At 41.7% G+C, this 144,179-nt stretch overlaps 1 protein-coding gene across 1 annotated transcript; it reads right to left on the bottom strand.

Annotated features, from left to right (window-relative positions):
• Positions 1-61,372: 61,372 nt before the first annotated feature.
• BARX2 (BARX homeobox 2) lies at positions 61,373-120,148 on the bottom strand. Its single transcript, XM_060787647.2, has 4 exons — positions 119,743-120,148; positions 72,411-72,714; positions 66,466-66,550; positions 61,373-65,436 (listed from the first exon to the last, which is right to left on the bottom strand). The coding sequence occupies exons 1-4, from the start codon at positions 119,927-119,929 to the stop codon at positions 65,194-65,196; spliced, it is 819 nt and encodes a 272-aa protein (XP_060643630.2). The 5' UTR covers positions 119,930-120,148; the 3' UTR covers positions 61,373-65,193.
• Positions 120,149-144,179: the final 24,031 nt, after the last annotated feature.

Here is a 144,179-nt window from a genome sequence, read left to right as displayed (position 1 = left end):
TGCTGGGATTTATAGTTCACCTACAATCAAAGAGCATTCTGAACTCCACCAATGGAATTCAACCAAATTTGGCACACAGAACTCCCATGACCAACAGAAAATAGTGGAAGAGTTTAGTGGGCATTGACTCTGGAAGGGTTTAGTGGCCATTGACCTTGAGTTTTGGAGTTGTAGTTCGCCTATATCCAAAGAGCACTGTGGACTCAAATAATGATAGATCCAGACCAAACTTGACACGAATACTCAATATGCCCAAATGTGAACACTGGTGAAGTTTGGGGAAAATAGACCTTCGCATTTGGGAGTTGCAGTTACTGGGATTTATAGTTCACCTATAATCAAAGAGCATTCTGAACTTCACTAATGATAAAATTGGGCTAAACTTCCCACATAGAACCCCCATGACCAACAGAATATATTGTGTTTTCTGTTAGTCTTTGATGACCCTTCTGACACCCCCTCAAAACACCCCCCCCCCCCCGGATCCCGACCCCCAGGTAGAGAAACACTGCCATAGAAATTGTTCTCATCAGGATTAGTTGGTGTTCTACACAGCTCTTCAGAAAGGTAAAATGAGACATAAAGTTCGATGCAAAACCTTTTCTTTTTCTTTTAAATGAATAATAATTAAAAAGGGCCTGGAGGTGATTTCGCAACATTAATATGTAATGTACTCAATTATGTAGGCTTATTTTATTTCAGTAAAGTGCAGGTGGTGAGCTACACCTCATCACAGGTGCTTTTCCAATTAGCTGTGTGTTTTCGAGGTGAATACATGGCCAGGAGCCAACCTTCTCTGCCACTAGCAACAGACTAATCCAAACTAATCCTGAGGACTCATCATGCTTCTTGTTAAAGCACCTCAAGTCTCTTATTTTATGATGTGTGGATGGATCTACTCCTGCTTTGGGGAGATGGAGGGCAGAACATGCACCGAATGGGGTGGGTGGGTTGTTACATCAGGGGAAAAAATCAATCCATATTCTTATGCAGGCAAGTTTTATTTTATTGAGTCTCTCCTTTGTCATTAAGTAACTCAACAGATGCAATAGATACTAAATGTTTTCTTTTAATAATCGGTTGGTAACCATACAATGGTTATGCAAGCGAGGCAGACAACTGGCTTTCTGTGTTTCCAGTTGGAGACAAGTGATCATTAAGAGATATTTATTTTCTTTTGTTATTTAAAATGAGGCAAGTCTAGTGCTTATGAAATGTGTCAGGAAGAAGAGGGTGGGTAGAGCCCATCATCTCGTAGGCGGCAATTATGCAAGTCCTGCCGATAGCTATCAATGTAAGACACGTCGCAGTGTTAGCATCCGCTCTCTTGTAGTTACTCCATGAGAGAATGAGATGTGAAGAATGGCACCATGGCCAAGATTCTCCACCAGGACTGAGTAGCATAAATCTTCATGTGCAGAGTAATGCAATGAATTTATTACACATCCCTGACAATGAATGACAATGGGGCACAATGTCATGTGCCGCTGGATAGTGAGACAGATGCACAGTTGGATGTGCACTCCAATGGAAAACCAGTTATGCAGGACAATGCCTAATTTCATTCTTGTCACCTTGGACTAAATGGGGATGTTGTGCATCACTTTTGTGGGAGAATGTATGCATGTACAGTCTATGTCCCTGAACTATATGGCCACACTGTCAAGAGGTATGTGGCTCTCAAAAGATGTTTTGGTAGCTCTTGACATCTCCAGAATCTCAAGACCAACCTTTTTTTCTGGTCAAAAAAAACTAAAAGGCAAAATCCTTTAAGCCTTTGGGTATAATAGTTATCTTTCAAAATAGATTGCAATCCATATCCTTATCAGCATGTAGAAAACACATTTTTGGGGGCCAGAAGTTGACTTGTGACAACTTTAGTTTTTATCTTGTATTACTTGGTAAAAAAGAAAAAGGAAGAGGGGCCAACCAAGGGCAAGATGGATAGATGGTATTCTTGAAGTGACTAGCTTGACTTTGAAGGAGCTGAGGGTGGTGACGGCCAACAGGGAGCTCTGGCATGGGCTGGTCCATGGGGTCACAAAGAGTCGGAAGCAACATGGGGCGGCTCAACCCATTACGCAAAGTAAGCATTTGCAGTATAGTTGATTTTGCCCAGGGGCACTCTTGAGGCGCTCTTGGGGGAAAATAGACCTTGACATATGTGAGTTGTAGTTACTGGGATGTATAGTTCACCTACAATCAAAGAGCATTCTAAACTCCACCAATGATGGAATTGAACCAAATATGGCACAGAGAACTCCCATGATGAACAGAAAATATATATCAGTGATTGGTTGGGGGGGGGGGGGGTGCCAAAATACTGTTTGCTTACCATTGAAAATTATCTAGGGCCGCCTCTGGAAGCAACTGAACGAATAAACAATCATTTGGTAGTCTATGTAGCTCCTGAAAGATCCTAGTGTAGAACTTTCCAAACATTTCACATTGGACACGCATCATTTTGCGACACAGTAATTCAGTTGTATTAGCAAAGCAGAGGTTAAAACCAACCCCTTAGAAGAGATAGGAACACATACATGAATTGTAATAACAAAATGTTTGGGGACATATTTCAATAAAACCTTTCATTCATATCTTTTTTAATATATTATTATTTAACATAGATGCAAGGGTTTCTTGCAACACACTACAGGTGACACACTAATGTGTTGCCACACACATTTTGGTAGGCTCTGTTCTAGTGCATAAAAGTAGGAGCTGAACTTACCCATATGAAGCATATTTTTTATTTTAAAAAGTGGTCAAATGACACAGCTACTTGGTATGACTTGGTACCACAAGTCTGTGTTGGAGCAGCCCAACTATCAAATAGTGGAGAGAATTTTTGTGGAGTGTCATAATGCCTTCCGAATCAAACCCAATTGCTCAGCTGGTTATACAACTGGATCTATGAAATGCAAATATTTCCCACTTTGAATTTCTAAACTTTTTGCAGAGTTGTCATACTATTGTACAAAACTGTATTTTAAAAAAATTAAATGTTAATTTTTTTAATTTATTACATCTGGCCCGGCCATAAGGTTTTAAACTCTCTGTTTATATGTAAGTTATATTAATTGTACTGTTTTATTTGCTTGGTGTTTTCATAGAATCATAGAATCATAGAGTTGGAAGAGACCTCATGGGCCATCCAGTCCAACCCCCTGCCAAGAAGCAGGAATATTGCATTCAAATCACCCCTGACAGATGGCCATCTAGCCTCTGTTTATAAGCTTCCAAAGAAGGAGCCTCCACCACACTCTGGGGCAGAGAGTTCCACTGCTGAATGGCTCTCACAGTCAGGAAGTTTTGTTTTTACTGATGTGTTATTGGGCTTGGCCTCATGTAAGCTGCCCCGAGTCCCTTTAGGGAGATAGTGGCAGAGTATAAATAAATTATTATTATTATTATTATTATTATTATTATTATTATTATATTTTCACTAGTATATTGATTTACTATACAGAGAAAAGAGGAGAAGGACACATACTGTCCTGACCTATCTCAGAATTTAAAAAAAGATAGAAATAAAATGTTGAAGATAACACCATGAATTATATTTTTAAAATATTGTGGGGCAACAATATTCCTTTGGAGTATTTTTTAAAAGCTTGAAAACTACAGCAACAGATACCTACCATCCCCACCCATTTCTCCCATCCAAAGGAGTCCAATCTGCTATACAGATAAGTTTCAGAGGACTGTATATCTATACTGAAAAACCTATGGCTTTAATCTCACTCTTTCAGTGCATCTGAGGAAGTGGACTAATATTCACAAAAATTCATGCTAAAATATATATCAGTTAGGCTTAAAGTGCTACTACATTATGGTTAATCCATCCTTTTAGACACTTGCATAGTCCCTAGTGCTCTTTCACAAATGGCTGGGGTAACATTTCACTTTTCACCTGGAAGAAAATTCAGTTAGGGTTTTTTTTTAATATTTTACTATTATTTGGGGTGGTATGAAGCAATTAAAAGCCACAACAACCACAAACATGACTCAGAGAACTGACTGTTGGGCGTTAGACTTGTCTTTGCATTGTTTTGCTGAAACGCACCAGGATAAATACCATCAAAACTATCCATCGTTCTAGGAGTCCCAACTTGCTGAAGTTTCCAGATGGAATAAAACATTGACAGCCTTCCTTGATTTACTGACAGCTCAAGCCAGAGAGAATATAACACCAGTGTTCTTAATGTTAAAAGGGTGAAACTCTACCGTTATGTTCTATATCCTTTTTATGTCACCCCTGTTTATAGTTGCTAAGTCTGCTCAACAATAAAGAACAGACAGTCCTTGTCTTCCTATTACGGCAGTCATTTCCTCGTGTAAGACCTCTTTGATAACACCCTGCAAAAACAGCAAAATGGCTTCTCTAATCCAGAGCAATGTGTCACTCATTATGAGAAATGACATGTTTTATAAGTAACATGATTTTTTATTTTGTATCAAAAGCGTTGCATAAATTAGTATAAAACTGATAAAAATAGAAGAAGCACAGGCAGCTAAATATCTTTTGACCAAAAACGGGCAACAGCAATGGTATTGTCTGTAGCCTCCAACAATTCCTCCTCTGTACATGAGGTAGGGCACAATGGACAAGCATACAGATGCAGAGTTGTCTGTTCTGCTCCACAGTCACACAAGGTATGGGATTCTTTTAGGCAGTGCCATTTTGCCAGGTTGTCTTTTGATCTGCCCACTCCACTTCTGAGTCTATTCAGGGACTTCCAGGTTGCCCATTCTTGGTTTGCCGCTGGAGGAAGACCCTCATGGGGGGCACACCAGTTGGGATTTCCTGATTTACCTGCCCAGAGGGATATCCTTGCTGTTGCTGGAGGGACATCAAGAGGAGTGGTAGTTCTCATAAAGAGGAACATGATTATCTATAACCAATTACCTTCTTCTTTTAAAAGAAAATAACCAAATGGTATTTTTAAATTAAAGTACCAAAAATGGACTTGGGGTTGCAAGTAATGTTGTCTCGTTTCTCCTTTTCTCAGTCCTCATTTTTTTAGAATTATATTTAAATGCAGTTTTAGCAGTATTTGGAATTGAAGGTTTCAATTTCGTGCTATTCTCTGCAATTATTTTCCCCAATTCATAAGACTTTTTAAAGCAATAGAAAGCAAAGAAGTGTGTGTGTGTATGTGTGTGTGTGTTTGTGTGTCTAAGCCCTTTTTAAAGGGGGTGAAAATAATAAAAAAGTTTTTAAAAAATCAATGAGTAAAAATCCAATTCTATATCTATATATAAAAAAGTCAAAGTATGTTTAGGCCTGGTCAATCCATGGTTCTAAATAGTTCTAAAGTACTTACAAAACTAAAAATTTAATTATTATTTCATTATTGGTTATTTTTATGGTAGAACCAATTAGGAACTGCCATTTATAATGAAATTTTGAGAGTTTTGTTAGAGTTCTGAAATTTTCACCACCAGAACTTTAGTTTTGTAAATACTTTAGAACCATTTAGAACCATGGATTGACCAGGTAATGTAGCAAATGTAGCAAATCATGCTGTAATGTATGCTTTCTTGTATTATGTATGTATACATGTTTGTACCACAAAGGCTATGGCTGGGTGAAGTGGCCCAAATGATGTCGCTGGGAAAGAAAGGTGGTATGTGTGAAGGAAGCCATTTCCAGATTGCTGTCATGGAGACATTATGAGGTAGAGCTTGAGAAGGGATAAAGTAGGTGATGCCCACCTACTTTCTCGCTTCTCCAGCTCTACCTCACAATAACACCCAGGCAAAATATGCCAGGTATAATATCCCAGTGTGTGTGCACACACGTATTTAAAAATTGTTTCTGTTGGTGTCAATCTATTTGACAAAGTTCATAAGAGGAGGATGATATTCTGGATAGCCTTTTCTTTCACCACGCCATCAGAAGACAGGGATGGTGATTCTTCTGCTAATGAAGTTGTAAATCCACTCCACTTTCAAGTCTTTTTTAAACCTTGGAAGGATCCATCCAAGGTGCTGAATCTGTTCTAGATGTCGTCTTCTGACCTCTGAACACTTTCTTTAAAATTCAGACTGAAACTCACAATAGGTTCATGGCCATGGAAGCCACAAGCTGTTTTTGTGAGTAGACAGAAATGTGCAAACATACCTTCCCTTTTTAAATATGAGGGCTATATTATGAATTTGTAATCCCTGAGTGTTCAGTAGTGTAGTAAATACATAGCGAAATCACTAAATGGGGATCCAAATAGAATGAATGAAAAATCCTTTATTTGTTTAATTGTTTGTATTCATTTTTTAAAAAAAAAAAATATCTAATCTGTCTGCAATTTAATGGACCTGTTTTCATTTTTGGTAAGTTTGTATGACTCCAAGTGCTAGTCAGATAACTGGAAATGTAATGTCTTTAAATAAAACACAAAAGGTAGCAGAAGCAGAAGGTTCACTGGGTACAACATTATTAAATGAATAAATGAGTTCAAGAAGACACAAGGAAGCATTAAGTGGATTTCCATATCAGATTTTAAACTGCTACTAATCACAGGGACTTCTTTTAGATTGCTGTGACTCACTCTGACAAATGAAGTATCCATAAATTTGCCTAATCCTTGGATGAAATTAGATGTATTTAGTGTTAGAATGGAAATCAACGAATCATAAATTAGTGCCAGTGGGTTTACATAAGCATGAATAAATCTGAATCCAACTCACATTTTTAAAACGTTGCAATGCATCAGTCTTTGTAACATATGTGGTAATAATGGATATAGTAAAAAAGGAGTATGTATGTGTGTGTGTGTGTGTAGTATGCAGGTTGAACATAGCAAATGCTACAGTAGAGCGACTGAGCTGCATTTAATATGAGCTCCATTATCACAATTAAAAGCAATTACGTTTCTGCAGAATGAGGAGATGTTCAGAGATATATCACTTGTTTACAACATACTGAAAGTTTGCCTTGAGATGATCCTGAGAGGCCAAGATAAGAAAAATTAAGACATCTGATGTGTCGCTGTTAATGCTGTCTCTTTCCGCTGGGCTCCATGTCTCCAAGGTGTTTAGGTGTTTATCCGTTTTCAGATTCTTAAACTGATCTCTTAAATACATTAATATATTCACCGCTTCAGCAGTCACTGAAATATTGCAATCTATGATTAATTACTGTTTGCAGGGTGTTTTAAGCTACTTGTCTGAGAGACACTAGTCAAAATGCAAAGCATTTCAATGTTATTGGAAAGGAATGCACCAAAGCTCTATTTTGCATCTCGTTATTACACAGAAATGTTCTTTCACAACTATGCTATTATAATGTGTTTTTTTTCTTAAACATTTCCCATGGTAATTACAGTAATGATCAGAATGCTCTTTCTTATGAATGATGGGCTGTGAATGAAGATCGGAGAAAAATGGTTTGCAATTGCAGGAATTTACAGCCTATGGAGCAGAAGTGAGAAACCGCAGGACTTATGATTCCAAAAACAATATTCAAAATGGCTAATAGAAAAGAACTGTGGGGTTATGGTCGAAAATATTTGGATGACCAAAAGTTCTCCAGTTTCTCAGGGCTCTTTTTTGCCTCCCTATCAAGGATTTTGTTTTTTGTCGTGTCAGGAGCAACTTGAGAAACTGCAAGTTGCTTCTGGTGTGAGAGAATTAGCCGTCTGCAAGGACGTTGCCCAGGGGATGCCTGGATGATTTGATGTTTTATCATCCTTGTGGGAGGCTTCTCTCATGTCCCCACAAGAAGAGTAGGAGCTGATAGAGTGAGCTCATCCACACTCTCCCCAAATTTGACTCTGTGACCTGTTGGTCTTCAGTCCTTCTGGAACAGGGGTTTAGCCCACTGCACCACCGGGGGCTCCCCTATCAAGGTGTGGAGGTTGGATATGGATACAGACTATTTTCTATCCAGTTAATATAGGCTAATGCTAGTTTTGTGGCAGAAGAAAAACCACACGTAGTTCACACTTTAAACAGTCTACACTGTCTCACCAGAGAAGGAAAATATGCCATGCAGGTCATCAGTAAAGAACAAGAAGTTTACTTTTTGTAATTAAGAGCAACATATGTACAGTCATGTGAACAGTTGCATCAACTCACACAATGTCCTTTTAGAAAAATTCAAAATGGTATTTAGTAGGGCTGGGCGATTTCGTTCGTTAATTTCGTAATTTGTTATTAATTCGTTATTTTTTTTTTATAACGAAGCGATATTGAACCATTCAGGAGCAACTAAAAAACGAAACGAATTTTTTCAATTCGTTTCGTAATTGTTTCGTAATTGTTTCGAAATTGATTCGTAATTGATTCGAAATCGTTTCGTTATTATTTCCACATGTCTGGTGCAAGTTTTAGGGTTGCTGTTTGTTTTCTCAGTGAAAAAAAAATAAATTATCACACCAACAGTCAACAACAGAGGGAGAGGAAAGCTTCCTGTCCCATTTAGAGGTTTTTTTAGCGTATTGCGCGATCGCGCCCGCCATTAACGAATCGATTCGTAATTGTTTCGAAATCGATTCGTAATTGATTCGTAATTTATGAAATTTCGTAAATAACGAAAAAAAATTTCGGAAAATTTCGGAATTCTTTTAAAAATCGAAACCCCCTAAAAACGAATCGAGTTTAGAAACAATTTTTTCCGTGGTTGCCCAGCTCTAGTATTTAGGTGTCCATGTAAGAAATCTCCTTCCAGCAGCTCATGAAGTAAGAACTCAAACTGTCTCTCTGTGCAAGCTCCTGCACAGCTCAAGCCTAAAAATGTAACTGTTGCCAAAACTCCCAGGCTCAGTTAGTCTCCTGAGCTTAGCTCAGCCAATCAGCTTTGTGCTTTGCATTTTCAGTGAACACACTCACCAACTGATTTTTTTGCATGCCCTAACAGTTTTGACACCCTGAAAGCCCTAAATGACATGGATGTATCCCCTTCTATGAACTTGCATAGAATTTGGGGTCTAGAGCAGAGCCCTTGCTATGTGTCCTACTATCAAATTGCCCAAGTGATTAAGAAGCTGCACCTTGAATGTGGAATGTCTTTCCAAGGGAAGTCAGCCTGGCCCCGTTCTTGGAGAGATTCTATTTGTCAATCTTTTTTTTTTCAAAAAATAATAATATGAATGACTCCGAAGACAGCTGTATTCTACACAGCTAGCAAAGAAAGTGTTGAGACCTGGGAACATACTTCCAACGCTGAGTGATTGCTTGCACAGTTGCTCCAAAGACACATACATCTGTGTCTGGGTGTACATCTAGGAGAAAAACCTGTTTTTATTTCAAAGCAAAGGCTTAGGGAAAGAGTGGAAACAATTTGTATGCAGTGTATCTCACTCGTTACACAACAAGCAAAGAGTTTTTCTTTTTTAAAAAAAATAAGGCACTAAAAGGATGTTTTGAAAAAGGTGAAATACGGTCAGTTGATACATTAATGTCTCCAACAGCTTCTCAGTTACATTTGCAAACATTCCCTCTTAACAGCATTTCTGTTACAGTCAATCTGTAATGTAGCAAATCATGCTGTAATGTAGCATGCTGAATTTAACTATGTATCTAATAATAATAATATTAATAATAATAATAATAATAACTTAATTTTTATACCGTGCCTCCATCTCCTCGAAGGGACTCGGGGCAGCTTACAGAGAGACAAGCCCAAGGATTACAAATAAAACATACACAGTAAAAACAATCAATAACAACAAATAATAAAAACATTAAAATCAATTAACATAATAATAATAATAATAATAATAACAACAACAACAACAACACTTTATTTGTACCCCACCACCATCTCCCCAAGGGACTCGGTGCGGCTTACATGAGGCCGAGCCCGAACACAATAATACAAGCAATAATCACAACAATACAAGCAATTAAAATAAAAACATAGACAATAGACATATAACATTATCAATAAGACAGAATACAATTAAAACTGTGGGAAGGCCAGATGTAAAATTAAAATTGGAAATAGTGCTGAAACATGGACGAGAAGGTGATAGTGGCGTTCGTGGAAAGACATATGAGCAGACCTAAAAATGTAAAGTGCTTTAGAAGGACAAAGTACTATGGGATCATTATTCCGGGAAGGCACACTGGAACAACCATGTCTTCAAGCTCTCCTGAAGACTGCCAGGGTTGGGATCTGCCTGATGTCCTTAGGGAGTGAGTTCCAGAGTCGAGGGGCCACCACCGAAAAGGCCCTCTCTCGTCCCCACCAATCGTGCCTGCCATGCAGGTGGGATCGCGAGCAGGGCCTCTCCAGATGAACAAAGAGATCGTGTGGGTTCGTATACAGAGATGCGGTCAAAAACAGGGTAAAAACAATACTCTAGCTGGACAGTTTGAAACTGGGTTCAGGCTCAGAGTAAGTGCAATGATTCATTAGGAGAGACGAGGAAAAGTGCAATAGTCTGAGGGCTGGGTTGCCAGGGTAATGCCCCTGGCCATTAAAGTGTCATAAGTACAGAAAAGGGGCCAACTAAAATGCCAGAGCTTAGATAAGGTCAGGATAATCTTGTGACTGTAGCTGTTTGTGGTTGAGCGCCACACCATTTTATTTGGTAGGATTTTACTTAAGTTCTAGATCAGTGGTTCCCAACTTTTATTTGACCAGGCACCACTTGACCAGGGACCACTCTCCAGCATTAGTCCCGAAAGGGTTATGAATCAGTTTTTGGTCAACTTTAGATTCGTTTTGGTTATTTCAGGTGCTGATTCATAAAACTGCATTGGAAAGACTACATCAACTCTAGTTCCTGATACAGAACATATGCCATCCAGTAGTCACCATCTGCTCGCCCGCAAAAAATAATTAATAATCTAGAGGTGATGTGGTAATAGTAATCTTTCGTGGGTAGTCAGCCTCTCCCCTCTTGACATCCCTGTTGCCTCGGCACTATAAGAGGGTTTTGTGAGACCAGTCACTCTCGCTGCTTCATGGTTTCGAGGCAACGGTGTAGTCATGGTGAGACTACAGACCATATTTTCGTTCTTGCAGACCACTGATGGTCCACAGACCACAGGTTGAGAACCACTGTTCTACATACATCATCCAGACCTACTCTGGTTTTCCAGTTGATGCCGATTCTCAGCATTCATTTTTTAAAAGTCCCTTGTCCTTGTAGAAGTTGAGATATGAAGGGAAATGTTCAGATAGATTGTATTGTGAGAACGGAAGTGGTATGTTTAGCCAATGAGTGCAGTTGCTTAGATTAATATAGATTAAAATTATAAAGTTATCCTTTGGAAAGTCATTTATTAACCTTTTGCAGTGGGAAGAGCGCAGTCTGCAAACAAATGAGGTACATTTGTATAGAATTGCCTGCAAGTAGTGCATAGAAAGCAAGAATGAATAAAGGGAGAATAACAAGAGAGAGAGAGAGAGAGAGAGAGAGCTTCCAGAAAAATGCAAGGAGGGAAGAAATATTTGGGAGCTGTTTAGAGGAAAAGGTGGATGAAAAGGAAGGAAGGAAGGAAGGAAGGAAGGAAGGAAGGAAGGAAGGAAGGAAGGAAAAGGATACTTATTGAAGAAGGGTGAGAGATAACTAGGAATGTTCCCGGTGTGAATCTTAGAGTACTGGAAAGCATTATCAAATAAGACACTTTCAGGGTCCCAGCCATGGATAGCATAGGGAAGGGTTAACACCACTCTGGTGTTTCTTTTGCTGTCTGGGCCCCTGATCAGAAGAATTCACCTCACTTTCTGTCCCTGTGATAATTGGATTTGGAAAATTTTTGACTTGCTGTGGAAACAAGGATTGGTGATAAAGCTTCAGTGGAGACACCTTTCCACCATAATAAGTCCTTCAGGGATGAATTTCCCTTCCAAGTGGTAGATTTCTCTCACTTCGTGTTGTCTCACCCCCTGTTCTTAATTATGAGTCATTTGTAAGTCAGATGTTTGTAACTTAGGGACTGCTTGTGTCATGAATGACTTTTCAATGACTTTGAAGCATAGGTTCTTTTTATTGCAATTTCCAATGTGAGAGGGTATATCAGATTACAGAAATTACATTTTCACTCAACATCCACACACATGTACACGCATTCATCCACCACATTCATCCAAAATATTACCATATCCTTTTTCTCCCTCCTTGGAGAAGCACTTGTTAGGACAGACCCCGCTTTCCTGCAGCCTGCCAACATATAGTTCCAAAACTTCCATAACTTCCATAACTTCAAAACACCAAAATGCATCCTTTCCCTAAGAACAATGCCAGGGACCAGATCTCTGTTTTCCATACAGCAGAACCTGACTCCCTGCACAAAATCCAAGACTCCAAAAGAGCACTTCTTCCTCTTCCCTTGAGAAAGAAGCCCCAAAGTGACCAGACTGTTCCCGTGCAAATCTGCCACTATCCATAGGTACAATATCTCTCTACTTCCCATGGAGCAGAGCGTAGCGGATGAACCAGACTCCTCAGGTCAGTCACACTTTGAGCATTATTAGACTGAGTCTTTTATATGAATATTCTGTTGATGTAGTCCCAAAGTTGTAAATTAATGATAGACGTCTTCCATCCTGGATCCATCTCAGTTTCCTGGCCAGATGTTGATCTTCTTGATGGTTGTTAACAAACACAAGGCTTGTGTTGACTTCCTTCTTAACATAAGGAATGTTGCAAACATTTCTGTTATCACTGTCCCAGTTCTTATCAGGGTATCTCATTAGCAAGTCCAGCAAGCAGGTAGTTAGTGACTGCAGGCCTTAATATTATACTGGTGTCTCCAAAATTATTAACTCCATTCATACATCCACCTTCCATTCTTCCATTCATTCCCCCACATCATATTAAATTCATATTTGTCAAATCTGCACATTGAATGTCTTGTGACACTTGTATTTGTTTTATTTAACAGTAAGACATCTCAATATCAGCCATAGAAGAAAAGTAAAATATAAATTGAATTTACCAAAAAATGTAAATGCTAGAAGAAGAGTGATCTCATGGTAACATCAAATTTCCAGTATCTGAAGTATCCAGGGCATGGCTTGTAGGGGAGCCTACTGGGAAAAGGGGGCTGGTAAAGGGGAAAATAATGAAGAGAAGACGCAAATACTATTCAAAAAGAGTATTCATTTCCTTTTAACTTCTCAAAAAGTGTTCAACTTATCAAAACCCACTGGAATGTTCACCTTTCTCTCACCCGCTCCCCACAATATGAGCAGCTAAACAAGGAACCACAGAGGGAGGGGACAAGATGGAGCTAATGTTTAAATTACCTCTGGCAATTGGCCTCTTTCTGTGTGTCTCCCTCTCTCTACGGAGAAACAAAGATGTCAACAGGTGGAGATGAAAATATTTATTCCCGCCCACCCCACCCTCTTGCCCTGCTGCTACATTAGACCACAAAGTCATTTTTCCTTCCCATCACATCACATTTGTTCTTCGGAGGCCTGACAGTCATTTCAGAAAACCCACACAAAGCATAATTGTTCTCCTCACTCCCTGAGGCAAAGGGGACTAAGTGGAGCAGCTCAGCGGAAAAGTGAATGAGATAGATGGTGCAGGAGATGGCAGAAGAGAGGAGAAATGTGTTGATGTTATTACACGTATGTGTCCGATCTGTATGTGCTGTCAAAACAAACCCTACTGCGGTTAGACCACTGTGGATTGACAGGCAGAACAGCCTTTTGATAGCAAGGCAGAGGAAAAAATTAATTGAGCCAGCTCTGAAAAGCTTCTTTGTGTTCTTGTGTGCATCTCACACTCGTTGTGGCTCTGTGTTTTGAAAAGGTGATCGTAAATTACTCACCAGTCCTGGCAACAATGCCATGTACTCATATTGTCATACTAAAGAGGGTGGAGTCGCACACCACAATCCATTGGGCTGGAAGCACTTGCAAAATGAAAGGTGTCTTTATCATGTTCAGAATGAGCTGTTCCACCAACTAAAGATGTTTTCACAAAGCAAAGACATACAAATAAAAATAGATTCAATAGAATAGTTGGGAATATAGAACTGAAGTGGAAGTAATCCACATATATGTTTCTTCTCCAGCATTTTCATGAGTTGTGAAGCTAATGTATTATCCTGCAAACGAGAATTATACCTACATTTAGTAGACTGCATTGTAATGTGTGGTCTATGGTTTGTTCTTCACACTTGCATTTCATGGACTCTACTTTGTGGCCCCCTTTCTTAAAGTTGGCTCTGCATCTTGTGGTTCCAGAGTGCAGTCTGTTCAGCACCTTCCCAGTTGCCCAGTCTTCTGTGTTCCCAGGAAGGAATCTCTCATTCAGAAATAGCCATGGTTCCAGGTTTTAGCCTGCCACTTTTGGACTCTTGCTTGCTGAGGTGTTCCTGCAAGTATCTCTGTAGATCTTAGAAAACTGATATAAGGCATTGGTGTGCTGGCTGATATCCGAACAGGGGATGGGCCAGAGATGTCACTGCCTTGATCCTTTCATTGCTGGCTGCTATCCCTATGAACTAGTGTGTACCTTGAGATCATCTGGGGAGGCACTGCTCTCTTTCCCCCTGCCATCTCAAGCATGGGGATGAGGGAGAGAGCCTTCTCGGTGGTGGCCCCTCGGCTCTGGAACTCCCTCCCTAAGGAGATCAGACAGGCTCCCACTTTTTCCTCCTTCCGGAGCCAACTAAAAATCTGGATGTTCTGGTGTGCTTTCGATTAAGCAGCTCACCAGTAATCTTTCCTGTCAATATTGAGTTCAGCACTTTATTCCGGATATCATATAATCTACCCCAACATGTTTTATGACAGTATTTCTCACCCAGTCTACTGGTCTGATGCACTTTTCTTGCGCTCCTGTAAAATGTATCAGACTTATTGAATTTGTACCCCAGCTATGTTTTTTTCAGCCATATTGCTCTTATGCTGTATATAATTGTGTTGCATTGTTTTTATCTAATGTTTTTAATTCGTGTTTTATTTGTGTGTTTTAGAAAGTAGAAGGCGGATCTGGCCAAGGTGGTCCATGCCTTAGTCACCTCTAGACTGGATTACTGTAATGCACTCTACATGGGGCTGCCCTTGAAAACTGCTTGGAAATTCCAGATGGTCCAACGGGTGGCGGCCAGGTTGTTAACTGGGGCCCCTTACAGGGAGCGGTCAACCCTCCTGTTCAAGGAGCTCCACTGGTTGCCATTCATTTTCTGGACCCAATTCAAGGTGCAGGTTCTTACCTACAAAGCCCTGAACAGTTTGGGACCCGCCTACCTGTGTGACCGCATCCCTGTATACAAACCCACATGATCTCTCCATTAATCTGGAGAGGCCCTGCTCGTGATCCCACCTGCATCGCAGGCACAATTGGTGGGGACGAGAGAGAGGGCCTTTTCAGTGGTGGCCCCCCGACTCTGGAACTCACTTCCTAAGGGCATCAGATAGGCCCCAACTCTGGCAGTCTTTAAAAGGAGCTTGAAGACGTGGCTGTTCCAGTGTGCCTTCCCAGAATAATGATCCCATAGCACTTTGTCCTACCAAAGCATTTTACATTTTTAGGTCTGCTTGTATGTTTTCCACAAACGCCCCATCACTTTTTCATCCATGTTCCAACATTACTTTCAATTTTAATTTTACATTTGGCCTTCCCATAGTTTTTAATCATGTGGTCTTATTGTTAATGTTGCATTATTGTATTGTCCATGTTTTATTTTTTAATTGCTTGTATTGTTTACTGTTCGTATTGTATTTGGGCTCGGCCTCATGTAAGCCGCACCGAGTCACTTGGGGAGATGCTAGCAGGGTACAAATAAAGTGTTGTTGTTGTTGCTGTTGTTGTTGTTGTTGTTGTTTGGGTTTGTCCCTTGTAAGCTGCCCCGAATCCCCTAGGGGAGATGGTTGGCGGGGTATAAAAATAAAGTTATTATTATATTATTACATCCTGGCAGATGTCAGGTGGTGCAATACTGGCTAAGCAGAGGTGTGGGGTGTAGACATTCTGTGATAATGCAGCATGTCTCATTAAGAGCCACATCCACTGTTTTAACGTGGTGAGATGTGTTCCACACTGGAAATGCATATTCAGCAGCAGAGAAGCAAAGCACAAGAGCAGATGTCTTCACTGTGTCTGGTTACGACCCCCAGATTGTGCCAGTCAGCTTTCGTATGATATTATTTCTAGCACCCACTTTTTGCTTGATAGTCAAGCAGTGCTTCTTATAAGTCAGAGCACAGTCCAGGCTAACTCTCAAGTATTTTGGTGTGTTGCAATGCTCTAGTGAGATTCCTTCTCTGAATTCTCTGGTGTGAGGCATTGTTTCAGAGATATACCTTCTCCCAGAAATTGTCTCCCTCCATCAGATGCATTACATTCTCCCTTCATAGCCTTTGCCTGCTCTCCATAAACTTTACCCATCATAATCAAATGCAATTCACTAGTAGACAATAAACACTAGAATGAGCATTAACTGCCTTTATTAGTTATTGTTAACTGCAAATTGGCTTCACATTGAACTATGTTAGTTGCTCTATGTGCTTAAAGTATAGCATAATAGAGGCCCCGTTTTATGGGAAGTTTAATCCTCCTTAAATCATACATAATTTGTATTTAATTACCAGAGTAGACGTGCTTGGTTCCGTGGTATATCTAAATGCCAGATGTCAGAGCTGGATTGTTTTAATTTGACAAGATATTCAACTCTCCTCTCAAGCATGTTCCTGGACTGGATTGAGGAAACACATAAGTAAAGCTGGATCCAGGCTTGAGTAAGGCACTGGAATGACATAAAAAACATAGGAAGAATCTTGCTTGATCACACCGAAGAGCACCTTTATCTTGTCTGTTCCAGTAGTAGTCAACCAGAAACCCTAACTAGGAACCCATGGGAAGCCTTCAAGAAAGATGTGCCATGACACTTCTTTATTGTTGTCCCTCAAAACTAGAACTGTATCATCCCTGATGCTGGAAGTAATACGCAGCCACCATGACTGGTGACCACTAATAGCTTGATGCCTGGCCTGAGCATGAGCATGTATTACATGGGGGACAATGCCTGGCTCGAGAGCAGTACGTGTGAAAAAGATCTTGGAGTACTCGTGGACAACAAGTTAAAATGAGCCAACAGTGTGATGTGGTGGCAAAAAAAGCCAATGGGATTTTGGCCTGCATCAATAGGAGCATAGTGTCTGGATCTAGGGAGGTAATGCTGCCCCTCTATTCTGCTTTGGTTAGGCCACACCTGGAATATTGTGTACAATTCTGGGCACCACAATTTAAGAGAGATATTGACAAGCTGGAATGTGTCCAGAGGAGGACGACTAAAATGATCAAGGGTCTGGAGAACAAGCCCTATGAGGAGTGGCTTAAGTAGCTGGGCATGTTTAGCCTGAAGAAGAGAAGGCTGAGAGGAGATATGATAGCCATGTATAAATATGTGAGAGGAAGCCAGAGGGAGGAGGGAGCAAGCTTGTTTTCTGCTTCCCTGGAGACTAGGACACGAAACAATGGCTTCAAACTGCACGAAAGGAGATTCCATCTGAACATGAGGAAGAACTTCCTGACTGTGAGAGCCATTCAGCAGTGGAACTCTCTGCCCCAGAGTGTGGTGGAGGCTCCTTCTTTGGAAGCTTTTAAACAGAGGCTGGATGCCCATCTGTCAGGAGTGATTTGAATGCAATATTCCTGCTTCTTGGCAGAATGGGGTTGGACTGGATGGCCCATGAGGTCTCTTCCAACTCTTTGATTCTATGATTCTATGTAAATGTGGAAAGGCCAAACTATACTTGAAACAAAATGAAGAGAGAGTTGCCGAACTGAGACCCCTTCTACACTGCTATATAAAATCCAGATTAACTGCTTTGAACTGGATTGTCTGGCAGTGTTGACTGCATTGGATAATACAGAACATTGGATGAGTGAAGATTGGATAAGCGAGACTCTACTGTAATTGTAGTAGGCTTAGTGATCAGCTCTAGCAAGCAGCTGTTGTTCTGTTGCAGAACAACATGGCTGCAGCCACCAATCCTGGTCCCACGGCAGCAAATCTCACCACAGATCTTGGTTGCAATAGAACATTTAGTTCCCCATAGTCTTTGGTGACTTATTTGTGTTGCATATCCCTCGATTTATTAGCTGTAATTTGCTACCCAGTTTGTGTGCTGTTGCTAATCCCTGAATATTAGTTTACACTAATTAAAATCTGGATACTTGATGCCTGGTGTGCGTTCTCACATAGTTTATGAGCACCATTTAATGATCTGGATATCCTGATTTATCGTTTAATCCTGATGGGTCCAGAGTAATTCAAGCTAGAAGCAGAGAGCGAAATGTTTGGACTGAAGTCATGAAATCAGTGTGTAGAAGTAGTATCGCAGGTATTTTCCATGTTGCTGTCCCCAAAGCTCACAGTCCCATAGTCATCCCTTCCAACTCTTTTCCTGCTAATAGCACTTTCCCTGTTGTGTGCACTAGATCCTATGTTAAATCTTCTGTCCCCATTTCTTATTACTTCTTTTTTCGACTTTATGTACCTCTCCTTATGCCTCTGTCCTCTACAGACATACCTGTTTGGTATACTTCTGTCACTTCGATGAAAGCATTTTAAACCTTCTCTTTGTCTCCCACAACAACTTTCTGGTCTTTTTTCCATGATGTTGCTTCATCCTTAGCCTTCCTGCTTGCCGTCTGCCTCAAGAAAGGTTTGACTCCCAGCCAAGCAAACTTTTCAGTTCTATAACATATACTATATGAATTGGTAACATTCTAAATGTATACGTTAAGGTGTCTTTGAATATTTTTAACATTTCTTGACTTTGCATTCACCCTAAATTAATGACTAGGAGATGCCTGTATTCACACTGTCCGAGCAGTCAACAGTTTCATACCAGCACGCAGTTGAGTCCTCCAAGTCACCTGGGAAGGTCAAGAACTTGAACATTGTTTCCATCCTAAATATATTGATGTCACCTTAGATCGAACACTAGCATATAGGAAACACTGCGTGAACACCAAGCACAAAGTAGCTGCACTCAATAACATCCTGTGAAAACTTACTGGCAGCGCAAGGGGTGCAGACTCAAAATTAATAAGAACATCAGCCCTGACCTTGTCTTACTCAACTGCTGAGTATGGGCATAAGTCTGTCCATGTAAAGCAGGTGAACATAGCATTGAATGAAAAATGCAGAATAATCACAGGATGTCTTAAACCTACACCGGTTGATAAACTGTACAAGCTAGCTGGCCTTCCCACACACCCCTCCATGTGCTAAATGTGAGATAAATAAGTTTGAACACTGTGAAAGCCGTCCATTACATGGCTACCAGCCTCCTCCCAGTAAACTCAAATCAAGAAAAAGCTTCATGAGAACTACCACTCCTCTTGGCGTCCCTCCAGCAACAGCAAGGGTATCCCTCTGGGCAGCAAGACCAGGAAATCCCAACTGGATGGCCCCCTGCGAGGGTCTTCCTCCAGGGGCAAACCAAGAATGGGCAACATGGAAGTCCCTGAATAGTCTCAGAAGCAGAGTGGGCACATCAAAAGACAACCTGGCAAAATGGCACTGCCTAAAGGAATCCCATACCTTATGTGACTGTCCAGCAGAACAGACAACACTGCATCTGTATGCTTGTCCACTGTGCCCTGCCTCATGTACAGAGGAGGAATTGTTGGAGGCTACAGACAATGCCATTGCTGTTGCCCTTTTTGGTCAAAAGATATTTAGCCGTCTGCACACCTTCTATTTTTATCAGTTTTATACTCATGTATGCAACGCTTTTGCTACAAAATAAATAACCTTGTTTCCACAATAAGCCAATTTCTTCAAAATCCAATTCTCACAGGGACACTGGTACCTCACCATATTACAAAATCCCAAGATTCCATAGCATTGAGCCATGGCAATTAAAGTGGCATGAAGCTGCATTAATTCTACAGTGTAGATGCACCCTAAGACCTTTCCTTGTCGTCTGTAATGTATGGCACAATTAGTGTGCTCCTGGAACAGTTGATATCTGTTTTAGCAGGCATCAGTTATGACCTCAAGGTAGCCTTCAAGGGTGATATCTTCACACAAACTAATACTTAATCAAATCCTCTTTTAAAGAAGAGGACAATAAGTCAGAGATGAGCAGCTGTTTATGATTTCCTGGTGTACTCCGAACAGAGAATGCATTGAAGAAGCCTTAAGATGAAATGCTGTGCTTGACTTTGTTTTATTTAAACACATTTAATTGTTTGGTTAAAGTAATCCCATTACTTTTTACTCTGATGGACTTTAGGAAGTTGAAAATGTTCACATGCATCGAGACATATTTGCCTTGCTGCCTCGCAGTTCTGTGTGAATATGGGGCATTCCGCCAAAATCAACCTGATAAAATCTTTCAGGAACTTTACAATGTCACATACTTATGCAAATACCTGGGATGTTTATAGCAACTGGCTCTACAACAAACCCTCAAGGTTTCAATTAAATACAGCAAGCCAGGCAGATCGAGAAAGTGTGTGTGTGTGTGTGTGTATAAAGGGGGATAATTACAGGAGAATATTATCCAGACACATTGCAATTAGCAAGGAATCCATTGCTAATGAAGACGTCCATCCTTTAGTCAGTGCTCACAATATGCATTGTGATAAAATGTTGGAATCCTTTCGGTGACTTCTTCTGGTGCAGACCTCAGTGATGTTGGCATAGGTCAAGCCAAGGGAGTGGGGGGGGGGGGCAGTACATGTTATTTCCATGAAAGAAGAAAAGAGCTCCCTCAGCTCTGTCCCCTCCAATGTTTCACATGTGTGATCAATCATGTCAAGTACACATCAAGATGGGGAAAGTTATTAATAAGTTAGAAAAGGTTGCAGTAGTTTGCTTTTGCCTGAGGCCCCTTCTGTTGTTGTTCATTCAGTCATTTCCAACTCTTCGTGACCTCATGGACCAGCCCACACCAGAACTCCCTGTTGGTCGTCACCACCCCCAGCTCTTCAAGGTCAATCCAGTCACTTCAAGGATGCCATCCATCCATCTTGCCCTTGGTCGGCCCCTCTTCTTTTTTCCTTCCATTTTCCCAGCATCATTGTCTTCTCTAAGCTTTCCTGTCTTCTCATGATGTGGCCAAAGTACTTCATCTTGGCCTCTACTATCCTTCCCTCCAATGAGTAGTCGGGCTTTATTTCCTGAAGTATAGACTGGTTGGATCTTCTCACAGTCCACGGCACTCTCAGAACTTTCCTCCAACGCTTGGAGTGCCTCTGGTGTTGCTGCAAGAAGGTCCTCCATTGTGCATGTGGAAGGGCTCAGGTTGCATTGCAGTAGGTGGTCTGTGGTTCGCTCTTCTCCACACTTACATGTCATGGATTCCACTTTGTGGCCCCATTTCTTAAGTTTGGCTCTGCATCTCGTGGTGCCAAAGCGCAGTCTGTTCAGCATCTTCCAAGTTGCCCAGTTTTCTGTGTGGTCTCTCATTTGGTACCAGCCATTGACTGAGGTACTGTATCTGGTTGTGATCCCCGGGTTGTGCTTGTCAGATTTTGTATGATATTATTTCTAGCGCCCAATTTTTGCTTTATATTCATGCAGTGCACGGTCCAGGGTAACTCCCAGAAGCGACTCATTAGATGATAATGTGTGCAAGAGAACAGCTGCAATGCATATACAGTGATTCAACCCAAATCCTGCAACTCAAACTGTGCTTTTCACAGGCTTTCCTTGTGTATCTCAGTCACTATTGAATTGGTCTTCCAGTCAAAAGGACTCTTCTGTATTCTAGTTTGGGGAAAAACTGGCAAAAGTAATGGAAGGAAATCCATTTTGTCACTACTGGGGTTTGAACTTGGTTTTAGCAGTCCAAACATGAAGCACACCTAAAATCTATAATGTGTATACATTCACAAGGAACACAACCAGGGATAGATCTATCCTTGGATGAGCAAATGATCCTCTCAGCACAAATCCAAAGAGGTGGGGAACATTAGCAACGCTGTTGCATTAAATCATGAGATTAAAAATAAATAAATGACTGAAGTATGTCCTGCGTGCTTGTCTAAGCAAGGGCCAGCCCTGATGAGAGACAACCTCTTTCCCCACCTGGTGGAAACTGCCCCAGGCCACCTTCCCAGTGCTCACTTACTTAACTGGGGAACATTGCTCAAGCTAATATGTATCGTTTCCAGCCCTATGAGGAGATTCCAGATGAACCATCAAGGGGTGAAAAGGAAAACCCCACCCAGACGTGTGCATGTGTTCTTTCCCCCAATAAGCCTCAATCAAAATTGAGTGACAATGAATTGTGCTCAAGGCGCATCAAGTACCCAATAATGTTCCTATGCATTCTTGGTGATGATTAATTGCTGGGTTATATGGCAACGCAATAGATGGTTATAAAGCAATCACTGATTATTCTTAGCATCACACAGGCTGGGATGTGGGCTTCTGTCAACCTTAAAATAGTCAAGCTTCTTCTTGAAGCTCATTCCAGCTCGGATCCGTACGGGAGTGTGATGCCTCCTCCCCAGTTTCACAGAAACATATGCCTTTTTCAAACCTTCCAACTATCCCAGCTTGGCAGAGTTATATCAATAAATCTCCTGTTATTCCACTTTCTAAAATGTCTATTTCTCTATCTGTCTGCCTTCCCCTCTTATTTATATTGCCGCAAAGTTGCTGAACTCAGCAAAGAAGAGGAGGGAAGGGGTGAGAACCAGTGGCATCGCAAGTGTAGGCGTCACCCACTGCAGTAACTCATGGTGCCACCCTTATGGTCCTTTTCCCATATCAGATCAGATGATTATATTGTGGCTGATATACCAGAATCCTCAAGTATTCATGCCCTGCCTCTCCCTCCTGCTTCTTGAGATTGTGCAGATTTATGTGTATTTGTGTCCGCATGCATATAAAAGGTAAAGCTTTCTCCTGACATTAAGTCTAGTTGTGTCTGACTCTGGGGGGGTAGTGCACATCTCCATTTCTAAGCTGAAGAGCTGGCATTGTCCTTAGACACCTCCAAGATCATGTGGCCAGCATAACTGCATGGATTGCCGTTACCTTCCCGCAGAAGCAGTACCTATTGTTCTACTTACATTTGCATGTTTTTGAACTCTTAGATTGTCAGGAGCTGGGGCTAACAGCAGGAGCTCACCCCACTCCCCAGATTCGAACCACCAACCTTTCGGTCAGCAAGTTCAGCAGCTCAGCAGTTCAAACTACTGTGCCACCAGGGGGCACATGCACATACGTACATACATACATAGTAGGCCTGGGCGGTTTCGTTTCATTAATTCGTAATTCGTTAATAATTCGTTAATTTTTCCAATTACAAAACGATAACGAACCATTCTGGAGCAATCATTAAAAAAACGAATTTTTAAACACGTTTTGCAAATGCTTCGTATTTCGTTATTGTATTCGTTTCGTTATTGTTCTGAGGTCGTTTCGTTATTATTTCCGCATGTCTGGGCCAGTTTTATGGTTTAATTAGTGAAAAAAAATTATAATATCACACCAACAGTCAAGAACAGAGGGAGAGGGAAGCTTCAGAAGTTTTTGGAGGTTTTTTAGCGTATTTCGCGGTTGCGTCCGCCATTAACGAATCGATTCGTTATTGTTTCGGAAATCGATTCGTTAATTTTTTACCATTTACGAAATTTCGTAAATATCGAACTTTTTAAAAGGAAAATTTTGTAATTATTTTAAATATCGAAACAAAAAAAAACCCCAAATACAAATCGATTTTAGAAACAAATTTTTGCGTTGTTACCCAGGCCTAATACATAGTGATCGGTTCCTTGCTACTGATGCTACCCAGGAACTGTAGCAGGACCAGCAACAGTGAAATGTCAACAGTCTATAAGAGAGCATGGAAAGAGTAGGAAAGAAATTCAATATACATGGTTAGTCCATTCAGCAGCAGGAAATGTGTCTCTCGGTAATCAGAGTTTCAAATTAAAACCATATTTATCTTCGCACACAAAAACAATTACTTTGGCACACAATGAAAAAAACACAAGTGGCTGTTGCTAAAGTTATAAGTCATTTTCCTTGCCTAGGGAGCAATCAGATGGATAGCTAGGAAGGGGAAAAGGGTGAAGTGAGGAGCCAGTCTGTGTAAATGAGAGGAGTGAGAGTGAGTTGAATAACTGAATAAAGAAATCCAGCCAATAGTAAACAGAGCCAACATCCCGTGTCCCCCCACCGACCACCACCACCACCACCATGCCACCCCCATCACCAGCCTTCAATGAGCCAAGGGTGCAAAGATGGCCATTCAGCATTAGTCGGCTGGTGCCCCTATCATTTGCCTACTTCTCTGACAAACACCCCCTCCTAATTATGTCACATTCTCTGCCACTGGGTAGAACCGTGCCCTTCCCAGTAGACTCAAGCAAAAGCAAACTGCTTCAGCCTCTTCTACCTTGTGTGTTCTTTCCCTTTTATAACTTTTTGCCATCATGACCACACTTTGATGTTTAGTTGGCCACATGTATCCTTGTTTTTAATCTGTGAAGAGCTAGAGAATAGCACATTCCATTTGTGTTGTTCACAGTTCCCTTGACATTATTGCAATGTTATTTCACATATGTTTTAGATGTTAATTTTAGTATTATTTTCTCTAATTGCATGAATCACAGTAGGAACCTGTAAGTGCATGGTTTTATTATTACAAATTTGTATTTTTTGTTTGGGACTGTGATTTGAGTAAGCTCCCACAAAATTGCCAACCCAGTGAAATGTAAATGTATGGATTTCCAGTTGCAATTTGCATGGGGTGTATTTAGTCTCTGGAGGCTGAAAATTGTGTAACTTCACATAAAGTTGCAAAGACAATCAGTTTCTTATCCATCCTGAATTACATCTAGAGCTAAGTTCCCCCACTAAAGAAAGTATCCAGAACTATGTTAGTTGTTGTTGTTGTTGTTTTTAAGAGAAAGGAGGGGGAACTCTCCTGCTGGGGATTCACATTTACTACAAGAGTTCTAGATGTTGCAGATATTTTGTTGTGGTCAGTAATATATTTCTAACAAGTTTCATCATGGTCCATATATTGAAATATATTACTGACCACAACAAAATATCTGCAACATCCAGAACTCTTGTAGTAAATGTGAATCCCCAGCAGTTATGTGATTGTACATCCAGTTTATGACCTTTTTTATGTGTCAGGAGCAACTTGAGAAACTGCAAGTTGCTTCTGGTGTGAGAGAATTGGCTGTCTGCAAGGACATTGCCCACAATGCCCAGGGGATGTCCAGATGTTTTGATGTTTTACCATCCTTGTGCAAGGCTTCTCTCATGTCCCCACATGGGGAGCTGGAGCTGACAGAGCGAGCTCATCCGTGCTATCCCCAGATTCAAACCTCTGACCTGTCAGTCTTCAGTCCTGCCGGCACAAGGGTTTAACCCATTGCATCATCGGGGGCTCCTAGTTTATGACCTGATCCCATGTTACAATATAAAAGGAAGGGTAACCAGACTGAATATTTACATTTTTCCTACAATCAGTTTATTCCTTCCGATGCCAATGTTTGCTGAGGCAAGGACACTTTCTATCATGAATAGAAATAGTCTTACTCCTGTCAAACAGGAAAGTTGTTTTATTTATTTCACTTATCCAAGATGGCCTCTAATACTAACTTATGATTTTCTAACAGCCTTCACTTTGTAGTTTGAAGACACAAATTTTCCATGCTACATTTTCCAAGATTTCCACTGGGATATTTTAAACTATATTTGTGCTGTCACGCGCTGGGCCTATAACAGTTGGCTTTTGAACAGGACGTGCTCTTTGTGCCCAGCGGGAAGCCGGGGTGCCTCGACTAAGAGGCCCTAAGGATTTTCTTATAAGAGATTCTTTAGAAGCTTGAAAGTTTTAACAAAGTCCTTTATTATTGCTTAAGTCTTCAATAAACAATCAAATACTTCTTAGATCTTCAACAAATTAAACAAATGCTTCAAGGCTTTGAATCAACTGGTGGGCACCTTGCTTAGAAAACTATTTCTTTCTTTAACAAGGAAAACCCCTTTTGACCCCTTCCGGGCAATCTGTTTTCTAGGCTCTGCTGGTGTGGGCCCTACTCCTGGCTCCAGTTACTTCTGGTTACCCGAGTAGACGTACCAGCCAAGACCTTGTAGATTTTCCAGCTGGAGTCCTTTTGGATTTTCTCCACGAATGATGTGGATCTGTATCTTTAACCCCAAAAAGGGTTGTGCTGTAAACTGTTTTCCTTAGAAGCTTTAGGGCTGTTTCCCCCGGATGTTGTGAGAAACGGAGCTTCTCTACAGGTCGGGAAAGCTCATGTCCTGTAACTGGGCTTCCAAAACTGAAAGACTGCCTGAAGTCTTTCTTTTCCCTCCCAGAGCCCTGGGGAAAGAACATAATGATGATTGACGGGTCATTGGCCCTATAATTGCAGAGCAAAGGAAACCACCTTATTGCAAAATGCATGGAACCTTGGAATACATGCAAACGCTCAATAGAAAGAATATGAAGTACGAGCTCCTGGTACAACCGTACCAGCACAATATTCTCTCCTTTTTACATCAGCTGTTCACATGGAGTGTCATATCTCAGTCATTATTCATAACTTTTCTCATGAGAGATTACTGACTTTTAAAATTACTTCTTTTTTAAAAAATCCCAAATGTTGGCCTTCTTTAAGGAATCCTGTTCAACCTGATCTGATTTCAAAATATTCACATCATTCCCCTTTCCCCTTTAACTGTAAAATATGACACTTCAGGGTGAGAACCCGACTAATTATCTAGCCTATGCACATCTCTATTTGATTAAATCCCATAGACTTTAGTGATGTGTACTAGGGCTGGGCGGTTTTGTTTCGTTAATTCGTAATTCGTTAAAAATTCGTTAATTTTTTTAATAACAAAGCGATAACGAACCATTCTGGAGCAACTTAAAAACGAAACGAATTTTTAAATACGTTTTGTAAATGCTTCGTATTTCGTTATGTATTCGTTTCGTTATTGGTTTGAGGTCGTTTCGTTATTATTTCCGCATGTCTGGGGCAAGTTTTATAGTTGTTTTTTGTTTAATTAGTGAAAAAAAATTATAATATCACACCAACAGTCAACAACAGAGGGAGAGGGAAACTTCAGAAGTTTTTTTAGCGTATTGCGCGATCGCGGCCGCCATTAACGAATCGATTCGTTATTGTTTCGTTATTGTTTTGTAATTTTTTTACCATTTACGAAATTTCGTAAATATCGAACTTTTTTAAAGGAAAATTTTGTAATTATTTTAAATAACGAAACGCAAAACCCCCCAAAAAACGAATCGATTTTAGAAACAAATTTTTCCGTTGTTACCCAGGCCTAATGTGTACGTCTTAATAGAAATGTATAGGATTGCACAATGTGAGTCCTATGTTCTTCTCTTCTATAGGTCTGAGCTGTGAACACCTTTGGATCAAATCTGTAATTTGTCAACTTTTAGAACAGACCTTGGAAGTTTTCAGAGACTTTTTTTACTTTGAAAGACATGTACAAATGTATTAAATGACACATGAAACTAATTTTGCGATGGTATTTATTTATCGTGTCAGAAGCGACTTGATGGTACAGTTGTAATGTATTTAAAAACACAAACATCATTTAAAACTTGCCATTATATTAAATGTCCTTTGATCAGAAGCTGACCACTTGGTGTGCCTTTGGTGTTGCTTTGAGAAGGTCCTCCGTTGTGCATGTGGTGAGGTTCAGACTGCATTGTATTAGGTGGTCAGTGGTTTGCTCTTCTCCACACTCGCATGTCATGGACCCCACTTTGTAGCCCCATTTCTTAAGGTTGGCTCTGCAAATCGCCCAGTCTTCTATGTGCCCAGGAGGGAGTCTCTCATTTGGTATCATCCACTGGTTGCGGTTCTGAGTTTTAGCCTGCCACTTTTGGACTCTCACTTGCTGAGATGTTCCTGCAAGCATCTCTGTAGATCTTAGAAAGCTTTTTCTTTTTTTTATATAGATTTTTATTAGGTTTTTATAATTACCACAAAAGTGGGAGAATAATATAAGGAGATAGGAAAGTAGGAAAGTACCAGAACTGTAACACCCATGAGCAAAGAAGAAGAAAAAAGAGTGAGAAAAAAAATGGAAAAGCAAACAAAAAAAAAAGAAACAAAAAAAAACGAAAATCAAAAAATCAAAAATCAATAATAATAATGATAAAAAAAAGAAGAATTAAGGGATTTGGGCTCCCTTCTGATTCAGCTCGTACAATAACTTTAGTTTTTCTTTCTTTTTATATATATATATATTTCATTTTATGCTATCCATGTGTCCTCAGTCCAATTATAGATCTTTATATCTTGTTTCAATATAGTCATCAATTAATGACCAATTTGTCTGTTTAACTACATTGCCTGTATTCTTTTTTAATAAAAAAGTTAACATGTCCATATCCTTTATTTCATTCATCTTCTTTATCCAGTGGAGTTTCTCTAGTATTTCTTTCTGCTTCCAGAATTTGGCGAAGACAATTCTGGCGGCCGTTGTCAAATACGTAAACAAAATGTCCTCATTAGAGTCCAATTTAATATCAGAATCTACAATTCCCAATAAATAGTATTCAGCTTTTCTTGGAAATTTTTTATTGAATATTATTTGCATTTCTTCGTGAATACCTTTCCATACCTTAGAAAGCTATTTCTTGATTTAAGACGTTGGCGTGCTGGCTGATATATAAACAGAGGATTGGCCAGAGATATCACTGCCTTGTTTCTTTCAATATTGGCTGTTACTTCTTGGCAGATGTCAGGTGGTGCAATAGTGGTTAAATAGGAAAATTTATCCAGTGGTGTGGGGTGTAGACATCCAGTGATAATGTGGCATGCCTCATTAAGAGCTTTATCCACTGTTTTACCATGGTGAGGTATGTTCCACATTGGGCATGCTTATTCCGCGGCAGCGTAGCAAAGCACAAGGACAGATGTCTTCACTGAATCTGGTTGTGATCCCCAGGTTGTACCAGTCAGCTTTCGTATGATATTTTTTCTAGCACCCACATTTTGCTTGATAATCAAGCAGTGCTTCTTGTAAGTCAGAGCATGGTCCAGGGTAACTCCCAGGTTTGTTGGTGTGCTACAATGCTCCAATGAGATTCCTTCCCAGGTAACCCTCAGAGCTCGAGATGCGATGGTGAACATCAAATTAACTACTTAATTGAATTGCTTGTTGAGTCAGTTCCTGATTACTAGGACTTAAAGAATTAATCACTTCACCAGAATTATTCATTCATCAACTCATTAACTGCAACTTGGAAATGAGTCCAGGAGCTTTGGTACACAGGTCGACTGACATTTCTGAAACCCTCAGAACTGTGTCTATCTTGCAAGATGGGTGGATGGATGGATGGATGGATGGATGGATGGATAGATAGATAGATAGATAGATAGATAGATAGATAGATAGATCCCGAATGCTAAATTGTCAAAATATTATTCATATCCTTTATTTTTGCTGTAGGGCCCCTTTTGATGCTTTAAAAACGATGATATAAGATGCCTTTTTAAAAATATTCCTTTGAAGGCTGCATTTGATGTTGTGTGAGCTTTTCCTTAAAAAATGTGGATATGGTTTGGTTAGCATTCCATGATCATTTGACAGAGTCATCCTGCAGGGTTTAAAACTTAGCAGGTGGCAATCTTTCAACCTTTGGATTTTTATTTTATTTTATTGCAATCAAACTTTCCATTTCTCCCAAACAGATCTTGTGGGGAAAATACCTTTCTGGGACCACAACTCTTAATTGATCCTGCCAACAGAGGAATTCAGAATGCTCTTTGATTGTAGGTGAACTATAAATCCCAGTAACTACAACTCCAAAATATCAAGTTCTATTTCCCGCAAGATCCATCTGTGTTTCTAGTTGGGCATATGGAATATTTGTGCAAGGTTTGGTCCAGATCCATCATTGTTTGAGTCCACAGTGCTCTCTGTTTGTAGGTGTACTACAACTCCTAAACTCAAGGAAAATGCCCATCAAAGCCTTCTAGTATTTTCTGTTGGTCATGGGAGTCCTGTGTGCCATGTTTGGTTCAATTCCATCATTGGTGGAGTCCAGAATACTCTTTGATTGTAGGTTAACTATAAATCCCAGCAACTACAACTCCCAAATGACAAACTCAATTTTTTTGAGTGATGGTCACACCTTGGGTTAGTAGGTGTCTTGTGGCCAAATTAGGCAGCAATTCGTCCAGTGGTTTTTGAGTTATGTTAATTCCACAAATGAACATTACATTTTTATTTATATAGACTAGCTGTCCCCTACGATACGTTGCTGAGGCCCACATGGGGGTTCTCTGTGGGAGGCTTGGCCCAATTTTATCGTCGGGGGGCTGCAGAATACTCTGTGATTGTAGGTGAAGTATAAATCCCAACAACTACAACTCCCAAGTGTCAAGATTCTATTTTCTCCAAACTCCACCAATGTTCAAATTTGGGCATATTGAGTATTAGTTTAGAGTTTGGTCCAGATCCATCACTGTTTGAGTCCATAGTGCTGCCTGGATGTAGGTGAACTACAATCCAAAACCAAAGGGCACTGCCCAGAAAACCCTTCCAGTAGTTTCTGTTCGTCATGGGAGAACTGTGTGCCAAGTTTGGTTCAATTCCATCGTTGGTGGGGTTCAGAATGCTCTTTGATTGTAGGTGAACAATAAATCCCACCAACTACAACTCCCAAATGACAAAATCATTTTTTTTAGTGAAGGACATACATTGGGTTGTTAGGTATCTTGTGTCCAAATTTGGTGTCAATTTGTCCAGTGGTTTTTGAGTTCTGTTAATCCCAGAAACGAACATTACATTTTTATTTATATAGATTACATATAATATAGAAATATAATTATTATATTATTATATTGTATTATTAGTATTATATTGTATTACAATATTATGATCAATACAATATGTATATACAATATGTAATATTGTATATTGTATATACAATATATAAGTACTCTTAGTTTAAATCAATCCATCCAGAAAGATCATATTTTCCTACTTGAAAAGTAGTGTTTTTCTTGTATGGAAATATTTGTAGGTAGACCAAGAGATCCTAGCAACTCATATGGCTGAAAGGCAACAATCCTGTACTCTGTTTCTTAGAAGTAAGCCTCATTGAACTGAATAGAAAATCTTAGAAGATATGTATAGGACACAGGTTGAAGAGTGGAATGAATGGAAAGGAATGGGATTGAAACCAACTGCAGCTAACCTGAAATAGCCCAAAGTTGGTTTCGGGTGTGGAAAGGAGTAAGCAAATGGATAGCAGAAATTGGCATGCCTTTATTGCAAAATTTTATCTGTAGATTTTTACAGGATGTGATTGGAGGTGAATCATTAAAGCCTCTGGGGATTTGTTTTCTTTTCAGATTCAGATAGTTCTCCAAGGTTTCTAAATCTCATCTAAAATCTACTAAAATCTAAATCTCATTGAACGTCCTTCACCCACTTCGACAAATTTTTGCTTATTTGTCACTTCAACTAGTTGGCTTGGAGGGGGATCTAATTATCCTTTTTTATTATTCTTTCTTTAATGGCCCTCAATGGTTTGACTGACAGATCTTTTATTAAAAAATTATTGCTATTTCCCTCAAGCATCCGAGACTGGGAAAAACAAGCCCTTCTTCTCTGGGTTTCCATGCTGACGGCAAATAAGCCCTGGCTTGAGTCCCATCCAAAATTTGATCAACCTAGATTTGCAATGTACAATTCAATAAGGAAATATATAAACTGGAGATTCCATGAGTGGCCAAGGGTGACAATTAACAAGTATGGTGTGAAACAAAGCTTAAGATTGACTGCAGTGGCCATTATTGCCTGGAAAAGTTACTTCCTTGGGTTACAACTCTTACATTCTCTAACAGTGAGCTGACAGGCAAAAGGTCTGATTTCTTGTGAGAGTTAGCACAAGAGATTGGCTCTCCAGGCTGGGTTAGTTAACAGGAAGAACTCTAGGGTAAAGTTAGTTAATAACCCAGGGGCTACCTAGATAGGCTAGTCAGACTCATCACTATTCTCTGAAAGAGAGTGAGGGTTTTGTTAACAACAGTTAGTTCTGTTTGGTTAGCTCTGTCTGGAACAGAGTAAAGAGAACTGTTCAGGCAACCAATCAAGCTGAAGTACTTTTGTAACAAGACATGCTTTTTGTACCTCTCAGGAGTGGTTAGTTAACTGTTTTAAAAAATAAATCTTAATCTTATTGTTATAGTTCGAACAATTTTAACACCCTGGTACTACAGAAAAGCCTCTCAACAAACAGTTGTTTGGGAGCCAGGGATAAAAGCAGTGTTGGCAGGAGTGAGAAAAGTTCACCTCGAATATTTTTTTTTTCCTGTTCTTGAAAAAAATCCTAACACACCTGAGGTTGGTGGCAGCTTTAATTCAAAAGAAAGTTTAAAGACGAGCAGTGTTCACTTCATCATAATACATATCCATCATCGTTTCACTATCATATTGGAGGCACAGGGGTGGGATTTTTTTTTTTTAGGAAAGGAAAACCTCTGGGAAGATCCATCCTGCCAGGGCATAATATTAATAAGCCTCCAGCCTTGCGTCTTTTGTTATACATGTCCACCAAGGATGGTAGTATGTACCTTCAATTTCTTCACATTTCCAGCACTTCGAACTGGTGTTGTTGTTCATTCGTTCAGTCGTCTCCGACTCTTCGTGACCTCACGGACCACCCCACGCCAGAGCTCCCTGTCGGCCGTCACCACCCCCAGCTCCTTCAAGGTCAGTCCAGTCACTTCAACGATGCCATCCATCCATCTTGCCCTTGGTCGGCCCCTCTTCTTTTTACTTTCCACTTTCTCCAGCTTAATTGTCTTCTCTAGGCTTTGCTGTCTCCTCATGATATGGCCAAAGTATTTCAACTTTGTCTCTAGTATCCTTCCCTCCAATGAGCAGCCGGGCTTTATTTCCTGGAGGATGGACTGGTTGGATCTTCCCGCAGTCCAAGGCACTCTCAGAACTTTTCTCCAACACCACAGTTCAAAAGCATCTATCTTCCTTCGCTCAGCCTTCCCTAAGCTCTCACATCGTCCAGCTCTCACATCCGTAGGTGACTATGGAGAATACCATGGCTTTGACTATGCGGATCGTTGTTGCCATTGTGATGTCTCTACTCTTTACTATTTTATCGAACTGGTATTTTTGTAGAATTTCCCTAGCTTGTGTGGAGTTAAATACCATCTGTGGGCCATTTTGATCCAGTTTTCTTTTAATTCCATTAAGTCTTACATTCTCCTGGCCGGCAAGTTCAAGTAGAGGAGTAGTGCCATAAGTTTTATTTAACATGTCTTTACAAAATCTTAACTATGCTATGTATTCTCCTGGAAACCTTAAACTGCCCTTTGATTTTGCTGGTTGTTGTCTTGCAGCTTTTCAGTGTATCCTGCTTTTTATTCCTTCTTTTGGATTTTTATGTTGCTGTTGTTGTTCATTTGTTCAGTCATTTCCGACTCTCCATGACCTCATGGACCAGCCCATGCCAGAGCTTCCTGTCGGCCGTCACCACCCCCAGCTCCTTCATGGTCAATCCAGTCACTCCGAGGATACCATCCATCCATCTTGCCCTTGGTTGGCCCCTCTTCCTTTTTCCTTCCATTTTCCCCAGCATCATTGTCTTCTCTAAGCTTTCCTTTCTTCTCATGATGTGGCCAAAGCACTTCATCTTTGCCTGTACTATCCTTCCCTCCAAAGAGCAGTCGAGCTTTATTTCCTGAAGTATGAACTGGTTGGATCTTCCGGCGGTCCAAGACATGCTCAGAACTTTCCTCCAACACCACAGTTCAAAAGCATCTATCGTCCTTCGCTCAGCCTTCCCTATGGTCCAGCTCTCACATCTGTAGGTAACTATGGGGAATACCATTGTTTGACTATGCGGATCTTCCTTGCCAGTGTGATGTCTCTACTCTTCACTATTTTATCGAGATTGCTCTCCTCCCAAGAAGTAAGCATCTTCTGACTTCCTGGCTGCATCTGCAGTAATCTTTGCTCTTAGTCTGTCACTGTCTCTGCATTTTCTCCCTCTATTTGCCAGTTATCTGTCTGGTTGCCATAATCTTGGGGTTTTTTTATGTTTAGCTGCAACCCAGCTTTTGTGCTTTCTTCTTTCACCTTGATATCTATATAAATAAAAATGTGATGTTCGTTTGTGGGATTAACAGAGCTCAAAAACCACTGGGTGAATTGACACCAAATTTGGACACAAGACACCTAACAACCCAATGTATGTCCTTCACTCAAAAAATGTTTTTGTCATTTGGGAGTTGTAGTTGCTGGGTTTTATAGTTCACCTACAACCAAAGAGCATTCTGAACCCCACCAACGATGGAATTGAACCAAACTTGGCACACAGTTCTCCCATGACCAACAGAAAATACTGGAAGGATTTGGTGGGTGGTGTCCTTTGGTTTTGAAGTTGTAGTATACCTACATCCAGAGAGCATGGTGGACTCAAACAATGATGGATCTGGACCAAACGTGGCACAAATACTCCATATGCTCAAATATGAACACAGGTGGAGTTTGGGGGGGGGGGGGGAGAGACTTTGACCTTTGGGAGTTGTAGTCACTGGGATTCAAAGTTCACCTACAATCAAAGAGCATTCTGAACCCCACCAATGACAAACTTCCCACACAGAACCCCCATGACCAACAGAAAATACTTAAGGCCATCCAATCCAACTCCCTTCATCAGGGCAAGAAAATGTAATCAAAGTCCTCCTGACAAAGAGCCATCCAGCCATAGATATAGATAGATAGATAGATAGATAGATAGATAGATAGAGATATGATTCACACACACAGAGATATAGTATTATAGATTTGAAAGGGACCCCTAAAGAAAGACAATTATATGTTGCATGTTCCAGAGTAGGCAAACCAGACAATCTCCACATCAATACTGACATAGAAACAACAAGGAATACTGTTTACCCACAAGCATAAAGGAATTACATAGATTAGAAACCAACATTTTCCCATTACTTTATTTTCCAGATCAAGAGACTGAGCCACAGCAACGCATGGCAGGGGCCAGCTAGTATATATATATAAAAATTTCAGATAACAAAAGCTGTGCAAAGGAACAACCAGAGATGGATCATGCACAGCAGGCTGTCTGGTTGGGTGTTGATGGAGTCTAAGCTGGGCTCCACCCATGGATCCAGACACCAAGTGAAGCTGAGAAGCTGCTGCCATAATTAAATCACTATTGCCGTTGTGATTATAATTCCCAATGAATAATCAGCACATAGCATTACAGCTCTCTTAAGCCATCACATTATTCTCTTCTATGGATATTATATTGTGGGCTGTCTCCATTTGCCTAAATGAATGCATGTCTATATTGATTCAAATTTAATGGGCTCCTCCAATTATCTTTCTCTACAACATAGTGTGCTTTGAGTCTCATTTGACAGCAAAAGAGCAGGGTATACATTCAAAGAATATAATCCTACTCCCACTCATAATAATCTATCTGTCTATCTAGGTGGAAACTATGTAGCACATCTTGATTTATTGTTTATTAAAATAAATAGCGATAAATGTTATTCATTAAAATATGTTTATCCCACACTATAGGTCTTTAGGTAGCATAAAATGAGATCCACTTGAGCAATTTAAAATGTAAACAAATAGATTTATTTATTTACATTATTCCCCTAATTTAGCTATGTAATTTGTTTCTTTCAAGCACTTGAATGCAATGTTCCTGCTTCTTGGCAGGGGGTTGGATTGGATGGCCCACAAGGTCGCTTCCAACTAAATGATTCTATGAAATGTATTAAAATTTTCCTAGAGACGAAACTTCAATGAACAAAGTGGGATTTACTTTTACATCTGAGTAAAGGACACAAGGCGTGAATCCAATACAAGTTATTTTGGATGTTTATCTCTCTAAACACATTGGGACTTACTTTGGAGTGAACAACATGTCTGGAATTTTGTTCAGATAAAGAATGTGGAAACATGACCCAGATTTCAGGCTTCTTGGAGCTGAGCTATTGCTTTCCCAGTATTTCAAGAGAATAATTATAAGGAGGAGTGGCTGTATTGCATTGTAATGGCATTGAAGCCATTTGCTGAAAGGGGAGGAGTGCAACTGATTGGGCTTACTTACTTACTTAGACAACCCTCGTTGTCCGAGTAGGATAATCTTCCAGGGTGGGTCCGTAAGTGACTATGGAGCCCTATTCTTGATCTGCATCATCTCCCGCAGTGAGGGCATTGGCTTCCAGGTGAAGGCGGTCCTGGTCGGGGTTGGCTTGACGTGCCTACCTCTTGGCGTGTTTCTCTCTTTCGCTCTCCATTCGTGCCTCTTCAAATTTTGCAGCACTGCTAGTCACAGCTGATCTCCAGCTGGAGCACTCACAGGCCAGGGCTTCCCAGTTCTCAATGTCTTTGCCAGAGTTTTTAAGGTTGGCTTTGAGCCCATCTTTAAATCTCTTTTCCTGTCCTCCAGCATTCTATTTTCTGTTCTTGAGTTTGGAGTAGAGCAACTGCTTTGGGAGACGGTGGTCAGGCATCCAGACAATGTGGCTGGTCCAGCGGAGTTGGTGGCAGAGGACCATCACTTCAATGAAGTGGTCGTTGCTTCTTCCAACACGCTGACATTTGTCTGCTTGTCTTCCCAAGAGATTTGCAGGATTTTCCGGAGGCATCGTTCCAGAAGTTGCATGTGACGTCACCTCAATCCGTGGGTGATACCAGATGAGAGACTCCCCCCTGGGCACACAGAAGACTGGGTGACTTGGAAGGTGCTGAACAGACTGCGCTCTGGCACCACAAGATGCAGAACCAATCTTAAGAAATGGGGCTACAGGGTGGAATCCATGGCATGCGAGTGCGGAGAAGAGCAAACCACTGACCACCTACTGCAATGCAACCTGAGCCCTGCCACATGCACGATGGAGGACCTTCTTGCAGCAACACCAGAGGCACTCCAAGTGGCCAGATACTGGTCAAAGGACATTTAATCCACTACCAAGTTTGCAAAATCTGTTTTTTTATCTGTTTGTTTGTTTTGCTCTACAATACAATGTTCTGGTTGCGGATGACACGATAAATAAATAATGTGACGTCTGTAGACAGTCCATGTTTTGCAGGCATATAGCAGGGTTTGGAGGACAATAGTTTTATAAACAAGCACCTTGGTATCCCTACAGATGTCCCAGTCCTGATTGGGCTACCATAGTGGCAAATGACACATAAATATCTCCCCACTTTACAGCACATGTCTTGGGTTAAAAACCTGCCTTGTTTGGGGGACATGTTCGACAATTGTAGCTTCTTCAAAAGGATCCTAAGGTTTCCAGGCTAGAATCCTCTGTAGAGGTTATGCTGGTGTAATTGTGGGCTTACATGAGGCCGAGCCCACAATACATCAATACAAGCAATACAACCACAATACAAAGCAAAATACAAATACTAATACAAAGCAATTAAAATAAATCTCATACATAAATAGCATAAACATTGAACAATAGCACAACACACAATTAAAATCTATGGCTGGGCCAAATGTAATTAAGATTAAAAAATAATGATGGGCATGAACAAGATAGAGGAAGAGGGGCGTTGGTGGAAACGTACAAGCAGTCCTAAATCAGTATAAAGTGCTTTAGAGGACATACTGCTAAGGGTTCATTATTCTGGGAAGGCACACTGGAATAACCATGTTTTCAAGCTCCTCCTAAAGACTGCCAGAGTTGGGGCATGCTTGATGTCCTTAGGAAGTGAGTTCCAGAGTCGAGGGGCCACCACCGAGAAGGCCCTCTCTGTCATCCCCACCAATCGAGCTTGCGATGTAGGTGGGAGCGCGAGTAGGGCCTCTCCAGATGATCGAAGAGTTTGTGTGGGTTCGTACACAGAAATGTGATCATGCATATTATATAGAGGAGGATAAGTTCTGTTTCTTCTTTTTTTTCCCCTGTAGTTCAGAGGCGGTTTGACAGCTCATTCTGGTGTTCTGTCTAGACCTCTCTACTAGAGATTTCTTGTCCTTCCTCACAGAAATGTTATTCATGGGATTTTTGAATAAACCTAGATAACAATTATCCTGCAAAACTCAAAAGTGTTAAAGTGCCTTGCAAAAGTATTTTCCCTCCCACTCTTCTTTCCTACATTTCGTTGTGTTACAAACTGGGATTGGAATGGATTTAATTGGTATTGTTATGACTTCATATACAAAAGATACTCAACACTTGACAGAGAGCAAAGTATTTTTCTTGTGGCATAGAAGTAAACAAAAACAAACTGGTACTTGTTGCTTGCATATATTTATTCCTTCCACGGAGACATGCCTAAACAACTTCTGGTGTATTCTGTTGGCTCCCAAAGTTACGTCAGTCATCTGTATGCCTTGTGATCACATCTTAAATACACCTGTTTTTAAAAGGGTGTTTTTCATGCCTCAATTTTGTTAGAAAGTACTTCTAAACAAACAGCATCATGAAGACCAAGATCCTATAAGAATGAGCCTGGGATAAAATTGTGCAAAAGCATCAATCAGGGCTGAGCTAATTTTAAAAATTCCAAATTCCGAACCATGAGAATCTTCTGGGAGATGCTCATTGTGCTGGCATGTCTGTACCAGGAGTTCCAACTTTATTTTCTTTCTATTAAATGTTTGCATGCATTCCAAGGCTTCAGGGATTTTGCAAAAGGTCACTTCCCTTGGTTTGCAGTCATGGGGCAAGCCACCTGTCCTTCATTGTTAAGTTTGGATCCGCCCCTTCTCCCGGGGACATGGGAGGAGAGGGAGCCATTTTTAGTTAGTCTTACAGAAGGTAACCAAGCTATAGGACGCAGGTAGTTTCACCTGCAGAAAAGCTTCACTTCTTAAGAATTTCAGGGAATTCCGGGGAGAACAGTCTCAAAGCTCTGGCAGGGAGCTTACAGCTTCTCAGCCTTACAGCATCTGAGGGAAACAGCCTTAAAAGGTTTCTTAAGAAATTCTGGGGGAAAGCAGACCCAAAGAACTCCAGCTGGAGAATCTGCAAGCCTTTACTGGTAGGTCTACTCGGTACTCAAGATGCAGTTTGAATCTGGAAGTAGAACCCACATCAGTAAGGTTTAGATAGTAGACAGCCTTGGAGAGGTTAAAAAAAGGTTTTTCTCTTAAAGTGAAAGAATAGTTAATGAAGACAGTTGCCTGTCCCTTGAGGACAAGAGTAAGGAAGCCACCAGTTGACTCAAAGCCTTGAAGCATTTGTTTGACTCATTGAAGATTTGAGAAGTATCTTTTTAATTCGTTTAATAATAAAGGACTTTGTTAAATCATTAAAGATTCTAAGACCATTTCTACAGGAAAACCCTTGAGGGCCTCTCTTTGAGGCACCCTGGTTTACCGCTTGGCACAAAGTGCACATCCTATTCAAAGTCAATTGTTACAGGCCCAGCGCATGACAGAACACTCATTCTATCTATGTTTTTAACATAACAAGAATGTGGTTCAACGACTCTGTTTAGAGAAGGCCATGCATCAAAATACAGTAACTTGGAACCCTTCTACACTTCCATATGTAAGGTTTATCTGGAAAATAAAGTTACAAGGCATGTAGCACTTGTGGGGAATTTTCGTGGGGGAAGTTGGTATTACTGCCATGTAGCAGGAAGCCAGTGGAAGCAAATGAGCAGTGCCAGTCGTCAGTAGCTCATTGACTGGCGTTGTGGTGAAGGTTAGAGATTAGCGTCCTCATTCCATTTCCCTCCAAGTGTGAAGTTTGCACTGTAATATGCTACCTAAATGCTAAGAGCATGAATGCTGCTGCAATTCATCGCAATGTCAAGACAGCATGACATAATGTCAAGACAGCATATGACAAAAGGGGTATGGAATATACTGTAAGACCATTTAGAAACTTCGCAGAGCCATCCAAAACAAATGTCTTGGGATGGTGACAGCGGGAGTCTGTCTCCTTCATGACAATGCGCGTCTGCACACCGCTCATGCAACGCAAGAGTTGTTGACTACATTTAGTTGGGATGTTTTAAGCCACCCCTCTCACAGCCCCAATCCTGCACCCAGTGACTATTATCTGTTCACTAAATTGAAGGAACACCTTGATGGAAAACACTTTTCAGGCGATGACAAAGTGAAAATACTTCACAAGCCATCTAAAGATCATTTGTGGAGGAAAACCTCTGAGAACTTCTCTTTGGGCCCCCTGGCTTCCTGCTGGGCAAAGGTTGCATGTCCTGTTCGAAAGGAAGTTCTTTACAGGTCCAGCGCGCAACAGAACATGGAGAATATCACAAACTGGACTGGATGCTTCTGATATTTAGTCCACAGACCACCAGCAGAGAGATCAAAACATGACATCATTATTGTGTAATACAGATGAGATGTTTCTGCCTTAAAGCAGCAAAAGTAATGGTGATGGGGGAACCCAATCCCAGTGCCTCCTTTTCCTCAAATATATGCAGCTGGAATCAAGAGCCTAAGGGGAATATTGTGAACAGACAATTCCCCCAGTGCTGTGAATTACTCATGGTGAGAAACAGCAGCAGTTCAGGTGGCTGCCAGCAGTCGTTGCCTTTCGCTCATTAAAAAAGCAGAGCAACGAGGGGTTCATTTGGTAATGTGTCTAGGACTGTGTGCCAAAGAAGGAGTCAAAAAGAAAGAAGAAAATGATCCAGAGCAGGAAAAACAGAGAGTTTGGGAGAACGAAGCAGGTTTATTACCCGAGAATAACATCTTTGGAAAAACAAGCCACCTTTTGTGCTCCTCTCTATAAAGACTTCTCTGTCATCTTTATAGATTTCCACCCCTGGCTATATTTTAAGAGCTTTCCATGTCTACCTGCAATGACGCTAACAGCTCTTGCCATAAATCTTCACCTTAAACTATCATTATCATTATCTCTCCGAGTCTCCAAATGTTTTTCTCCCTCTGCTTGTGTCAGACTGTTGGGGTGAATAGGTCCATGGAGAATTGTTACTTTTTGGTGGTTACAACAATCACAGTGTTATTTCAAAAACTTTGAACACTTAGGAGAGTGTTCAGTCTTGCCAATTCATGGCACTTTTGCCCCTGAATATGGGAAGCATCTCCTTAGAGCAGTGGTTCTCCACCTTCTGAATGCCGGAACCCCTTAATAGAGTTCCTCAGGTTGTGTTGACCCCCAACCATAACATTATTTTCGTTACTACTTCATAACTGTGATTTTGCTACTGTTCTGAATCGTAATGTCAGTATCTGATATGCAGGATGGATTATCATTCGCTGGACCAAATTGGGCACGAACACCCGTTACATCCAAATTTGGGAGTTGTAGGTTGTTGTAGGTTTTTTCGGTCTATATGGCCATGGTCTAGAAGCATTCTCTCCTGACGTTTTGCCTGCATCTATGGCAAGCATCCTCTGAGGTAGTGAGGTCTGTTGGAACTAGGGAAAAGGGTTTATATATCTGTGGAATGACCAGGGTGGGAGTTGTAGTTGCTGGGATTTATAGTTCACCTACAATCAAAGAGCATTCGGTACTCCAACAATGATGGAATTGAACCAGTCTTGGCACACATGACTCCCATGAGCAACAGAAAATACTGGAAGGGTTTGGTGGGCATTGACCTTGAGTTTGGGAGTTGGAGTTCACCTACATCCAGAGAGCACTGTGGACAATGACGAATCTGGACCAAATTTGGCACAAATACTCAATATGAACAAACATGAACACTGGTGGAGTTTGGGGGAAACAGGCCTTGGCATTTGGGAGTTGTTGCTGGGATTTATAGTTCACCTATAATCAAAGATTATTCTGAACCATACCAACAATAGAATTGGGCCAAAATTCCCACGCAGAATCTCCATGACCCACAGAAAATACTGTGTTTTCTGATGGTCTTTGGTGACCCCTCTGATACCCCCTCACGACCCCCCAGGGGTCCCAACCCCCAGATTGAGAAACACTGACTTAGAGTCAGTAAAGGACAGATAGGCAACTGCATGAGATCCAGAAACCAGTTTCCTTCTCTAAGCCTTTGTCCCCACAGCAGTCCCAAATACCTACAATTTCCTCTGTTGTCCCTCTCAAAATGGTAGCAGGAAATAAAATCTTTTTGGAAGGTGGCCTATGGCTGCCGCAATTCTCTAGTGAACATGTTAGTTGGAAGGGCAGGGTTCAGGAAGCTATAGCTTTTTTTAAAAGCAATGTTTCCAAGCTTTCCATCCATGGTAAGCAAGGTTTTACCCATAAATATGATACAATCTGGGCTCGGTGTAGAACAGTTATGTGTAAAGACTGCTTTGTTGCCATATTAGCTTGTCATCTGTCAGTTGTTCATTGAAGCAATTGGAACTAATGAAAAAGTTCACCTGATCCCAGAGATTAAAGCCATGCCAGCTTGCTCCAAACTACATTAGCCAATGCTGCACCAAACACAAGCAAGGTGATGGGAATAGCACACACAGCCTTCCTGTCATTTCTTATTTACCTTGGATTCCTACAGCTCAGAATGTTAGTGAAAGTTCATCTCACAATAAAATTCATCAGAATATTTCAGCATTTTTCGAATGTGTGCAATGATACTGACCTCAGCCTGTTTGTCTGTGAGCAGCAGACTAACCCGGAATGAGTGCTATGTTTGGTCTGGCCATGTTTATTAATAAAAGCTCTATTTTAAGCTTGGCTTTTGTAAGAACATTAGATGGTTTGGCAGAACAACTGCCTGTTCTTCATTAAGGCATTATGTTTGGCAAGATGTAAATCAGCATGCTAAATACAATAGTTTCAAAAGGGGGAGAAAAGAGCAAGTGAGGGGAAAAGCCAGATGCTGGCTAATTTGAATATATACATTTCATTTTTTTTAATAAAAATCATGAAATCTTAGGGCTTTTGCACAATGGGGCTGTAGGTGGGATCGATGCAAGTGATTTCATGATGGCAAAAATGAAGAAAACAAAGCCAGGAGAGGCTGCAGTACTTTGGTTTTGCCTTATGACCTCATCCCATTACCCATCGCCCAACACCACACATCACCCGACTTCTCCTTTACCCGATCCCATGGGGGGAAGCGTGCTGCCTGGCTTTCTTCTTATTGTTGACTATGCCTCCCATGATGCCAGCATGGTGTACAATGTTCTTACTCTACTTGCACCACAGAGCCAAGCTGGAAGTAGTTTGTCAATGAGGAATGGGAGCCGGCAGGCTCCGTGGTGCAAGTAAAGTAAGACCTTCATAGTATGAGCAATTTAGCCCGTCTCATGAGGTCCTTAGTCTACTGAGAAGAGCAAGATTCTACTGTTCCTTTCCTCTCTCTCATACTGAGTTAACTGAATGCAAATTATTTCAAACTCAGTTTGCAGTAGGCTTGTCTGATCCAAAAAAATGGTTCAAAATTTGTTTCGGATGTAGGAGGTGCTGACAATTTGTTTTGGAATTGATTTCCGAATTTTTCCAAAAAATTTGGAAATTTCCAAAATTTCCAAAACTTCTGAATCCTTCTTTAATGGTTTCAAACTGTTATTTCCTGTTTCATCGGGTGGTCTTTACTTTGAAAGTAGTTATTTTACTCCAGAATCAGGGGGGGGGGCAAAGGAAAGAAATCCATCCACTCTGGTTAAAACCACTTCTCTCGCTTAAAACTGAAGCGGGAGGGAAAGGAATGGAAGGGAATCCATCCACACTGGTTTAAACTGATGCAGGAGGGAAAGGAATGGGATGGAATCCATCCACACTGGTTTAAACTGATGCGGATCCATCTACACTGGTTAAAACCACTTCTCTTGCTTAAGATTGAAGCAGGAGGGAAAGAAAAGGAATCCATCCACACTGGTTTAAACTGATGCGGGAGGGAAAGGAAAGGAAGGGAATCCATCCACACTGGTTTAGTACGCTTTTCTGGCTTGAACTGAGGCCAGAGAACAGAAGTGAGGTAAAGCTGAATCATTTCTGACTCACTTACTGATTCGTAAGAGAAATGATGGAAAAAGCTTCGGAAGGGCAAAGGGACTTCCGGTTTCCTTAAAAACTTTATGGCACTTTATGGAGTGAATAGCTTTGTATGAGCATGGATTGCAGAACTTGCCCACATTCATCCCCCTGTCACCTAAGAGAAATATATTCTACTGTTTCAAAAAGGAAATATTTCCGAATTTATTCTGAATTACGAAGATTCCAACTGAACCTAACCATGTCTAGTTTGCAGTAACTGAAGTAATCCAAGGAAAAAAGAACAAAGTGCAAGGAGTGTAAAGCTGAACTAAATGCATCTAGAAATATTTGGATGGCAAAGGTCACATGTACATCAAGTAAATTAGCACTTTTGTTGGTCATTCTTTCAGAATCATGGAAAGAACCATGCTTCACATTAGTCATGACTTATTTGCCCCAAAGTGGGGCTGTACTAAGTCTGGATCCGGCTCTGAGTATTTAACTACAGGTTCATAGTTTGCCAGCTCTGATCAGTGACGCCGTTGCTGGTCTTTCAAGAGCTGGCACTATTCGGGCACAAATGTTCCCAGCTGGCAAGCCTTGGCATTGCTGCAATGCAGTTAGCGCTAATCCGGCTTGGGCAATTGCGTGTGTGACATTACCCAGCATGCCTTGCTGAGCAATTTTGCTTTTATAAATAGAGTTAGCAGAATTCTGAAATGGACGGGAGGAGGTAGGCATGGCGCTTTATGGAGTGAATGGCTTTGTATGAGCATAGATTGCAGAACTTGCCCATGTTCATCCCCCTGACTCCTGGAGTTACCTAAGAGTAATATATTCTACTGTTTCCAAATGGCACAATGATTTCCAGATGGTCTCGTTAAAGTAGTATTAGACTGCATTAAATCTACAGTGTAATAATAATTTATAATAATAATTTATTTAATTGACTAGTCATATGGCCATTTCAAAATACAACAGGAATAAAATACAAGGCAAAAAGGAGAGGAATGCAGCTGTTGTCCTATTTACAGTCAGAATCTTATTTTCCTGGTTCTTCTTTCAGGAAATGTGGTCTTTTCTTGATAGCTTTCAGAATAAAAAGGCTTACTCTGATTATGCTGGATCTTTCTTGTCCTTGCAAGAGGAATCTCAGAAGATCATTTCTGTTAGTGTAGATGTGCCTGTAGTTCAATGTTTAAACCCATACATCGTGCTATATCCTGAACTATCATACTATATCCCAAAGGTGTATTCTGCTTTTTACCTACCCCAAATTCTCTTTCTTCCACTCTTTTCAGAATCTAAATGCTTATTATGAAACATTGTTGTCCAAAAGGAAGAAAAAAGAGAGGAAAAGCTGGATTTTGATCCAGAAAAACAATTAACAAGACAGCATTGAACGAGTTGTCCTGACATAGCCCTAGCTTGTCTTCATTAACTTCATCTCCCAAATTCTGGGGTATCATGACCCGATGGATTCCACTGATATTTTCCCTAGTGAAAGCTTTTTCTTCATCTGATCCTGGGGCTATTGCCTGGCTTACAGATCATTATATGTGGAGGATCAAATGGTACTGTAAAGTTGACAAATATGACAATTTCATATCGGTTTTTCCCCCTTTGAAATTTTAAATGACTGCGCAAAGCTCCTTGGCTAATCCAGCCAGATTTAAATTTAATCCCTTGCCTACATGGTAGATTTGTGTAAAGGTATTTGAGCGATTTATATGGACACCATTAACCTCCGTGGAGCCTTGCTTCTTCACATACCTTCGAAACCCAATCTGACAGAGGAAGGTGAGACCCCAAAGGCCTCTTCTCCCTAACAATTACTTTTCACTCTGCTCTCTAAACTGTATGAAATCAAGAGGGCAAGAGTTGGGGGTCACCAAAACATGAGGAACTGTAGGAAGGGGTCGTGGCATTAGGAAGGTTGAGAACCACTGCCTTACGGGTTGAGATAGAACGAGTAAAAAGACAGTAAATAAATAAATAAATAACTTTAGGGTTGTTTATTTATTCATGATTTTTAGGTTCATGATTTTTAGGTTTGCGACTTCAGAAATTTGGACATTGTGATGCTGTGCTTTCATGTAGAATTTTATTCACTTACTTACTTTACTAGCCGTCCCTGCCACGCATTGCTGTGGCCCAGTCTGGTGATCTGGAAAATAAAGTAATGTGAAAGTGTTGGTTTCTAATGTATGTAATGTCTTTATGCTTGTGGGTAAACAGTATTTATTGCTGTTTCTTTGTCAGTGTTCAAGTAAATATTGTCTGGTTTGCCTACTCTGGAAGAGGCAACATATCATTGTCCTTCTTTAGGTGTCCATTTCAAATCTATGATACTATATCTGTGTGTGTCTGAATCATATATGTCTATCTATATCTATGGCTGGATTGCTCTTTGTCAGGAGGGCTTTGATTACATTTTCTTGCCCTGGTGAAGGGAGTTGGACTGGATGGCCTTAAGTATTTTCTGTTGGTCATGGAGGTTCTGTATGGGAAGTTTGGCCCAATTCTGTAATTCGTGGGGTTGAGAATGCTCTTTGATTGTAGGTGAACTATAAATCCCAGCAACTACAACTCCCAAATGTCAAGGCCTATTTCCCGCAAACTCTATTTGTGTGCATATTTGGGCATATGGAATATTCTTGCCAAGTTTGGTCCAGATCCATCATTGTTTGAGTCCAAAGTGCTCTCTGGATGTTGGATGTTTGCAGGTTCGAATCCAGGGAGAGGCGGACGAGCTCCCTCTATCAACTCCAGCTCCTCATGCGGGGACATGAGAGAAGCCTCCCACAAGGATGATAAAAACATCAAATCATCCGGGCGTCCCCTGAGCAACATCCTTGCAGACGGCCAATGATCTCACATCAGAAGCGACTTGTAGTTTCTCAAGTTGCTCCTGACACAACAAAAAAAATCTGGAGGTTGGTGAACTACAACTCCCAAACTCAAGGTAAATGCCCACCAAACCCTTCTAGTGTTTTCTGTTGATCATGGGAGTTCTGTGTCCCAAGATTGGTTCAGTTCCATCACTGCTTGAGTTCAGAATGCTCTTTGATTGTGGCTGCACTATAAATCCCAGCAACTACAACTCCCAAATTACAAAATCATTTTTTTGGAGTGAAGGGCATACATTGGGTTGTTAGGTGTATTGTGTCCAAATTTGGTGTCAAGTTGTCCAGTGGTTTTTGAGTTCTGTTAATCCCACAAACGAACATTACATTTTTATTTATATAGATTTGTATAGGAAGTCAAGGCAGTGAACAATAACATGAATCCTTATTACCAGACTCTTACAAGGTATTGATCAAACAAACAAACAAAGAACTGGGGACTCTGTGCAAAAATCAGGCTCCTTTTCCCATTTTCATCGGGTAGTTTTGCCTTCACCTATCAGTGACCCCACTTTTTTCATATTTCTCTTAGTATAGAAAAGTGTCTTTTGAACATCAGGTAGAGGCACGGGCTTTACCAGGAACATCAAACATCTTCACAAGATGGATCCCAGATAAATCGCATACCACATTAGCAGGTGCATGATTACCTCTTTATTCTGAAGGTTAGTCTTACCTTTTCATGAAAAAAAGAAATCTTTTCCACTTGCTTGAAGCTATAAACCAAAGAGACCATCTTGACACCAAACATAAACTCAGGCAGGGTGACAATCAGGTTGATGTGTGAAGATAATTAGAAAGGAAGCTGTGATGAACCTCATGGCATTCCTAAATTCATGGTACACATAGCTGCCTTTCAGATGATCTTGGCTTTCTCGTTGACCTGAGGCAGTAAATTCTTTTTCCTCTTACGTTCCCCTCATACTCAACTTCTTCCTTTTACCATCTAAATAGTTTTGTCAGTGCATTATCCTCCAAATAAAGTGCCTGTGATGACAGTTTTGCAACAAAAACAAAAAATGAAATGACACATAACAGTGAGGCTGAAAGGAAAATAAACAGAGAGGAGGCAAGTGGGGTGGGAGATGGAATGAATAAAGAAAGAGGAGGAAAAGAGGAGGGGAGGAGAAAATCGGTGGATGGGAAATTGTTACTGTAATTCTTTTTCGTATCAGGAGTGACTTGAGAAATTGTGACTTGCTTCTGGTGTGAGAGAATCGGCCGTCTGCAAGGACATTGCCCAGGGGATGCCCAGATGTTTTGATGTTTTACCATCCTTGTGGGGGGCTTCCCACATGTCCCCGTATAGGGAGCTGGAGCTGACAGAGGGAGCTCATTCATACTTTCTCCGGATTCAAACCTCCAACCTGTCGGCCAGCACAAGGGTCTAACCCAGGGGTCCTCAAACTTTTTAAACAAAGGGCCAGGACACAGTCCCTTAAACTGTTGAAGGGCCAGATTATAATTTGGGGAAAAAAAGAATGAATTCCTATGCACACTGCACATATCTTATTTGTAATGCAAAAAAAAAAACACTTTAAAACAATACAATAATCAAAATGAAGAACAATTTTAACAAATATAAACTTATTAGTATTTCAATGGGAAGTGTGGACCTGCTTTTAGCTGATGAGATAGGATTGTTGTTGTGTGCTTTCACATCGTTTCACACTTAGGTTGACCCTGAGCGAGGGCCGGGTAAATGACTTTGGAGGGCCGTATCCAGCCCCTGGGCCTTAGTTTGGGGACCCTTGGTCTAACCCAGTGGTTTTCAACCTGGGGTCCCCAGATGTTTTTGGCCTACAACTCCCAGAAATCCCAGCCAGTTTACCAGCTGTTAGGATTTCTGGGAGTTGTAGGCCAAAAACATCTGGGGACCCCAGGTTGAGAACCACTGGTCTAACCCATTGTGCCACTGTAATGAATTGAGAGAGTTCCCTTTGGCTTCCTCTGCCTTATAAGTGAACTTTGGATGCTCAGAGGGAAAACTGTTTTTGAACATCAGGTAGAGGCACGGGCTTTACAAAGGGCATAATACTTCTTCACATTGTCACCCCCATGGGTGAGAAAAGCATTATATAAATACTGTAAATAAATAAATAAATCTATTAGATTGAAAAAAAGGATTTTTCGATGTCTTAAGTCTTGGAGGAGCCCCCGGTGGCACAGTGGGTTAAAGCGCTGAGCTGCTGAACTTATTGACTGATAGGTTGTAGATTCGAATCCGGGGAGCGGCGTGAGCTTCCGCTGTTAGCCCCAGCTTCTGCCAACCTAGAAGTTCAAAAACATGCAAATGTGAGTAGATCAATAGGTACCGCTCCAGCGGGAAGGTAATGGCACTCCATGCAGTCATGCCAGCCACATGACCTTGGAGGTGTCTATGGACAACACCAGCTCTTCAGCTTAGAAATGGAGATGAGCACCACACCCCAGATTCGGACACGACTGGATTTAATCTCAGGGGAAAACCTTTACTTTTATCTATGTCTTGGAAAGACATCTGTGCCAAACTAGCTTTTTTCAACTTAATGTTCTCTAGATGTGCTGGACTACAGTTCCCATAATGTAGCAGTTGGAAGGCATCTGTATAATAGTCTGCAAAATGTCAGTGTTCCTGCAAAAGCTACTGAAAAGCAGTACTTTTTAATACTCTAAAAGACCATATAATGCTGATATAAGTTTCTTAGCTATCATTAAGTACGTGCATACTATTATGTCTGAAACATTGGGAGAACAGGGAATATTTGAATTTTGTTTTGATGTTTGAAATGGAATGGATGAAAAACTAAAAGTATTTTTCAAGAATTCAGTTAGAATATTTATAAATGCACAGTTTCATTCAAAACTCCTGATAATCCGAAATAAACCATTCCTATAATTTGACTTCCATAAGGAGTTTTCATAGTTTTCAGGCTTGCCTGAGCCATCCCTATAACTCAAAGTGAGCCGGAAGTTGTTCCTGGATATCCAAACAATGTCCATGGACACCTGGTCTTTAATGTGAAGTAAACAGAGCTGAATCAGTTGAACAGTGTACTCCTGAGTTTTCCCCTTGATTCTTACTATTTTTGCTAATTTTATGTACCATTCTTTTGGTACTCGTCCTTATCACCAGCTTTCCCCAACCCTGTGGTGATAGGTATGATGGACTTCTACTCTCTATATTTCCCAGCCATCGTGGACCATAGTCAAGGATGTAAGTATTTATAGTTGAAAATTTAAGACTCTAGGTTTGGAAAGAACAACAAGAGTTTTCTCTTTTAATATATGTTTACATGTTGTTTATGACTTGTGTGATCAGGAAAATTCTGAGCTTTGTACAAAAACCTGATCAATGAGTAATTCACTAAATAATCAAAATCAGCCTGATCTCTTCCTAGCTAAGTAGTTGACATGGACTCAAAAACTGAAGCTATGGAGTTGCAAAATGTGCCAATCATGCTGCCTTGTTGGCTCCTGTTTGTGCCAGATGTGCTGCTGACTTGGGGTGGAGTCTTTGGAGTCACCTCTTGGTGGAAATCCAAATGGATTATTTATATTATTTATTATTATCAAGGACCCACGAGAACTCACACATAGTTCAATGTGCTCTGATCAAGCATCAACATGAATTCGGTAGAGGTGATTTTGAAGCAGTCTGAAAATTGTTCCATACTAGATGGACTTCAAATTTATGGGTGCCTTCTAGAATTAGGTCAGCAGGTTGATTATGGGATGCATGTAAGCTTGAATCATTTCAATGTACAGATTGCACTGTCGGCAGGAGTCCTGCTGAAGACTTTATACATCTGTGTAAGTGTATTTGAGTTTGCTGGAATTACAATTGGACAGTTTCATAACATCTTGCTGTTACATTACTAGATAGGGTAGCTGACAAAGAGACCAATGTGTTCCAGGCTGTACCAGGAGCTCCAACTTCATTTTTCTTTCTATTCAATGTCTGCATGCATTCCAAGGTTTCAGGAATTCTGTAAAGGTGACTTCCCTTGGTTTGCAGTTATAGGGCCAATGACCCATCAATCATTGTTAAGTTTTGGTTCTGCTCCTTTCCCCAGGGCCCTGGGAGGAGAGGGAGCCATTTTTAGTTCAGTCTTACAGAAGGAAATTAAGCTACATAATGTGGACGAGCTCCACCTGCAGAAAAGCTTCATTTCCTACAGCTTCGGGGAAAACAACTTCGGGGGAGACAGTTTCGGAAGAAACAGTTTTACAGACCCAAAGAACTCCAGCTGGAGAATTTACAAAGCCATGACTGGTAGGTCTACTCAGGACCCAAGACGTAGTTCGGAACCGGTAGTAGGACCCACACCAGCAAAGCCTAGGTAGTAGATTACCCAGAAAAGGTTAAAAAAGGGTTTTCCTTTCAAAAGAAAAGAAACAGTTCTCAAAGCCAGTTGCCTGTCCCTTGTGGACAAGATAAAGAAAGTCACCAGTCATTTGTATGATTGTCGTTGAAGACTGAAGAAGTATTTGTTTAATTTGTTCAATAATAAAGGACTTTGTTAAACCTTTCAAGCCTCTAAAGACTCTTCCAGAGGAAAATCCTTAGGGCCTCTCTATCAAGGCACCCTAGCTTCCCGCTGGGCACAAAGAGCACGTCCTGTTCAAAAGACAATTATTACAGACCCAGCACGTGACAGCACAACACTCTTGCTGGTGTCACATTTTGCATCTTTGCAGTTCACTAACAAGGTTTCCTAGAACCTCTATTGGATAGCTAGACATACATAAGGTTGTGCAATGTACACCATGATAGAAGATTGTAGGTTTCTTTTAGAGTGATTAGTATTACTTGTTACCCTGGGCCACTCTGAGTCTCAATCCAAGACTCAAACTACTACACCATGCTGAATGTCTCAGAGTTTTGAATGCCCCTCAAAACTCCAAAAGCCATGACTCCATGGAAGGAACTTTGGCAGTGAAAATATTTATTATTTATTTATTTATTTATTATTTGCACTTGTTAACCGCCACTCTCAGCCCGAGGGCGACTCGTGGCGGTGTACAAAACATAGAACATAGAAAAGACAACAGTTTACAATAGATCAAGACCACAACACAACATCTTACGAATACACAACTAATTAGGCTAAAAATCCGCTTCGTCTTGTTTGGGGTCATAACAATCTCATAGTCATAATCCATTCCGGTGGTCATTCCAAAAACATAGCACTTAATTGAAGGCCTTTTCGAAGAGCCAGGTTTTCAGGCCCTTACGGAAGGCCATGAGGGAAGGCGCCTGTCTGATTTCAGCAGGGAGGGAGTTCCATAGCCGGGGGGCCACCACCGAGAAGGCCCGCTCTCTCGTCCCCGCCAGGCGTGCCTGTGAGGCAGGCGGGACCGAGAGAAGGGCCTCCCCAGATGATCTCAAGGTCCTCGTAGGCTCGTAGGCCGAGATGCGGTTCTCAAGGTATTTTGGGCCGGAACCGTTTAGGGCTTTGTAGGATAACACCAGCACCTTAAATTGGGCCCGGTAGCAAATCGGCAGCCAGTGGAGCTGGGACAGCAAGGGCGTTGTGTGCTCCCTGCGTTCCGCTCCGGTTAACAACATGGCTGCCGCGCGCTGGACTAGCTGGAGCTTCCGGGCCGTCTTCAAGGGCAGCCCCACGTAGAGAGCGTTGCAGTAGTCGAGGCGGGATGTGACCAAAGCGTGTACCACCGTGGCCAAGTCAGACTTCCCAAGATACGGGCGCAGCTGGCGCACGAGCCGAAGCTGTGCAAATGCTCCCCTGGTCACCGCTGAAACCTGGGGATCCAGGCTCAGCGATGAGTCCAGGGTCACACCCAAGCTGCGAACCTGCGCCTTCAAGGGGAGTGCGACCCCGTCCAGCACAGGCTGTAACCCTATACCCTGCTCGGCCTTGCGACTGACCAGGAGTACCTCTGTCTTGTCTGGATTTAATTTCAGTTTGTTCGCCCTCATCCAGACCGTCACAGCGGCCAGGCACTGGTTCAGGACTTCGACAGCCTCCTTAGTAGCAGGTGGGAAGGAGTGACAGAGTTGGACGTCATCTGCGTACAGGTGACACCGCACCCCGAAACTCCGGATGATCTCACCCAGCGGCTTCATGTAGATGTTAAACAGCATGGGGGACAGTATAGAGCCCTGAGGAACACCACAGGTCAAAGGCTGTGGTGTTGAACAGGAGTCCCCCAACAACACCTTCTGGGTACGACCCTCCAGAAATGACTGGAGCCACCGCAAAGTGGTGCCCCCAAGGCCCATCTCTGCAAGGCGTCCCAGAAGAATACCGTGGTCGACGGTATCGAAGGCCGCTGAGAGGTCCAGGAGCACCAACAGGGACACACTCCCCCTGTCTAGCTCCCGGCGGAGATCATCCACTAAGGCGACCAAGACCGTCTCGGTACCATGTCCCGGTCTGAAGCCTGACTGTGCCGGGTCCAGATAATCCGTGTCTCTCAAGAATACCTGGAGTTGTGAGGCCACCACGCTTTCCATGACTTTGCCCAAGAAGGGAAGATTGGAAACAGGCCGAAAGTTGTCAAATTTGGTGGGGTCCAGTGATGGTTTCTTCAACAGCGGCTTTATAATAGCCTGTTTTAGGCTCGCTGGAATCGTGCCTTCCCGAAGGGAGGCATTAACCACCACCGTTACCCACTCAGCCAATCCCCCTCTGGCCTCTTTCAGAAGCCAGGATGGGCAGGGGTCTAGGATGGACGTGGTGGGCCTCATTCCTCCAAGTATCTTGTCCACATCCTCGGGTTTCACAAACTGAAAAGAATCCATCAAAATAGGACAAGCAGGTGCTTGTGTCACATCCACAGAGACTGCATTTGATGTGGCGTCCAGCCCAGAACGGATCAAAGCGACTTTGTCTGCAAAGAACCGAGCAAATGCTTCACAGCGCGTGGCCGAGTTGTCAGGGCTCCCGCCTGAAGTAGGGGGAGTTAAAAGACCTCTGACAATCCGAAACAACTCCGCCGGACGGTTTTTTGCAGACGCAATAGTGGCCGCAAAGAAAGTTTTCTTTGCGGCTTTTATTGCCGCGGCATATGCCCTTAGAAAGGACACAAACCGTGCTCGATTTGGCTCGCTTGGGTCCGAGCGCCACACGCTCTCTAGTTCCCTCTTCCTTCGCTTCATCGCTGCCAGCTCCTCGGTGAACCAAGGAGCTGGTTTAGCTCGGTTACTTGAGAGGGGACGTTCCGGAGCGATCCTGTCAATTGCCCTGGTCATCTCCCCATTCCAGAGAGCGACCAAGGCCTCGACATGGTCACCTACCGAGGTAGCGGGAAAATCCCCAAGAGCCGTCAGGAATCCATTCGGATCCATAAGCCTCCTGGGGCGGACCATCTTAATGGGTCCTCCACCTTTGCGGAGGTTAGGGGGCGCAGTGAGCCTAAATCTGATCAGGAAGTGGTCGGTCCATGGCAACGGAGAGATAGACAACTCCTCCACACCGCCACCCTGCTCCCATCCCTGGCAGAAAACCAAGTCCAATGTGTGTCCAGCACAGTGGGTGGGGCCAGTTATTTGTTGGGACAGCCCCATGGTTGCCATGGCAGACATGAAGTCCTGAGCCGCTCCTGTGAGGGTCGCCTCGGCATGGATGTTGAAGTCCCCCAGCACAAGAAGCCGTTGGGACTCCACCACCAGGCTCGAGACCACCCCCGCTAGCTCAGGCAGGGAGACTGTAGTGCAGCGAGGTGGACGGTACACTACAAGAATCCCTATTCTGTCCCGGTCACCCACCCTCAGGTGGACGCATTCGAAATTTGTGGTCTGCGGGATGGGACTCCTGGTCAGATGGATGGAATCTCTATAGACCACTGCGACCCCGCCTCCCCGTCCTCCGGCTCTTGGTTGGTGTTGCACGGAGAAGCCGAATTAGGCCGAGGTCTCCTTTTCCCGCATCTCCTCCTTCCCACCACGACCTCTATGGGGGCCCCTCGGCTAATGGAACACCTCCCCCCCTCCATGCCGCAGTCTAAAGACAAGATCTTACTTTCTGCTTTGTTCGTTGTTTGATTTTTCGATCCTTGCCAATATCCTTTCTTCCCCTCTACCCCCCTCCTCCCCTCCTGCATTATTCATATTATAATGCAGTGGTAATGGCACCACTGCATTATAATATGAAAGGACCCCTAATGTAAAGACCTTCCACATGTTTTAAACTTCACCTTCCAGAGTCCCCGACCTGCAAAACCAGTAATAAAGGTTGTTGTAGGTTTTTTCAGGCTATATGGCTATGTTCTAGAGGCATTCTCTCCTGATGTTTCACCTGCATCTATGGCAATCATCCACAGAGGTAGTGAGGTCCAGTAATAAGGATTATGGGGGTTGAAGTGAAACGTCTGGAGACCTGCATTTTACTCCTGGAATAAAAATGAAGAGGGGCTACAATCAAATCTTAAAACAATAAAGAAGTCAACAACAAATCTTGAGAATCTGATGCTATAATTATTATGCTGCAAGACACATCCTCTGTTTGGATATCAGCCAGCATGCCAACGCCTTAAATCAAGAAACAGCTTCCTAAGATCTACAGAGATACTTGCAGGGACACCTCAGCAAGCGAAAGTCCAAAAGTGGCAGGCTAAAATCCAGCACCTCAATCAGTGACTGAGATCGGATGAGAAACTTTGTTCTGGGTACACAGAAGAGTGGATGACATGGAAGGCACTGAACAGGTCATGCTCTGGCACCACAAGATGCAGAGCTAACCTTAAGAAATGGGGCCACAGGGTAGAGTCTATGACATGCAAGTGTGGAGAAGAGCAAACCACAGTCCACTTACTACAATACAATCTGATCCTTGCCATATGCACAGTGGAGGACCTTCTTATAGCAACACCAGAGGCACTCCAAGTGGCCAGCTTCTGGTCAAAGGACATTTAGTATTATGCCAAGTTCTTTTTTAAACTTTGTGTTTTTAAATGCATTTTAACTGTACCTTCAACTCACTTCTGACAAAATAAATAAATAAATATTATTTTAGTTTATTTATTTGGGTCAAACAAGTAGAGTATATCATAACCACTTTTCCTAATGAGGAAATTTAGAAGATAACATAGATGACTTATACAGTATATATATTTTAACAATTTAACAAAGAAGAGATAAAAATTCATATGTAATCGCTCTCATCTCCTACTTGTATCCATAATAATAATAATAATAATAATAATAATAATAATAATAATGTCTCCCCAACGGGACTCGGGGTGGCTTACATGAGGCCAAGCCCAACAACACATCAATAAAACAACAAAGCAGTAAGCAAATAAAACAATACAGTTAATATAACTCACATATAGGCAATAACACAAAAAAAAATTAAAACCTATGGCCAGGCCAGATGTAATAGATTAAAATTTTAAAATAAACATTGGGCGTGAACAGAGGTAGGATGTATCTAAGCAGGGAGGTTTTAAAGTATAGTGTAGGGAGAGCAACCCAACGGGTAGTTAAAGTGCTTCTGAGGACATTTTGCAGGGAATTAATCAGATCAGGGCATTGTTTCCTTTTTTTTCAGGGAAGGCACACTGAAACAGCCACGTTTTCAGGCTCCTCCTAAAGACTGCCAATGTGGGGGCTTGCCTGATATCCTTGGGGAGTGAGTTCCAGAGTCGGGGGGCCACCATAGAGAAGGCCCTCTCCCTCATCCCCACCAATCGCACCTGCGAAGGAGGTGGGATCGAGAGCGAGCCTCTCCAGATGATCGAAGAGATCGTGTGGGTTCGTACACAGAAATATGGTCACGTAGGTAGGTGGGTTCCAAACCGTTCAGGGCTTTATAGGTAAGAACCTGCACCTTGAATTGGGACCGGAAAATGAACGGCAGCCAATGGAGCTCCATTTTCCACTATCCCTGCTCCCTCCAGGAATTCCTTTATCGTTCATTCTATTTGATGGCATTATGATGTAACACGAAGCCATAGTATTGCAAGATCACTAGGAACATGCAAGCACAAAATTAGAAGAATATGGTCTGATTATTGTTACCAACCTTTCCAGCCAGCTATAGGTGTACATGGTGCAGTGCAGAAAGGGAAAATTATTTTGTCAGCTATGGATTACTTTCTTTCTGACACACTCATAGATTGCCATTGTATGATAACTCACCTCCCATCGGGGGAAACTCCTTCGTCTAATGAGTTGTCTTCCAAAACTGGAAAGGAGGCAAAGTGAAACGTCAAGTCTGCCATTTGCCCCCTGAGCTTGGGAGTATCTCACTCATGCCTGTGAAGGAACTTGGGCCTCCTTCTCCTCCTGAGAAAACAATAGCCTCAGTGTTTCCACCAGATAATGGACATGTTGGGACAGACCAGAGGGGTTAGCTCACCTTGTTTGTCTGGCAGCAACCTGAGAGCACACCTTCCCCTCTTGGCAGCATGGGCACATCTCATCAGCCAAGGCAAGCCTGGGTTCACCCTAAGTGCTACAGGCTAAAAATGTAATTATTTCTGTCATTTGGTTCAGTCTCAAATGGTTTACACACAGGTTGTGATTCAGTGATGAATTCAGAGCATCACACTGCTTCAAGTGGCCAGTCTGATTGGTGGATATGGCTTTGTGGTTTCAGTCTGGGTTAAGCTAAAAATTAAAAAGTCTCTCCGGGGAGGTGATGGATATTTTCCAATTTTGTACACTCATGTATAAGTCTAGAAATTTTAGACCCTTCCCCTGCCCCCAGCACGAAACTGGGTTGACTTATCCATGAGTCAGTGCTCTTTGCTGATAAGAAATGTGAAAGTTGAGAGCTTAATCTGAACCTGGAAGAAACACTGATCTTCTCTATTGTCTCCACTGAATACCTGGATGTGCAAATGGCACCCCCCCCCCCACCCCATCCTGGGCAGCATTGGCACTTTCCCCTCTTATCCATGGTCATACCAAGAACCATAATTTTGACCTCAAGACATGTCCATGACTTATACTTCAGGTCAATTTGTACACAAATATATCTGATAATTCAATTCCTTATTGATTCCCATGCATGAATTGAGAGTTAGCATGAATTTATTCAAAGTAATACTTATGGGGAATACCATAAATACACTTGCCCTGCTAATGAGGCTCTACAAGCAACTCCATGGACACCATGGCCAAACAGGATCACCAGAGGCCTAGTCCAGCACCCAAACCACTATACCACACCTGCTTCTACATCAGGCCTTCACAACCTGTGGTTCTCCAGGTCCATTGGACAAGCTGGGTAGGGCAGTGGTTCTCAACCTGTGGGTCCCCAGATGTTTTGGCCTACAACTCCCTGAAATCCCAGGCAGTTTACCAACTGTTAGGATTTCTGGAAGTTGAAGGCCAAAACATCTGGGGACCCAAAAGTTGAGAACCACTGGGCTAGGGCTTCAAGGAGTTGGAGACACAAACAACTGGGGTATTGAAGTTTGTGCAGGCCTGTTCTACATTATTACTATCTAACCATCTATGGTTGTTTTACATCTTTATGTATTGCATGTCAATTCTGAGCATGTCTGCCCTCCCCATCAGCCAAAAAGGATCCCAGAACAGCTTACAAATGGCTAATTTGACCAAGACACCAATCACTCTCCCACTGCAATGGCAGTAGGAGGGTACATTAAATTCAGAAATTGTTGTTGCTCTCTACCTTCCAGGCGAGAGAGCTGGTATACCAGGGGAGCCTTTCATTGTCCACCAATTGATTTAGTACAATTGGGTTTTTAGAATATTTACATCATTTTTTTTAAATTATCAATGTTTTAAGCTTTTGTTGTTCTTCATTCGCTCAGTCGTTTCTGACTCTTCATGACTTCATGGACCAGTCCACGTCATAGCTCCCTGTCGGTCGTCACCACCCCCAGCTCCTTCAAGGTCAATCCAGTCACTTCAAGGATACCATCCATCCATCTTGCCCTTGGTCGGTCCCTCTTCCTTTTTCCTTCCATTTTCCCCAGCATCATACTCTTCTCTAGGCTTTCCTTTCTTCTCATGATGTGGCCAAAGTACTTCATCTTGGCCTCTACTATCCTTCCCTCCAATGAGCAGTCAGGCTTTATTTCTTGAAGTATGGATTGGTTGGATCTTCTCGCAATCCAAGGCACTCTCAGCACTTTCCTCCAATTAAATTGTTTAAATTCATTTTACTATAAGCCATCAAGTGTATATAGGGCAAAGCCTGAATGTTTTCAGTAAATAACATTCTTCTGGGTTGTAGAAAGCATCTCAAAGGAACATACATCATGGGAGAAAGAAAATTGGAATGGGGGAATGTATTGCTTCCGTTAAGAAAAGCTGATAAAAGCCAAAATTTCAGTTCATCCTTGTACAGGCTTGTTAGAGGTTCCCATATCATAACACTGCTGCTGGCTTTCTCCAAGGGCTAAATGATATTTCAGGGCCAAAGACTACACCTGCGGAACTGTTTCAACCTCATGTTTTTTGGAAGGAGTGAGGAATTGACATTGAGCCAGTTGTTAAACTTAGACACAAATTGAGAAATGCTTCAGGTCTTAAGTTTAGTAAGAAACCACATTCTCTATCATTTGAGGAGAGCGATATGTTCCCACAAAGTTGACATCATTGGTAGAGATGGCCTTCACTGGTTACCAGTTCATCGTAGGGCTCAATTTAGTATTTATTTTGGCCTGTAAAGCTATGCATCAACATAAGGCTCTGCGGCTGAATCTGATCTCCAAAGGTCTTGATCCATAGATTTCCCTGAATAGCTAAGCCTCCTTCCTATGACACTGTTTTTTGGTTATTTGGGTTTTGCATATTTTTTTTTTTTCTCTTGGACCACGAGAAGATCCAACCAGTCCATATTCCAGGAAATAAAACCTGGCTGCTCACTGGAAGGAAGGATATTAGAAGCAAAGATGAAGGACTTTGGCTCCATAATGAGAAGACAAGAAAGCTTGGAGAAGATAATGGTGCTGCGGAAAATGGAAGGAAAAAAGGAAGAGGGGCCAACCCAGGGCAAGGTGGATGGGTGTCATCCTTGAAGTGACTGGCTTGACTTTGAAGGAGCTGGGGGTGGCCATGGGTGACAGGGAGCTCCGGCATGGGCAGGTCCATGAGGTCACAAAGAGTCGGAAGTGATTGAATGACTAAACAACAAAGGTTGAAATGCCCCCCCCCCTATTAAGGCTTAGTTATTGACAATGAAAGCTTGAGACCTTCTCTGGCATGTGGCTCCAAATAGCTTCTATCAAATTGAATTTGCTGTTTGGTTTGAAAAAGGGTCTCCACCTTTGTTTATTATGGCTTAAGACCATGTATGCTAGATATTGGAAAACCCCAGATATACCTCCTTTAGAAGGTTGGGAACAATATATTATAGATATGTTGATAATGGACAAAATAACTGTATTATTAAGAGGAGAAATATTAGACAATTTCATTAATGAATGGGAATCAATGATTCAACACCTTAATATAAAGTTAAACTAAAAATGTATATAGAGGATACTATAAGACTGTAGATAAGGAAGAAGTGGATGTAAAGTAAGAATATATGATAACTTTTTGTGTATTATTTAGATAGTAGACCAGGCATGGGGAACCTTCGGCCCTCCAGGTGTGGTGGACTTCAACTCCCACAATTCCTTGAGGCTCGGCATTTGCCCCAAAGGCTTACCTTGGCCCAAGGAATTGTGGGAGTTGAAGTCCACCACACCTGGAGGGCCGAAGGTTCCTGACCCCTGTGTAGACTGTGACCCCTTAATGGAAATATATTATCAGATAAATGATTATAGAACATTAATAGATAGAAAGTATTGCACTGTATGCAACAAACACTTGCAAATGTATGTTTACTTAAATTAAATTAAATAATTAAATGTAAAGACCATGTATGCCTCTTTTTCTTACAACTTCATATTACCTCAGGCCATCTTTGGAAATCTTTCTCCGTGTTCCTTCTTTCCACCAGATATCTTCATGGTCCTCATTGATGAATTCCCCTATCTTTAAACCTTGGGAAGCTCAGCTAACCCCTACATCTGAAATCTAGTTGAGATACACTCGTAGCACAAAATGGTTGTGGAAGAAACTAAGTGTTCTCAACAGTCATGTAGGTACTGTATGTGTCCCCAATGCAACCAGTTGCTTACTTGGCATTACAGTTCTATGAATGTACACAAAATCTTAAAAATCTGAAGACGAGGGATTGTGTGGGACTGGAAAAATATGAAGAAAAATATAGGATTTCCATAAGCAAATCCCCTTAGAAAAAAAATCTTGCAAAAAAGCAGTAAATTTTCCTTAAAGTTGGCATAAGTTGGAAACAGCTTGAAGGCACATAGGAACAGGAATCCTTACACAGGATTGTGCATGCAGAAGCAGCAGGTGTCTTTCTTATCCACAGGGTGGCAATAAAACAGGAAGGTCTGTCTCCAAACCCTCCAACTTTTCCCAAACCCCATCTACATGGATTATGCACTGTCGAACCAGTATTGAGGAAAGTGGTTTCGCTGTGCAGATGATTACACAGGAAATCCAGGAACCATTATGAGACGGGATGGCAGTTACACAAACCACAGCATGGATGCATATTAAAGGCTTCAGTTTGCATACATTAGTGGGATTTTGTTGTCTAGCCACAACAGTTTGAAACTGGTTCATGTAGATAGGATCCCAGAGTCTCTCTTTTTGTTTTACTCCAAGCTTTTTGGCCCAGCAAAATAAAACAAAAACAAAACATAAGCATCCAATCGTCAAAACTTTGGAAAAGAATGAGACTTTTTTTTACTCCATTATTTATACATTTTATTTTTAATTAAAAAATAAATGTTATCTTGATACACCTCTCTTCAGCCTTTGGGCAAAAATAATGCACAGTAGGTTTCCATTTAACAAGACTATAGGAAACATGATGCATATCTAGATCTTGGCACACTGGACTGGAAAATAAATGCAATACTTCTCCTGCAGAGTTTTCTTCTTAATTCCGTGACTTGCTCTGCCCAGTTGCTCAAGATGTTTCTGTGTTCCGAAAGTTAAGTGCCTTACAAAACAGGAGAAATGGCTCCAGACCTGGCAAGCCATGATTACGCATTCCTGCAAAGTGTTCCAACATATGCCTCTTGGAGCTGATGATGAGCAGATTTTACTACAAACTTGAGTTAATCATCAATTCACACCTTACTGTTTAAAAACTCTGGTTCCATCCCATATGCTTAAATACTAAGGTCCACATCTGGGATATAGAGGAGTGGAAATCAAGCTGTCCTCCGGCAGTTTTTCCACTGCAAGTCCCAGCAGACCTTCCTTAGCAATATTGAGGAATGTTGGGAGGTGCATTTCAATTATTTATCGATGGTTGCAGGATAGTCACCCGTATCTTAAATCCAATTATTAATAACAAACGATGATCCAACAATCATTCCTCCACATTTATGTTTGACTTGTATGGATTTGACTAATCACAGATTTGATTAAAAGTGTTCTCTCCAGATTCTCCAATATGACTCTGTGATCAGCATCCTCAAGTTATGTTGGAAGACCTAGAGATTGCTAGATAACTACTTCTAGGTCCTCTAATATAATTCGATGGCTGTCTTCTAGAAGAAGTTGACCAATGGAGTTAATGTAGGACAATCTAGCAATTCCTAGGGAAGTACTCACTCAGGTGAAAAATAGCCATTTCTTTATTTGTGGTTTTTCTTTATTCTAGGAAATGTGGCTGTATTTGTTTCAAACTTGAATCAGTGGAAAATTTGTCAACAAACATTTATGATCAATGGGTCTACTTCAGTTGGGACTAAGAACTGGATTTAGGCCTCGAGATGCAACTTTTATTACAATTCTAGTGGACCCAAGTGGAATATGTAATTAAACATGCTTAGAATTGCATTTTAGTTGGTTAATTAATTTAAATTAAATTGTTCCAACCCTGGTGAGCTCTCAAGATACTTAGTGCTTCATTCTACTGTGTGTATAAACTATGGGCCCTTGAAGGATTTGCCCTTTTGCAGATTCTGATACAAACTAAGTTGAGTAACATCTTTGGAACTAATTTCACATATCAGCTGGGATAGAAGATGACCAAAGTTATTTATGAGAAACCCAAGTTTGGAGAGACCTCTAAAGTTTGCTTTTGCTTGCATCTACTGGGAAGGATAACATTCTGCCTCCTCTTCAACTCCCCATCCCACTTTCATTGAGCACAGATTGCTTTAGTACTTTCAGCAAGTGAAATTAGCTGAGAACAAGTGGGAAGTGGAAGGAGGTGACATCCAATAAGTGGACTGATTGAGGGTAAATTTTTCCTGCCAATCAGAACACCTGAAAGGTATCCACAGATTAGCCCTTCCAGCAGGTTGAAAGATAATTCTCAGTGGCAAAAGTGTATTGAGACATGTTTTACAATACATATTTTGAAAAAAATATTAACCAAAACACATTTTTAAATGAATTTTCCAAGCAGATTTTCTGTTAAATTATAGGTGAATCCAGAAATGGAACAGAATGGGTTTATTGCTGAACTGGTCCGAAAGTTGCAAAGACCTGAAGTGGAGTGATTCACTCTTTCCAAATGTAGACCAGTCCTGAGTTAAAAAAATATACAGTCCTGTATAGAATCCTATTGGTAGTCCCAACCAGAATAGACCCATGGAATCGACTGCTAAATGGTGAGTTAGCCTGTGTGTAAATCCCACTGACTGAACGGGTCTACTCTTTTTTATTGGAGAATATTTACACACCACTTATATCCATAAAACTAAAGGCAGTGTTCATCAATCAAATGTATAATATACACAGTACACAAATATATAATACTCAACATGCAAATTCTTTTTGAAATCCAGGAAAGAGATGCTGGGTTGGAAGACTTGCTTGAATAAATGCTTCATTTTATTCTAATCGGGATTACCAATAGGATTCGGACCTTAACATGTTAATTTAGTTATATGGCATTAACTGTGTTTAGATTTAAAGGCTTATCACAGTAGATGTAGACATACTGGCACAAAGATTCCTGTATCTTTCCTCTGGGGGATAGGTGAGGTTTACTAATATGGACTCCTACCTACTGGGCAAGATGCCTTCAATATTCCCAAATCACTAGATATACATGCCTCCTCCTTGACACTGTCACTTACTATTGGCCAACCTTTTCCCAAGGATGCAAGGAAACTGGTAAATGTGGCTCAGTCTCTTCATTCTTTACACTGCTTGGCCAGAATCCTGTAGCTCAGTATGGGGAACAATTCCAGCTGAATCATTCAACCTTTGAAGAATTATTATCATGTCACTGCAGCCTCTTCCATCATTCTATGGCTGGTGGAAGGGTGAGAAGTTGGAGATGCGCCTGGCTGTGTCACCATAGTCAAAGGTGGAATTGTTACATCATCTGCTGAGAACCAAGAAGGACCTAGCAGATGATACCATCATTTCACAGCTAGCCAAGCAGATACAGCTAGATGCTTCTTGGGTTCTCCCCCCACCCCAGATCTCTACAAGCTGTAGAATGGCCACAGAGCACTGCAGCAACTCAATGGTAGGCCCAGGACAGGGCTTTGAGTTGTGGAATGAAGAAGAGAATACCAACACAACAATTATAAATGAAATATGCAGCATAAGGTAGACCTACACTGGTATATGTCACTAACAGAAGATCTGTTCTTGTTTGTTAAGAGAAAGCAGATTAATAGGCTGCAACAGTGAAGAGGAACAGCAAACCACAATGAGTTTTAGTTGATTGTCTCTTGAAGTCGACTGGGCCTTGGCAGATGCCCAGAACTGCCATCCTGAAAAATATGTGTGCATCGTTTTTTTGGATCTTGGATAGTTTACTTCACAGCAATAGGCAGCCATACATTCTTTCCCCTTCAACTTTTGCAATTTTTGCTTCCACATCAATATCTAAGCAAACCAATACATTCAGCTAAAGTGCCCCCCCCCCCCCTTGCCACTCCAATCTCTGTTTCCACTAACAGTTTCAAAGTTGCCATCTTGGAAGCCCCCTTCTAGCAGGCTCCAAATTCCTCCATTGTGAAAACGCCTTTAAATTTTCCAAGTGAGTCTGAAATCTCTTCTATATTTTTCTCTTCCCCTCCAAAGAATCTCTGGTTACAGTGTGACAGAACATCAATATCCCACAGTTTGACTCCCATGAAAAATGTTGGTTTTGACCCATACCCGCTTAAGCATTACTTACAGGAAAAAACTATGCTGGTGGTAGGAACTCTCTCACTCTTTGGCAGTTGCTTCTCTGAACTCATTTCAAAGCTCAGGATAGCAATAATGGCACGAGAAAGATCCACTCTGTCCAAAACAATGTAGCTACTAAAGAGTCTCTTCTCACAACCTGGACTCCTCACACATCTCCAGAGCCTCGGAGTTTTAAAGCATGCAATCTCCTTTCGAGGGGATCCCTAGTTCCAGGATATCTATGGGAAGGGTGTACACACAACATTGGAAAAAAAAAGGAACCAGTTTATATGAAGTCACCCATTACAATAAGTCTCTTTGCCCCATGGTGACCCACCAAATTTCTTAAGGCACAAAGTGCAGGCAAATTCAGTTTTTACACTGTCCTTTAGGGGTGCAGTTATATCTTCCCTTCACTCTTTTAACTTGATGTTGTCTCCTCCTTGGAGGGTTCCACTGTATGTTCGGGAAGTTCTTGTGTCTCTATGGAGGCATCCAAATGCTCCTTGGTCGACTCACACTTTTCTGTGGCCTGGTCTTCTTCCAGGATTTGTTTCTGGCTGTTCAACTTTTCCTCTGCTTCAATTTCCTCTGACGTTGGAATGGAGTTTTTCTTGGGCCGGCCTTTGGGCTTGGTGGGAGCTTCTTGACCACCTTTCAGGACCTAGGGCAAAGATACAGTAGATTAGGAGTCTGGCTCATATAGTCCTGGAGTGATTGGATGTGACACTTGGGCACCTGATATTCCCTGATTCTCCCCCTATCCTTGATTTTCTATTGGGGTGGGACAGCCAACTATGTCCTTTTCTAGAATATTTCATTCCATTCTACAATTGGTTTCCTTTTGTATTGCTGTCATAATAGCTAGATTCCCTAAAACAATATTTATGATGCAGGTAATAGATAACATAGACAGCACAACAAGAAGATCCATGCATACTGTTGTATTTTGTGCATTTCTTAGCTGTTGTAAGCCACCTATAATCCTGAACCAGGGAAATATGTGGTATAAATACTCGTAAATGTAATCTTTATGATTATTTTCATCACATCTTGAAGACAAGAACTGTTGGAAAAGCCCTGGTGGAAAATAATAAACCAATGCTGACTTCACTGATGGAACAATGCTCATTTGCTCCATTAAAACCAACCCTTTATTGTCTGTGAGCCCCTGTACTTTAGGAGTTGGGCCCAGATTTAAACATTTCTGTTGTCGCCATCAAGTTGTTTTTGACATATGGTGGCCCTATGGCAGACAGGATTTTATTGGCAAGATTTGTTCAGTGGGGATTTGCCTTGGCATTCCTCTGAGACTGTGTGCATGAGATTTGTCCAAGGTCATCCAACGGGTTTTCATGGCCATGAATAGATTCAAACCCTGGTCTCCAGAGTCCTAATCCAACACCCAAACCACTACACACACTGAATCTCATCTATAATCATGCTTAATCCCATTTGCATAGCAATAGTTGTTGACAACCATGTCTGTGGGGCAATGAATAATTAGGGTGTTCTTCCAAACTTCAAAATAACTTTCCAAAGTGCCAAACCCTATTCCCAAAATAAGTTCAGCACTTTACATATTCCGCTTGAACTCTGAGATAAACTACAGAGTGGATTGACATGAAAGCCACCACCTAGCCCTACATTTTGGGGCTGAAGATAGGCGTAGTCCAAAAATCTTGTCTCTTACCATTTTCTTCCATTTCATTCTGCGATTTTGGTACCAAGTCTTCACTTGGAGCTGAGTTAAACCCAGGGATTGGGCAAGATCCAGCCTAGCAAAAATGAGATTCAAATTAATGACATAAATGATAAGGCATGCAATCTAGTGCCAAAATCTGATTATATACATCCTGTTGAAAATGAACGAACTGTTCATATCTCAGAGTGGGAAAATCAAGGAAAGCCAACTATGAGCTCCTTGTTAATGGTGTTTTCCATTCCATTCAGAGAAAAGATTAAATCAAGTGACTGGGACACAATGTGAAACACTTAAAAAGCAACCAAAGACAAAAATTTCTAATTTTAATTTGGTTTAATTAGCTGAGTCTTAAATGGAATAACTAAGATTCAGATATTATATGAAAGGTAAGAGAAACAAACACACGGCCAACATTTGCTATAGTGGGGTTGCCCACTGGCAATCTAGCACGACTCCCTGGAGATCTATCATAATATTATGATCCACGTCTGCCTATCCCTTCCTCAAAAATCCTTTTAAGCACAACATGGTTATCTGGCATGATATGAAATAAATATATCTGATTTTACAAGAGAATGAAATGGCATAAATCTCATTTGACTATCCAGCCAAATCTAAAATCAATTCATATCTAGCTGGGTCTCATGGGAAAATAAGTTTAAAAAATCAAGGTGGCTTCCCCCAAAATGTGCCTTGTGTTTATACAACAAGTATTTTAATCCAGAGTCAGGGCAGAGTGAAAGAGTACATTTGCTTGCATGAAACTCACTGAACAAAGAAACATAGATGAAACCTTCAGCTATTACATATTAGTTATGCCATGATTGACTTCGATGAACCAGAAACACAAAAGGTGTGAGGGGCAAGATAAGCCAAACCTGATGTTCCCCGTCACGTCTCACACACTGATGATTGCATGGTAAATGATTCTGAATTACTCTTGCGTTTTGCCAAGTCATTTCCCCTACGATGGACTTCGAGTGCTTGTGTACATATGACATTCTTAATCTCTTCATGAACAACATGAGGCACAGAGGGTTTCCTTTTCAAAGATTGGAAATAGTTTTCTTTTCTGACTACTTACCATTTGAGGTCTGCTTTAAAATGTCTCCCATAGATCAGAAATGCCGGAAGCTATCTTATACATAGTTAAATGTCAAGCCACTGATCAATCAATCTAGCCTATTCCTCTTAAACTTTAATCTTCCAGATGTTCAGGGTTTCAACTCCCCAAATCCTCAACTGTTGATGAAGTTGGCTGGGCCTTCTAAAAGCTGAACTCCAAAATATCTGGAAGGTCCACGGTGTCGTCTTCCATGGTCAGTACTAAGGTTTCTTGCACACTATCCAATTATAACACTGATACAGCATTAACTTCAGTGAGTTCTTCCTATGAAATCCTGGAATAATGAGATCAGTTGAATTCTCTTTTGTTTCTCTATGTTAGATATGTTAGGATTCTGTAGGATGTAATCATGGATGTTAAAGTGGCATCAAAGTGCTATGATTCTGTAGTGTGAAAAGACCCCAAGTGGTTGCAAACCTCTAAAGTTTTCTTAATAAAAGAGGCCTTTCCAGTCAACTGAACTAATCTCCTGACATCTTGGGTTGACACCACAGATGTCTTTAAAGGAACAATATGAAAAGATGCTCCTTGGAGACATTTATGATTAGGAGGTAAGACAAGATAAAGAGAGCTGCTTTGCTTCCCCTTACTCTCACATGTTGTTGTTCATTGGTTCAGTTGTTTCCGACTCTTCCTGACCTCATGGACCAGCCCCCCCCCCCAGAGCTCCCTGTCAGCCGTCACCACCCCCAGCTCCTTCAGTGTCAAGCCAGTCACTTCAAGGATGCCATCCATCCATCTTGTCCTTGGTCGACCCCTCTTGCTTTTTCCTTCCATTTTCCCCAGCATAATTGTCTTCTCTAAGCTTTCCTGTCTCCTCATGATGTGGCCAAAGTACTTCAACTTTGTCTCTAATATCCTTCCCTCCAAAGAGCAGTAGGGCACTCTCAGAACTTTCCTCCAGCCCCACAGTTCAAAAGCATCTATCTTCCTTTGCTCAGCTTTCCCTATGGTCCAGCTCCTACATCCATAGGTGACTACGGGGAATACCATTGCTTTAACTATGCAGATCTTCGTTGCCAGTGTGATGTCTCTACTCTTCACTATTTTATCGAGATTGGACATTGCTCCCCTCCCAAGTAAGCATCTTCTGATTTTCTGGCTGCAGTCTGCGTCTGCAGTAATCTTTGCACCTAGAAATACAAAGTCTGTCACAACCTCCAAATTTTCTCCCTCTATTTCCCAGTTGTCAATCATTTTTGTTGCCGTAATCTTGGGGTTTTTAATGTTTAACTGCAACTCAGCTTTTGCGCTTTCTTCTTTCACCTTGATTAGAAGGCTCCTCAGCTCCTTCTCACTTTTGACCATCAGAGTGGTGTCATCTGCATATCTAAGGTTGTTAATGTTTCTTCCAGCAATTTTCACCCCATCCTTGCATTCGTCAAGCCCCGCACATCGCATGATGTGTTCTGCATACAAGTTGAATAGGTTGGGTGAGAGTAGACAACCATGCCATATGCCTTTCCCAATCTTGAACCAGTCTGTTGTTCCATGGTCAGTTCTTACTGTTGCTACTTGGTCCTTATACAGATTCCTCAGGAGAGAGATAAGGTGATTTGCCCATACTACCAAGAACTTATGATCCACACAGTCAAAGGCTTTAGAATATTCAATACTCTCACATACAGGGCACAATATGTGGAACACCTTTGAACCGCAATTGGGTAGTCTTAGGGAAAACATCATTTTTCCCAATCCACATCTGTATTTGTATCACTGAATCTTTTATAAAACTGAGATAAGGTTTATCAAAGTCAGTGAATAATGACTGATAGATGGCATGACTTTCAACACCGTGGTTTTCTGTAAGAAGGATCAAGTTTTTCCTTTTGGCTTCCCCAATGAATACTTTCTATTCATTTAGTTCTATATTTAGTTTACTTACATTTTAATCATTATTTTTGTCTATCTTGCCTATACAGTTGGACCTCCATATCCTTAACTGCGCATTCAACCTTCCATGACTTGAAAGTATTTTTTTTAAAAAATCCAAAAACTCTCATGTCCACTTCTTATTTCAAAATCCAACTTGGCCTAAGCAGCTTCCAAATGTAGAATAAATAAGTTATAGAAAAAATTTTTTTTTTGCAAAAATAGTACTATCCCTTCTCACCTTTTGGGGCCTCTGAGGACTACAAAAATAACCATGTACATAATGAGATATAGAAAAATGGAGAACTGTGATACTTGGAATTGACTTTGTAAAAGTTATGTAAGATGATACAGGTCTGCCAAACAAAATGAATCCCATTGATTCAATGGTTCTACTCTAATAAAGACAAAATAGTTTTGGCCTTGCTAGTGGGTTTATCAAAGCTCAAAATTCACATTGAATTGGGTCAAGATGGCTTTGTTGCGCCAACTGGCAACAAGATTGCCTACAGCCCTTACGAACCCATTGCTGCGCCTGTTCAAAACAAGGAGCACTGCCTAGGAAACCAAAGCAACAAACAAAGGGAGAGGGTCGGAGAACCGCAGAAGCAGGGCTTGCTCATCAGGCTCAGTCACGTACGATGCCAAGGCGTATTAGCACCGGGAAATTCATTCAGCAGCCGCCTGAGCGCATGATTGATGGTGCCGCCCAACCAGTCCTGTGAGGTTCTAGCCTGACGTTCACCGCCCAGATACTTGATCCTCCTTGAACATGGACCATTTGCTAAGGGGGTGCATAATTCCAACATGCTGAACATTTGAGCTTTTTTGGAAATCTGACAGTTTGAAGCATCTGAATGCACTGGGTGTGCTGGTGGGCATCTAGCCCTGACCATGAGTGCCAAGCAATTGAAATGCCAACAGCATGACTTCATGCGCCAACAGTGTGTGGGCAGAAAGAGAGGAGGAGGAGGATCTGAGTGTGCCAAATGCAAAACAAAAGGGGAGTAGAGGGTTAAACGAGAAAAGCCAAAAGCAAATATTGATAATGCTCTGTTTTATTAATAATTTGAGGTGAGTTGCGTAGAACGTGTCTCTGGTGTTGGTGTAGCCAACAACAAACTATAGCAAGTAAACAGTGAGTGAGCTGCGAGGATTCACAGGACAATCCAATGCATAACAAGCTTGTACCAGGAAAAGCCAACTGTGCAATCTATATGGATGATGTTATACCTTTGGCTATCAAGTTTTTTCAAAAAATGTGGACAATGAGAGAAAGATTGAGAGAGTGTAAGAACAAGCAACTGTCTTCCTTCTCCTCTGGCTCATCACTGGAATCGCTTCCCCTCCTTATATCTGCCATTGGAAATATCTAGGTCACCCTTTCAAAGGTAACCAGGAAGAAAACCAGTTTCTCTCTGTGTTCCTCACTTGTATCGCTGTGCATAATCCACGCTGGCAAGCTCTCTCACAGTCTGGTATGTATTTTCCACTAATTTGATCTATTCATGTAGCCTTTGATTCTAAGGAAAGGGCACTTTGAAATCTGAGCCCATCATGCGAGCAAACCCTCAACCAAGAGCAGCCTCCTCTTCACATGCTCAGAAGCCATCCTGGGGCTCTCAGCACCTGAACAGCTGAGAGGAGCACAACAAGCACCTTTCCTCAGTGGCCAGGAGGGCAGCCCTCCCACCAGTCCCCAGCCTTGGAGACACTTGCTCCAGCACTTAAATCTCACTTCGTGATTTTCCTTGCACAAATCACCACGCAGACAAGTGTGGAGTGGAACATTTGAGTGAACATTTAAGGGCAGCAAAAAAAAAAAACCCAAGGCCATCTGCTTGCTTACATCAGCGCATCATGCAGCTGCAGATCCTCAAGCTTGGTTCACTATGTTATTCATGTGCAAGTAGGCATTTGCTACTGGGACATGAAGATATCCTCAGATGAATTACATTTTCCATATAACATAAAACAGGGATGGAAAATACAGCCCAACCAAAAAAAAGTCTGTTTAGGTATGTTCCTGGGGTTATTTGGGGCACTGATTCAGAAAATTGCATTGGATATACCACATTAGCTCTAGTTTCTTAGACATAATTTGTTTTTTAACAGGTGAGCAGATAAAGATTGATAGATGGACTAGGTTATGTATCTCAAAAAGTAGTGCTGATATGGGGAAAGTGGTGCTATTTTTGGAATTGGCAGGTCAAACATATCCAGAAACAGGTCTAACATTTGAGACACCAAAATATGTGTTGCCCTTCCTGATCATTTCCTCTATGGTGAGTTTACATAAGTGCTTATAGGAAAAAATCAAGACAAAATAAATTGGGGAGAAATGAGAAATCATGAGAAAGAGGGGTAGAAAGAGATGTGTCCATCCTACCAATTTTCCTCCAGCCTCTGGGTTGCAGGCAAAAGAGTTAAAATGTCTCTAGATGCCATCTAAGAGATTATGGGGAAGATCTGTCATATCTTTGGAGTTCCCTGGGCCATTTCAGACCAGCAAGTAACTTTCTACTGCAGTGGTTCTCAACCTGTGGGTCCCCAGGTGTTTTGGCCAAGAACTCCTGGAAATCCCAGCCAGTTTACCAGCTGTTAGGATTTCTGGGAGTTGAAGGCCAAAACATCTGGGGACCCACAGATTGAGAACCACTGTTCTATTGTTAAAAGCGATTCTTTCATGGGCCTAGAAATAGCCCATAGGTCCTAGAAAATAAGATAAAATTTCCCTTCCATCTCATCAATGGAAGGGGGGGGGGGTGGTGACATAATTTTTAATTAAGTTACTTTTTCCTAGCAGTGGTTTCAGTAGAGAGATATTTATCATGGGCAAGCAAAAGAGGATTCCCAGGTCCTCAGAGTGGCTCACCCCTGGTCTGAGACCAAGATGCCAAACTAATTTTTCATTATCTATAGTTTCTCAACCTACCTGTCTGGCGTGGATAAGTATTTCTGCTTTTGGAATTTCTTCTCCAGGCCCATGAGCTGTAGTTCCGTAAAGATGGTCCGACTCCGACGGGGCTTTTTCAAGCGAGGGGTGGGCTGCTCCGTCTCAGATTCGCTGCTCCCATGAGTTTCACTGGCCTGAGTCTCCGAGGAACAGGTGCTCCCTGGAGTCGGGTGCGGAGAGAGGACCCGCGAAGAAGTGCTCCCTGCTGGGATGAAGTGGGAGATGGCAGAGGGCTGCCGGGTGATGACCGAGATAAGAGGATAGGCCCGCAGAGAAGGGGAGCCTGGAAAAGAAAGGTTGGAGAGAGGAAGGGGTTAGACCACAGGATGCAGGCTTTGCAGGATGGTTCCTTTTTAAGGTCCAAAAGCCAGGTTCTATTGGGAAGGGAAGATAGAAATAATGACCTTGTTTCTTTTCTCCCCTTTTGGAAGTATTTATTTACAGATTCTATCAAAAACAGTGTGGAACATAACTAAAGTAAAAAAACCAAGAGTGAAAAAATAGATATATATAAAGTTACACCTGTGTAAAACTGAATCAAAGGTAAAACACCAAATTTCCAACTTAAAACAAGAAATACCAACTAAAACACTAACATTAAAGAGCTTTAGACCAACAGCTAAACTGTAATAAAAAGTTTAAAAATCAAGAAAGAAAATGTATTATTTTACTACTACAGATCAAGCTAACAAGCTTGATGGAATTATAATAACTATAATTAGATAAGGGCATTATATTGCTTATTAATAATATGTCCTTTCGTCATCAGTGCCTGAGTCAATTTCCAGGTTTGAGCAAACAATGTTCTTCTTACTGCCATGCATGAAAGAAGTTGTCCATATTATTTACTATCCAATTATTTATTCATAGTGATGACCTAATTTCATAGAATGTACAATTGAAAGGGACTCCAAAGACTGTTTAGTTCAACCCCGTGCCTTGCAGCAATACAAGAATAAAGCACTCCTGAAAGATGCCCATCCACCTTGTGTTTAAAACCCTTCCAAAAGTCCCTCACTCTTTGAAACAATCTATTCCACTGTCAAACAGCTATTACAGTTAAACAAACAAAACAACAACAACAATAATAATAGCAAGACCCAAAAATAACATATAAAACAGCTCTGTATTTAAGCAAAACAATACATCTGATAACCACATATGTAGGGCTGATCGGGATAAATTGTAGGGGTGATAAGGAAATATTATGTATATGCTCAATTTTATCTGTTTTAATGAATTTTTACCTGTATTAAATGTTTTTAATGTTTAAATTATTTTTGTGCTGTTGTGGGCATCAAATTGTGCCATTTTGTAAACCGCCATGAGTTGCCCTTGAGCTGAGAATGGCTGTATAGAAGCATAGTAAATAAATAAAAATAAATATATTATATTTATTTACTGTATTGTTGTGGCTTATTTTAACTTACTGCATGGAGTGTGATCAAGTCTTATCAAGCCTTGTTGTTTTGTTTGATATTGTGGTATGGCCTAAGGGCTAATCAATAAATATACTATAATAATAATAATAATAATAATAATAATAATAATCTTTTATTTGTATCCCACCACCATTTCCCAGAGGGACTTGGAAAAGCTCACAGAACACACAAGGTGTAACTTGAATAATACAACAAGTGCAAAACATAAACATTAAAGAGTCGACATAACATCACAATTTCACGGTACCCCCTGGTTAAAAAGAGAGCAGAAACTCTTTTTCTTGTAATGTCATGATTCTCATTGTAATTATATTATTGTATTTTTGGTATTTTAATGTGTTAGTGTATTATGGAATGTGATGTTTTTAAACGATTGCTTGTGATATTATTGTTGGAAACTGGCCTGAGTCCCTCCACGGAGGTGAGAAGACAAAAGTTCTAAATAATAATAATAATAATAATAATAACAACAACAACAATCTTTGTAGAAGCAGAAAGCAAACTTGCACTGGCGTCTGTGAGACATCCCTTCAGATATTTAAATATATATCTTATGTCACCTCCCTTCTCTAAGCTTCCTAAGTAATTCTTTCTAAAACTTGGGATGTGTCTACACTGAAGAATTAATGCTATTAATGCCATTGTGGTTTTACAATGTCTTTCGCATTCCCTGCCAAAGAATGCTTGGTACTTCGCCCAAACTACAAATCCCATGATTCTTGAGCATTCTGTGCATAAATGCACCACACATGCATGCTCTCATTCATGTAGTGATCCTTGGTGTAAATGGATTTAAACACCGGGGGGGATCCCATTTTAATGTTTGTTTAATGGAATGTTAAGTGTGTCTATGCCAACAAAAGCCTTTCCTGCAAACATTGTTCTTTTCCTTACACAGAGCTACAAGGTGCCATATACATTTCTGTTTTCCCTGTCTTTCTCAATCCAGGCACATAAGAAACCACAAAAGCCATTAAAAAGCAATAAATCAGCCAAGCTCAGAAACCACAGAGAAGGTTCAGGTGACCTAAACCCTTTGGAGGGAAGCATTTTTACAAGGAAACAGCTTCTAAGGACTTTAGCTAAGGATATTCTATATCAAGAGCGATCCGGGTTAATGTTTGTTTTCCTCCTTGGGTGGTGAACAAGGGAAGGGCTGGTGGTATGAATGGCTGTAAGACGGAAGAGCCAGAACAGCAGGAGAAGAGTGGAAGAGTGGCGCATTCACCCTACCCCATGGAGAAAACCAAGCAAAGGGGAAAGAAATGAGACCGGCCTTTGGAAAATGTGGAAGTGAAACAGAACGCGACAAGGTGGAAATGTGAGCCTTGTTTGTTAGAGTGATCTCCTCCTTCTGCTGTGGGCTTAATACAGGATGGTTCTCCGGCCAACTCTTGTGGTCTGATCCTATTTCTGCTCTTGCTCTCTTTGGGGTATATCAACCCAATTCACAACATTATAGCTCTTAATGTCCAAGGGCCACCTGCTGAGATTTGTAATATGTTGTAATTTTTTCCTGTAGGTCAGTGCAATACTCTAAGCAAATAATTGTATGTTGTTTACCAAACTATAAATTCCAGTATTCCATCTGAATGTTACATCAAAAGGGCCAGCATTATGTGGTGTGAATATACCCTTTTACAGACAGACATACACAGGCCATTTATCTGCAATTGGGATTAATTTGGCTCAGTCGGTGCCCAAATAGTTGTGTTGACATCAAAGTAGAACTGGAGCCATTGGCATATTTTGGGGCAACCTTTCTATCTCTGATGTGCAGAGGTGAATCAGGAGAAACGTCTCAGTTGATATGCTTCCATGCCACTTATTTTAAATACTCTACTTTGTTTATATCTTTCTCCCAACATGGGACCACATCCCAGATTGATAGAGGAACCTATCGATACTTGCTTAGGAACCACCAAACCTGACCATGTTCTCTGTCTCTATGGGACTCCATTTCTGTTGTTGATATTGACTGCTACATGCCAAACACATACTTAACAATATTCGACATCTGTAAACATGAGTTTGGGGCTTTCTAATGTCTTCATTACTCTCAATAGAAATGGATAACATGTTTCAGGCAATTTTGTTATTGGCAACTCACCACTTGCATACTCCATATACTATTTGGAATAAGTTGGTCAAACTCCAAAAACATTTACAGGAATATTAACCACCTTCATACCTAAATCCAAACTTCACTTTCAAACACTTATATTTTGCACAGGATTCTCTTAAATTCCAGACAGGTCCAATTTAATAGAACTGAAGTGCATAGCAGGCACACACACATGCAAACATTATCAACAAGCAATTAAAAATTGGCATGAAGTAGCTAAGTCTAGCTGGTGCTGCTGAGGCTTGTCTGGTGTCTAGTCTATGTTTCCTTTATCATTTCTTGCTCTGCTTTCCTGATGCTTGTCTGCCATCACATACAGTTATGGTAATGCCCAGGGCAAAAAAAAAAAAAAAAAACTGGGAAGAAAGTGATCCTCTCTCTAAAGTTTCTGCTTCTTTCTCAAGAACAAGAAAATATTTTTTTTTTTACTGCAGTTCACATCATCCTTCATTATTTGACTTTGTTGGCTGGAGTCCATAGGTGTTAATATACTACACCAGGGGTCCTCAAACTATGGCTCGGGGGCCGGATACGGCCCTCCAAGGTCATTTACCAGGCCCTCGCTCAGGGTCAACCTAAGTCTGAAACTACTTGAAAGCACACAACAACAACAACAACAACAACAACAACAACAACAACAACAACAGCAATCCTATCTCATCAGCCAAAAGCAGGCACACACTTCCCATTGAAATACTAATAAGTTTATATTTGTTAAAATTGTTCTTCATTTTAATTATTGTATTGTTTTTAAGTGTTTCTTGAACTACAAATAAGATATGTGCCGTGTTCATAGGAATTCATTCATTTTTTAAAAATTATAATCCAGCCCTCCAACAGTTTGAGGGACTGTGACCTGACCCCCTGTTTAAAAAGTTTGAGGACCCCCTGTCCTACACCATTTGGAGGGGGGGGAACACATGCCATCCCTGAGGTGGACAGTTCCAAGCTAAATGTATATTTGATCTAATTTGATTCAAAACAGTTCTTTTTTGTTTTGATTTTATTTTCATGTCAGGAGCAACTTCAGAAACTGGTGTGAGAGAATTGGCTGTCTGCAAGGATATTGCCCAGGGGATGCCTGAATGTTTTTTTTAATGTTTTACCATCCTAGTGGGAGGTTTCTCTCATGTCCTTGCATGGGGAGCTGGAGCTGGCAGAGGGAGCTCAACATGCTCTTCCCAGGTTAAACCCTTGTGCAGTCCTGCCTGCACAAAGGTTTAACCCATTACACCACCAAGGGGGGGGGGTGTCCTTGTTTAGGACAAATAAATGAAACAGATAAACCCCAGAAAGCTGCAACCCACACAAGAGTTGCTTTACAAAAACCCACTTAAACTAAAAGATGAAACTGTCAACCTAGTTAATGGAAACCAATGAGAAGTTGACCATAAACTCAACTGACACAGGTTCTATTCTAAATCCAACTCAGTGATTGACCTTTAGCAAGTTAGTTTACATTTCCATCTCAATTTCATTTATTAACATCCTGATCCTTAAAAAAATTACTTGGTAATAAGCCCATTGACCTGAAAAGCACTTTCCCCATATGATTTAATACATTGTTACCAGTAATCCTTATAGGAATACTATAGGTGTTATCTGATACCGGATAAAAGAGATGCCCACTTAACCCATGTCTAGGATGATATTTAATTTGGGATTGGGGAGGGGCTTTTCTTGCTTGGAAGTCATTTATTTAATAGCATGGTGGTATCTTGATGAGTCGCATTGGTTCTCAACCTGGGGTCCCCAGATGTTTTTGGCCTTCAACTCCCAGAAATCCTAGCAGCTGGTAAACTGGCTGGGATTTCTGGGAGTTGTAGGCCAAAAACATCTGGGGACCCCAGGTCGAGAACCTTACATTGAATTTGTTTCTGGCTTTTATACCTGACTTTACAGTTCCTACCGAAAATAGTGAACCTATTTTGGGGATAGAATTCAGGACCTTGGAAAGCTTGGAATAACATCTGGAGAACATTCATTGCACCCCTTGCATGGATCCATCCTTTGCCCCTGTTTAAACGGCAAAAACATTAAATTAGGACTGTGTGGAACTAAGTTCAATTCCCAAACCAGTAACAAAATATAATCATGAGGGAGGCCTTCTCTTAAAGTGTGTTCTTATAAAACACAGATAGGAGCATGAACATTGTAAACCATCTTGAATCTCTCTCAGGGCATTATAGAATCATAGAGTTGGAAGAGACCACATGGGCCATCTAGTCCAACCCCCTGCCATGCAGGAAAAGTACAATCAAAGTACCTTTGACAGATGGCCATCCAGCCTCTGTTTAAAGGTTTCCAAGGAAGGAGCTTCCACCACACTCAGAGGCAGAGAGTTCCACTGTTGAACAGCTCTTCTTAGTCCTAATATTCAGGTGAAATCTCCCTTCCTGTGACTCCTAGTCCTAGTTTCAAGGGCAGCAGAAAACAAGTCTGCTCCCTCTTCCTTATAACACCTTTTCGCATATTTATACATGGCTATCATGTCTCCTCTCAACCTTCTCTTCTGCAGGCTAAGCATACCCATAAATAAACATACCCAGTTCTTTAAGACATTCCTAATAGGGTATGGCCTCCAGACCTTTGATCATTTTAGTCGCCATCCTCTGGACACCTTTCAACTTGTCAATATCTCATTTGAACTGTGGTGCCCAGAACTGGACACAGTATTCCAGGTGATGTTTAACCAAAGGATAGTACAAAGACACCATGACTTCCTTGAATCTAGACACTATACTCCTTTTGATGCTGCCCAACCCCCCCCCCCCCCCCCCGGATATTTTAGCGGCTGTATCACACTGTTGGCTCATGTTGAACTTGTTGTCCATGAAGACTCAAAGATCTTTGTTATGGATTGTTGTCGAGCCAGGCATCACCATCCAGTATCATCAGGCATATTACACAGAAAAACCATAAACTTTTTTTATAGTCAATAATATTAAAAAACCAAATAAAACATTGCATTATTATTATCATCCTCCTGCAGCTGATAATCACCACAAAGAATTCTGGTTTGGTTTTGAAGTCATTATGGCTGGTTTTTCTTAAGCTAGGAATGCTCAGACTTATTGTATATACTCGAGTATAAGCCTAGTTTTTCAGTCCTTTTTTAGGCTGAAAAAGTCTCCCCCAGCTTATACTCGAGTCAAAGTTATTTATTATTTTACTTTGTTGTTGTTATTATCATTGTTGTTGTTGTTTTACTTTATTATTGTTACCTTTATTATTTTACTCTATTATTGTTATTATTACCTTTATTATTTTACTCTATTATTGTTATTATTACATTTATTATTTTACTCTATTTATTATTATTGGAAGGATACATAAGCATATTTGCAATGAAGAAGGTTGGAAAAATGGTTGAATCAGAGTTGGACAGTCTTGAATTACAGTTTTATGTAAATATTCAAAAACATTTAACCAACTGATGCCTCAATTAATGTAATTTTATTGGTATCTATTTTTATTTTGAAATTGACCTGTAAATGCTGCATTTCCCACCCTCGGCTTATATTCGAGTCAATACATTTCCTCAGTTTTTTGTGGTAAAATTAGGTGCCTTGACTTATATTTGGGTCAGCTTATACTTGAGTATATACAGTAGGTTCCCTAGTTCCTTCTTCTGAAATTCAGCCTACAGTACTCAGTATTAAGTTAATAAATAATAATTATGCTGGGGGAAATGGAAGGAAAAAGGAAGAGGGGCCAAGGGCAAGATGGATGGATGGGATCCTTGAAGTGACTGGATTGACCTTGAAGGAGCTGGGGATGGTGACGGCCGATAGGGAGCTCTGGCGTGGACTGGTCCATGAGGTCACAAAGAGTCGGAAATGACTGAACGACTGAACAACAACAACAATCATGTTCTTACTTTTCTGCTTACTCACATGTTTCTTAGTTAACATTCGTCATATAGCATCTTTCTAGCTACGTTGCCCACATCCTGCAAAATGTTATACACCTTTACCATGTCTTCCCCTAGTACTCTCATTCACATCTTAACAGACCCAAAGCTATCCTAACAGAGTTACTCCATTTGAGTGATAATTTTCCTCGCTGTTTTTCTGCATATTTTCCAGCATTATGAGGTCACCTTTCAGGAGTTTCAATTAAGATTTGCTGCTTCAGATGAAGCCGTTTTCTCCTCCTTAACATGTTTCTTCGCCCCCAGTTCTTTTTAGCTCAGCACAGATCCACACTGTTACAATGATGGAAAAGAACAGACAAAGAGGAAAAACTATGTGGGAAGCACTAATTAATTGCACTGTCTGAACACTAGTGATGGCAGGACATTTTTTCCTTCCAGGCAAAAAACTTGACTAATAATTTGCTTTGGAAGAGAGCGAAAAGGAGGAAAGATTTATGGAGGTGTTCCTTGCTGGCACATCAGCTCCGCTCAGAGGCAGAAATGAGATCTTTGCTGAGAAGGCTGAGCAGCACACAAGGTAAACAGGAGAAGAAAATGAATGAACTTGAGACATGAGAAGATCCATAAATCTCTTTGGCCTGAGGGGATCAAAGCAAAAGAGAAACCGTAAGACAACTTCTTCCATTTCAGGTTTGCAAGAGGATAGATATGGAGTGGAAAGCCTGGGAAACAGATCCCCACGGAAGGCTTGGGATGCATCCCACCACCTGCCTCTGATGCAAGCTCTTCCAACCTCTCCTTGAAAAAGTTAAAAGAGGGGGATGACATCTATGTGAGGCTGTCTCTCTGTGCTTCCAAACAGCTGCGGGCAGAACTTTAATCGCTTGACTAAGCTGTGAAGATAATTATAATAATTTTTCTTGCCAATTATAGAGCACTTTTCCTTTTCAAATTATTTGGGGAATAATTAACCAGGGCTAATTAACAAAGCCCTAGTAAATAATGGGGAAGGGGGCAGGATTTCAATATGCATTTTTTATTTGCTAGATACTGCACCAAACTTCTCTGTTCTTCACGCCTTACAATTCCCATTACTCCAAAAATCTCGTTTAGAAGATTTAGGTTCTGCTGCTACAAGTGGTAGCAAGGCCCAGCCCTATTAGCAACCTATCAACTCCACGCTGCAGTATAATTTGAGCATAATAATAGTAATTAATAAATTTGACTGCACTTATAGCTCCCACGCCTGAAGGCCTTTGGAGGTTATACCAAAAGCTAATCGCGAGAATAATTAATGCTTACTTAATGACAAGACTTTTCACACTGCTGCAGTGTTTGCCTCTTCAAGGTAAATGCATTGACAGTAAGCAATTAGCTCAGAAATATGCAACAGCCTGAAACCTTGGGAAACAGAAAATAATTTAATAATGCAGGCCCTGAGGATCCGCCCATAGAATGCAAAATAGAAAAGCCATATGTAAACACAATTTAACATGCCTCATCCAGATTTCACCCAGTTAAGATTTGCTCATCACGTCTTGGAAGCTAAGCACAAATTTTGCCAAGAAAACCTTGTAACACTTGCCATAGGTAGGAGTTGACTTAAAGTCACACGATGACAACAACAACAACAAATCCTCCAACATTTCACAGGCAAAACGCAGGAGACAAATACAGTAAAATGTAGATGAAGCTCAGAGAATAATAATAATAATAATAATAATAATAATAATAATAATAATCTTTATTTATACCCCACCGCCATCTCCCCCAATGAGGACTCGGAGCAGCTTACATGGGGCCAAGCCCGAACAACAAAATACAAATTGCAATAAAATAAACAACATAACAATAAAGTATAAAACATCAAAGCATATAAACAATATACACAGAACATAGAAACTAAAAATAATGACTAAGAGAGGGCTACATGTACATAAAATGATTTAAAAACTCAGGTTGCAAACCTCTTTGTAAGAGAACATTCCCCCAAGCCCCCTCGTTTTGCTTCATTAGCTATTAGCTTCTGAGCACAATTCAAAGTGCTAGCTTTGGCCTATAACGCCCTGAATGGTTCTGGCCCAGTTTACTTATCCAAACGTATCTCCCGCTATGATCCACCTAGGACCCTAAGATCATCCGGGGAGGCCCTGCTCATTGTCCCCCCATCATTGCAATCGCGTTTAGTGGGGACAAAGGGCAGGGCCTTTTCTGTGGTGGCTGTAGAACTCCCTCCCAAGCAAAATTAGATCTTCTCCATCCCTCCTGACCTTTCAGAAACAAGTGAAATCCTGGCTGTGGGATCAGGCCTTTGCAGACTAGGCTGACCTGTTGGCAAATGGACTTGACAGACTGCTTTTAGGACGATGACTTAAATCAGTGAGTGTTTAACTCTTTGAATGTTTTTATACTGTTTTATATTGTTTTTATTTAAATTGTATATTTATGCTTTTGGTTGTGGGCACCATGGTGTGATGATTGTTAGCCGCCCTGAGTCTCTCTGCAGAGGTCGAGATAGGACGGGATACAAATCTCCGAAATAAATAAATAAATTTAATGGAAGCTTTGCAGAAATAACATAGAAAGAGGTAGGTCCTATACCAAAGGAAATAATAAGTTTCAACAATTGTTTTCTCCAGACCTTCCAAATCAGGACATTTAGGAGAGATGCAACACGGAATAACTGAGCCACACATGCACACAACCTCACACTCACAATCAAAAGAATAGGCCAGGGGTCCTCAAACTAAGGCCCGGGGGATGGATATGGCCCTCCAAGGTCATTTACCCAGCCCTCACTCAGGCTTAACCTAAGTCTGAAATGACTTGAAAGCACTCAACAACAATGACAATCCTATCTCATCAGGCCCACACTTCCCACTGACATACTAATAAGTTTATATTTGTTAAAATTGTTCTTCATTTTAATTATTGTATTGTTTTAAAGTATTTTTGCACTACAAATAAGATATGTACAGTGTGCATAGGAATTCATTCTTCTTTTTTTTTCCAAATTATAATCTGGCCCTCCAACAGTGTGAGGGACTGTGACCTGGCCCTCTGTTTAAAAAGTTTGAGGACCCCTGGAATAGGCCATAGATGGAAACCAACATCTATAGCACTTAGTTCTACTAAAGCAAACACATGTAAAGGCAGGGTGTCACACACACACACACACACACTGTATTCTATTAGGCTCAATGCTAATGTGTAGCATGCCGTGTACGTGTTTATGTGGATGCCCATGTGAGCAATTTAAGCAATTGGTTGCTGGCTTCCTGCTCAGCTAATTATTGCAACATCCATAAGCAAACAGATTTTGGACCGGTGACTCACAACGGACACAAAAGGCGCTTCAAATTTCACAAGCCCACCCTTGTGCCAGGTGCCAAGAAAACCCTGTAAGTGCCTGCTTCCAAGTTGTAAAATAAATTGATGAGTGATGCACCAAGACAGAAAGTGAAATTAATCATTTGGAGGCCACAAGCTCCCTTTTCTCTTTTTTTAATCTTGGCTGTCAAAGCTTTTGGAAAACGCATTCATCTTACAAGGAGATACATGTCTGGGTTGCATGGTGTGTTGTGTGAGGAGAAGGGAATCACATCCATACATTTCAGTCTGGAAAGACTAGACAGACGGCTCTGAGGTTTTGTTTTTTAGTATAAATTGAGGGCAAGGCATTCCTTACGTTGGGTAGTATAGAATCCTATTAAATGGTCCTGGTTATCAACTGAAGCTTCTTCTCAATTCAGTCAAGAAGGTTTCTAGAAAAGACATCATTCTGTGATAATGCTTCCCTGGCATTTCCAGGGTGGACAGGACTGGGAAAGAGCTTTGCATGAAAGTCCAGATAGCCATTGAAACAGCTACTTGAGATCTGGGTTCATTTCTAAGCACAATACTGGTCATGACCAGTAAAGTCCAATTTTTTTTTGGACTCTCAATATAAGCCCATCTAAGTTGTAAGATCCCTGCAGGAGGACACAAGGAGAGGGACTTCTTGGTGGCTGCTCCCGAATGGTGGAGCTCCTCTGCTCTCTTTCTGCAAGACCTTTCTGTTTTGAGTGATGAATATCCAATATAGAGGATGTGTTGTATCAGAACATGGGCATATTTGTAAGCTGCCTTGGGTCATATATTGATAGAACTGCAGGTCATAAATAAAACAATTGAACAAAAGAATAATTAATAAACTTCCGGTTAGTGTGGCATAATGAGTAGATGGACCACTGGTCTATCTGCTTCTCTGTGTGGCAGCGTCTTATGACCATGTAATCCTAACAAGAGGCAGCCCTAGGTAATTTTCAATGGTAAGCAAACAGTATTTTGCCCCCCCCCCCCCCAACCAATCACTGATATATATTTTCTGTTCATCGTGGGAGTTCTGTGTGCCATATTTGGTTCAATTCCATCATTGGTGGAGATCAGAATGCTCTTTGATTGTAGATGAACTATACATCCCAGTACCCAGGCATGTAGCCAGGGGGGGGGCTCGGGGGGCTTCAGCCCCCCCCCCCCGAAATTTTCATGGTGGTTCGCGAAAAGGCCTTATTGGTGCATTATTTAAACTGTTATGTTTATTCATATCATGATGTGATCACCATACTCAATATATCCCATATGCATGGGGGTATTGGGGTAATGATACAAAAGGTTTGCTAGGCTAGACCCTCTTTCACTCAGACTCAGCCCCCCCCCCCGAAACCCCCCCTGAAAAAAAATTCAGCCCCCCCCCCCCGAAACGAAATCCTGGCTACGGGCCTGCCAGTACCTACAAGTCGCATATGTCAAGGTCTATTTTCCCCCAAAAGTGCCTCAAGAGCACCCCTGGGCAAAATCAACTATACTGCAAATGCTTACTTTGCGTAATGGGTTGACCGCCCCTGATCCTAACATTCCAGCTATCATTGTCCATGACTATTTACCAGCCTGTATGAGGGGGTTTGGGGGGATTGTTTTACTTAGGATTAGGAACAATACTGCAATGAAGGTAGACAAAATAAAGGTCCCATATGGAAAGCCAAGTTCAGGCGTGCTTCAATGCATAAAGAAGCTAAAAGGCTTTCCCTTTGACATTAAGTCTAATCAAGTCAGACTCTGGGGGGGGGGGTGCTCTTCCCCATTTCTAAGGTGAAGAGCTGATGTTGTCCATAGACGCCTCCTAGGTGATGTGGCTGGCATGACTGCATGAAGTGCCATTACATTCCCACCAAAGCAGAACCTATTGATCTACTCACATTTGCATGTTTTCAAACTACTAGGTTGGCAGAAGCTGGGGCTAGCAACAGGAGTTCACCCTGTCCCATGTATTCGAACTGTCAACCTTCTGTTCAGCAAGTTCTGTAGCTTAGCAGTTTAACCCGAGGTCAGCTGTGACCCGCAGTGCTGCAGAATTTGAAGAGGCATGAATTGAGGGCGAAAGAGAGAAATGTGCTAAGAGGAAGGCATGTCAAGCCAACCCCGACTGAGACCGCCTTCCACCTGGAAACCAATGCCCTCACTGTGGGAGAAGATGCAGATCAAGAATAGGGCTTCACAGTCACCTACGGACCCACCAGAACACGGATCCTGGAAGACTATCCTACTCGGCTAACAAAAGATCGCCTAAGAAGAAGAAGAAGAAGAAGAAGCTACTGTTGCCCCAAAGAAGCTATATGCAGTTTTAAAGGGAGAGTGGGACATACCTCAAGTGAGCTGAATTGACGATAAGAGACTCATATAGCTTCAAGAATTCAACAAATGGATTCTTTCCACTCCAGATAAATAAATAAAAAAACTATCTTTAAGGAGGATCTGGGCTTCAGTACAAATTGACATCTAAGGCTGAATCTACACTGCCATACAATGCAGTTTGAATCTGCATATAATGTCATTTAACATAAAACGTTACCTTAAATATGGAGTACAAAATGACTTATTTTAAACAATTCACATTCTTGGTTTAACTTATTCAGAAACAGTATTTTTGACAGATGCAGATTTAATTCTACCAAGTTTTGGGCATATTATGGTGTTTCTTTTTAGTGTGAACACAAATACTTGTATACATTTCAATACAGTTTCAACAGCAGATATATGGATTAGATTCAAATTCCCTAAATCTCCTGAGCTCTGTTATTTTAATTCTTTGATCTGAGACCTGTTACAATAGAAAGAACATCCTTCCCTTCCACCAACCCACCTCACTCTCTGGGACAAAAATAAACCCGGTGGTCACTTTTGCAGAACAGCTGCACAAACAATGCAATTTAGAAGGATGCATAATGACACATGATAGAGATTTGGCCTCCCTGCCTAACCTTTGTTTTTGTCAATTAGCTCAGACAAATCTCTCTCTGAGTCAGGTAATGAGGAAGGAATGACATCTAACACAGAACAAGGGTGTTATCACACAAAGCGGTTATACCATCATAGCAATGCACAAGTCCAACTTTTGCCTCACTCTTATCACACAACTTCATTTAGTCTCCCAGCATTGTTACACGGCATGGTTGTTAAATCCATTAATGCTGTTCTGTAAGCTGTGGTCCAATACGGGACCATTTCCAAATTCAGTATAGGCAGCCTGGAAACTTGCACTGCGAAAGGTAGGAAAACAGGGAAAGAGAAACTTAATCTCTTGTTTCCTCTGCCTTAGAGGTGGAAGAGCTTTGGAGGGTCCAGAACCAGCACCATCAAAACTGTTGGCTTATATAGAAGCTGGTACTTGCAATGGCAGGCATGTAGCCGGGGGGGGGGGGGGGGGTTGAGGGACTTCACACACACCCCTCCCCCCCGAAATTCTCATGGTGGTTCGCGAAAAGGCCTTACTGGTGCATTATTAAAACTGTTATGTTTATTCATATCATGATCTGATCACCATACTCAATATATCCCATATGCAGGGGGTATTGGGGTAATGATACAAAAGGTTTGCTAGGGTAGACCCTCTTTCACTCAGACTCAGCCCCCCCCCCCAAACCCTCCCTGAAAAAAAATCAGCCCCCCCCCCCCCCCAAAACGAAATCCTGGCTACGGGCCTGTGCAATGGTATTCCTCATAGTCACCTGTGGATGTGAAATCTGGACCTTAGGGAAGGCTGAGCGAAGGAAGATAGATGCTTTTGAACTGTGGTGTTGGAGGAAAGTTCTGAGAATGCCTTGGACCACCAGAAGATCCAACCAGTCCATACTTCAGGAAATAAAGCCCGACTCATTGGAGGGAAGGATAGTAGAGACAAAGTTGAAGTACTTTGGCCACATCATGAGAAGAAAGGAAAACTTAGAGAAGACAATTATGCCCGGGAAAATGGAAGGAAAAAGGAAGTGGGGCCAACCAATGGTAAGATGGATGGATGGCATCCTTGAAGTGACTGGATTGACCTTGAAGGAACTGGGGGTGGTGATGGCCGACAGGGAGCTCTGGTGTGGGCTGGTCCATGAGGTTACAAAGAGTTGAAAATGACTGACTGAATGAACAACAACAACAACAACAACAACAACAACAACAGCTTTCAATCAAGGATCAGAGACCATCCTAAGTGAAAATAAAATAATTTTATCGGGAAATTCCTTGACTCATAAATGGGTGAGGGTCAAAATGCACCCTGTGGATCACAAAGTATCATATATCCAAGGACCATCTAGTATAATCCCTGGCATATGTCTTCCATATTGGCTTTAGGTGTCCAACATCCCCAAACTACTTTTGGGGGGGGGAGTATCAGTAGGTTCACTAGAAGGCATGGTGGTTCAATGTTGCTATGTTTTTGCCTCCAGCTCTAGTCCCTTTAAGGTCTAAGATAGGCCCATAAATTTGTCCCATAAATTAACTAGAAATCAATTTCTTCTTATCAGCAGTCATATGTTTTCCAAAAAGGAAAGTTAAAAATACAGGACTGGGATAAATGGAGGGGCAATCATGGTAGAAAGGCATGGCTGACTTTCTGAAATATTTGATGAGGTGGTCCATATTGCAATTTTTTTGTTGCATGGCTCCAATCATGCAAGAATCAATCAATTAATTAATTAACAATCAATTAATCAAAGGAATGGAGAAAGATGCAGCCATGATCTCTTCTCAAGCCTCAAAGTTGGAAGAACTCAGCTCATGCCATCCAATCGTATTGCCCAACTGGGTACAGCAAAGGAGATCTTTCAGATGAACCTAATCCTGGTGACTTCACCATGACTAAATCCCTTCCAATTCAAAGACTCCGTCTTAATTGATTTGTGGATGAGGGTGACTAAAGTTCTCTTGCTTAGTGAATTGCCCTGGGGTTTGTTCCCCTGTGTGTAATGAAGATATTGAGTCCACCCACACAGGGATGTCATAAGCTCTCTCTACTATTAAAAAGCAGAGGGTCTGGTGGAAAGCCAGGTTGACGGAGAAGGCATTGTTACTCTGCAATTGATTTCCCACTCACCAATTGCTGGGATGTTCTACATGGTGAATTGCCTTTTGTTCTTTGTTATGGTTATGACATCTCTTTATGTACCATGCACATTCACTGAAATGAAGCAACAGGGATATATTATGGGGGTTGCCCAACCAGTTCTCTTTGTCTCTCACCTATTCCTTGGGCACAGCTTCAGGAAAGTCAATTGATGAGTGACTAACACTTTGTTGAAACATCTTTATTGATGAGAATATATGAGGTGTGGGAAAATTCATCCAATGTTTACTTCTCTTTTTTCACTCATTCTATTATCTTTAAGAAATATCACATGATGCTGTTTATAAAGAAATATGTGAGTATATTCAAAAGGTTTTAGGGCACTTGTCCTTACTTATAAAAAACCAAATACCCAACTCATTCTCACCCATCTGTACCACCTATACCAGTGGTTCTCAACCTGGGGTCCCCAGATGTTTTTTGCCTACAATTCCCAGAAATCCCAGCCAGTTGACCAGCTGTTAAGATGTCTGGGATTTGAAGGCCAAAAAATCTGGGGACCCCAGGTTAAGAACCACTCATCTATACTGAGGGCCCATCCAGACAAGGCTTTAACCCAAGACCTGTCTCAAATGGCGCCTTAATTCAGAACAAAGTGGGTTTCCCTGCATTATTCTGAACTAATTCGAACCTAGTAAGACCCAGATCTTAGGTAAAATCCGGGCCTTACCAGGTGTGGATCCAGTGTGAATTGGGACCGGGGACTGCATCATACGATCCCCAGGTCCAATCTACATAGCCTTCTTGGTTCTTCAGGCTCCATGAACTCGAAAAACTGAGAGGGCACCTACCACTACCCCAAAACCCTAATAGAAGCCCTAAAAGGTTTTTTAAACTTACCAGGCTTCCATTAAGGTTGTCCTCCTGGAATGTAGAAATTATGTGCCAGGAGATTGGGGGTGAGGAGTGATTTTCCTCCTTGTCCCCCTCCTGGCACATCATTTCTATGCACCAGAGGAACTGAAGGACCACCTTAATGACACCCCAGTAGGGTGGGTTTTTTTTTGTAAGGCTTTGTTTTAGGGGCTTCTTGGTGGCTAGATGCCATCCCGTTGGGCACACAGAATTTATGTCCTGTCTACAGTCTTATGCACAGGCCCAGCGTGCGACAGCACAACAAGAGACAGGGCCTTCTCAGCGGTGGCCCCTCGTCTGTGGAATACCCTGCCTAGAGATATAAGATTGGCTCCTTCCCTCCTTTTTGAAAAAAGGTGAAAACCTGGCCTTTTGAGCAGGCCTTCCCAAATACGGCATAGCTATACGGAATTATTGAACTATTTGATAACGCAATAGAATAATGACATGAAGATGCTCCCGATAATGTTTGAAGACTTTGTATGGTTTTTATATTTTTTTATTGTATGTTATTGTTTCTAACATAATTTTATGATTGTTTTACTTGCTATAATTGTTGAGGCATCCAATTGTTGCCAATTTGTGAACCGCTCCGAGTTGCCTCTGGGCTGAGAGGGGCGGTATATAAATATGGTAAATAAATAAATAAATAATAGATGTGACCACATATATATTTTGGGGGGTTTTGCTTCCAGGGCTTAAGAGGTCATGGACTGGATGGATTTTTTTTGGGGGGGGGGTGATCCACCATTTGTTAAGACCTCAAAAAGTAGTGTCTGTTGCTGTTTTGTCCCCCACCAAGAAGAGAATTGCTTTTTAGGAGGCCACAATATTAGTGAGAAATCAGTGGAGGTTTGGGGGATATATAATGGGATCATCTAGGGCTGCATTTTCCTATCTTCTAGATGGAAAAGCACTTGCAGTTAGAATTATTAAAACCTTACCTAACTTAAGACAGCATAAGGGCTCTCTCTTACTTGAAAAATGTGGGAGACTTAAACAGCTCATACATAAAGCTAAAGCAGGAAAGAGCTTATCAAGCCCCTACAAATCACTGGGGAGATACCTCTCATCTTCATAGGCTTCCTAGCCTCTAAAGGCGACATGATGCCTTTTGGACCTGGTGTCAGCGTGCAACTGTATGTCAAATTCCACTAAAGCTTTCCAGACACATAAATCAAGCTGATCACCAACTGGGTAAGTGTTTCTATTTTGATACTGGTTTATATAATATTTAGATCCCAGAGTGTGCTGATACAACTGGGAGAATCAATCTGGTCGGATCAAACATCAGCAAAAGAGTGCAGTGGAATTGATTCTGCTCTCTGTGGGCTAAATCAAACTTTTTCCCCTTCTTGTTTATAACTCAAGAAGAGCTGGAATTCAGGTATTGATTTATTATGTTTTTTTCAGGTCTTGAAAAAATGTCCCCTTATATTTTAGGTGATTTTTCACACATTTCTTTTTCCAGGGAAGTGATGCCAGTGGCTGACATGGAGCAGCTGATGCATAATATCCACTCTGAGTTTTACTTCACAGGAACTATCACAGGAGCTGAAAGTATTGGGGGGGGGGGGCAGTGTTCAGTACTTTGGAATAAAACCCTGAGTAGATTCACTGCCTTTCTGACAGTGGATACCATTGATTAAATAGGTACTTCTCCATAGGCACAAAAAGTTTACTAGGGTGCTCTATATTCAAAATGGCATCACACTGAATGTAAAGAAATATAGAATCAAGACAAGTTGGGGGACAAAAACAAGTACTAATACCATGAAACCAATGTTTTTCTACCAGATAGATAAATAGATAGATAGATAGTTGTTGTTGTTCATTCGTTCAGTTATTTCCTATTCTTCATGACCTCATGGACCAACCCACGGCAGAGCTCCCTGTCGGCCGTCACCTCCCCCAGCTCCTTCAGAGTCAAGCTAGTCATTTCAAGGATGCCATCCATCCATCTTGCCCTTGGTCGGCCCCTCTTGCTTTTTCCTTCCATTTTCCCCAGCATAATTGTCTTCTCTAAGCTTTCCTGTCTCCTCATGATGTGGCCAAAGTACTTCAACTTTGCTTCTACTATCCTTCCCTCCAATGAGCAGTCGGGCTTTATTTCCTGAAGTATGGACTGGTTCGATCTTCTGGCGGTCCAAGGCACTCTCAGAACTTTCATCCAGCACCACAGTTCAAAAGAATCTATCGTCCTTCACTCTGCTTTCCCCATGGTCCATCTCTCACACCCATAGGTGACTATGGGGAATACCATTGCTTTAACTATGCGGATCTTCATTGCCAGTGTATGTCTCTACTCTTCACTATTTTATCGAGATTGGACATTGCTTTCCTCCCAAGAAGTAAGCGTAAGATAGATAGATAGATAAATTGATTGATTAATGGATGGATGGATATAAAATAACTCTTCCCACACAATTCACCAAAACAAATGCTTAAATATGCAAAAAAAATGGAAAATTGCACCAGAACACAATTGTATCCAGCTGGAAGAAAACTTTTGAAACAAGCAAAGGTTGACATCTTTAGGGCAAATTGGTAGCATTAAGATCTTCCTGAATATCAATGTTATCCATCACTACTGCATGTCATAATGGGACACAACTTGGCCTTGGCCTCTGTCTCCAGTTTTGCCTTCTGTCCAATTAGTTTTGTTTGTTTGTTTGTTTGTTTTTTGGTTTTTGGTTTTTTTTGTCGTGTCAGGAGTGACTAGAGAAACTGCAAATCACTTCTGGCGTGAGAGAATTGGTTGTCTGCAAGGACGTTGCCCAAGGGATGCCCAGATGTTTTGATGTGTTACCATCCTTGTGGGAGGCTTCTCTCATGTCCCCGCATGGGGATCTGGAGCTGATAGAGGGAGCTCATCCACACTCTCCCCGGATTCGAACTTGCAATCTGTCGGTCTTCAGTCACGCTGGCACAAGGGTTTAACCCACTGCGCCACTGGGAGCTTTCCCAATTAGTTGAAAATGACCTATCTGTGTTGCTGAAGGTTTTCAGGGCCAGAATCACGGAGTTGCTATGAATTTCCCATGTTCCAGAAGCATTCTCTCCTGACGTTTCACCTGCATCTATGGCAGGCATCCTCAGAGGAACCTCACAACCTCTGAGGATGCCTGTCATAGATGTGGGTGAAACATCAGGAGAGAATGCTTCTGGAACATGGCCATACAGCCTGGAAAACTCACAGCAAACTAATGACATGTCTTTGTTAGGAAAAATTGGGTTGGAGACCCCAAGTCCATCTCTCTGGAGTTCCTCCAATGTCCCATGACATTTTTAGGAGAGAAAGATACTCGTTTTTTTACCATACTTCACTCACCCACACTCCATGTAACTTGAATATTTGATTCCTGCTGACAATATTACCTTAGGCAACTTTTGACCACATTTTTATGTTGCTCCACAGCACAATTAATGTGGTCCCAGGAAATACGTTGGTATTTGAAAGCACTCCTGGCTTTCAAAAGCATTGCCACTCTTGCAGTGGTGGGCATCATACCTCCAGCCCATGGACTACAACATGACTCTCTGGACAAGCAGAAGCAACATCACCTAATCTAGAAGGATGGTTGTAAATGAATAATATATATAAGAAATACAATAGCTAATCCAGTTGATCCATGAAGTGGGTGGGAGGAAGATGGATGGCTAGCTCAGTATTTGACATGAGAGAATGTCAGGCAAGGAAGCAGCCCTACTATTAGACAATGGAGTCACTTACCTCCAGTGACATCAACTGTCTTTCCAACTTGTAATTCCTCCTGGATAAATCTAACAAAAATGACCAGGTAAAGTATACATGAATCCTTGAAATAGACTTTACCTTATAGCAAGTATTTATCTTTGTCTCTACCCTGTTCTTTTGGATTGGGGACCCACCTGGGAAGAACTAATGAGAAGAACAGGAAAGTAGCATAGTTGTATAGAATCTGTAAGTTCTGCCTTCTACTCTGAAATAATAGCATTTTTTCCACATGCAGGGAAAAAATGGCAGAGTTGGGCAGATGCTAGTCCCCTGGTGGTGCAGCAAGTTAAACTGCTGAGCTGCTGATCTTGCTGACTCAAAGGCTGGCAGTTTGAATCCAGGGAACAGGGTTATTTATTTTGTATCAAAAGTATTGCATAAATTAGTATAAAAACGATATAAATAAAAGGCATGCAGCATTGTCTGTAGCCTCCAACAATTCTTCCTCTGTACATGAGACAGGGCATGGTGGACAAGCATACAGATGCAGAGTTGTCTGTTCTGCTCCACAGTCAAACAAGGTGTGGGATTCTTTTAGTTCGTGCCATTTTGCCAGGTTGTCTTTTGTTCTGCCCACTCCACTTCTGAGACTGTTCAGGGACTTCCAAGTTGCCCATTCTTGGTTTGCCCCTTGAGGAAGACCCTCGTCGGGGGGGGGGGGATCCAGTTGGGATTTACTGGTTGGGCTGCCCAGAGGGATACCCTCGCTGTTGCTGGGGGGATGCCAAGAGGAGAGGTAGTTCTCATAAAGCTTTTCCTTGATTTGAGTCTGGGGAACGGGGGTGAGCCCCCACTGTTAGGCCAGCTTCTGCCAACCTAGCAGTTCGCAAACATGCAAATGTGAGTAGATCAGTAGGTACTGCTTTGGCGGGAAGATAATGGAAAAGTAAACCTTCATTACTATTCCCATGGTGCCAACAGTGTATGTGTGTGTTTTAGCTGAAGTAGTGGTTCGATTATTGCCTACTAGTGAGGACACGATAGCCATTGCATTCAGACGGAAGGCCTCTTGAGTCATTGATATGTGTCCCTCACCTATTACTAAATATTACTTCTGTAAGGTGCAGTGGGTTAAACCACTGAGCTGCTAAAATTGTTGACTGAAAGGTCGCAGGTTTGAATCCAGGGAGTGGGGTGAGCTCCCACTGTCAGCCCCAGCTTCTGCAGTTCGAAAATATGCAGATCAATAGGTACCACTCTGGTGGGAAGGTAACGGCGCTCCATGCAGTGATGCTGACCACATGGCCTTGGAGGTGTCTACGGACAACGTCGGCTCTTTGGCTCAGAAATGGAGATGAGCACAGAGCCTGACATGACTGGACTTAATGTCAAAGGAAACCTTTACCTTTACTTTATCTGGGCAGATACTATTTCTTGCTTTGTCTCAAGCAGCCAAATGACTGTCCCTGTGGATGGCACCCCTCTGATTTAAGTTGCGATGCCCAGGTGCACACTGTGGGTAAATAGCCTGCAGCAACTAGTCTTAAGAGCTTTATCACTCCTCACTCTTTTTGAGAAGTAAGTACAGTTGAGCTGTGTGGGACTTTTAAATAAACACGCATGTTAGAAATACCTTGGGATCTCAATGATTGAAAGGAGGGAAAAAATGAAAAAGTACACGGTGATCTTTCAACACAAGGCCATCAACATTTTTGTATAGACATACAAATGATTCATTCACACAGTTTTGCTTTCACTACAATATTCTCATAGGGTTTTTGCTTGTGATTAAAAAAATTGAATCACATTCAACCTCTCTGCTTACATTTTGTTTTTTTCAGAATCTAAGTGAAGCAACTGTTACATGACTCCCACACGGCACTTAATCACACTAAACCACAGCTATAATACACGGATTCTTCTCTTGATTCCTTTGTATGAAAAGCCGGTAATCCACATAGCTGAGGATGAGTCCTTTACTTTTGTGAAGATCCTCCAATAGGCGGACATGTGCACAATTGGATTACCAACAGCAACAAAAATCCCCAAAAGATTATAAACTCTGATAAAGGTGGAGGAGGAAGGGCAGGACAATGGCTTGCGAGAAAGGGGGAGCAAGGAAATAATGCCTCCATTCATGGAACTTTGGGTAGCATCTATTCAGGGAACTTTGCAGTTACGTCTCACCGAACATAGTTATTAAGGTGCTAAATTTAGCACCAGAAAATCCAGAACTTGTATGGAAAATGGGACAGGATGTGTTACTGGCAGCAAGATGCAAAAGCCATTTCTTGCATTTATTAGGAAAGATAATGTGGAAATAAGTAGCTTAAGAAGTGTTTTGTAAAATGATTTGTTGTTCATTCGTTCAGTCGTCTCCGACTCTTTGTGACCTCATGGACCAGCCCACGCCAGAGCTCCCTGTCGGCCGTCACCACCCCCAGCTCCTTCAAGGTCAGTCCAGTCACTTCAAGGATGCCATCCATCCATCTTGCCCTTGGTCGGCCCCTCTTCCTTTTACCTTCCACTTTCCCCAGCATAATTGTCTTCTCTAGGCTTTGTAAAATGATTACTCATTCCCTTTTCAAACAAAAAAAATTAAAAGAAATATCAGTTAAAATCTTACCATTTATTTATTTATCGTATCAGAAGCAAACCAAGGCTACAGTTATGATGTATTTCAAAACACAAAGTTTAAAAACTTGGCATTATACTAAATATCCTTTGACCAGTAGCTGGCCACTTGGAGTGCCTCTGGTGTTGCTATGAGGAGGTCCTCCATTGTGCATATGGCAGGGCTCAGACTGAAGTGTAATAGATGGTCTATGGTTTGCTCTTCTCCACACTCACATGTCGTGGACTCCACTTTGTAGCCTCATTTCTTAAGGTTGGCTCTGCATCTCGTGGTGCCAGAACACAGTCTGTTCAGTGCCTTCCAAATCACCCAGATTTCTGTGTGCCCAGGAGAGAATCGCTTATTCGGTATCAGCCATGGATTGAGGTTCTGGGGTTTAGCCTGCCACTTTTGAACTCTCACTTGCTGGATCATAGAATCATAGAGTTGGAAGAGACCTCATGGGCCATCCAGTCCAACCCCCTGCCAAGAAGCAGGAATGTTGCATTCAAAGCACCCCTGACAGATGGCCATCTAACCTCTGTTTAAAAACCTCCAAAAAAGGAGTCTCCACCACACTCCAGGGCAGAGAGTTCCACTGCTGAATGGCTCTCACAGTCCTGTGAGTATCTCTGTAGATCTTAGAAAACTATTTCTTGATTTAAGGCATTGGGGTGCTGGCTGATATCCAAACAGGATATCACTACCTTGGTCCTTTTCTTATTGGCTGCTACTTCCAGGCGGATGTCAGGTGGTGCAATACTGGCTAAACAGTGTAATTTCTCTAGTGGTGTAGATAGCAGACATCCTGTGATAATGCGGCATGTCTCATTAAGAGCCACATCAACTGTTTTAGTGTGGTGAGAAGTGTTTCACACTGGACATGCATACGCAGCAGCAGAGTAGCAAAATGCAAGGGCAGATGTCTTCACAGTATCTGGTTGTGATCCCCAGGTTGTGTTAGTCAGCTTTTGTATGATATTATTATCTTATCATGCAAGCATGCATGTCTCCCTCCCTCTATATTGCATTTCTGTACACAGCTAGTGAATGTGATATCATTCATCTATATAAATAAACATGTAATGTTTGTTTGTGGGATTAACAGAACTCAAAAACCACTGGATGAATTGACACCAAATTTAGACACAAGACATCTAACAGCCCAAGGTATGTCCTTCACTCAAAAAATTGATTTTGTCATTTGGGAGTTGTAGTTGCTGGGATTTATAGCTCACCTTCAATCAAAGATCATTCTGAACTCCACCAACGATGGAATTGAACCAAACTTGGCACACAGTTCTCCCATGAGCAACAGAAAATATTGGAAGGGTTTGGTGGGCATTGACCTTTGGTTTTGGAGTTGTAGTTCACCTTTATGCAGAAACCACTGTGGAGTCAAACAATGATGGATCTGGACTAAACTTGGCACCAATACTTAATATGCCCAAATGTTAACACTGGTGGAGTTTGGGGAAAATAGAATCTTGACATTTGGGAGTTGTAGTTGCTGGGATTTATAGTTCACCTACAATCACAGAGCCTTCTGAACCCCACCAATGATAGAATTGGGCCAAACCTCCCACACAGAACCCCCATGTGGGCCACAGCAACGTGTGGCAGGGGACGGCTAGTGTATGTGTGTGGATGGATGGATGGATGGATGGATAGATATAGATAGATAGATAGATAGATAGATAATGTACCTTCAAGTCATAAATGGCAGCCATTAAAAAGCTGCTCACTTTTTCTTTTCCGTATCATTCTGACTGCCTTCCATAAAGGCATTCAACAATGCTAGTGTGGAGAATCTTAACCTGACATCAGAACTCCATTGCTGTTCTTAGTTAGCAAGACCTTTGGCTTTCATTAAAATTACAACCAAAAGAACACAAAAAAAGTAGTGCTCCCATGTTACTCCTATAGCAAAGCAGAACCTTCAAAGGTTTTGTGTTTAAGGTTGCCAGAGTGAAGTTGGAAAGAGCCCTACTCTGGGGAAAACACAACATGTGACTGAAGTCAAATAAATGAATGTCTATTTTCCAACCATGTGATGTCTCCAACAGACTTGCTTTAAAAACAAAAATGGGTACTGTTCCATGATCTGGGCGGAGACCACTAGGGGGCACTAGAGAGAGAAAGGTAGTTCGTTTTAACTGGAAAGGAAGTTATAGAAGGAAAAACATTTCTCCTGTTTTGCTGGTTACTCCCCTTCCCCCCTTCCCATGTCATAAATGAGAGTTGTTTCAATGACAGCAACATGGGTAGGGGGAATAACAGGAAACAAGGAGAAATTATTTAACTCCTTCAACCCTCGCCTCCCAATAAAATGGACTATCTAGCACCCCTAGTGGCCTCTGCCCGGTTAATGGAACAGTACCTAAAAATGCATCCCACTGATAATGGAAAAGTACAAAAAAAAAAGCATGAGGATCTTCTACGTAATCTTTAATGCCGCTGGTGGGGATGAGGAGCAGGGCCCTCTCGGCTGTGGCTCCCCACCTATGGAACACAATCCCAAAGGAAGTAAGGTCTGCTCCCTCGCTCCTGACCTTTAAAAAAAATTAAAATCATGGTTCTGGGACCAGGTCTTTGGACAATAGATGTATGCAGCTTTTAGTGGGACAAGGACTGGAACGGCGACTCGACTGATGAGATTGTTTTATGATTTTAATAACTGTTTTTGATATTTGGGGATGTACTGTTTTTAATATGATTTATGTTTAAAGTGTGGTTTTACTATTGTAGTTGTAAGGCATTGAATTTTTGCCAGAATCTATGTGTAAACCTGAGTCCCCCTGGGGGTGAGAAAAGCGGTATATAAATACTGTAATATTTATATATATATTCACACACACACACACACATATACATACATGAGCCAACTTTATGAGCCAACAAGAGCTGGGGAGGCCCATCCTCTTCGCAAGTGCAACAGGTGGGGACGAGAGACAGGGCCTTCTCAGTAATTGCCCCTTGGCTGTGAAACTCTCTCCCTAGTGACATCAGACAGGCCCCATCCCGTCTAGTCTTTAGAAAAAAATGCTTAAGACCTTGCTCTGCACACAGGCATTTGGTGAATAAGACATTACAGAATTAGACTTCAGCAGCCTGAATAATGACTTTGGATTTTGGAAAATGACTATGGATAAGACTTTCTGGAAAAAAAGGTGAAAACTTGGCTCTTTAAGCAAGCTTTTGAGAATGCAGTGGCATAGATAACATGGAACTATGACTGATGAACATGGAAAGGCTAGACGATGCTACTGGATAACATTTTTAACAAGATGACACTGACAATAAGATGTTTTAATGTTTTTATATTTGTTTTTATATTGTTATGTTTATGGCTTTTAACTGCACTTTTATGAATGTATGGCATCAAATTTGTGCCAATCTGTAACCCACCTCGAGTCGCCATATGGCTGAGAAAGGCGGGCTATAAATATCATAAATAAATAAATAAGAATGAGATCAAGACGCGGCATTTTATATGGTTCATATGGTTTTAATCTGTTTTATTGCTTATGTGTTTTAATTGTTCATATGTTTAACTATTTTATAATTTGATAGGGTATATTGTATTGTTATGTCCATGCAGCATTGAATTTGTAAGCCTCCTTGAGTTCCCCAGTGGGGTGAGAAAGATGGGGTAAAAATGAAGTTAAATAAATAAATAAATATAAATAAAAATGTAATGTTTGTTTGTGGGATTGACAGAACTCAAAAACCACTGGGGGGATTGAAACCAAATTTGGACACAAAACACCTAACAACCCAATGTATGTCCTTCACTCATATAAACACTGAAAAACACAGCAGAAGGGACTTTAAAAGCCCCAAAAATGATGAAAAGTTAAATGACAATACAGAAAAAAGGGAAGAAGGGGGGGAGGGGAGAAAAGAAAGAAAGAAAGAAAGAAAGAAAAGAAAAGAAAAGAAAAGAAAAGAAAAGGAGGGAGGGAGGGAAAGAAAAAATGAAAGGGAGAAGGAAACATGGAAGCAAAGAGAGAAGGAAGGAAAGAGGTAGAGAAGGAAGAAAGGAGAGAAAGAGGAAGGGGAAGAAAAAGGGGGAAGAAAGGAAAGTTAGAGAAGAAAGGAAAGTTAGAAAAGAAAGGAAGGAGAGAAGGAAAGAAAAAGGGAAAGAAGGAAGGAAAGAGGGAGCAAAGGAAAGGGGAAGATGTAGAGAAAGAGGGAGGGAAGGAAAGAAGGAAAGAGAGAAGGAAGAAAAGAGACACAGCAGAAGAGAAAGAAAAGGTGGAAAGGAAGGAAAGAGATAGAGAAGGAAGAAGAGAAGGAAAGACAGGAAGGAAGGAAGGAAGGAAGGAAGGAAGGAAGGAAGGAAGGAAGGAAGGAAGGAGGGAAGGAAGCAAGGAAGGAAGGAAGGAAGGAAGGAGGGAAGGAAGGAAGGAAGGAAGGAGGGAGGGAGGGAGGGAAGGAAGGAGGGAAGGAAGGAGGGAGGGAGGGAGGGAGGGAGGGAGGGAAGGAAGGAAGGAAGGAAGGAAGGAAGGAAGGAAGGAAGGAAGGAAGGAGGGAAAGAAGGAGAGAAAGAGGAAAGGTTGGCCACAGCAACGCGTGGTGGGTACAGCTAGTCTATATAAATAAAAATGTAATGTTTGTTTCTGGGATTAACAGAACTCAAAAACCACTGTACGGATTGCCACCAAATTTGGCCACAAGACACCGACTAACCCAAGGAGTGACCATCACTCAAAAAATTTGATTTGTCATTTGGGAGTTGTAGTGGCTGGGATTTATAGTTTACTTACAATCAAAGAGCATTCTGAACTCCACCAATGATGGAATTGAACCAAATGTGGCACACAGGACTCCCGTGGCCAACAGAAAACACTAGAAGGGTTTGGTGGGCATTGACCTTGAGTTTGGGATTTGTAGTTCACCTACATCCAGAGAGCACTGGGGACTCAAACAATAATTGATCTGGACCAAACTTGGTACGAATATTCCATACGCCCAAATATGAACACAGATGAAGATTGGGGAAAATAGACCTTGACATTTGGGAGTTGTAGTTGCTGGGATTTATAGTTCACCTACAATCAAAGAGCATTCTGAACCCCACCAATGACAGAATTGGGGCAAACTTCCCACACAGAACCCCCATGACGAAGAGAAAATACTTAAGACCATCCAGTCTAACTCCCTTCACTGGTTCAAGAAAACGTAATCAAAGCCCTTCTGACAAAGAGCTATCCAGCCATAGATATAGATATATATGATTCACACACACAGATATAGTATCATAGATTTGAAGGGGACCCCTAAAGAAGGACAATTATATGTTGCATGTTCCAGACTAGACAAACCAGACAATATCCGCATCAACACTGACAAAGAAACAAGAAATACTGCTTATCCAAAAGCATAAAGGCATTGCATACATTAGAAACCAACACTTTCTCATTACTTTATTTTCCAGATCATAGAATCAAAGAGTTGGAAGAGACCTCATGGGCCATCCAGTCCAACCCCCTGCCAAGAAGCAGGAATATTGCATTCAAATCACCCCTGACAGATGGCCATCCAGCCTCTGTTTAAAAGCTTCCAAAGAAGGAGCCTCCACCACACTCCGGGGCAGAGAGTTCCACTGCTGAACGGCTCTCACAGTCAGGAAGTTCTTCCTCATGTTCAGATGGAATCTCCTTTCTTGTAGTTTGAAGCCATTGTTCTGCATCCTAGTCTCCAGGGAAGCAGAAAACAAGCTTGCTCCCTCCTCCCTGTGGCTTCCTCTCACATATTTATACATGGCTATCATATCTCCTCTCAGCCTTCTCTTCTTCAGGCTAAACATGGCCAGATCACCAGACTGGGCCACAGCAACGCGTGGCAGGGGATGGCTAGTAAATAAAAAAAATACCCATACACACATGTTCATGTTCTTGTTTGACTCACAACATCTCCCCAATCTTAGACAAGTAACTAGCCAACCTTGGGTTAGCAAATACATTATAAGGATTGCTACTAAATTTAGCAATTTATGCCTTGGCATTGCCTAAGTCTTATGCAACAAAAATTCACTCTTGTGAACTGTTATCAATGATAATTCATTCTGGTTGACCCACTTTACATCCATCTTCATAATCTGCCCTGACAGTAATATGTAATTATTTTTAGTTGCATCTACAATGCCGTCTTTGACAAATACAAAATTCAGTTGAATCTATATATCTATATATACATAGTTGTGAATTGAGTTCTTTGTTCCAATGACATCCATGGATTACACCCACCAAAGTTGTGACATTGAGGTGGGGATTTGAGTGATCCTTGAAGGGGTTCTTGTGCCTGACAAATAGACGTCAACTCAAAAGGGCGGTTGTGTCTATAAGCAGCCGCCCAATTCCAGCTCAGCGTGTGACTGACAAGACACAACCTTGCTGGCTTCAGGTGTAAATGAGCCTGATAAAAGGTATTATCCACAATATTGTGTTTGCTTTATTTAACCGGATTAATACAGCTGTTATGTTTCAGATAATAAGCTTTAGGTGGAAGGCTATCTCGCAGACTGTATCCATTCCCCTCTCTCCCTTTCCCACAGCTCCGCACTGTCCCTCAGGAATGCCGTAACAGTATCCGTTCAATTAAAAGGGGAAAGGGTCCAGCTAAATGTTTCCCAGCAGAAAAGGTTTCCACCCCGGATTTTGAAGAGTGTCCCAGATCAAATTTAAAACAGTGCTAGATATGTCATGCTGGGACTTGCTCGACCTTGTCCATGTGAAATTCCACATTGGGCTTGTGGGGTCACCAACAAAACAACTGGGCTGCGTTATAATATGGCATAAATCTACTTGTAAGCTTTGTTTTCCGTATAAAGATGGGTTAAGGTCAGAAATCTCAACACCCATGTTTTATTTTTCAACCTAATCATCTCTCATAGGTCTCTGCCAATGGGAAGATCATGTAGTTTGGCCCATGGAAGACTCAAGAATAGTGATCCTTCCAGGGCTGTGTGTTTGAAACCTATGGGCTCTTTCTCCATCTCCCATTGTGAACGGCAACAAAACAGCACAGAAAGCATACCTTACACCTGTCCCAGTTTGGCAGAGAAAAACTAAACGTAAGGGTTTCCAACTATGCGGGTTGGTGCTCATCTCCATTTCTAAGCCGAAAAGCCAGCATTATCCGTAGACATCTCCAAGGTCATGTGGCCAGCAGGAACACCTCAGCAAGCAAGAGTCCAAAAGTGGCAGGCTCAAACCCAGAACCTCAATCATTGGCTGATACCAAATGAGAGACTCCCCCCTGGGCACACAGAAGACTGGGCGACTTGGAAGGCGCTGAACAGACTGCGCTCTGGCACCATGTGATACAGAGCCAACCTTAAGAAATGGGGCTACAAAGTGGAATCCACGACATGCGAGTGTGGAGAAGAGCAAACCATTGACCACCTGCTGCAATGCAACCACATGCACCATGGAGGACCTTCTTGCACCAACATCAGAGGCACTCCAAGTGGCCAGCTACTGGTCAAAGGACATTTAATCAACTACCAAGCTTGCAAACTTTGTGTTTTGTTTGTTTGTTTGTTAAAAATGCAATACAACTGTTTGATTTGCTCCTGACTCGATAAATAAATGTGGCCAGCATCACTGCATGGAGTGTCATTACCTTCCTGCCAAAGCAGTACCTATTGATCTCACATTTGCATGTCTTTGAACTGCTAGGTTGGCAGGAGCTGGGGCTAACAGCAGGAGCTCATCCCACTCCTTGGATTCGAACCGCTGACCTTTCAGTCAGCAAATTCAACAGCTCCGTGGTTTAACCCACTGTGCCACCAGGGCTCCTGGCAGAGAATTCCTCATTAAATCCCGTCATCTCACTTTTTCAGCTACAATAGAGTCTTGCTTATCCAGCCTTCACTCATCCAATGTTCTGTATTATCCAATGCACTCTGCCTCCTGCTGTTTCAATACATTGCGATGTTTTGGTGCTAAATTTGTAAATACAGTAATTACTACATATTGTTACCATATGTTGAACTGCTATTTGTTTGTTTGTTTGTTTGGAACTTTTATAACTTGGTCTTCTCGACCTCCAAAGAGGAATTATAAACATAATAGCATCGTAATACATTAATTCATAAAATACATAAAATACAGATCATACAATTACAATTTTTCTGTTGATTTGTTGTAAAACATGATGTTTTGTTGCTTAATTTGTAAAATCATAATGTAATTTGACGTGGAACAAACTTTTCCTTAATCCCTCTTTATAATCCAACATTTTTGCTTATCCAATGTTCTACCGGTACATTTATGTTGAATAGGCGAGACTTTACTGAGATACTTGTACAATGTTCCAGTTCCTCTTTCCTCCTCCCACAAATCCAGGATATTTCTACAGTTCCTAGAAACAGTGGAAGGAATGGATGCAACCCAAGGAGCCAAGTTGTGAGAATTTGAGCTTCTGTAAAACAAACTCGAAAATCCATTTGTATGTATTGTTATATAGTCACCACCATAGGAGCCCCCAGTGGCGCAGTGGGTTAAACCCCTGGGCCGGCAAGACTGGGGAGAGCACGGATGAGCTCCCTCTATCAGCCCCAGCTCCCCATGCGGGGACATGAGAGAAGCCTCCCACAAGGGTGGTAAAAACACCAAAACATCCGGGCGTCCCCTGGGCAATGTCCTTGCAGATGGCCAATTCTCTCATATCAGAAGCGACTTGCAGTTTCTTAAATCAGTCCTGACACGACCAAAAACAAATCCCCACCACTCTGCCCTTACGCTTGACAGATTCATTCTACTGTTAGTTCTGTCTAAAGTAAGACAAATTAATCAATTGGATTTACTTACTTGTTGACTCACCATTAAAAAACATATTAAATGGGTCTACTCTAGGTGGGACAAACCAACAGGATTCTGGACTATGTGTTGTGGTACATTTTGATGGTATGTTAAGCCACTTTGGTTTGTTTTAGAATAAACAATGCAGGGATATGTGTGTGTATGTATGAAGCTATATTATTACAATGGGTGGGGCAAAGAAGGACCAAAGTTTACTCATATTTTCTCATAGTTTTGATAGACAGTGATATCCTTATCCCCAAAATGCCCTGCTAAGCAATTGTAATGCTGCAGTAGATCATTCTCTTAAATGCGGAAGCATAAATTGAGTTTCCTAGCAAGACTGAACCTGATCAAGGAACCACCTGGTACTCTCCAGGTTTCTTTGGAAGCAGAGCCTAATGCAGTTGACATAAAGATTAGAGTTTGGTGCTCAGAAGGTACCCATTCAAAAGCACCTGTGCACAAAATAGGAGTTGTACATACGCTTGCCAAAAGTAATAGCTTTATAGGAATTTGGCTTTCCACCCAATCCAGGAGAGCACAATGTTTAGCAACCTGAAAAGGTCTAAATGCCTCCAAAGGCACTAGATCCCTTCTGATCATGGAGACTAAGCAGCAATCAATTCTGATTAGTACTTGGATGGGAGACCAACAGAAAACGGAATGGGCAAAACCACCTCTGTGTATTCTTCTATGATGTTCATGGGGTTGCCCTCAGTCAGCAGGCAATTTGAAGGCACAAACAGAGGCTCCTTCCATGCTGCCCCTATATTCCAGGATCTGATTCCAGATTATCTGCATTCAATTGGATTATATGAGTCTCCACTGCCAGACAACCTGGGATAAACAGATAATCTGGGATCAGATCCTGAGATATAGGAGCAGCGTGGAAGGGGCCAGAGTGAGGATAGATGATGTCAAGACTATATAGATTCTCAATTCTAAAGTAACCTCTGATTTATCTAAACCAGAGGTTTGTCAGATCCTACCCCCATATGTCTTGCCCTAAACTGGTGGTTCTCAGCCTGGGGTCCCCAGATATTTTTGGCCTACAACTCCCAGAAATCCCAGCCAGTTTACCAGCTGTTAGGATTTCTGGAAGTTGAAGGCCAAAAACATCTGGGGACCCCAGGTTGAGAACCACTGCCCTAAACGATCCTGGGGGCATGGGAACATGTCTACCACAGTCCACCTCCTGACGGTTTTAAACCTAGAAAAACTGGGTTGTTGTAAGTTTTTAGGGCTGTATGGCCATGTTCCAGAAGCATTCTTTCCTGACGTTTCGCCCACAACTATGGCAGGCATCCTCAGAGGTTGTGAGGTCTGTTGGAAACTAGGAAAAAATTTCACAACCTCTGAGGATGCCTGTCATAGATGCAGGTGAAACATCATGAGAGAATTCTTCTGGAACATGTCCATATAGCCTGAAAAACTTACAACAACCCAGTGATTCCAGCCATGAAAGCCTTCGACAATACAAGAAAACTGTTTTGTGCAACAGGAAATCAACCAGAAATTGACAATTAGATGTGCTGGGACAATTATTTTGTGAGCTCCATGTGGCCACACTTACTGCCACCCTAATCTGTACTATCCACACACTCAGTTTCTGTTGGTAAGTCTCATGGTTACAAATATGGAGACTTCAAAGAATAGGATCTTTGGAAATAAAGACCATGTTGTTCAGTTCACAGAAGATTAAAAAATGTCTTTCTTTGGCCATGGTCTTAGAGCATTTAAACTTCTTGCTCTCGTTTTGAAAGGTTTTTTTTTGTCATGTCAGGAGCAACTTGAGAAACTGCAAGTTGCTTCTGGTGTGAGAGAATTGGCCGTCTGCAAGGACGTTGCACAGGGGACGCCCAGATGATTTGATGCTTTTACCATCCTTGTGGGAGGCTTGTCTCGTGTCCTTGCATGAGGAGCTGGAACTGATAGAGGGAGCTTATCCGCGCTCTCCCCAGATTCGAACCTGCGACCTGTCGGTCTTCAGTCCTACTGACACAGGGGTTTAACCCACTGCGCCACCAGGGGCTCCTGAAAGGTTTTTGTGTGTGTGTGTGTGTCAGGAGTGACTTGAGAAACTGCAAGTCGGTTCTGGTGTGAGAGAATTTGCTGTCTGCAAGGGCGTTGCCCAGGGGACGCCAGGATGTTTTGATGTTTTTATCATCCTTGTGGGAGGCTTCTCTCATGTCCCTGTATGAGGAGCTGGAGCTGATAGAGGGAGCTCATCTGCCTCTCCCCGGATTTGAACCTGTGACCTGTCGGTCTTCAGTCCTGCTAGCACAGGGGTTAAACCCACTGCGCCACCGGGGGCTCCTGAAAGGTACCAGCATAGGAAAAGCAATGGCATGACTGCAAAATAATAAAGAGTAAAAAATGTTTCATAATACTATGGAGAATAGTGCAGCCTGCCTCCAACTTCTATTTTGAACCATGCCTATAGGAATCTAAGGTAAAAAAAAAATTCTACCAAATCACCAGATCAAAAGATAAACCACAGCAGTTGATCAGTTTCCACCAGAATTTGTTCCTGATATTCTTTGAACCAGGTTGCAATTTTACTAACAATGTGCAACATTCACTGAGATGTATTTCAATTTCTGAGTTTGCATGTTTTGTGAAAGATTTTGTTCTGATCCTTCCATGTTTCCTAATTCTACGGGCTAAAAACTTCCCTGCGTACATAGAAGTCAAGGTCATGGCAGGCGATTGAAAAACAAATGCTGAAGACCTTGTGAATTTTGTGGCAATCCCTTGAGAGATTCGAGACAGTTGTGAGACTTGGCCGTCTGAGATTCCAGAATGCTTTTAAGATTTCTGCCCGTTCATAAAAGAGTTGTGTTAGATTGCTATGCTTCTTAGGCATAAGTCTGCAGACATCTTATCTCATTCCAGTCACAGTGGGATCTCCAAGAATATTGGAAAGGCATATTTGACCCTATCAGCCAAGCGACTCCAAGATGAAACAAAGAGATTGTTGCCACTCCGGCCAACACAAATACTAAGAGATTTGACTCCCGACGCAAGAAAGATCAGTCCCTGCTGCACAGCTGTGAAGATGAAGTGATTAATTATGAAGATTATTATTCCAAGCATTCTTTGCAGCAGACTCTGCTGTAATATCTGGGCAAACTTTACACAGTTTCAATTAAGAGCGGTCACACTTGGACTAAAGCTACAGGCTGTCGTCTCCTTTTCGCATTACAACCTTCAGCAATGGGAGGACACCGAAGTCAGTCCATTAAATGTGAAGAAATCTACCCAAATGTAAAAATATACAAGACAACACTTTTCCCACGAGGCAACATTTTGCAACAGTCTCGTAAGTTGCGCAGGACTTCCTATTTTTGGAAGCGTAGTTTGGGAGTGCTGAAATAGGCAAGACTTTAAATCAGCCATTCAGCTCTAATTACAGTCCTATTAATTTCATATGTATGTATGTGTGTTATTTTCATTTCCTTGATTAGTGGATGTATCCCTTCTCAGGAACAGCCTTGCAAATAAGACTTTAATTGTCATGTTTAGAAGCACGGGAAACTTCTAATTTGAAATGCTTCCATTCTGAAATTGTGTTCCTCTGAAAACCCAAGTGGTTTGGTCTCTCTCTCTCGCTCGCTCGCTCTCTCTCTCTCTCCTTCCCTCCCTTATAAGCCACCTTTCTGTAAGATCTTGCTAAACGTCTAACTTTCCTCCACTACAATACATTCTGGTTGAGTTCAATTACATCCTATTGCATGTACTGTCACTTGCATCCTTTCTTGCTATTTTTCAAAAAGAGTTTGCTTTAACTATAAGATTCAGTTTGGACTCTTAACTTGGAAAACAGACCATTTTGGCTTAGTTCCATTGGAAGCCCACTTCAAAACTCTTGTGACTAGAAATCAACAAATAGCTATCACTTATTTATTTGTTTTTATTTCATAGAAATTGATGGTGGTTTAAGACGCAGTTTAACATTAGGAAGTATGAGCCTACCAGATTTCGAATACATAAAGGTATGAGGATGCTTGCCATAGATGCAGGCAAAACATCAGGAGAGAATGTCTCTAGAACATGGCCATATAGCCCGAAAAAACCTACAACAACCCAGTGATTCCGGCCATGAAAGCCTTCGACAATAGAGTTTTTGTTTTGTTTTGTTTTGCTTTGTGTGTGTTCAAGTCATTTCAGAATTATGAAAACCCTAAGATGAACCTATCATGGAGTTTTCTTGGCAAGATTTGTTCAGAAAGCCTTTACCTTTGCCTTTAGCTGACGCTGAGAGAATATTATTTTATTTAAAACTTTTGTATCCCGATCTTCTCTATCTCCGTAGAAAGACTCAGACTGGCTAACAGCACGCTTTTCGGTCTTTTGGCTAAGATCAAGTGTGTGTGAATATATAAACAATAAGTTAAAAACACATATCAGATAAAAAGCATAATAAAACATTTGCCAAGATAAAAACAATGTCCAACTCAGTCTGCACATTGTGGTCAATATCTTAGTCAATTACTGGTCTCAGCTATCACTCTGCAAATGCCTTGTTTCACAACCAAAACCTCACCTGCTTCCTAAAAGTCAGGAGGGAGGGGGCAAATCTAATTTCATTCAGGAGAGAGTTCCATAGTCAGGGAGCCACCACAGAAAAGGCCCTGTATATCGTTCCTGCCAGACACGATTGCGAACGTTGTGGGACCAAGAGCAGGGCCCCACCAGAAGATCTTAACTGTCTTGGTGGTTCATAGGGGAGAATACATACGGACAGGTAAACCAGGCCGGAACTGTATAGGGTTTTGTAGGTTAAAACCAGCACTTTGAATTGTGCTCGGAAGCTAATTGGCAGCCAGTGGAGCTGGCACAACAAGGGGGTTGTGCACTCCCTGTACCCCGCTCCCGTGAGTAACCTGGCTGCCGAGCATTGGACTAATTACAGCTTCAGAAGCAACCCCACGTATGACTTGCTGAAGGTCACCCAGATGTAACAGAGTCTGGATATCAGCCAGCACACCAATGCCTTCAATCAAGTTTTCTAAGATCTACAGAGAAACTCAAAGGAACACCTCAGCAAGCAAAAGTCCAAAAGTGGCAGGCTAAAACCCAGAACCTCAATACATGGCTGATATTGAATGAGAGACTCCCCCCTGGGCACACAGAAGGCTGGTCAACTTGGAAGGTGCTGAACAGACTGCACTCTGGGACCATGAGATGCAGAGCTAATCTTAAGAAATGGGGCTACAAAGCAGGCCCGTAGCCAGGATTTCGTTTCGGGGGGGGGGGGCTGAATTTTTTTCAGGGGGGTTTGGGGGGGGGGGCTGAGTTTCGGGGGGGGGGCTGAGTCTGAGTGAAAGAGGGTCTAGCCTAGCAAACCTTTTGTATCATTACCCCAATACCCCCATGCATATGGGATATATTGAGTATGGTGATCAGATCATGATATGAATAAACATAACAGTTTAAATAATGCACCAATAAGGCCTTTTCGCGAACCACCATGAAAATTTCGGGGGGGCTGAAGCCCCCCGAGCCCCCCCCCCCCCGGCTACATGCCTGCTACAAAGTGTAGTCCACGACATGCGAGTGTGGAGGAGAGCAAACCACAGACCACTTATTACAATGCACCCTGAGCCCTGCCACATACACAAGTGGCCAGCTATTGGCCAAAAGAAATTTAGTATAATGCCAAGTTCTTAACTTTGTTTGATTTTTTAATACATTATAACTCTACCTTCAATTTGCTTCTGAGATGATAAACCCAGATAGAACAAGAATTTGAACCCTGGTCTCAACAGTTGCCGTCCAATGCTCAAATCACAAGCTGGCCAAAAGAGGTTTGTGCTATAAACCTTTAACTTGTAATTTAATAATGCAATTTAAAACAATTTCTTGGCAGAATCTACTTAAACTTGCAAGGATAGCTGTCCCTTATTCTTCATTGTAGGTTCAGAAAAATATAAACAAAAGTCTGAAATAAAATTGACTCATAGTGTTTTCTTCTTTTTTTAAAAACCCAGTTGATCAAATGTTCCCAGTTCTTCAGATTCTAGCCAATCCTACTCAATGATTTATATATTTCAGTGGTAATCTGTAGTTAAACTATTCATAGTAACTAATTGTGTGAATCAAATGAGATTACTCAATTAACTTCTAAATCATTTCTTCAAGCATAAAGATATTGTGAGTCAACTAAGCACCTAATAGTTTGAAACACGCACTATCCATGAACAGATACTGAATCACTGCATTTTACAACAGATTGAATCATACTAACTAAAGTGAGTAACTCCTAGGTATTTACTCACTCTTCCCAATGCCAAGACTATGCATAAAAATGGTGTGGCAATCAACAAAAAATAATTAAAAACTGAAACATTGTTTGTCCCTCTGTGCCTCAGAAAAGCGATTACTTGAAGTATTTTGGATTTGGGATCAAATATCTGCTAAAAGGTAATAGAGATTAATTTCATTTTCTGAATTGCCAATATGGAAAGTTTGTGACAATATTTTAAAATGTGAGAATATTTAAAATAAGAGAATATTAAATCCATTGGCTGCCCTTATATCTTTTTTTAACCTATATAGAACCAATCTTTCACACAATGTAGAAAGATAAATGTCACTTTAGAGTCCATGGTTATTAGCAAGTTACCTTTTTTATTGAGTTTTATTCCCAGGAAAGCATGGAACAAATGCAATTTTAATGATGTTTGAAACCTACAGAGGTTTTTGCCTCATTCCAGAAGTTGTTTTGGGGTTTCTGGACAGAATGGTAATTCATGATTTCGAACAGATCAAACGGACTAATGGAGTTGCATTTACTCATCGAGATGAGCACATCGTTTCTAAAGGATCCAGACTTCAGTGAAAATAACAATAAAACAAAATCTTGCCTGCATATCTTTCATAAGGATTTACTCCAACATTCTTGGCTCAATTCTGATGGCATAAAAGAGAATACTCAGTAGATATTAATATGGAGATAGAAATGACAAGATAATATTGCAGCAAGAATGGTAATTGTCTAGTATGAGTCGCTCCGAAAATGAAGTCTGCGCAGGCAGGAAGGGTTGGCCTCTAGGTAATTTTCTAACAATCTAATTAATGTTTTGGTCTGTTTATACTATGCAATTTATTCTCCAGACTGAGATATAATGACAAAATATTTTTGAGAATGAAATCGGTGAATCTCAAATGGTCGGAATCTCATCAGCGGCAGCTGGAAACTATCGCCTTTCAGCCAAAAACTATTACTAAGCTCATCATTTCCTAAGCTCATTTGCTCAAAAATACATTTCACTGAGTTTCGTAATGCTTTCATCTCCTTAATCCATGTGTTTAGAACTTCAGTGTAGGAGTCAGATAGAAAAGCAACTTCCTCATCAGACAGAAAGTCAGCGAGAGGAATTAACTGTAAAACCAAGACAGATATCCACGACGGTGATTCGGAAACCTCTGAACTAAATAGCAATCTGACTTATTTGAGGGAAAATATTATTGAAATGGCATGTGTTTGTAATGCATTTAGCAAGGCAGTTTATCTACATTTCTCCTGATAAGGATTTTACCAAAAGCAGTGTTCGTTCCAGAGCATATGTATCTTCAAGTCGCTTGCCGATTTATGGCAACCTCATGAATCTCAAAGGGCTTTCTGAGGTAAGTATTTCTCAGAGGAGTGCTTTGCCTTTTTTGCAAATTGAGGCATGCCGTGGTAATCTTCCACCCAAGTACTAAAGAACAGTAGTAATATTACCAGAAATAACAAAACAGTAAACAAAGAATGTGAAGTAAACAAAGAATGTGCAGCCAAATAATGTGCAACCAATAATGTGCAGCAATGCAGCACATTACTTCTTAAAATACTGAAATTCCAGAATAATTTAATTGTTTTGAGCATTTAAAAACCCTAAAAACTAGGATCTCAAACTATAGTACAATGATATTACTGTACAAGCAAGTCTCATTGAACACAGTCACAATCTGTACCAGATAATGTAGTCAGCTATAAATATATGGTCAGTGTAAATAATATATCCTTTTTACAATTAATTCATTTTCCCTTTTCTTAAAGTTACTATTGAACAATATCTTATGTAAAGAAACAATAGACAGAAGGAAGGACAGGTCCAAAACTGACAGGCAAAGCACCACCAACGTTGAATTAAATTGTATTTGTGGGAGTTTTCTTATTAATTTCCTATAGATAATAATAATACTTCATTTATATCCTACTCCATCTCATCATAGGAGACTTATAGTTTAGAATCTGATTGGGGAATCAAACAGACATTGGCTTTTATTCAACAAGTCAGGTCTACATTGCAATCTTCTGCTTCAGCAGAACATCAACTTAAGCCTTCGAGAAATGTGAAACTTGTGTTTTGTTCTATGTACTTTCTGTTTTTATATGTTCTTTAGGGAAACCTGTATAAAAAGACTATGGGTTTTATTCAGCACCAATTTGCACAATTTCAAACAGGACTTTTCTGTACTAAAATCAGCAACAACTTGGAAGTGCCATTTGTTGTTCAGCTGTATCTGAATCACTTCCTTTCAACACGTTGGATATTTTTTCTTATATATTTCCCAGCTTATTCTCAAAGGGTTACACATGTTACACCATTGTAAAATAATAAAAATAAGTTTGCATTGCGCCAAGCAAATTACTGTCATAAAAATAATCAAGAACTCAATAAGTTTTCATTTTAACTTGAATTGCTTAGAATTTGGGCTCTATTTTTCTCTCATTCTCAATCTTGTGCCATTCAGATATTCAGTTAATTCATTTTCCCTTTTCTTAAAGTTACTATCGAACAATATCTTATGGAACATGTTTTCTCACTGGTGAATCACAAAAGTGGATTTTGACATCAATGGTGCATTTCCAAAACAAATTTATTTGCTACTAAGAGCCCCGGCATGATCTCCATCCACAATATACCTCTCATAGAACAATGAATGAATCCCACTGCAAAATTTAAACCAAAGTTTTTTTTCTCAACTCAACCTTGGGTTTACAGTTTGCAGCTCACTCTTCTTCCAACTGAAAGTAACATCAGGAATATCAGTTAAAGAAAGAAAAGGCAATAAAGGCAGATATTGCACAGAAGACAATGCGACACTCCGTTTTTCACCCTGATGATGTACAGAGGGAGTTACACTTTTTTTTCTTCATTCAATCATCTCTGAAATAGATTTGGACCCCTTCCACACAGCTGAATAAAATCCCACATTTTCTGCTTTGAACTGGAATATATGGCAGTGTGGACTCAGATAACTTAATTCAAATCAGATACTGTGGGATTTTCTGCCTTGATATTCTGAGTTCTACCCTTTAAAACTCTGGCATAGACACTGAGAACTGAGAAACCCTGGCCCTTGAGTGTTCTTGCTGGAGGTCAGCTGTGACCAGCAGTGCTGTAGAATTTGAAGAGGCACTAATGGAGGGCGAAAGAGAGAAATGTGCCAAGAGGAAGGCACGTCAAGCCAACCCCAACCAGGACTATCTTCCACCTTGAAACCAATGCCCTCACTGTGGGAGAAGATGCAGATCAAGAATAGGGCTCCACAGCCACCTATAGACACACCACACCCTGGAAGACCATCCTACTCGGACAACGAGGGATCGCCTAAGTATGTAAGTATATAGCTGTGTGAGCCCTTGGCCATGAAATAAAAATTTGACAACAGTCACCCAATGTATCAAAGCCAAACCAAATTTGCTCTCCCTGAGAAAATTCCAGCGACACTTGTCTACTAAGGCCATACATCTGAATTGTAAAACATTACTTGAGTATGTGAAGGAAGGGACAACTGCAAATCTTCCCACTCTTAGGCCAATTCAGCACAGCTAAAGACTGGATTCCACATCATACACAAATAAAGACTGGATGAGGAGCGAGCCAGGGCCCTTCCACACTGCCCTATATCCTAGAATATCAATAATAATATTATAATAAGTTTATTTTTATACCCACCCACCCCCTAAACATTTCCCCAAGGGGACTCAGGGCATCTTACAAGGGATGAGTGCAATACATCCTGAAAGAAGCACAAGGAAAGTGCAACAATCAAATAGACAGGGCTGGGAATAGTGTCATCAGAAGTGTTGAGGTGGATGATAAGTGGGCCGAACATAAAGTGCTAAACTTGAAGTAGGGACAGGGAAAATTACTGGTGGACTGCTTAATCAAAAGCACACCGGAACATCCAGGTTTTTAGTTGTCTCTGGAAAGAGGACAAAGTAGGAGCCTGTCCGATCTCCCTAGGGAGATCCAGAGCCGGGGGGCCATCACCGAGAAGGCCCTCTCCCTCATCCCCACCTTACCGTGTTTGAGACGGTGGAGGGAGAAAGAGGATGATCTCAAGGTACGCATTAGTTCACAGGGGAAGATGCAACCACAGAGATAAGCAGGTCCCGAACAATTTATAGGTGATGACCTGCACCTTGGGACCGGAAACTTATTGGAAGCCAGTGGAGCTGTTTAAACAGGGGGTAGACCGCTCCCTGTAACCAGCTCCAATAAGTAATCTGGCCATAGATCTTTGGACAAGGCAGAAAATCCCACATTATCTGAGTGTGGACTCAGATAATCCAGTTCAAAGCAGATATCGTGGGCTTTTCTGCCTTGATATTCTGGGATATAGGGCTGTGTGGAAGGGCCCCCAGAGTCCAGAACATTTAATGGACAACACACCAGGGAGGTCTAAATGAGGGTAAGGACGTTTCACTCTTCTTAGGGCCATATAACCCAGAATATCATGGCAGAAAATCCCTCAATCTCTGCTTTGAACAGGGTTATCTGGGTCCACATATATTCCAGTTCAAAGCAGAAAATATGGGATTTTATTCAGCTGTGTGGAAGGGGCCAAAGTTTTCTATACAGGAAGGAAAAGGCCCAATTAGGTCAGTTCCTCAGCTACACACTTGTACAGCTCAGCAAGTTCTGGAACTTCCAACACACACAAACACATTTTTTTTTTATTCCAGGCTGATGAAGCCAGAATCACTGCCATTCTTTTTAAGTTACATGCTCACAATCATCTACATGGACATTAATCATACTTTGCACATAATCTCCTTCTCTTCCACTCTTAAATTCCTCATTTGTGGCATTCCAGATGGAAAAGGAGATAGCTATTAATGCATTTTAATAACTTAACTTGGATACAAATGTTTTTGTAGCTTTCATCCCCTGCAAACTCCATTGTTTTCAGACTTGACCAATATGTGCTCATCATAGGAAGAGAAAGAAGCAGAAGAGTTTACGGATGCATCCAATGTAGTCAATATGGCATCCAGCCTTTGGCTTTTCTCTTACAGGAGAGTGCTTCTGATTGTGAAAATGTTAATATAGTAACTGACTTGGTTTTATAGAGAATCTAAGACCAGAAAGAATTGTTTATTGAATCTATGGGAAAGAGGAGGGAAGTGCTTCATTGGAAATTATTTAATTGACTTACGGGCCTGATCAGCAACTAGCTTAGAAGATTACTAGTAGAGGATGCCCCAATCCTGCCAACCAGATTGCTCCTAAATTGACAAAAACTGTACTATTTTAATATTTTTTAACTTGTTGTGTATTGCAAAAGTGGCCCCGAATATATAATCAATTAATCAATCAATGGGAAAATAGAAAAGTTTTTTTTTCAAGTGAAGGACACAACTGGAATACTGTGTCCCATTCTGGGCATCACAATTGAAAAAGGAAATTGAGAAACTAAAATGTGTCCTGAGAAGGGAGACTTCAAGGGACTGGAGAACAAGACCTATGAGGAGCAGCTTAAAGAGCTGGGCATGATTAGCCTGAAGAAGAGAAGGCTGAGAGGAGATATGATAGCCATGTAAAAATACGTGAGAGGAAGTCACAGGGAGGAGGGAGCAAGCTTGTTTTCTGCTTCCCTGGAGACTAGGACACGGAACAATAGCTTCAAACTACAAGAAAGGAGATTCCATGTGAACATGAGGAAGAACTTTCTGACTGTGAGAGCCGTTCAGCAGTGGAACTCTCTACCCGAAAGTGTGGTGGAGGCTCCTTCTTTGGAGGCTTTTAAACAGAGGCTGGATGGCCATCTGTCAGGGGTGCTTTGAATGCAATATTCCTGCTTCTTGGCAGAATGGGGTTGGACTGGATGGCCCATGAGGTGTCTTCCAACTCTATGATCCACAGGCCCCTAAACTGCTAATTGAAAGCACAGAACTGACCAATCGCTGCCTGCACATCTCCCTTTTTGTCACCTCTGGAAAACTTATGGAGAGAATAAGTGTCTATTTTCCCCATCTAGAAGGCAGCCACAAAGTAATGCCACAGAATGGGCTTATAACAGTTTGCTAGCAAAGGATTTGTGCTCCTTTCCCAACATGTTTGCATTGCGTCAAGTAAATTATTGTCACTTTTAAAGAAAAATAACATTCAACCAAAGTTGGAAACATAAACCCATAGAGAGAAGAACAGAATCAAGAGGAAACATCTTTGAGAACGATTTGTTTTGGGTGGATTTGGGGTAGATTCCACTCCCACCATCATATCACTGCTGCAGTATCTGTGGTGTTAATTTTGAACTCTCTCAATGCATCTCCAACTTTCATAAATCAGAATTAAAGTTACTGATATATATTTTAATCCACCTCATTTTGTAATGCTGGAAGGGACTTATACCAGGAAGAAGAAAATGAAGATGCTGCGGTAACATTTCCTCCTTAGCAAAGAAACTTTCCTTCAGCCCTCAAATTGTTAACATTTCAATGTTTGAGATGCTGAAAATCATTCACACCTAGAGCTCTAGATACTTTCACCATATTCCCAACTTCTTAGTCACTTAGCCTTCACTTCAGAGTGAAGCTTTCGGTGAAGCAATGGGTTAAACACTTATGCCGACAGTACTGCTGACTGAAAAGTCGGTGGTTCGAATCCAGGGAGTGGGGTGAGCTCCTATCTGTCAGCTCTAGCTTCCCATGCTGGGACATGAGAGAATCCTCCTACAAGGATGGTAAAATATCCGAGCATCCCCTGTGCAATTCTCTCACACTAGAAGTGACTTGCAGTTTCTCAAGTTGCTCCGAACATGGAAAAAAAAGAGACCTAAAGTGTATTTCCATTTTTATGTATTAGTTAATTTATTCATTAAGGAGCCTCCAGTGGCGCAATGGGTTAAACCCTCGTGCCGCAGGACTGCTGACTCAAAAGTGGGCAATTCGAATCTAGGGAGCAGGGTAAGCTCCCATCTGTCAGCTCTAGCTTCCCATGCTAGAACAAGAGAAAAGCCTCCCACAGGATTGTAAAAAAATCTAGGCATCCTTTGGGCAATGTCCTTGCAGATGGCAAATTCTTTCACACCAGTAGCAACTTGCAGTTTCTCAAGTCGCTCCGAACACAGAAAAAAAATCATTTAATATGCTGCCTTTTCTTCCAGGATGAGACTCAAGGCAGTTCCAAGGACAGTCAACACAAAGCATTTCCAGTTATTCATCCTGAAGGCATCAAACTTCCTAACTTAGAGAGTTTAAGCGATTCTCTTTTCCTGGATCTATGCTGCCATAGAATACAGCTTGAACTGCATTGTATGATCACTCAGTGTAGGCCAGAACTTTCCAAATATTCTGTGTTGATGACACACTTTTAAGACTTGCGTCATTTTGTGACACAGTCATTTGGTTTTACTAGCAAACGGAGTGAAAACAACCTCTTGTCAGAGGAATTATTGATACATACATAAGTTGAGAGAATGAAATGTATGGGGACACAACATATCTCATGGAATATTTATATATGTTTAAATATATATGATGCATTGCTTATTTCAAGTAAAGTTTTCAGTTAGGGTCATCTGACGCAGTGCAGCTGACACACCAACCTGAAACAACACACAGTTTGGAAAGCTTTGGTATAGACCCATATCATGGTGTAGACCATGATATAGGCAAACTTTGGCTCTCCGGGTGTTTTGGACTACAACTCCCGTAATTCCTAACAGTCTCAGGAAGGAAAGGAGGGAGGGAGGCAGAAAGGAAAGACGGGAAAGAAGAGAGGAAGGAAGGAAAAAGACGGAAGGGAGGGAGGGAGGGAGGAAAGAAGAGAGGGAGAAAGGGAGGGAGGGAAGACAGAAATAAGGGAGGAGGGGAGGAAGAAAGGAAAGAAGGAAGAGAGGGAGGGAGAAAAGGAGGAATGGAGGAAGGAAGGAAGGAAGGAAGGAAGGAAGGAAGGAAGGAAGGGAGGGAGGGAGAGAAAGAAGGGATAGGAAAGAAAGAAGAAAAGGAGGAAGCAAAGAAGGGAGGGAGGAAGGAAAGACAGAAGAGAGGGAAAAGGGATGGAGGCAGGAAGGAAGAAAAGAAGAGAAGGAGGAAAGAAGGAAAGGAGGGAGGGAAAGAAGGGATAAAAAAGAAGGAAGAAGAAAGAAAAGAAGGAGGAAGGAAAGAAGGGAGGAAGAAAGGAAAGAAAGAAAGAAGAGAGGGAGAAGGGAATAGAGGAAAGAAGGAAGAAAAGAAGAGAGGAAGGGAGGGAGGGAGGGAGGAAAGGAGGGAGGGAGGGAAATAAGGGATAGGAAAGAATGAAGGGAGGGAGGGAAAGAAGGGATAGGAAAGAAAGAAGAAAAGGAGGAAGCAAAAAAGGAGGGAGGGAGGGAGGAAGGAAAGAAAGAAAGAAGAGAGGGAGGGAGGGATGGAGGGAGGGAGGAAGAAAAGAAGGGAGGAAGAAAGGAAAGAAAGAAGAGAGGGAGAAAGGGATGGAGGCAGGGAGGAAGAAAAGAAGAGAGGATGGAAGGGAGGAAGAAAGGAAAGAAAGAAGAGAGGGAGAAAGGGATGGTGGAAGGGAGGGAGGGAGGGAGGAAGAAAAGAAGAGAGGAAGGGAGGGAGGAGGAAAGGAAAGAAAGAAAGAAAGAAAGAAAGAAGAGAGGGAGAAAGGGATGGAGGAAGAAAAGAAGAGGAAGGAGGGAAGGAAAAAAGAAAGGAAGGAAAGAAGGGAAGGGAAAGGAGGGAGGAAGAAAGAAAAGAAAGTAGTGAGAGAGGAAGGAAAGGAGAGCGGAAGGAATGAAGGAAAGAAGTGTCTGAGGTTGTTAGGAATTGTGGGAGTTGAAGTCCAAAACACCTGGAAGGCCAAAGTTTGCCCATATGATGTAGATTTATTTGCATTGTCATGCAAAGTGAATTACAAAGCAGTGCAAACTGTATTCTATGGCGCTGTGGATCCAGCCTTTGGGAGACTGGCTTCCATGCTGTTCATCCTCAAGGTCCAGCTGAAATCAGGGCATCTCCAGAAGGAAACTTGAGTCTCCCAAAAGTGATGCTACCAACCAACTAATCTCAAAGATGCTCCGGGATCCCTTTTCTAGGGAAGTGTTGCTAGACATGTAGGGGTTGGAATGATGTTTGAGGATGGGCCGGGGGGGGGGGGGGTTAAGCGTCTTTCTCTCTTGGGAACCTGGCTGTCCCCTTCCTTGGCTCCAAGGAGGATTTGTGGGGGAGAGAAGGGGCTTCTCTTACCGGAGCAGGAGTGGAGGGCTTTGGGCCGGACGAGGAGCGAGGGCCCGACGGAGTAGAGCGAGAGCTTCTCGAAGTAGTGGCAGGTCTCCTTGGAGAGGATCTCGTCGATCATGAAGGTCTTGTAGCGCCTCCTGCTTGCCTTCAGCTGCTGCTGCTGCTGCCCGGGGGCCTCGCCGGGGCAATGCATGGCTGGCTGGCTGCTGGCCCCGGGGCCAAAGGGAGCCCACTGACCCACACACGCGCAGCCAGGGAGCGAGGGACCGGGGAAGTCGGAGCAAAGAAGGGGAATCGGGTGGGATGTTGGGAGCCCTCCTCCCGCTCCCTCGGCCCGTGCGTCTCCTTCCTCTGCGGCTTGGCCTCCTGCTTCTCTTCTTCTTCCTCTCTCCTGCTCCTGCCTCCTCCTCCTCCTCCGCAGCCTCCCGCCCCTTTATAACCCGCCGCGCCTCTCTCGCAGAGGATTCGACGCCTGTCAATCACTCCTATTTTAAGATTTCGGGGGTGGGTCGAGGGGGGGTGCCTACTCCCTCCGCTCTTCTTCCTCGGGCTGAGGAAGAGACCTGGGTTCGAATTCGGACCATATTGTATGAATTCCTCGCCTCTCCCTCTCTTCCTTCTTTCTTTCCTCTCTTTCTTCCTTCCCTCCTTCCTCCCTCTCCTCTTTCTTTCCTTCCTTCCTCCATCTCTTCTTTCCTTCCTTTCTTCCTTCACCTCCTACCTCTCTCCTTTCCTTCCTTCCTTCCTTCCTTCCTCCATCTCTTCTTTCCTTCCTTCCTTTCTTCCTTCACCTCCTACCTCTCTCCTTTCCTTCCCTCCCTCCCTCTCTTCTTTCCTTCCTTCCTTCCTTCCCTTCCTACCTATCTCCTTTCCTTCCTTCCTTCCTTCCTCCATCTCTTCTTTCCTTCCTTTCTTCCTTCACGTCCTACCTCTCTCCTTTCCTTCCTTCCCTCCCTCTCTTCCTTCTTTCCTTCCTTCCTTCCTTCCCTTTCTACCTATCTCCTTTCCTTCCTTCCCTCCCTCTCTTCTTTCTTTCCTCCCTTCCTACTTCTCTCCTTTCCTCCCCTCCCCTCCCTCCCTCCTTTCTTTCCTTCCTTCCTTCCGCCCTTCTGTTCTTCTTTCCTTTCTTCCTCCCTCCCTCCCTTCTTTCATTCTTCCTTCCATCCCTTCTCTTCCCTTCTTTCCCTCCCTCCTTTTTTCCTTCCTTTCTCTCTTCCTTTCCTCCCTCTCTTTTCCTCCCTCCCTTTTTCCTTCCTTCTTCCCTTCTGTCCATCCTTCCTCTCTTCATTCATTCTTTCCTTCCTTCCTCTCCTTTTCGCACCGTCCCTCCTTTCCTTCCTTCCCTTCCTCCCTCCCTTCTTTTCTTCCTTCTTTCCTTCTTTCTTCCCTTCTGTCCATCCTTCCTCTCTTCATTCATTCATTCCTTCCTCTCCCTTTCCCGCCGTCCCTCCTTTCCTTCCTTTATTCCCTTCCTCCCTCCCTTCTTTTCTTCCTTCCTTCTTTCCTCCCCCCCTTTCTTTTTTTCTTTCCTTCCTCTCTTCCTTCCTTCCTTCCTTGCAAATAACCTGCTCCTCCTTTTATCTCGCCCGAGTTTTTAATAATTTTTAATCATTTTATTCTGCACACGTGGCCCGCCCATTGTCACTGTGATTGTCATTTTATATTGCTAATGTATTTATATGTTTTTTCTTCTTCTTTTATTATTATGTAATTATGATGTTGTTGCTTATTGTTTGTGTTCTTGGTTTTATTTTGCTGTAATTTGTTGTTTGGGCTTGGCCTCGTGTAAGCCGCCCCAGGCCCCCGTTGGAGGAGATGGTGGCGGGGTATAAATAAAGATTATTATTATTATTATTATTATTATTATTCCTTCCTCCGTCCTTCCTCCCTCCTTTCCTTCCTCCTTTCTTTCCTTCCTTCCTCCCTTCCTTTCTTCTTCTCTAACTTCCTTCCTCTGTCCCTCCTTTCCTCCCTCCATCTCTTCCTTCTTTCCTTTCTTCCTCCCTTATTTCTTTCCTCCCTCCCTTCCTCTCTTCTTTCCTTCTTTCCTTCGTTCCTTCCTTCTTCCTTGTTCCCTATCCCTTCTTTCCTTCGTTCCTTCTTTCCTTTCTTCCTTCCTTCCCTCCTTCCTTGTTTCCTATCCCTTCTTTCCTTCCTTCCTTCTTTCCTTCCTTCTTTCCTATCCCTTCTTTCCTTCCTTCCTTCTTTCCTTCCTTCTTTCCTATCCCTTCTTTCCTTCTTTCTTTCTTTCTTTCTTTCCTTCCTTCTTCCTTGTTTCCTATCCCTTCTTTCCTTCCTTCCTTCTTTCCTTTCTTCTTTCCTTCCTTCCTTGTTTCCTATCCCTTCTTTCCTTCTTTCCTTCCTTCCTTCTTTTTTTCCTTCTTCCTTCTCTCCTATCCCTTCTTTCCTTCTTTCCTCCCTCCCTTCCTCTCTTCTTTCCTTCTTTCCTTCGTTCCTTCCTTCTTCCTTGTTCCCTATCCCTTCTTTCCTTCGTTCCTTCTTTCCTTTCTTCCTTCCTTCCCTCCTTCCTTGTTTCCTATCCCTTCTTTCCTTCCTTCCTTCTTTCCTTCCTTCTTTCCTATCCCTTCTTTCCTTCCTTCCTTCTTTCCTTCCTTCTTTCCTATCCCTTCTTTCCTTCTTTCTTTCTTTCTTTCCTTCCTTCTTCCTTGTTTCCTATCCCTTCTTTCCTTCCTTCCTTCTTTCCTTTCTTCTTTCCTTCCTTCCTTGTTTCCTATCCCTTCTTTCCTTCTTTCCTTCCTTCTTTCTTTCCTTCCTTATTCCTTCTTTCCTATCTCTTCTTCCCTTCCCTTCCTCGGTCCCTCCTTTCCTTTCTCTCGTCTTTCTTTCCTTCCTTCCTTTTTTCCGTCCTTCCCCTCTTCTTTCCTTCGGGAGGGTATCTCAAGCATGAAATGATGGTGACAGAGATATCAGAAGAAATGTTTATGCAGAATGTTTATGTGTGTGTTTACAATAGTTTTAGCAGAGTCCTGGGTGTCCCTGGGCCCATTTCCAATTTCCCTGGGTGTCCCCGTCCATTTCCCAAGCTGTTCCGTCGTTCATTAATGGGTTCTCTCTCTCTCTTTTCTCTCTGCCTTTCCTTCCTCTCTCCTCTCTTTTCCTTCCTTCCTTCCCTTCCACCCTCTCTTCTTTCCTTCGGGAGCGGGCGTTTCGACCTGTCAGTCCTCTGACTAGTAAAATATACGCATATATGAGGCATATAAACCCAACAAGTAGTTTGAAGTCCCAGGCTATGTAGAAACCATGTATTTACTATGTGTGTCAGAGAAATAACGTGTGTACATATATTATACGTGTCTATATAATTGGAAAGATATTAACTACTTGTTGGGGAGATAGATCTCTCTCTCCCTCTATCTCTCTTTCTCAACAAGTAGTTGAATAAATATTTTTCTGATAGTATCTTTCAAAGTATGTCCATATATAACTAACTATAACGTGTTAATTCCTCCTTGGTGTTTCAGGTCGTTTGTTTTCGTTCCAGTTTATAACTAAGCCCTCGTTTATATCCCGACGTGTATTCTCACACAAGGACTTCTTCTTCGTTGTTTCTGATTAGTAATGACGATAATAACACTTGTATTTCTTACCTGCCTCTTCTTCCCTTTTCCTCAAAGTATCAAATCGATATATTATTACTTATTGAAACAAATTGTGATATTTACTGTCTATAAATATTTGCCCTCAGGAAAAAACAACACACCGGTTTGATCAATGGGATCTAGACCAGTGGTTCTCAACCCCTTAATACAGTTCCTCAGGTTGTGGTGACCCCCAACCATAACATTAATTGTTGCTACTTCATAACTGTAATTTTGCTACTGTTATGAATGAATCTATATAAATAAAAATGTAATGTTTGTTTGTGGGATTGACAGAACTCAAAAACCACTGGACGAATTGACACCAAATTTGGACACAAAACACCTAACAACCCAAAGTATGTCCTTCACTCATAAAAACACTGAAAAACACAGCAGAAGAGAATTTAAAAGCCCCCAAAAGCTAAATGAGGAAAAGGTAAATGGCAATACAGAAAAAAGGGAAGAAAGAGGGAGGGAAGGGGAGAAAAGAAAGAAAGAGGGAAAGAAAGAAGGAAAGGGAGAAGGAGGGAAGGAAAGAGGTAGAGAAGAAAGAAAGGAGAGAAAGCGGGAGGGAAAGAAAAAGGGGGAAGGAAAATTAGAGAAGGAAGGAAGGAGAGAAGGAAAGAAAAAAGGGAAAGAAGGAAGGAAAGAGGGAGCGAAGGAAGGGGGAAGATGTAGAGAAAGAGGGAGGGAAGGAAGGAAGGAAAGAGAGAAGGAAGAAAAGAGAGACAGCAGAAGAGAAGGAAGGAAGGAAGGAAGGAAGGAAAGAGATAGAGAAGGAAGGAAAAAGAGAAGGAGGGAAGGCGAGAAAAGAAAGAAAGATGGAAAGAAAGAAAGAGGGAAAGAAAGAAGGAAAGGGAGAAGGAAGGAAGGAAGGAAAGAGGTAGAGAAGAAAGAAAGGAGAGAAAGCGGGAGGCAAAGAAAAAGGGGGAAGGAAGGAAAATTAGAGATGGAAGGAAAGAAAAAAGGGAAAGAAGGAAGGAAAGAGGGAGCGATGGAAGGAGGGAAGATGTAGAGAAAGAGGGAGGAAAGGAAGGAAAGAAGGAAAGAGAGAAGGAAGGAAAGAGAGACAGCAGAAGAGAAAGAAAAAAGGAGAAAGGAAGGAAAGAGATAGAGAAGGAAGGAAAAAGAGAAGGAAAGATGGGAAGGAAGGAAGGAAAGAGGGATTTAAGGAAGGAGGGAAAGAAGGAGAGAAAGAGGGAAGGTTGGCCACAGTAAGGCGTGGCGGGTACAGCTAGTATATATAAATAAAAATTTAATGTTAGTTTGTGGGATTAACAGAACTCAAAAACCACTTGGGGAATTGATACCAACAACCCAATGTATGTACTTCACTCAAAAAAATTGATTTTGTCATTGGGAAGTTGTAGTTGCTGGGATTTATAGTTCATCTACAATCAAAGAGCATTCTGAACCCCACCAACGATGGAATTGAATCAAACTTGGCACATAGGACTCCCACAACCGACAGAAAATTCTGGGAGGGTTTAGTGGGCATTGACCCTGAGTTTGGGAGTTGTAGTTCACCTAGATCCAGAGAGCACTGTGAACTCAAACAAGGATGGATCTGGATTAAACTTGGTACAAATACTCAATATGCCCAAATGTGAAAACTTGTGGAGTTTGGGGAAAATACACCTTGACATTTGGGCATTGAAGTTGCTGATATTTATAATCACCTACAATCAAAGAGCATTCTGAACTCCACCAAGGACGGAATTGAACCAAACTTGGCACATAGAACTCCCATGACCCACAGAAAATACTGGAAGGGTTTGGTAGGTTTTAACTTTAAGTTTGGGAGTTGTAGTTCACCTACATCCAGAGAGCTCAAACAATGATGGATCTGGACTAAACTTGGCATAAATATTCAACATGCCCAAATGTGAACACTGATGAAGTTTGAGGACAATAGACCTTGACATTATGGAGTTGGAGTTGCTGGGATTTATAGTTCACCTACAATCAAAGAGCATTCTGAACCCCACCAAGGATAGAATTTGGCCAAACTTCCCACAGAGAACCCCCATGACCAACAGAAAATACTGTGTTTTCTGATGGTCTTTGGTGACCCCCCTCCCCCATAGAGATCCCGACCCCCAAATTGAGAGGAAAAATATCCACTTAAAATCCGGTTTCTGCCTCCTGTTGTATTTTAGAGTTTGTAGTTTAGGGAGGATCCTTTAACAGCCTCCTTAGACTTCTGCAGGAGGCAGAAACCGGATTTTAAGTGGATTTTTATGTTAAATTCGATTTAAATATGTATATGTTATTTTTAATTACATTGAGTTATTTTCTGGATGTTGTCAGCTGCTTTTACCTCCCAGACAAGACATATTAATATTAATAACATAACATATTAATCATTAATATTAATGTTGTCAATATTATTAATATTAATAATAATGTCTTGCTTGGAAACGCAGCCAACTATTTTTTGGAAGGAAGAGGGAAGGACTGGGTTCCCAGTGGAGTCACACCTTGTTCTGTTTCCAGCCTTCACTTTAATTACTTTTGTAATTTATTAGTCGTCGTATTTCTTGTTTCTTTATTTTTGTTAAGACATCATTAATAACCGTTCTTTTTCCTGAGCCAAGACCTGTCTCTTTGTCATTCCAAAGTAAATGAGTGTTGTTGTTTTCCCTCGGTTTCTAGCTCCGTTGTTTAGGAATTGTTTGGCAAGGAAGGATAAAGTCCTCCCAAAGCTACAGCTCCTAAGATTCGATAGCAGTGAGCCATGGAAGTTAAAGCGGGGCCAAACTGCGTTAATTCTATAGTGTAGATGCACCCTACTCTAAAGTGACATCCACTGGAACTTATTCCCAAGCCAATCCATCAACGAATCTATCATTGGGTTGCTGTGAGTTTCCAGGCTGTATAGCCATGTTTCAGAAGCATTCTCTCCTGACGTTTCTCCCACATCTATGGCAGGCATCCTCAGAAGTTGTGAGGTATATTGGAAACTAAGCAAGGGGGGGGGGATTTATATATCTGTGAGAGGTCCCAACAAAGGATTCCTCCAGGCAGGCATTATTAGTATTGTAATATAATATAATATAATATAATATAATATAATATAATATAATATAATATAATAACAATATAATATCTAAATATAAATAAAAATGTAATGTTCGTTTGTGTCCAAAATTGACACCAAATTTGGACACTATACCCCTAACAGGCAGGCATTATTAGTATTGTAATATAATATAATATAATATAATATAATATAATATAATATAATATAATATATATTGTATATAATATAATAACAATATAATATCTAAATATAAATAAAAATGTAATCTTCCTTTTTGTGGGATTAACATAACTCAAAAAACCACTGGACGAATTGACACCAAATTTGGACACTATACCCCTAACAGACCAACGAGTGACCATCACTCATAAAACCTCCAAAAAAAATACAGTGGAAAGGACCCAAAAACCTAAAAAGCTAAATGAGGATACAGGAAAAAAAAGGAAAGGAAGAGGGAGGGAAGGAAGGGGAGAAAGAAAGAAAGAAAGAAAGAAAGAAAGAAAGAAAGAAGCATGCAAGCAAAGAGCAAAGGAAGGAAGGAGAGAAAGAGAAGGAAAACAAAAAGGGAGAAGGAAGGAAAGAGGTAGAGAAGAAAGTAAGGAGAAAAGGAAAGGAAAAGGGGAAGGATAGAGGGAGCGAAGGAAGGAGAGAACGAGGGACGAAAGAAGGAAAGAGAGAAAGAAGGGTGGAAGCAAAAAGCGAAGGAAGGAAGAAAGAGGTATAGAAGGAGGAAAGGAGAGAAAGAGGGAGGGAAGGAAAGAAGGAAAGAAACGGAAGGATGGAAGAAAAAAGCAAAGGAAGAAAGGAAAGAGGTAGAGAAGGAAGAAAGGAGAGAAAAAGGAAAAGAAAAGGGGGGAAGGAAGGAAAGAGGTAGAGAAGGAAGGAATGAGAGAAGGAAACAAGAAAAGGTAAGTAAGTAAGTAAGTAAGTAAGGAAGGAAGGAAGGAAGGAAGGAAGGAAGGAGAGAAAGAGGGAGGGAAGATTGGCCACAGCAACGCGTGGCGGGTACCGCTAGTAGTATAATATAGCACAGGTTAAATCCCTGTTCCGGCAGGACTGAAGACCGACAGGTCACAGGTTCCAATCCGGGGAGAGCGCGGATGAGCTCCCTCTGTCAGCTCCAGCTCCCCTTGTGGGGACATGAGAGAAGCCTCCCACAATGATGGTAAAAACATCAAAACATCCGGGCGTGCCCTGGGCAACGTCCTTGTAGACGACCAATTCTCTCACACCAGAAGCGACTTGCAGTTTCTCAAGTCGCTTCCGACACAAACAAAAATATCAATATGATACTGTATCAATAATAATATTATAATTAATAATAATAATAATAATAATAATAATAATAATAGTATAATATATTATATTAACAGCATGGCACAATATTATAATGATATATTACTGTAGTGGGTTGTTGTGATTTTACCGGGCTGTATGGCCATGTTCCAGAAGCATTCTCTCCTGACGTCTCACCCAAATCTATGGCAGGTATTCTCAGAGGTTGTGAGGTAAGTGAGGTTTATATATCTGTGGAAACTTGCCTCAAGCAGAAAAGAGTTCTTTCTCTCACCCTGGACATCATTCCACAGATATAGAAATCTCACTTGCCTAGTTTCCAACAGACCTCACAACCTCTCAGGATGCCTGCCATAGATGTGGGAGAAACGCCAGGAGAGAATGCTTCAGGAACATATTCTCTATACAGCCTGGAAAACTCACAACAACCCAATACAGTAATATGTAATTATAATATTGTGCTATGCTGTGATTCCGGACATGAAAGGCTTGGACGACACATTGAAATATCATTGCTGTACGAGAGTGGGTCAAAATGTTTTGCCTCCTGTGTCATAAAAACGTTATGGATGAATCAATAACAGCAGAATTTGGTCCAGATCATAGCCCGAATTGTCACCTACACAACACTACCGTTCAACAAAGTCTACATCAATTTGTACACATTTGCGAAATAGTTGAACCCAAGCACCCAAACCATTTTGGGAAAAAAAATCAGGATTTTGCTTCCTGCTGCCATGATTTTGAACCTGTTTTAACGCCATTCAAGTCACTGGGTCTGAAACCACAGTAGGTTGTCTTTCAGAGGTCCAAACAGGTCAAAGTCAGAAGGGGCCAAATCATAAATATTCTTCAAGCGATATTTTTTCCTTGAGAAACTGCAAGTCGCTTCTGCTGTGAGAGAATTGGCCGTCTGCAAGGACGTTACCCAGGGGACGCCAGAATGCTTTGATGTTTTTACCATCCTTGTGGGAGGCTTCTCTTCTGTCCCCACACGGGGAGCTGAAGCTGACAGAGGGAGCTCACCCACGCTCTCAAGCGATGATGGATTTCCTTCCCTGCACAACCATTTTTTGGCTAGAAATTCAATGACGACTCCTTCTTTTAGCTTCGGATTTATGGTTCTAAACTGTCAATTGGAAAAATAAAATACTCTTATCAGTAGAATAAGGTTTCCTCTATCATATTATGCAGAAATAATTCTGTAGCTGTGGAAGAAAGAAAAGTTAGAGAGATGGAGGCATTACTTTTTGACCCACCCTCCTAGAATACCAAGTAGATGACTTGTTCTACATTCAGTGTCTATTTCTTTCTAAAGACAAAGGAAGGAAGGAGACAGAGCAAAAGAAATAATAACTCTGCACACAAACACCCCTCATGCCTTGAAAAAAGCACCCAATATTTCATAACAATTGTTATAACTGTCTTGATTTTTGGTAGGAATTGGAACGTTCCTGTATCGTTATTTTATGTCTCCAAAAAAGAACTGATTTCATATTGATCTAGGATAACAAAAACTCAATTATGTTTCCAAAAAAGTATAAATCAATATTCATTAATTCATGATCAATTCCCCTCCCAAGGAAAACAAACCAGGAACCAAAACATTTGCCTCATCACACCAGAGAATGAATCCACTTAAAATCCGGTTGCTGCCTCCTGCAGAATTCGGGGGTTTGTAGTTTAGGGAGGAGCCTTTAACAGCCTTACTAAACTACAAACCCCAGAATTCTGCAGGAGGCAGAGACCGGATTTTAAGTGGATTCATTCTCTAGTGTGATGAAGTACTGCTATTTTATGTCACTCTATTGATGGGGTTGTAAATTGAGACTATTCATTTCGATTGAAGATCCAGATTTACCTCTTGGAAGGCATCTCCACTGGAGAATTCATACACTGTCATCCTGGGATTTGTAGTTTGCTGAAGTACCAGGACTCTTTTTGGGGAAGGACCTGGCAAAACCATTGCGCCATGGCTGTTAAAGTGGTATGGAACTGCATTAATGACATAGTGGAGATGCACCCTGAGTCGCATGTGTGTGTGTGTGTGTGTGTGTATGCTCTCTCTCTCTCTCTCTATATATAAAAACGCTCTGTGCATAATGAGTACCATAAAAACAAAAGAACCAATGAACGAAATCACACCAAATTTGGCAAAAAAACGTCTCACAACACAAGGAGTGACCATCACTCAAAAATTATGATTTTGTCATTTGGGAGTTGTACTTGCTGGGATTTATAGTTCACCTACAATCAAAGAGCATTCTGAACCCCACCAACGATGGAATTGAACCAAACTTGGCACACAGTTCTCCCAAGACCAACAGAAAATAATACAAGGGTTTGGTGGGCAATGACTTTGAATTTTGGAGTTGTAGTTCACCTACACCCAGAGATCACTGTGGACACAAACAATGATGGATCTGCACCAAACTCTACACGAATACTCAATATGCCAAAATTGAACACTGGTAGAGTTTGGAGAAAATAGAATCTTGACATTTTGGAGTTGTAGTTGCTGGGATTTATAGTTCACCTACAATCACAGAGCATTCTGAACCCCACCCGTGACAGAATTGGGTCAAACCTTCCACACAGAACCTCCATGCAACGCATGGCAGGGGACGCCTAGTGTGTGTGTGTAATAAATCTCTCTCTCTCTCTCTCTCTCTCTCTCTCTCCCTCCCTCCCTCTCTCTCTCTCTCTCTCTCTCTCTCTCTCTCTCTCTCTCTCTATCTATCTATCTATCTATATATATATATATATAATATTATATATATGTGCCTCAGGGTGTACTCTCTCCCTCCCCGCCCCCCCTCTCTCTATATATAATCTCTCTCTCCCTCTCTCTCTCTCTCTATATATATATATACATATATATGGAACCACCACCACCCAACCACCCCACCCCCCGTGGCGCAGTGGGTTACTTTCTGCCGACCTAGCAGTTCGAAAACATGCGAATGTGAGTATATCAATAGGTAATGCTTTGGCGGGAAGGTAATGGCGCTCCATGCAGTCATGCCGGCCGCATGACCTTGGAGGTGTCTACGGACAACGCCGGCTCTTCGGCTTAGAAATGGATATGAGCACCACACCCCAGAGTCAAACACGACTGGACTTAATGTCAGGGGAAAACCTTTACCTATATATATATATATATAGTGTGTGTGTGTGTGTGTAGGTAAAGGTTTTCCCCTGACATTGTCCACTCGTGTCCAACTCTGGGGGTTGGTGCTCATCTCCATTTCTAAGCCGAAGAGCCGGCGTTGTCCATAGACACCTCCAAGGTCATGTGGCCGGCATGACTGCATAGTCTTTCACTTAGGGCGCACCGATTCCCTTTGAATGATTATAAGGTTATAGGCTTAGAAGAGAAACCCCTCCAAGGCACTGATTGCACTTTCTTTCTTGGACCAAAGAAGAGCAAACAACCACGTTTGCTTATTACCCTTCTCTCCTGCCTTTCATCCAAAAGTGCAGCTCAAGATAGCTGGAGTTCATTTTCTGGGAGAAATGTGTGGTTTGTCCTTCAGCCCCGGCTGGCCCACCAGGTCTCTTCCAACTCTATGATTCTATTATCAATCCAGCAGCAGTCTATTCAGAACCATCCAGGGCAAGAAAGCTGACTTAAATCCGTTTTCTGCGTCCTGCAGAATTCTGGGGTTTGTAGTTTAGGAAAGAGCCTTTAACAGCCTCACTAAACTACAAACCCCAGAATTCTGCAGGAGACAGAAAACGGATTTTAAGTGGATTTTTTCTCTAGTGTGATGAAGTGGTAAAATAGGTTCTCCTTGGAACAGAACCCTATTCAATTCAACGGGATTTGCTCCTGGGTCGAAATTTCCTCTTGATAGGTTAGACCAGTGTTTCTCAACCTTCCTAATGCTGTGACCCCTTAATACAGTTCCTCATGTTGTGGTGACCCCAACCATAACATTATTTTTGTTGCTACTTCCTAACTGTAATTTTGCTACTCTTGTGAATTGTAATGTAAATATCTGATATGCAGGATGCACTTTTACTCACTGGACCAAATTTGGCACAAATACCCAACATGCCCAAATTTGAATACTGGGGAGGTTGGGGGGATTGATTTTGTCATTTGGGAGTTTTAGTTGCTGGGATTTATAGTTCACCTACAATCAAAGAGCATTCTGAACTCTACCAACGATGGAATTGAACCAAACTTGACACACAGAACTCCCGTGACCAACAGAAAATACTACAAGGGTTTGGTGGGCAATGATCTTGAATATTGGAGTTGTAGTTCACCTACATCAAAAAAGCACTGTGGTCTCAAACAATGATGGATCTGGACCAAACTTGGCACGAATACTCAATATGCCCAAATGTGAACCCTGGTGGAGTTTGGGGAAAATAGACCTTGGCATTATAGAGTTGTAGTTGCTGGGATTTATAGTTCACCTACAATCAAAGAGCATTCTGAACCCCACCAATGATAGAATTATTTATTATTTCAAGTACTTCTACCCTGCCCTTCTCAATCCCTGAGGGGGGACTCAGGGCGGCTTACAAAAAGGCACAATTCGATGCCTACACAAAATACAAAATACACATACGTACAAAACAGCAGTTAAAACAATTATCACAGTTAAAACAGTCGGTATATCACACAATCAATAAAGCTAATCTCATGCTCAGCGTTCGTCCTTCAGAGTTCCATAATTCCATTTCATTTAGTCAATTCCTGTCCATCATCAAAGTCCTTTCTTTATCTGCCAGATTGTCCGAATGCCTGGTTCCAAATCCATGTTTTCAATTTTTTCCTAAAGAAAAGGAGGGATGTCACTCCCTCACCCAGGGAGTGAATTCCACAGGTGAGGGGCCACCACCGAGAAGGCCCCGCCAATCTCACTTGTGATAGAGGCGGGGTCGAGAGCAGGGCCTCCTCAGAAGATCTTAGACTCCGAGGTGGGACGTAGAGGGAGATCCGTTCGGACAGAATTGGGCCAAACTTCCCACAGAAAACCCATGACCGATAGACACCTCCAAGGTCATGTGGCCAGCATGACTGCATGGAGCGCCTGCCCGCTGGAACCTGGTTTAGAAGTTAGGAAATGCGGCTTCATCATGACCTGAAACCAAGTCCAGATTTAGGGGAAATTATTTCTTAAACTACAGCTCCCAATATCCTGAAGTTCCAGTCTCCCAAAGTAACTTTTCCAAAGTCTTAACATGGAAAGGGTAGTTTCCTGTGGATAATAAATTGAGTGGACATTTCCTCTGGAAAAGGTAGTGTTGTTTAAAAAGATAACAAAGATTTCCATGGCTTTTCCAGCAAAAGAGAAAAAAAAAGGCCGATCACAGCATGCAACAGTATCAGGGGTGAGCCAAAGGGAAAGCATGCCTTCAAAAGGCGCACCAGCATCTGTCTTGGTAGAAAATTAAGCCCTTAGATAGCAATCTAGTGCTAACACATATTTTCATCCTTAATCCCAGTATTTCCTACAATTGGTTTGAAGTCTGCCAGAGCATGACAGGATGGGAAGTGAGAAAAGGGGAAGAGCAGCCAGGGGAGCAGATATGGGCCTGTGCTGAACGTTCTCCAGAAAGATCCAGGAAAACATTTCAATTATATATATTTTTGGGTGTGGAATTTTATTTTTTAATACGGTTTATGCCACATGAAACACACACTGGCTGTCAATCAAAACCAAGCCGCTTTGGTCAGGAAGAATCAGGGGTTTTGTTTCGAAAACAGTAATGAAGCGGCTTGAATGGCAAACATCTGCCACAGAGGCTCAAAACAGCTGCTGGACTCACCAAAGGCTGCCTTGTCTGGTTCAACCTATTCCTTTGCAGGAACATGAGATGCAAGATGGAAGGAAAGCAATGGATAAAGGAAGTGTCTCTTAAGAGAAGGAAGGTGGCAAGGACATCCCTTGATGAATGTGGCATTTCCAAGCTCAATATGTTTCTATAGCTGACCAGAGATTCAAACTTTGGTCTCCAGTACTCAAACCACTGCACCATGCTGGCTGTCTTAGCATTGGGTTGTTGTGAGTTTTCTGGGCTGTATTGACCATACATATAGCCCCTGGTTATACTGCTGAGCTGCAGAACTTGCTAACCGAAAGGTCAGTGGTTTGAATCCAGGGACTGGGGTGAGCTCCCACTGTTAGCCCCAGCTCCTGCCAACCTAGCAGTTTGAAAACATTCAAATGTGAGACCGGCAATTGACCAAAGTTATGGACCACATCATATATAGAGTGAATATACGGAGTGAGTTGTCATGATTTTATCTTGGTGAACGGCTGTTATTGCAACATTCACACTTGCCTCAAACAGACAAGAGTTCTTTCTTCCACCCTGGAAATTCCACAGATATATAAACCTCACTTGCCTAGTTTCCAACAGACCCTTCAACTTCTAAGGATGTAGGTGAAACATCAGGAGAGAATGCTTCTGGAACACGGCCATACAGCCTGGAAAACTCACAGCAACCTAGTGATTCTGGCCATAAAACATATTGTCTTAACACTCATTAATCCAGAAGTGCTTGATTTCCATGATTCTCATCATGGGAAGAGAATCATGACACTCTCCAAATGTTCTTGTGCAGCAACTCCCAGCATTTCTAGGAATCAACCATTCTGGCTACAACTGCTAGAAGTTGCAGTTGAACCGAATCTGGAGAGCTCCATCATTCTATCCCATAGCTCTGCTCTTAAATCACCAAGTTTTCTGAAAGAGTTGAAATGCTCTATGGACTGGAAAGGGACATATTCTAGTGGCGATACACCCATTAGCCAGTAGGTGCCATGCAAAGTCAGCTTTCCTTTTCCTGTTTTGGCTGACTGTGCTAGAAACTTGTAGAACTGGAGTTCTGAACTTACATTAAGAGATGGAAAAGACACACTTGCTTTTGAGAAGCAAGGGTGCTTTCAACGCCTTTCCCCCTTGATGGCATGTTGCATCTGTCTTCACCTTGGCAGCCAGAAGTTGGCAACCAAACAAGTTCAGGAAGAAATGGGCCAGATCAGCTAAATGTCAGTGATGCAATGGAGATAAGACTTTTTTTTTTTGGTGTGTGACAGATAATGTAGGCGTGTCCAGTGGTGGCTCCTTTCTGGCTGCATATATTGCATCTCATTCATTTTTTAATTCTAAAACAACATCCATCATCCTTTGTAGATACTTAGGGACTTTAAAATTGTGTTCCTGTAACAATTCTGCATGTGGGTTGTTGTAGGTTTTTCGGGCTATATGGCCATGGTCTAGAGGCATTTTCTCCTGATGTTTCACCTGCATCTATGGCAAGCATCCTCTGAGGATGCTTGCCATAGATGCAGGCGAAATGTCAGTAGAAAATGCCTCTAGACCATGGCCATATAGCCCGAAAAAACCTACAACAACCCAGTGATTCCGGCCATGAAAGCCTTTGACAATTCTGTATGTTCTCATATCAAAAACACAGTCAGGAATTATGGAAAGTACAGTCCGACTGTGATGCTCATAAAAACACATTTCTTGAGCAGTAACTTTTGGTGATCTGGGGTCTGCTGCAATAATTGTTAGACTTGTGAGCAGAAATAGCTTTTTTTTTTGTTTCCTTGATTTCTTTCAGTACCTTCGGTACTTTGGAAGCCCATAACAGTAGGAGCCCTCTCGGTATGAAAACCCACCTGCATGCCAGAAACGGGTCAAGGTTTACATGGATTGCACAAGCCTAGTAGTTGTGTTTATGTTTGAGAGTAAAAAGTGTGTAAATCCGAATCCCCTACATCTCTATGGAAAATGCTTGCTTTCTCTTCTTGCTATAACTCGTCACCTCTTCCCACAATGTGAGAAAAATCTAATTTGCACCTGCCAAGAGGAAACTGCCTTTCCTGGCTTACAGTCAAGAATATACAGCAATGCCGTGGCAACGCCCATCCAAAATGTGCAACACCCAGTAAACATCTCTCTAAATATTTTCGGGTTTGTCCATGTTCCTGTTTAGTCCTATTTGCAGTTGGACTCAGTCCAATGTTGCCTGCTTCATAAAGTCTTAAATAATGTCTAGGTGACATCTAACATCCAAATAGGAGGAGATGATCTCAAAATGCTTTGGTGCCTCAGATGAAGCCAAGATGTCTCTTCTTCATGGAGCATGTAGCAAAGCTGACCTAGTTGGAGGAGAACACCACATTTAGCCTGGAATATCCCAATTAATCCACTGTCCCAATTAATCCTCTGTAACTACACTTTTTCAGCTGCTTTTAAAATGTCAGTTCCTTGCTCTTCCTTCCATTTTCTCTCTTTGTCTCCAGATGACTCCAGTTTCTGCAAACTGAATTAAGAGTGCAAAATACGTTTCTGCAAACTGAATTGAGAGTGGAAAGGCTATTTCTACAAACTGAATTAAGAGTTTGCAATTAGCAGGAGGGAAAAAAGAGGATGAGACAGGACTTGCCTTTCCAGCAGGTTCGGGGAAAGGCAAACTACATAAGACTCTCCTAGCTTGTATTTTCCTCATTAGTAACTATTGCCATCTTAATCACATTTTTGTTGCTTGGGCACACATGTCCCAGTTTTGACCTGGGACGTGTGAGTTCTGTGTGGAAAGTTTGGCCCAATTCTATCGTTGGTGGCCCAATCCTATCGTTGGTGGGGTTCAGAATGCTCTTTGATTGTAGGTGAACTATTACTCTTAGCAACTACAACTCCATAATGTCAAGGTCTATTTTCACCAAACTCCACCAGTGTTCACATTGGGGGCATGTTGAGTATCTGTGCAGGGGCGGCTCGTCCATTACGCGAAGTAAGCGGTCACAGAACACTTTTTTTTTTGCCAGGGGCGCAGAGGCACCTCTGTAAATGCCCCTTGACTGCCACTTGAGGAGCGCCTCCTCAGCTCACAACAGCCCTAGCAGTCTGGGGGGAGCCTCGGCTTTCTTGCCTCGCTGCCGGGTGATCCTCTTCCCAAAGGGGCCGGGTCCTTGAGCCTCGCCTAGCCCCTCTCGTTCCTGCTCCACCCAGCCACCGGCGCTCAATCGTTCTCCGCGTTCAATCCCTTCCCCATGACCGGCTCCCTTTCCCGATCCCCCGGTGCTCCACCCGCCTCCTCTCCTGTCCCCAATTTGCAGGTGGGCCAAGGGGCGGAGCCGCCGTGCCTGGCCCACTTCGGGTCTGGAGGTGTGTCTGAAGACCCCAGCATGCGCACCAAAAGTCACCTCTTCTCCTGACTTTCTCTTCAGCCATTGGGACCAAGAGAGAGAGAGAGTGAGAGAGAGAGAGAGAGCCCCTCCGGCTGGAGGCATTTCCCACCTCCGCTCCCTCCTTTGTTTTTGCGCCTACCTTCAGGAAAGGTGGGCATCTACACCTCTGTCTCTCTCTCTCTCTCTCTCTTGGTCCCAATGGCTGAGGAGAAAGTCAGGAGAAGAGGTGACTTTTGGTGCACATGCCGGGGTCTTCAGGCACGCCTCCGGACCCAAAGCGGGCCAGGCAAGGGAGCAAGTGTGGCAAGTGTAGTTACTGGGATGTATAGTTCACCTACAATCAAAGAGCATTCTGAACTCCACCAATGATGGAATTGAACCAAATATGGCACACAGAACTCCCATGACGAACAGAAAATATATATCAATGATTGTTTGGGGGGGGGGGCGCCAAAATAGTTTGCTTACCGTTGAAAATTACCTAGGGCCACCTCTGTATGGTCCAAATCCATCATTGTTTGAGTCCACAGTGCTCTCTGGTTGCAGATTAACTACAACTCCAAAACTTCAGGTCAATGCCCACCAAACCTTTCCAGTATTTTCTGTTGGTCATGGGAGTTCTGTGTGACAAGTTTGATTCAATTCCATCATTGGTGGAGTTCAGAATGCTCTTTGATTGTAGGTGAACTATAAATCCCAGCAACTACAACTCCCAAATGACAAAATCAACCCCCCTCCCACAACCTCACCAGTATTCAAATTTGGGCATATCGGGTATTTGTGCCAAATTTGGTCCACTGAATGAAAATACATCCTGCATATCAGATATTTACATGATGATTCCTAACAGTAGCAAAATTACAAGTTATGAAGTAGCAACAAAAATAATTTTATGGTTGGGAGGTCACCACAACATGAGAAACTGTATTAAGGGTTTGTTTGTGGCATTAGGAAGGTTGAGAAACACTGTTTTAGTTAGTTATTTATATGAAAAAATTGAGGGGGGATGGACTACAATATAGAATTGGAAAAGAGATTGGAAAGTGAAAACAATGGCCTTCGCTACACCTTGCAGTAGTGAATCCCCACACATAATGATGTGTAACATGAAGCAGTGCTTCTCTTTGTTTTGAATGTCTTGGATTCATTTTCATTCAATGACTGCAGTTTCTGGTACTGTGAAAGCAAAGAAATGTCTCACCTTTCTCATCATTGGCCTTCTCCAATTCAACCCCATTTAATTGTTAAATCCCCATACTCACCATTTATCATTTTATATCAGGAATCATATCAGGAATAATATAAATTTGGTTACAGAATAATACTTTGCATTCCATCCAAAAAGAAACACTGGCACACATAAAATACAATTATGTATGTCGCAACCAAGAAGACAGTTCCATCTTATCTCCTGTGACATCAGAGCCCCTCCCCGAGTAACAATATAATATTATATAATACTAATATTATGACTAATGTATTAGTACTATGCTAATAATATAGTATGTTGTATGTACATATGACTTGTAAGCCTCTCTGAGTGAGAAGGGCAGCATATAAATGTCGTAAATAAATAAATAACAGGATTTCAGTCCATGAGACTTCCTCCTCCCATATAAAAATTAGTTGAACTGGAGAAGTAAAAGAAAATATTGCAATGTTCCTCAGATAAGGCTAGTTCTAAGCTTTTGTGGCATTTAGACTTTGAGTGAGTGAGATCCCAATCCAGCCTCCAGCTCTGCAGGTTTAGCTCTTTATCACATCATAAAAATGGAAACAAAGGGGCACATCCCACAACTCAGCATCTTGATGAAGATGTAATTGCACTAATTAGCACTTTGCAATTGTTTGCCTTACTCGTGAGTTGGAAAAGTCCTCTTGTGGAGTCAAGAACCTATTAGGCCTCTCCTCAAAGTAAGTGGAGATATGAGATATCAGCTCAGCTTGTAAACAGGTAAATTGAATCATGTTGAGACCATGAATCATTCTGCCCACACTTGTTGTTGTTTATTCATTCAGTCATTTCCAACTCTTCATGACCTCATGGACCAGCCTACACCAGAGCTCCCTGTCGGCCGTCACCTCCCCCAGCTCCTTCAAGGTCAGTCCAGTCACTTCAAGAATCCCATCCATCCATCTTGCCCTTGGTCGGCCACTCTTCCTTTTTCCTTCCATTTTCCCCAGCATCATTGTCTTCTCCAAGCTTTCCTTTCTTCTCATGATGTGGCCACAGTACTTCATCTTTGCCTCTACTATCCTTCCCTCCAATGAGCAGTTGGGCTTTATTTCCTGAAGTATGGACTGGTTGGATCTTCTTGTAGTCAAAGACACTCTCAGAACTTTCTTCCAACACCACAGTACAAAAGCATCTATCTTCCTTCGCTCAGCCTTCCCTATGGTTCATCTCTCACATTCGTAGGGGAATACCATTGCTTTTACTATGCGGATCTTGGTTGCCAGTGGGATGTCTCTACTCTTCACTATTTTATCGAGATTGGTCATTGCTCTCCCACCAAGAAGTAAGCATCTTCTGATTTCCTGGCTGCAGTCTGTGTCTGCAGCAATTTTTGCACCTAGAAATACAAAGTCTGTCACTGCCTCCACATTTTCTCCCTCTATTTCCCAGTTGTCAATCATTCTTGATGCCATAATCTGGGTTTTTTTATGTTTAGCCGCAACCCAGCTTTTGCGCTTTCTTCTTTCACCTTAATTAGAAGGCTCCTCAGCTCCTCCTTGCTTTCGGCCATCAAAGTGGTGTCATCTGCATATCTAAGGTTGTTAATATTTCTTCCAGCAATTTTTACCCCAGCTTTGCATTCGTCAAGCCCCGCACATCGCATGATGTGTTCTGCATACAAGCTGAATAGGTTGGGTGAGAGTATACAACCCTGCCGTACGCTTTTCCCAATCTTGAACCAGTCTGTTGTTCCATGGTAAATTCTTACTGTTCTTACTGCCCATACTTAGGGGTGCAGAAGAGAAACCAAAGTGGAGTGTTTGTGGGGGGCAAAACTGATTTACCATGAGCTCAATAATCTGAGAGCTGCATGACACAGGCACAAAAAACAGTGACGGCAGTTCCTATGAGGACCTCCAGCTCTCTCTAATATATCCTGCAAACTTCTAGAATGGTTTTGCACCCCGTAATTCAAGGAGTGAATTTCCCTTTAGTTGAGTTTGGTCTACCTCGCATAACATGAGGCACTGACTCAGTTGTCACTCACTGATGCCTGCTATATCTTGAATATCAGCAGAGATGGGGACTCTTCTCTAGGTTTTTCTTAACTTTTAAGGAAGCTATCCATGGTGCTGAATTCCACCCCCAAAACGGAATCAGCATCTTGTGTAGTGTCTTTAAAGTTCAGACTAGCTTCTTGACCACTAAAAGAGAAGAGAAGACACCTGTCTTTCTAAGTAGGGATAGTTTCTCATTGTGGTGAAAGGGAGGAAGGGTACATATGCACCTACATGGCCATGGTGGTCTACGCTTTGGTTACATCCCAAATAGATTACTGCAATGTGCTCTATGTGGGGCTGCCTTTGAAAACTGTTCGGAAACTTCAACTAGTCCAACAAGCGGCAGCTAGACTACTCACCGGAGTGTCATATAGAGAGCATACCATTCCTCTGTTATGTCAGTTCCACTGGCTGCTGGTCCAATTCCAAGCACAATTCAAAGTGCTGCTTTTATTTATTTATTTATTTATTTACAGTATTTATATTCCACCCTTTTCACCCCCACAGGAGACTCAGGGTGGATTACAATGTACACATACATGGCAAACATTCAATGCCATAGACACACAACACATATAGACAGACACTCAGAGGCTATTTAACATTCCAAATTTCTGGCCACCAGGGGAGCTGTCGCTTCACCATCCATCTGCAACACTGATGAAGTATTTTCCTCATTCCCTGCAGGCTTTTGCTGGAGATTTTTTATGGCCTCGTAAATTTCTTAAATTAACCTCCCCACACACAGGTGGTACCTAAATTTCCTACTTGACAGATGCAACTGTCTTTCGGGTTGCAAAGGTCAACAACAAGCTACACAAATTGGCCGGAAGCTCACTCCGACATGGGCAGGCTTCGAACTCATGCCCTTTCGGTCAGTAGTGATCTTAATGCAACTGACACCCAGCCAGCTGCACCACAGTCCCACCACAGTTCCTGCACCACAGTCCTGGTTTTGACCTACAAGCCCTATATGGCTCCGGCCCAGCTTACCTGTCTGAACATATCTCCTTCTAAATTTCACCTCGAAATTTAAGATCTTCTGGGGAGGCCCTGCCCTCGGCCCCATCTTTGGCACAAACACACTGGGCGGGGACGAGGGACAGGGTTTTCTTGGTGGTGGTCCCCCACCTGTGGAACTCCCTCCCCAGCTAAATTTGGTTAGCAGCATACCTCCTCGCCTTCAGGAGAAAATTAAAAACGTGGTTATGGGACCAGGTTTTCGGGTAGCTTGCAGATAACTGACAATGACATTAATGGAAAATAGGCCTGGGTAACAACGGAAAAATTTGTTTCTAAAATCGATTCGTTTTTTGGGGTTTTTTGCGTTTCGATATTTAAAAGAATTCCGAAATTTTTCTTTTAAAAAGTTCAATATTTACAAAATTTCGTAAATGTTAAAAAATTTATGAAACAATAATGAAACAATTTCGAAACAATAACGAATCGATTTGTTAATGGCGGACGCGACCGCGCAATACGCTAAAAAACCTCCAAATGGGACAGGGGGAACTTCTGAAGCTTCCCTCTCCCTCTGTTGTTGACTGTTGGTTTGATATTTATAATTTTTTTTCACTAATTAAACAAAAAACAACTATAAAACTTGCCCCAGACATGCGGAAATAATAACGAAACGACCTCAAAACGATTACGAAACGAATACATAACGAATCCGAAGCATTTATGAAACGAATTTAAAAATTCGTTTCGTTTTTAAGTTGCTCCAGAATGGTTCGTTATCGCTTCGTTATAAAAAAAATAACGAATTTTTAACGAATTACGAATTAACGAAACGAAACCGCCGAGCCCTAATGGAAAATGGACTATGGATAGGTTTCCTATTGTGTTGTGTTCGCTGAATTCATTTTTAGACAAGGCTGGACAGCCAGTATTATTTGTATTGTTTATCACCGTACTTTATTTTTAAACTACTTTTGTAATCCATTTACTGTGTTTTTATTTATATTACTGTATGTATTATTTATATGTAATGGCATTGAATTGTGCCGGATGTAAGCCGCCCTGAGTCCCCTTGAGAAGGGCGGGGTACAAATGTTTGAAATAAATAAATAAATAAATAATAGTATGGGGTCATTACTGGTGACTGGTGAGTGGCCTCCATGTGAGAGAGGCAGTAACTCTGCTCTGAGTTTGAAGAAACTATTCAAGGTGTTGAACCTTATTCTTAAAACTGGAGAAGATTAGTTATAGGACTGGATTATGCTGGCTAGCTTCTTAAAAGTTCAGACTGAAACACTGAGTGGAGTCACTACCCCACTGTCATAGAAGCCTCCCACTGATAGAAAAAATGTATAAGACTCCTTATTGCTCCCAGAATGTCTCTGGATCCCTATCTCCCTATGGGGAGAAAATTGGGGCCAGGATAAAAAAGCTGGTTCGCAGCCAAAGAGATCCCCTCCACTTTGTTGTGACTCAGAGGCACTTGTCCTTCTCATATCCATAGAGACACCTGCCTGGCGCTGGCTTTTCACAAGGAGTCTATTCATAGCATGTGAGCAGGTGGCATCCCAGAAGCTTAAGCGACTTTGACAGTCTGCCGCGACTTCTGTTGGTGGGAAGCAGCTCAGAGGGACTTGCCAGCACCATCAGGCATCAGTCTTCATGAGCTGGTTTCCAGACAGGCGTCTTAATATGCGGAGCAATTTGGAGCAGACGGAGGCAGGATTGACCACGTCTCTCTCCTCTGGGGAGAGGGTAGGTATGGAGGAGAAACTCTCTAAGCAGGCCTGAGAAGCTCCAAGAAACACAGAGGAGATTTATTTGGAGTACATCTCTCAGAATCCCCTAGCCATTCTGGAAACTACAGTATAAAAAGTAAAGTACTTTATGGCACTTTCAGGAGTGTTTTAGTTGTTACGAGGCTTTTAGTCTTCCCTGCCAAAGAGTCCTGATGCCTCACAAGACTACAAATCCCAGGATTCCATGTCGTTGAGTCACGACAATTAAAGCAATGTTAAGCTGCATTAATTCTCCAATGTAGATGCACCCTTAGTTACATTTATAGGGGGTTGAATGAAAAGTAATGCCTCCAACTTCGTCACTTGGGTTTGGATGGGAATATTTTAATAAATCAAATGCAGAAATAATCCTTAGAATGTGTTCTTTAAATTTCTGCCAATGATGAACAAGTTTTCTGAAGCTGTCATGGAAGAAGTCGACACTCTGTTTCTGCAACCCAACATGCACAGATCTTCCGATAGCCAAGCAAAGCGATAATGTGACCCACACATTCTTGTGAAATGCCGATTATGCTTGAAATTTCTCTCGGAGTGATACGATTGTCCTGAATCAATCCGTCAACCTTTTGCTTGTGAAACTCAGTGGTTGCTGTCACAGGACGTCCAACTCTTTGTTTGTCACGCAAGTCAGATGTTCCCACTGGGAGCCCCTGGTGGCGCAGTGGGTTAAACCCCTGTGCCGGCAGGACTGAAGACCAACAGATCACAGGTTAGAATCTGGGGAGAGGCGGATGAGCTCCCTCTATCAACTCCAGCTCCTCATGCGGGGACATGAGAAAATCCTCCCACAAGGATGATAAAACATCAAATCATCCGGGCGTCCCCTGGGCAATGTCCTTGCAGACAGCCAATTCTCTCACACCAGAAGCGACTTGATCCTGACACAACAAAAAAATACCTTTAAACTTATTTGCCCATCGCCACACAGTACTCACATCAACACAATCACCATAAACAGTTTTTATTCTCTGATGAATCTCCTTTGGGGTGACACCTTCTGCTGTCAAGAATGCAATGACTGCTTAAGTCACATTGATTGACTGTCTACGCAGGGTTCCCTACTTCGCACATTAACAACTCAACCGTTCAATACTAAGGCTTCCTGTCAAAATGGAACTGTAGAGGAGAGTCCACTGAACATGCCAGTACCTGCCGCATACCAGTACTGCCATCTGTTGAGGAGGTATGAAGGTGGAGGCATTACTTTTCATTCAACCCTCGTATTCTTCTTTTGCTTCAAAGCATTCAAAGGAGTATCCACCTGCCCCTCATCCCCACAACAGCCCTGTCATGTAGGACAGGGGGATAAAGTGACTGTTTTCAAGACCACAGTGAATAATGG

Source organism: Anolis sagrei, chromosome 7 (genome assembly GCF_037176765.1).
Source record: "Anolis sagrei isolate rAnoSag1 chromosome 7, rAnoSag1.mat, whole genome shotgun sequence".
In the NCBI taxonomy this organism is placed as follows: domain Eukaryota; kingdom Metazoa; phylum Chordata; class Lepidosauria; order Squamata; family Dactyloidae; genus Anolis; species Anolis sagrei.
Note: the sequence above shows the minus strand (reverse complement) of the source record. Positions and strands in the feature narration are given on the sequence as shown.

Coding starts and splice junctions, on each gene's coding strand:
- BARX2 (XM_060787647.2), bottom strand. CDS start 119,929: ATGCATTGCCCCGGCGAGGCCCCCGGGCAGCAGCAGCAGCAGCTGAAG. Junction 72,715..119,742: donor AGCCCTCCACTCCTGCTCCG/GTAAGAGAAGCC, acceptor TTTCTTTTCCAG/GCTCCCCTTCTCTGCGGGCC. Junction 66,551..72,410: donor TACTTATCCACGCCAGACAG/GTAGGTTGAGAA, acceptor CATTTTTGCTAG/GCTGGATCTTGCCCAATCCC.